This window comes from Triplophysa dalaica, chromosome 10, assembly GCF_015846415.1.
Source record: "Triplophysa dalaica isolate WHDGS20190420 chromosome 10, ASM1584641v1, whole genome shotgun sequence".
Taxonomy (NCBI): domain Eukaryota; kingdom Metazoa; phylum Chordata; class Actinopteri; order Cypriniformes; family Nemacheilidae; genus Triplophysa; species Triplophysa dalaica.
Window position 1 is genome coordinate 2,727,920 of NC_079551.1, and position 129,209 is coordinate 2,857,128.

At 37.1% G+C, this 129,209-nt stretch overlaps 7 protein-coding genes and 1 long non-coding RNA gene across 10 annotated transcripts; 2 read left to right on the forward strand and 6 right to left on the reverse strand.

Annotated features, from left to right (window-relative positions):
- Nucleotides 1–9,902: 9,902 nt before the first annotated feature.
- Nucleotides 9,903–11,267, forward strand: LOC130429379 (uncharacterized). 2 transcript variants are annotated; one of them, XR_008907592.1, is made up of 3 exons: nt 9,903–9,958; nt 10,035–10,143; nt 10,222–11,267. It is a non-coding gene; the product is annotated as an uncharacterized LOC130429379 (long non-coding RNA). The 2 variants fall into 2 exon arrangements; XR_008907591.1 differs by having other exon boundaries at nt 9,938–10,143.
- Nucleotides 11,268–28,124: 16,857 nt separating this feature from the next.
- On the reverse strand, nt 28,125–33,936 carry LOC130429378 (uncharacterized). Its single transcript, XM_056757904.1, has 3 exons — nt 33,719–33,936; nt 33,327–33,629; nt 28,125–30,632 (listed from the first exon to the last, which is right to left on the reverse strand). Exons 1-3 carry the CDS (start codon nt 33,789–33,791, stop codon nt 30,286–30,288), a joined length of 723 nt encoding a protein of 240 aa, XP_056613882.1. The 5' UTR covers nt 33,792–33,936; the 3' UTR covers nt 28,125–30,285.
- Nucleotides 33,937–35,089: 1,153 nt separating this feature from the next.
- Nucleotides 35,090–45,249, reverse strand: LOC130429377 (uncharacterized). Its single transcript, XM_056757903.1, has 7 exons — nt 45,207–45,249; nt 43,855–44,160; nt 40,146–40,469; nt 39,073–39,360; nt 38,188–38,511; nt 37,389–37,499; nt 35,090–36,714 (listed from the first exon to the last, which is right to left on the reverse strand). The coding sequence occupies exons 2-7, from the start codon at nt 43,970–43,972 to the stop codon at nt 36,629–36,631; spliced, it is 1,251 nt and encodes a 416-aa protein (XP_056613881.1). The 5' UTR covers nt 43,973–44,160; nt 45,207–45,249; the 3' UTR covers nt 35,090–36,628.
- A 5,210-nt stretch (nt 45,250–50,459) lies between these two features.
- On the reverse strand, nt 50,460–62,459 carry LOC130430451 (uncharacterized). Its single transcript, XM_056759565.1, has 5 exons — nt 62,107–62,459; nt 54,272–54,577; nt 53,448–53,771; nt 52,974–53,081; nt 50,460–51,657 (listed from the first exon to the last, which is right to left on the reverse strand). The coding sequence occupies exons 1-5, from the start codon at nt 62,159–62,161 to the stop codon at nt 51,572–51,574; spliced, it is 879 nt and encodes a 292-aa protein (XP_056615543.1). The 5' UTR covers nt 62,162–62,459; the 3' UTR covers nt 50,460–51,571.
- An 859-nt stretch (nt 62,460–63,318) lies between these two features.
- Nucleotides 63,319–66,482, reverse strand: LOC130430383 (uncharacterized). The gene is made up of 5 exons (XM_056759474.1): nt 65,933–66,482; nt 65,489–65,692; nt 64,667–64,996; nt 64,075–64,377; nt 63,319–63,791 (listed from the first exon to the last, which is right to left on the reverse strand). Exons 2-5 carry the CDS (start codon nt 65,535–65,537, stop codon nt 63,655–63,657), a joined length of 819 nt encoding a protein of 272 aa, XP_056615452.1. The 5' UTR covers nt 65,538–65,692; nt 65,933–66,482; the 3' UTR covers nt 63,319–63,654.
- A 904-nt stretch (nt 66,483–67,386) lies between these two features.
- On the reverse strand, nt 67,387–77,745 carry LOC130429585 (carcinoembryonic antigen-related cell adhesion molecule 1-like). Of its 2 annotated transcripts, none has more exons than XM_056758233.1 (5): nt 77,262–77,745; nt 75,599–75,910; nt 72,939–73,262; nt 72,184–72,345; nt 67,387–69,405 (listed from the first exon to the last, which is right to left on the reverse strand). In XM_056758233.1, exons 1-5 carry the CDS (start codon nt 77,284–77,286, stop codon nt 69,326–69,328), a joined length of 903 nt encoding a protein of 300 aa, XP_056614211.1. In that variant the 5' UTR covers nt 77,287–77,745; the 3' UTR covers nt 67,387–69,325. The 2 variants fall into 2 exon arrangements, with proteins under 2 accessions (XP_056614211.1, XP_056614210.1); XM_056758232.1 differs by lacking the exon at nt 77,262–77,745 and adding an exon at nt 76,761–77,114.
- Nucleotides 77,746–98,508: 20,763 nt separating this feature from the next.
- Nucleotides 98,509–107,746, reverse strand: LOC130429586 (uncharacterized). The gene is made up of 6 exons (XM_056758234.1): nt 105,988–107,746; nt 105,385–105,696; nt 103,634–103,957; nt 101,999–102,148; nt 100,842–100,934; nt 98,509–100,745 (listed from the first exon to the last, which is right to left on the reverse strand). Exons 1-5 carry the CDS (start codon nt 106,034–106,036, stop codon nt 100,906–100,908), a joined length of 864 nt encoding a protein of 287 aa, XP_056614212.1. The 5' UTR covers nt 106,037–107,746; the 3' UTR covers nt 98,509–100,745; nt 100,842–100,905.
- Nucleotides 107,747–112,751: 5,005 nt separating this feature from the next.
- LOC130429851 (natural killer cell receptor 2B4-like) lies at nt 112,752–115,255 on the forward strand. Its single transcript, XM_056758675.1, has 3 exons — nt 112,752–112,765; nt 114,273–114,646; nt 114,742–115,255. The coding sequence occupies exons 1-3, from the start codon at nt 112,752–112,754 to the stop codon at nt 115,068–115,070; spliced, it is 717 nt and encodes a 238-aa protein (XP_056614653.1). The 3' UTR covers nt 115,071–115,255.
- The last annotated feature ends 13,954 nt before the right edge of the window (nt 115,256–129,209 follow it).

Genomic DNA, 129,209 nt, shown 5'->3' on the forward strand with positions numbered 1-129,209 from the left:
TTTCAATGTAAAGGCAAAGTTGTTTTAGAGGACTATTGTGGAATTTTAAACAAAGTATTTTTACAGACATTTGGCTGGTGATTAATAAACAGTGCTTTGGCAGGAGTGTGCAGTTAGAGGCCATACAGAATCGTACCAATTTGTGGAAGAGAGGCACATTTAAGTGGTTCTTTGGGGAAGCATCACTGTAAAGAACCTTTTGTAGCAGCACCTTTAGTGTACCTATGGTCACATTGTAAACCCTCCCTTTCAGTAATACCCTTTAATGAAGTCGTGATTTAGATTTTGAGGTGTACTAAAATAAGTATTCACATTTCTTTTGGTATCACATTACATTATTTCCCAGAAAAAACGACAAAATTTCCCAAACAAACTAAATGATTACTTGAACAGTTTTGAAATGAACAGCTGTCAACCCAATAAAAAAAAAAAACTGTACCTGACATCATACAATCATTAACAAATTCACAAAGTGTCAAAGTCCGCACTAATACCAACAAGACTGTGATATAACATTTTAAGGCTTGTCCTCTGACCTTATCACATCCATGATGATATGACTTATAGGAAGCAGCTGGTATTGTTTGTTAACGTTCAGAGCACTTTTACTAATAGAAAGTAATGTGTTTGGCATTTAAAGGTAAGACACAGTGTTTTTCATTAAACGGAGTAAACAGAGTTTGATTGTTCTTCATGTGGCAGCTGACAGTGTTTGAGATGTAGGTCTGTCTACTATAGTTGTGCTAAGCCCCACAATTCAAGTACGGACCGTCTTAAAGGATAATGCACACATCATTCACTACATAATCTCCTATTCATACTTCCCACTAAATATGTCCTTCAGGTTCTTGTAATGCCTTGTAATACTGCGTTTTTTTAACACTTAAGAAAGTGCATAGTGTTAAGCTCAAGTATTCAAAGGAATTCAAATAAAAAACAGTAACAGAACATTAAAGTACATCGAGCAGCTATTCCTCCAGTTTGACAGGTAAAGTGTGGAATTTTTGCATTACAAATATATACTACAATAAATAAGTAGTTAAATAAAAATAGTGTTCAAGTAGCCTGCTATAGTGTTGTTTTTTGTATCGTGAAATGTTTGTACCCCAAGGTGGGGACTGGTTTGATCCTTGCCGTTGCAACAAACGCCAGAAAGCACAACTGCTGGTGTATCCAGTCCTCAAAGACTCATTCATAACAGCTGAGACTTATTCTCTGAGACTTCTCGATTGGAACCTGTGAGACACAGAAAAATATCTAATAAACATTTTCAAACATCTTCAGAACATTTCTGTACAAATTGTTCTGTAGCTCAGTGAGAACTGCATCTGACAAAAGCATAAATGTAATTGCGGGATGATCTGAGACAATGAGTGTGACGTCTTTGAATATGACCTTCAGAATTACAAGCTTCATAAATCATAAATGACATAAAAGATCGATCAAAGAAGAGTTAAAAAGATTTGAGGCACGAGTATGAAGTCGCATCCATTTTCTTTCTGCTTTTTAGCTCATTTGTGTAGGGTGAAGGCAGCTAAAATGGGCCATCAGGTCAATTGGGCCAGATTAGGTTACAGCGTCGTATCTCGGGATGGGAATCGAGAACCGGTTCTTCTTTAGAACCGGTTCCCAGTGAATCGATTCCTTGGAACCTTTAGCGTACCTGCTTAAAGATTCCTCTTATCGGTTCTGCTCGTTGCAGTTGTGTCATCATCATGACGTCACACACGCGCTGCGTTGTTTTGGCTACGCAGCAAACATGTCATCGAGTCAGAAGCGATCTAAAGCGTGTTAATATTTCACTAGAAAAGACGCCAATGGGGTCATTTGCAACAACTGTAAAAGTTTAATTTCGGCAAATGCAGAAACATTTGGCCACACAGCACGCAATTCATTTGCAGGACTGTCGCGTGTTTGATACACTAATACTTAGCGACACAGCAACAACAAGTGAGTCAAGCAGCAGCGGATCTATCGAGACGTCATCTGCTATTAATGCCGAAGGTAACTTCTTTATTTAGTTCATGTGAGCGCCATTTCATTGTGTAAACTTTTACTATATGAATAATAATCTCCAGAGTGACACATTGCCAGTGTTGTCAGCTCTAGCTGAGAAGTATCTCTGTGTCCAAGCTTCCTCCACCCCTTCTGAAAGGGTGTTCTCCACTGCTGGAGACACCTTAAGTCCAGAAAGATCTCGAATCCTTCCTGAGAGGGCAAACATGACAATTTTTCTGCACAAAAATTGTTAATTTGCCTAAGTTGACAGTTGTGGTCTTTACAGAAGACTTCTTTTTATTTTGTATGTCAGTTATGTTGAATTTTGTTTCAGGTAGAATATTCCCAAAGGCACAAGCTCTTCCTTGACTGTTTAGTATGTGTTTTTAGTTTTTATGGCACTTAAATGGCAGTTTTATTTTATTTTTTTGTCTGGACGAATGATGAATGTGAAAAACTCTATAGGTCCCTGGACCTTACTTTGTAGCCTACTTTTAGATTTGTTCTGAGGTTGCTACACATAATTTGTGTATACTCTGAGTATGTGCTGTGTTCTTATCAAATATTAAAGCGAGTTAATGCAAACAAACTAATTTTTACCTATTCCCTCATCCAATGAGAAGCGATAAGAGAATCGATAAGGAATCGGATCGATAAGCAATATCGATTATGGAATCGGAATCGTTAATTTCTTATCAATTACCCATCCCTGCGTATCTCTTTACATTTTTGCAGCCAATCACAATAACTCATCTTGCATTGTTGCTTCAACACTTGTTTATATCTAACAATAGTTTTGATTGGTCTGAGTTTTTTTTAGGTGGGCAGGGCAAAGTTTAACATGAAGCTTGTCAGAGAAATTGTAAGATAAGTGAACCTGATTTTCTTCACTAATAAGGTTACTAAAGCAATTTTAAGTAAACCTGCCGACCGTTTTCCTCATGCTGAACATCACGTTTCTAATTTGTTCTCCATTCATACTTTTAAGTTTAGAGCAGAGAGTCTCAGCGTACCCTGTTAGTTTAGTTACGTTTTATCTTTTGTTGCTGGGCTCCCTGTCTCGATTATTGTGAGTATGTTGTGAGGTTATAAACTACTTTGAAGACGTAGCTTTGTTTCCCGTTGTCCTTTTAGTCTGTTGCGTCCCTTTAAACTCTTAGACCAGCGTCTTGGGGACCATAACACAGTATTTTTTAAAAGTTTGTAAATTCCTATCATTATTTTTACTATTTTTATAAACACCAACACAACATGATCAGTTCATTTTGAATTGAATTGCTTAAAGGGACAGTTCACCCTAAATTTTAAATTCTGTCATTATTTACTCATCCTCAGGTGGCTTCAAACCTGTAGGCGTATACATTTCTGATGAACACAAAGTAAGATATTTCTAAGAATGTCAGTAGCCAAACAGACTCCATTACTGCCATAGTAGGAAAACAATTCTATGGCAGTAAACTTGTGATGAGATCTAATTGAGAGTATTTAACAGAATCCTTTACAAAACGATTAAGAAACGAGAACGATTCAGGGCGATAGTCGAAAAGCGCTCTTTATTTCCACTCTGAAGTACACACAGCTATTAAACAGAATATAAGGTCTGCAAAATTACAGAACTATTTATTGTTCAAGGTCCAGTGTATAAGTTTTTGGAGGATCTATTGACAGAAATGCAATATAATAAACATAAATGTGTCTTCAGAGGTGTATAAAGAGCTTACACAATGAAGCGATATGTTTTTATCACCCCTCGAATGAGCTATTTCTATCTATATACACCGCGGGTCCCCTTGAATATAATTCACCATGTTCTGTCAGCCGACGCAGTGTTTCGAACAGGAGGAGGAGGGGTGGAGCGAGCAGTTAGTTGCAATTCGCAATCTTGCCGCTAGATTTCACTGACTGGACCTTTAAGGTGTTGTAGATTTCTGTGTTTGCTTTTATAGATTTGCTGGCGTCTTTTAATCATACAGAATTGATTGTTTATTTGTGTGCGACAGGCGCTGCTGCATTCTTGTTCACTATTACTTTAACACACACTATAAATTACACATTGACTTTAACACAATCACTATAAAATAATTATGTTATTAATTGAAAGCCCGAGTATAAATGTATTAACAAAGCTTTTCTTCGATATGATGATGTCGATATGTGATAAAAACCAAACCAACATGAACACGAAATGCACAAAACATTTAAACAAACATGTTTACATGAATCAAATCAATCTCCACTGCCTCACAATAAAGTTGATGATTTTACTCTTGTTATATCAGCTGATCATGATTCTTACCCTGACGTCTCCTTATGCGGCAACGGTAGATCACAACACCAACAGCAGCAGCAGCAGCAGCAGCAGCAGCACATATTCCTGCTATCCCTCCTGAAGGCAGACCTGTGGAGGATCTAGCATCTTCACCATCACCATTGATGAATCTTTCAATCACTTCAGTAAAATGACAGAGAGGGAGATATTAGTATTAATAAAGAATTCATCAGTCTGATCATAAATATTAGTAATCATTATCAGATTAGATTAATACATTCAATGTTTACATGATCTGTAAGTGAATCAAACAGCAAGAAAAGAATATTAAAAAATATATCAGTTGCAATAACAGAATGATTGTGTGGATGTCATGAATTACTGTGTGTTCACAGCAGGTGTTTTGTTGTAAATATGAATTATCAGGACATTACACACAAGCAGACACTTTCTCATTCTTCAGTCTCATGTGATCAAGACACAAGCTTTAAGGACTTATCATCAATACAGATGAACACAAACAGTCTCAAACCAGATTAATAGGACATCAAAAAGGAAAACAAAGAACTCATCTAAACATTTAAGTGTGGGCAACACTTGTACAGAAAATGAAATGGATAATTTTTGTCAAACTGAAAAAGGGAAACTTCTCCAACTAAAAATTATGACTATGATGTTTTTAAACATATGTAGTAATGAAATAAACACTTCCAATATTTATCTAAGAAAGTGTTTCTGTTTTAATTGTTATTAGACCATAAAGATGTTGTGAATTGCAAGATGATGTTGACATGACAGATTTCCTATATTTTGATTTAACTGTACTGACGTGACAATTTATTTCCCACAGAATGTTTGACAGTTTTACCATCAGATAACTTTTACCATCTAACTTTTACATCACATCTACAAATATCTGTTGTTTCACACTGTAATTCTTCAGGATGTTGAATGATTATGTAAATCTTGTGATACTCACTGACACGGATTGACTTTGTTTGATTCTCTCCGTTGATGTTCTCTAGTTGATAAAGTCCAGTGAGTTCAGATGTGATGTTTGTGATGGTGAGATCTCCTGTCTGAGGATTCATCTTCAGTCTGTCAGTAAATCTCACATCAGGCTCATAAACTGGATCTCTGTTGACCGCTCTGTTGATTTTAGCTATGCGAGTGCCATTAAACCTCCACACTATCACATCATCTGTCTGTAGTTCAGTAAGATGAGTGTATAGAGTCACAGATCCTCCTTCATTCACTGACACTCTCTCAGTCTCATCATCAAACACACCTGAAGAACACAAAGAGTGAGAGATGAAAGTCTGTTAACAAGGGGCGACACCAGGACGTTTACAAGCTTACATTATATGCTGTGCATATTTTGTTGAAAACATTATGCGATGTGTAAAGTAGCCTACCAAACAAACGCATTTTGCAAAAGCAAATGAAGCAGAATACAGCATGAACATACAGAACGTACTGTAGTGTACAGTCGGCATATGGTTTTGTCATCACTTCATATGTCTCTGTTACGAAAAAATAGCACATCCACAAGCACAGTAGAGTCCTTTCTCCAACCCTACTCTTCTGTTCTTTGTACTGAAACAGAATTCGCACTTCCAGCTTCTTTCATCGAAGACCACGATGTCCCTCATCCATGGTGGGAGGCACAATATTGCCCGTCAGGTTTGTTTAGTTAAGTTAAGTTGCCAGTCGTTCACCCAAACCTTACCCTACAACTTCACTATTAAACAATAGTTAGCCACTTTTCAATCATTTTCATTTAATTAAGAATAACTGGCTTTTTGGTCTGATATGTGATTGGGAAAAAGTCAGAGGAAGTCATATTCGCAACCTGCAACGATATGAAGTACTCAACTTTGGCTTACACCAGGGGCGATTCTAGGTTTTCAATACTAGGGGGGGCTCAGCCTCCAATGGGGATAATTATAAATATAGAAAAATATATATATATAGCCACTCTCTAAGCGCCACAAACTGTATACATTACTAAAATAAATAATTAAGAAAGAATATGCAGAAAAGTATATAATATAGAATCACATTAATCGATCAATCTGCAACATTTACAATTCAAAGTGACAACAACAGCCACAAATCCATTTAATAAATGCCACAATCAACTAGGTGAAGATAATTGGAAGAAAGTTAGTAACAGAAAACTGTTCGTCCACATTGACTTTTCTTCATACAATAAAAGTCAATGGGGACCAATGGTAAATGATGACAGAATTTCGTTTTGGGGGTGAACTACCTTTAAATTTACATTTATGCATTTGGCAGACGCAAAGCGTCTTACATTACAATGTCCTATACATTTATACATATGTATGTGCAATCCCCTGGGATCAAACCCATGCAATGCTCTTACCACTGAGCTGCAGGAAACCTTTAATCATGACTTGACTTAATTTACTTAACGTCGATCGACGCCCGGCGTGGCGGCTTATGACGTTAATTTAGCAACTGGCGGCTTTAAAAAATAGGCATTTTAATATAAATACGGCGATCCAAAGCACGCGTATTGTGTTCCTGTTGGCTTCGGATAAAGATGTCATGTTAAAGCACACACTGTTTACTCGGCTTATGACATTCACTTTAATGTGCTGTTGGGAACTGAAGAATGCGCTCGCCAAGTAACTCAGCCTGTTGCCCTTTACATAATAAGAGTTTTAAAGGGCATTAAAAGCGATTTCTACTTGATCAGATTACATACTTAGTTACTCACAATATTTTAGGGAGGCTAGGCTAGAACTTTAAGGGGTTTTAGCTCCCTTAAAAATGGCCTAGCAACGCAACTGGTTAACACTGGTTTACATTCTACGTCATTGGAGATACTCCGTATTAGGAACCTTGGGGTCTCGTTTTCTTACAGACGTTATAGTCCCAGGAAGCCCAACACGAGTCTGAATCCAGCTTCTTATTCGCAGTTTCTTATTGACGCTATCCGTTCCACCTTAAAAACGCAGAGCATCCGCTTTTCCGGTTTCTTATTCACGCTTAGCTTGGGGACCATCTCGCCTTTATCTTCTATACATTTTTGAGTCTGTTAAAAAAAACATTTTTTTCTAAGCTTGTGTATGTGTGCGTGTGTCTGTGTGCATGCGCGTGTGTGCACTTAAGGGACATTTTGAGTGTGTGCGCGTGTGTGACCTCCATTAACCACTCCCCTACCATTCTCAATATTACTTTGATAGGCTGCCTAAAAAACTGTTCTATCTCCACTCTGAATATTAATCATTTGTAATGCGTGAAAAAAGTAATCCGCATACATACATGTATAGATATATGCGCATAATACCTTCTTAAACATACTACTCGTCCCAGAGAAGATTTGTGTGCACTTTTCTGGACACTGATTGGTCAGGGCAATAGGAAGTTAGTGCAGGCGCAAACAGTAGCCTTTTATAAGGTATACTTTTATAACAATTAAATAATATTTAATTTTCCACTTCCTAATAAATGGTTTACTTTTAAATGAGCCAACAAAATGTTAAAAACATATGAAACATTTCGTTGTTCGTCCATTTGGAGGCGACCTTTACTTGCTCAGATTTGTTGGCACAAAATTACGTAGGGACTGTAATGACCGCGAAGATCATCATTTCATCGAAGTTCATATGTGTTTTTCGAACTCACTCTTTTTCGTGGTAAACTATACTTTTTCGTGTGACAGTTATCGCGTTGGTAAATTGGTACAATTAACTGACTAACTAAATAAACTTAAACCTACGCCTACCTGGACTAAAAATGTGACAGCTAGTCGAGCTAGGACCCCATGACAATATGTCTGAAGATGTTTACAGGTAAGCAAATTAATTCATACATACATTTTTGCTATGTAAGGGAAAATATAGTGTTATTATACATGGTGTATGATGTAACGTTAACACTATTGTTTAATTGGCAGTATGCCTACTTGGATGACGCACAAAGTTTACTTGACAAACTATAAATAAAGTATAATTAACGTACTTAGATCAGCTATTGTGTAAGATGACCAATCAAAATATACTTGTGAGCAAACATGACTTTTACTAAAGGTATGTCATGGCCAGTTCCATAAACTGTAGTCTACAACAATTCCAAATGCCACTCAAACAAACCAGACTCGCTTTTTATGTCACATTACCAAGTTTGGTGGAAAGTATTAAGTGTGTTCCTTCACAAGAAGTATAACGCAGTTGGACAGATAACTGTTTGACAAACAACTGTCTGACTTTACAAACTTGATATTGTGCACATAGTACAGCATAGGTATGTACATTTGGTTATGGATGGCTATTGCATTAGGTGCAAAGCATGATGCATCATAGTGCATGGTAAAAATAAGTTTGAGCGTGTTTATCAGTTTTTGATGTTGAGCAGTCTTAATCTAAGCCTAAACTGGTTGGATTGTTTTATATGGCGCAGTTGATTAAGTATAGTAGTATGGATGGGTTCAGTTACCTTTGCCAGCTTTGGACAGACTGGGAGGACCAGCTTAACCAGTTATTTCCATTTTATACTTGCTTAAACCAGACAACCAGATTAACCGAGATGGTTGAGCAGCTTCAAGACTTTATTTTGTATAAAATATAAGTTCATCCACTTAATTAAAAATACTCAGTAGCTATTCCCTGAGCCGTAGCACCTCAAAATGTCCCATAAGTGCAACGGCCCATAAGAACGTACTGTGAGATATGCCAAATTCAGTGGTCCATAACTTAAAAGTAATAAAGTAAAAATGTCTGCTTTTTGGCTAGGTGGTAGTCAAGGATACAGGGTATAACCCCAATGTAGGCCTCTAAACGCACCTTCAAATAAAGTTGAGATATTGCACCCCAAAATGTGCCAAAAGTGCTCTTTCAAACTGATTTGTATTGGTACTTATATCTTATTCATATGTCTCATGTACCTTCCAATAACTTCATGTGTCCATGACAAAAAACTGCAACAGTAGAGATGTCCACATGTCTGTAAAAGCACCATGTAAGTCATATCTAGTATAAACAGCAGGATGGTACATTGAAATGTTGTTGTGTCGTTATATTTCATAATATTAAAATTCAAAAATTCTAATGACTTTTATTGTCACTCTAGCATATGCACAATGCAACAGTAGGTGAGAAGCTTGTGTGCAATTCCAACCAATATAGCGAATCTAACAGTCAAAGGACAATGAATACAATAAACATATCTGTACAAAAACACAGTTCTAACAATAGTCGTTTTCTGTACATACAACAAGTGACAAAGTTTACATAAATCTATATACATGTAACTACATAGTAGCAATACATTTTTGTATAACGCACTGGATAAGACTAATAAGAGTATAATAAATTGTATAAGAGCAATGGATCAAACAAACAATCTAATAAGCTTTATTTGCCTATTGTGCACACACAGACAATCAAGGTGTTGTGGTTTAACGAGCTCAGAATGAACAAATACAGTATAGACCAACACAGGAAATGAAAAAATAAACATATAGAACAAAAATAGAAATACATCAAAGATGAAAATAATTAATTTACTGTGGTGATGCGATCGCCCGATCTACCTATGCTTGATGAAATGGTACGGTCCAGGAGTATAAAAGTAGGCAGCACTGGTAGGCCAGATAGGTGTGTCCTACAGGACTTCAGGAAGTGTCGTCATTTCCGGTGGGTTGGGCTACACGTCTAGCAGGTAAGAGCTACCAGTGGCAGTTAAAGTATAGAGATTTAATGTCGAACAGGGTAAATGGAGATTCATTTAATTACAGTGTGGCTGAGGAGTACTGCGGGCACTTTTGAATGGCTGGTTATTTTTCGGCGAGCTATTAGACAAGTTCCGCGTCCAGTGCGTGGTGCATTACGGGTTATTGGCTGCAGGTTTGTTACTCTCTTTCACGTGTGGGGTTACGGGAACGTATTTTCGCTCTAATTCATTCGTTTGTTATATTCTTGCAGTGACTTGGGGTGTTGGAGGTGTTGCAGCAGGCTGAACCGGCGCCACTTAGAGGTTGAATCTATGTCAGTTAAATGCTGAACCTACGCTATTAGAAGGCTGAACTGGCTTCATTTGAAGACTGTGATTCTCCCTTATGGAGTAGCGCTATCATATTATCTGCACGTACAATGACTGTCTGAACTGGAGTGTTTCTGGACGGGAGATCAACAGTGTCACCACTATCCGTGCTGCTTTGTTCATTTACCTTCCCTCTCGTCTAACTTCGTAGCGGATACCTGAAGCGGGTTGTATTCCTGACCGGAGACAGACAGCGTTACGATTGTTTGCATGGATTTGTTCAATTTACCTGCTTTCTCATCTAACTTCGTAGCGGATGCCTGAACCGGGTTATTCCCGGACGAAGTGGACAGTTCGCTGCTTTTCGGGTTGATTCACGTGATCTCTCTCTCTCTCTCTCTGCCGCGCCTGAGACCGTGTCTTTGTTCCGGGTCTTAGGCGAGTGATACTCTTACTTAAGGGACAGAAACTTCTAGAAATTACTAATTATTTTGTTTCCCTCGACGTGCCTATGTGAAGCGTTCCGCTTCTCGCTGCTGATAAGGCTATAGGTAACGACATTGAACTCTCTTTATTTTTTTCCTCCCTCTGAGGACTTCGAGAGGGGTGATTACCGGACTAGGGGTGATATGTGAATTATAATCTGCTATTTTGTGGTTAATTTGTTTTGTTTAAAGTGATTTTGTTTTGAATTTGTTTGTTTGTTTTATTAATTTTCTCCTGTCCTAGAATTGGGGAATTGGTCGCGGCCGAGATCCTCTGTGTGTGGTGCTGTGGTTGGTCTGGTTGCAGTGTTCACAACAGAGATGTTTTGGCGTGTGGTGACGTGAGTGAGCACAATGGTTGCTGAGTGTTTGGATCCATCGGACGCCTTTTTTCGTTTGAGTGTTTTTAGTATTAATAATTTGATGGCATGAGTTTTAAGGCTTTAAATTAAATGTTAACTGGTATTTTATATTGACTGTGAAATAAATGGTTTGCCATCTCCCTTTTTGTCTGTATCCGTCCCAGCCAGTAATGAATCTGTGAGCTTTGTGGTGTTTATTACTTGTGGGTCCCTGGACCTGATCCGGGGTGGCGTAGTCGGTTTTTTTATTTATATCTCTTTGCATCGCATGCCCTCGTCACATTACATAAGATCTAAGAGGGACAGTTAATTATAGATATGCAAAGTATAACAAAACTGTACATACAGGGCTTTTTCTAATATACACTTAATTTAACCAATTATGCATAAACCGTATTAAATGCTGTGCACTAGAATATTGCACTTTCAAACAGGTATGTACTAAAGACGCACACACGCACGCGATCAGACGCACGAGCATACCGATAAAAAAAACACACCCAGACCCGCGCACGCACTGACACGAGCACGCGCAGACAGGCACCGGTCGGAATCGGATAAGAAACTGCGAAACGAAAGCTGGATTCAGCCTCGTAAGCCCAGCTGCGATTTTAGGTCTTGACCAGTAGGAAAGTAAAGCGTTGCTAAATGAACTTATACATATAAATACTAGTCTATGAACCTACCGTTGATGAAAAGAGAGTTGATCAAGAGTAAAGTGATCGTCTTCATGCTGTTGTAGATGTTGAGTAAACTTTTTCAAGAGTGTTTCAGCTCTCTGCCGCCGCTCCCAAAAACACAATGACCGATAAATGATGAAAAACTAAACCTACACGCAGACTTATTAATCTATGAAGAGTAATAATACGGCGAGTCAGACCTTAAGTTCCGTCGACTCGTCGGCTCTGCGTCTGTGATTTTAATGACGCGCCGCTACAAATACGCGCATGCGCAAAGGTGCGTCTACTTCCGGCAGAAACAATTTAGGGCAGTTATACTTTTTTAATAAACTCTTTATTGAACATTGCACTTAACATCAAAAGAAATTACATTTTGTAGTTACTTAATTCGTGGGGAGGTGACAGAGCCTGTATTTTTGTGGATGCACGGGGACGATCAACAAAATGTCCTCTGAAAGATCCTGAGGGATCTATTCTTCAAGGCAAAGGATGACTTAGTCTTGTTATTTCAGTATCAAGAAGACAAGGAAACTTTTTTTGGCACACTGTATTGATAAACGAGGCCTAGAGGGCAATGCCATTCTCATCAATCAGCAATTTAAGTATATAAAATAGGTGAGTGAGTGTGTGACTAAGGGAGGAAGGGGTGGAGGGATGTAGTGAATGAATGAATGACTAAAGAAGAGAAGGGCCAAATGTATAAAATAAATAAATTGAATGAAATCATAAAATTCTGTGTGTTTCTATAATGCAGACATTTGTTAAAGTACGCTAAATATGAACAGCAGCATAACTTAATGGAAAGCATACATCTGCAAGACATCTACAATACATAGTTTGTTCATCTGCAATACGTCTGGGAGATGTCTGCTGTCAGACGTCATATAGACCTCTAGAAGATGACTGTAAGATGTTTATGATTTAGAATGGATATAAAGCTGCTCTTTCTAAGGTGTTTAGCAGATGTCTTTACGCAGCAGATCTCCAGATCTTAAACAGATGTATTACAGACGTTCATACGTCTCCAGAGAAATATTGCAGATGAGCAAACTATCTAATTGTAGATGTCTTGCAGATGTAAATGCAGTGTTTTATTGTTTAACTTTAACTTGCGTGTTCAGTGTTCGTTTACCAGTTAAGATAAGGACAAGTTAACTACTTTAAATAGTTTTATTGCTTGTTAATATTCATCAATCTTTTAAAAACCCAGTTTACACAAAATATATATATATATGTAATTTAATGATTCTTGAGCTAGATTAAAAAAAGTGTTATTTATCCTTAATTAAATAAAAATATTTGTTCAGTATATGGTTGCCTTTAATTTTCTGTATTCCAATTGTATACATAATTAATACAACTCTAAATACAGTCTGTAATGAACTATTTTTATAGTATAATTGTTCCTGGCTAAAATGGGTGAATTTAGATTTATACGTTTTGAATGATTTTATCATGTGTTATTAATATTAATAAAGGCAGGCATATTAAATTTGAAATATTTCTTTTCTAGTTTTGGCCAGAATACTATAATTAAATGAGGGATCTGAAGGTATCCAGAGAGAATGACTAGATACGGATCAGCTGCTTTATAAACGGGTCCTGATCGGTTCTGCCCCAGATCTGTTCTGGATCCGCCATCCTTATCTGTTATGGATCCGCTGCGCTGTTCAAGTGGACTCCATTCTGAGTCAATTTGCTATCTGGGTTTGAATAGCTGTATAGCAGTTAAAATAGTAACAATATCGTTTCTTGTTATTTTTATGGATGACCTTGCTATACATTATAATCTGTTGAATGCCACTTTGGTGAATTAAAGTTCCTATGTCCTGAAAATCTGTACATTGTTCAATTGTCCCCCTAATGTGAATACATACATGAAAACTATAGTGTGTCCCTGTACCCCCACGTTGTGGCAAGTACAACATTTATATATGTTAAAAAATGTTAGTGATTTTCTTTCACTACATGAAGACCTGAATTGTAACATTTAAACATAAAGTTTACAGTAGGCCTGACTGTTAAAAATACTTGATGGAAAAGTTGTTTTTCGTGTTCTATTCTGCATAAAATCTTTTAAAATTAGTGGATCCTTGAGTGTGGGAAGATGGGTTGACTGGGGGGCACCATGAGGTCTTAATACGCCTCTGAGTAATGGTGACTGTTGGATTATTAATGTGCGTCAGCCCCGACCCGTTTTTCGGCACAACACAGGCACATAAAATAGTAACACAGGCACTTTATTTTGAGATTGGCATTAGCAGGTGTCGCTGTTGCTTTTTATGTTACAGATTTTGACGTTGGGCATCTAGGAAGAAAGGGTTTTCTGCCCATCTGGGAATACAACAATGAGGGAGTCGACAAAATGGTTAAGGAATCATACAAGATGGATGAAGCAAGTAGAAATATAACACCCCATATTAAAAGAGTGCAACAGAAAATGGCAATTAGATTGGGACACTGGAGCCTAGAGAAAAGTAAAGACATTCATAACATAAGTAGAATGGAGTCGTTACAAACATTGAAGTACAGGACATTCACATCTTACTCATACGCTGCATATCGCAGGGAAAAAATAAAACAAGTTTGTTTGACATATGCTTATTATTATACGGTATAGAACATGTTTTGTTGGTATGTCATGCATATGATTGTCACGGTTTTCAGGAAAGATCCCATTGCAGGCAGACGGTGTACCCCATCAAAATCAACGAGGGGAGTCGAAATCTGGCGGGGTGTCCAAATTCGGCACAACACCGGCCTAACTAACAATGTTTTTTTTTGCGTATCTATTACCATTTACATAACCACACTTTTACTACAGATGTAGCACAGCCATAAAAAAACTCTGGACAATAAACTGGAGGAGAACTTGTAGTGAGAAGTACAAATGTTTGTGAAAAAGAGCCCAGATGGAATTTTTCCATCCACTTTTCCATCAGATTTTTCATGGCTGCCTTTATAAAACCCACCCGTCTACATGTTCTATTAATTGTTACAAACATAGTATGATTGCTGAATATTAAATTCTCTTACATTTTCTCCTAAAAGCAAAGAGAAGACGAACATTGCAACAGTAATCCATAACATTCTCAATATGCAATTAAGGTTATGAGCTCAAAAATGTAGAATAATAAAAATAAACGTTGTATCAAAACCTAATTTGATCTTTGGCATTAAAAAGTGATAAATGTTCCATACGTACACTCAAAGATACACGTGTCATATAGATATCATCAGGGATGATCTGCGCAGCGAAGTCTTAACTTTCCTAGATCTGTAAATCATAAACCAGAACAGCAACCGTAGCCACTCCCACCACAGCAGCGATGACCAATCGGATCATAGATTCAGGACCGTGACAACAGCTTCCACAGTCTGACAGAATTAAAGAACAAGAAACAGATCACAACATTGTTTTACTGAGATGATGCTCTAAATTGAAACCATAACTTAAGGTGTGTCATTTCCAAACAGTAATGTTGAATAATATTACAAAATAATGCATTTGAATTGAAAATATTTCAGCTCCTTTAGTGGATGTTTTGACAGTTTGATCTTGTATATCTTTCTAATTGACATCACAGCTCACAAGAGTAAAGTGTGGAACCCATTGGACTACGGCAAACTCGTTATCATGTTAAAGAAACCAGTTTGAGATGATTTGAGCTTTGTGACATGGTGTATTATCATGCTGAAAGATGGGTACACTGTGGTCATAAAGGGATGGACATGCTCAGCAACAATACTTTCATAGCTTTTTAACGTTTCTCAATTCAGTCAGACTTAAATCAAAGCTAATAAAAAGGAATTTAACAGATAACATCAGTAATTAAACACAAATTTCACTAGTGACTCACCTGAACACTGACTGGGCTGACAGAGTTGAGTGATGTTGAGATGTTGTGTGTGGTTTGTGAAGGTGTTGTTGATGACACATCTGTATGTGTTTGTATCCTGATATTCCACCTCCAGAGGTAGAGAGAGTCTGATGTTGAGATCAGACACACTGATGCTGGAGTGTACATGACTTTCATTATACCAGGAGAGACTCACATGTGTCACATTCATCACTGAACACAACACAGAACAATTTGACACAGAAGATCTTTCTGATGATGAAGAACATTGTGAAGAGTTTTGAGAGATGACAGGAACAGGCAGATGAGCTAGAAAACATTTGAAGAAAAACTGTCACGAACTTCAAAATAAATGTTTTCGTCTCTCTTTCTATGGTATGTCATGGGTTTGTCCTGAAGACTTGGCCACACCCGCTGCTCTCTCCACAAACTGCCAAACCGGTAGAGGAGGCAGAGGTTTGCCTATCAACAATATTTTTTGAAAATGTCACATTATCTCCCCTATTTAACAACTATTCATTTCAAAACCATGATGTTAATATCACTTTTCCCACTCAGCTCAGCGTTTTGTAGTTTACCGCCCCCCAGGTCCTCTTCACAACTTCATTGAAGAGTTAGATGTGCTGCTGTCATCATTCCCGGAGGATGGCCCTCTTGTTGTCTGTGGGGACTACAACATCCACCTGGACAGACCCTTTGCTTCTGACTTAAACACCCTAACCACCTCGTTCGACCTCATGCGCCTCGTCACACCCTCAACTCACAGATCAGGAAACCAGCTTGATCACAGAAGCGAGCCCTGGTGATCTCAAGGTTGGACTACTGCATTCCTCTCCTTCCTGGTCTTCCTGGAAAGGCTATCAAACAGCTCCAGCTGGTTCAGAACGCAGCAGCACGGCTTGTCTTCCAAAAGCCCAAAGAGCTCATGTGACACCCTTTTTCATCTCTCTCCACTGGCTACCGGTTGAAGCCAGTATCAGATTCAAGTCACAAATGCTTGCTTACTGTGTCATGTCCTGTCTCTAGTTTGTTCTTTTATATTTTAATTTTTTTGGTTTGTTTGCCTTTAAACTCCCTCCCGACTGGTCTCGGATTAAGCTACTCATATCAGAATCGATATCACCCATTGCTGTCCCTCATTAAGTTACATCCCTATTTATACCATTGCTTTCCTTCACTTATTGTGGCGATGTATTGTTTGATTATCACTTCTGGCTTACCGATGTTTGTCCTCTCTATGCTGTAGAATGCAACAAGGATTTATTCTCCGCATCTCTCCACAGTGAGGCAGTTTTGACCCTAATTCTCATTCTGGGCAGTCGTGGCCTAATGGTTAGAGATTGGACTTGTGACCAGAAGGTTGCCGGTTCGTTCCTCAGGTCCGGCGGGTAATGATTGAGGTCTCCTTTAACAAGCCACCTAACCCCTACTTGCTCCAGCGATATCTGCCGACTGCTCTGGATGTTTGTATGTGTGTTCACCACTTGCTGTGCGTGTGTTCACTACTCTCTGGATGGGTTAAAAGCAGAGGTATATCTCGGATATGGGTCACCATATCTGACAAATAGGTCACTTTCACTTTCATTCACAACTTCCTGTCGAACCTTCTTCCTAACTCGGTCCGGTCAACCACATCTCTCACAACATTAAAAAAAATACATAAAACCCATTTCTTCTGTGATACTTGACAAAAAATGTATCTTTCTCTCAACATGTAGTGGTCTACCATTTGTTGGAACTAGTTACTTCATATTGGCACCTATTGTATTATTGCTCCTGTATGACATATCGCTTATCTCTCCCTGAACTCTATGTAAGTCGCTTTGGATAAAAGCGTCTGCCAGATGAAAAAATGTGAATGTAAATAAGTATTTATTCATTAATAATTTCTTATATGATGTTTACTGTACACTTAAATTTATTTAATTCATCCAAGCATCTTTCATTTAATTTTGTCAACAGCTGAACTCCGCCTACTCGCAATGAGTTGTGGGTCATATCAATCGTTTGATTGCTTATGGATTACACAGAAAACAGTTGAGAATGCGGGAACTTTAAGACTGTTAATTTCAACATGCTATGATTTGGGACGTACCAATTCTATATAGAATACTATTTGAACTCACTTTTGTTTTGCGTCAGTATTTCCCAGTGCATGCATGCTGTTTTGCTTCACACTAAAATGTTATACTTTTTCATAACAAAACAGTACATACTTTTAGTAGGCGCAGGGATTAATTTGTGCTCAATTTCGACGCCTTCTGAAATCCGATCCAGCACCTCATTTGGCAGATATCGCTCCTCTAGCACGAATGGAAAACGTTCGTGATGACCAGTTGTGTGCATATATTTCATTAAAAAGCACATATATTAATTATAATGGTTATAACTATTTTATTTTGGTTATGAACAAGGTATCAAGTTTGAGATGTTTGAAAATTGTGTTTGCAGCATAAGGCGCCAGCGCAACCGCTTGAGCTGTTACTTTTAACGGCAGAAACAACTTAAAAGACTCTGTGATGATTTATAGTCATACTGACCATAGATAGATATTGCAGTAAGCTACATTTAGGTAGTCATTTACACACTTTACCTAAAAACAGCACATTGTGCTTTTGCTAAATAAAGAAAACTTACAGGATGCGCTCTGTCATATCCTTCCCTTTAACTTATTTGTGTAAACGATTATCTGATGATTAATGCTTAACATGCCTAATGTTGTACACAGCAGCCTCCAACTGCACCTGCAGTTGTAATTTAAGTTTAACATTAAACCTCTAAATTCTATGTCGAGGGCTCCGTTTTGTTTGTTTACATGCACAAATATTCTTAACATCATCATTATGACAATAAACTGTTTCCATCACCTTAACGCGCATTTGAACTAAGGCAAACTCAAGATTAAATCTGCATATAGCATGTTCAATTTCTTTGATAATTCTGCGATTATCTTCCCATTTAAGCTTTCTTATGCACATTTTCAAAACATCTGAATAGTTGGATATAAAACCCCTCAGAGATTCCGACATTACGTTAACTCTTTCCACCCCGCTAACTTGCCAGATCTGCCGCGGCCCCTTGTTCCGGCATCTCTGAATTTATAGATAAAGCAACAAGTAGACCAATCAGGATGCAGCGCATGAAACGGCAGCGACTTACATCGCATTATTTCACTATTTCACTTTTCACTTCACTTTTCATTATTGCATCGCGTGCAGTGTGAAAGTCACTTGATGTCCCGTTCACATTACAAGCAAAAAATGACATGATTTCATTTGTTTCAGTAGAGAGCTGGCGACTTCTGGCGAAATGATCAGTTGCAACCGTTGGCGACCAGATGGGGCGTGTCTCGCGTCGTGAAAAAGTTGAGAAACGTTTAACGTTATGCAAATGAGGAACGACAGCCAGTTGTTGAGAAGATGGGAGCTAACGTGATTCTAATGCCCACTAGCGATCTAACCACCAAGCCCTGATGACTTGCAGTGTCGCCTGTAATGTGAACAGGGCATGATGTCGAACCAATCTGGACAAGGTTGTATCAAGGTTAAAACAAAATAACAGTTTTTAGAGCTGCATCAAAGGAATGTTTGCATATGCTATCTTTTACATATTAATAATTTACACTGCTAAGATTTTTATATTAACACATTTAAATTACCCTTGTTTAATTTTTTGGAGGATCTATTTACAGACATTTTATATAACATACTTAACTATGTCTTCAGAGGTGTATTAGGTCCTTTTAAGTTTTTATTATCTCAGATTTCTATCATGCAGATAATTCACCATGTTGTTTCTACAGTAGCCTAAACGTACAAGCTTGTCTACAGAGCGCATTTCGTTAATGCATTATCTCCTTCAGTAAAGAAGTAAAAATGTGATGATATCTTAGTTCTGTGTCAGCCACCATAAAGCTTCAAAAGGGAGGGGTGAGCGGTGGAGTGAGCCGGTGGTTGCAATTCGCAACCTCACCACTAGATGCTGCTAAATATCACTGACTTGTCCTTAAATATATAAAAACAGATATGTAATAGGAAATATCTCACCATAGACAGTAACACTGAATGTGTATGAGGTCTTCTGTTTGCCGCTGATGATCATTTGATAAAGTCCAGAGTGTTGAGTTGTGATGTCCGTGATGTTGAGAGATCCAGTCTGACTGTCCACCTGCAGTCTGTCTCTGAACATCCCATCAAGAACATCAGCAAATTCTAAAAAACTATTAGCTTCTAAGTTGATTGTAACTATACGAGTCTTTTCAGGTCCAAATCTCCACACTATCACATCTTCTGTCTGCATATTAATAAAATCAGTGTTTAGAATAACAGAATGTCCCTCCACCACTGACACTGACTTCACTTCATGTGCATCGACACCTGAGGAAATGTTTAGAAGTCAAACTCTTGCAAATAACAGAAAAGTACAAAATAATCAGGATACATTCGGATTATTTTGAATTCACACAGCCTCATACTTCAGGTTTTTCTTAGGTTAGGAAAAAAATACACTCTTGAAAAGGATTAACAATGTTGATTATGAACATTTCTGTTATGGAATTTGAACACATTATGTTTCAGTGTAACAAACAACGTGTCATTTTGTGTGCTGATTGTGTTTTAAAACGGTACAATGAAATGGGCTGTCCAATAATTTTTTTTCTTTTTTTAACACAACAGTTTTAGTAGTTTATTAATCTGCAACTGCTCCTGTAAACCATACAATCAATAAAATAAAGATGAGTATGTATATAACTTACCTCCCATACAGTAGGAGAACAAAGACAGAAAAACAAATATGAGAAACATCGTCTTTAACAGTTCAGGGGTCTGAAAAGTCTCACTTTGTTTTGTAAACCTGAGCTGAAAGTCTACAGTATAGTGGTTTGACTTCCGTTAGATTTCGCTACAGAATGAGACCACCTCTTTCCATTCAACACATGCCCTTATCACATAAACTCCACCCTGAAAGACATAAAAGCATTACATTTTTATTAAAATTCGTTATAAAACAATTAACATAAAACAAACTAAATTGCAAGCAAACAATGTGCACATTGGCCATTTCAGGCCAAGTCAACATGTGTTCTATCATTGAATCTGTTTATTTCGTGATCTGTATGAACTGCATTTGAAAGTCAGAGAAGAGTCTATTATGGGTATGAATACAGAGAGAATGACAAGACACAATCAATTACATGGTTCTTCTTATTTTTGTTTACGCATCTTTGTCTTTTCTCTTTGCATCGTATCTCCTGCCCTTAATAATGAGTATCCTCACTTAGGACTCCTCAAGAAGTAGTTTGCACTTTGAGGAACACCCGGAAACTCTAGATAAAAACACAACAAAACTTGGCTCTCTTACCCTATAACCAAATATTACCCGAGGTTTCAAATACTCAAACACAATTTTTATTTTTAACTGAATGCAAAACTGTAAATGTCTGGGTTGAAGTGAAACGTGGAGTGGAAAAAATATGTGGCTTGGTTGGTGAGAATGAGAAGTGTGTTTGTCTATTCTGTTGAAGTTTGTGGTTGATGACTTTGTGTGTGTATGTCAGAGGTATGAACAATGTGTGTTTGTGTATGTGTAACTAAGGGGCCGTTTACACGAGACCGTTTATAACTGAAAGCACAAAACAATTTATGCGATTTTGCTGTCCGTTTATGCGGAAGCGGCTTTTTAGGGGACTGATAACGCAAAATTTTGAAGATCAAGAACATCTGAAAGGTACAGTGTGTAGCATTTTGAAGGATTTATTTAGCAAAATGTGATATAATATAAAGCTATGTTGTGAGTGGTGAAGAAATACCTTACAAAATGAACCGAAATGTTTATATTACCTAACATTGAGCCATTTTATGTAAATACACCGCGGGCACACCCTTCCATGTAATTTATCACACTGCACAGCCATGTTTCTATACAAACTACTACAAGCAAGTATACTCTTCTTCTTCGGTTGTGTTTTGGAGGTAGCTTGCAAAGCCACTACATAAAAGGATTAGCAGAAGAAAAGGAAGAACAATAACACAATTTACTTGTTGTGTTTTTATTAGAAACAGAAACGGTTCTTTGTTGCAGTAAGAAGTGAAATTTGCGCTAATGGCGGACCACAAATACTCTACCCGACAGAGTGTCAATCTGTGTCCTCAAAAAAGAGAAAATACGATGCAGCAAGGCGAAGTCGAGACAAAAAACGGGAGAAAACCTTAATAAACATCGCCGTGGCTTTTCCCAGAAGGAGGGCACTGAAGCAGGAAAGGGTTTGCTAAGCGACGCCGAAGTTGCCAGCTTTGTGCTGGACCGGTAGGTTTGTCTAATTTCCGCAATATAAATTAGGACATCTCTGTCCTGTGTCCGTAACTTCAGTCTGTTGTTCACCTGTGAGACGTACATTACATGATCAACACCACCGATAATGGCCGCTATCATTTACGGAACCCTTTTGTCCTGTGACGGCAACCGTAGCTTCGGCGGAGCTGTAGGTTGCAATTTCACACATCGCCAATAGTGGCCTCTGAAACTTACACACAGAACCTTTAAACCACGGAAGATAAACCACGAAGTACGCAAGAATGAGAAAACGACATCGTGCGCATGCGTATCAGGTGTGGGGGTGTGGTATGTGCGTGTACACCCAAACACAACAAAGAAGAAGAAACAAATACACAATGGCGGATTACATGGGTTTTTTTTGTGCAGCTCAATATTTTGTTAACACTACTCCAGCAAAGTGTAGATTTGCTACACCAGTGCTATAGTGACCAGCGGAGACAAATTATTTATCCACAGCAAAATCTTAACACTCATTTACGGCAACAAAGGTTTCTTAAACAGCGCTTTTGGATCAGACCAGGGAGGACGAGTAGATGGTGGGAAGACCGGCTTCCAATAAACCATCAATCGTCAGGGACACTGGTACTTTTCTTTACAAAGTGATGTCGCCAACTACTACTTTCGCAGGCCTAATAAAAATCTTGCGGATCTGTGTAAACACAAATTGTTTTGATAACGTTGTCGTGTGTATGTGAAACTTTTCAGTTTTTCATTATGTAATCGCGGCCTAAATTTTGATTCTTTTGCTGCCTTTGTAGTTTCTTCAACTCTACACAAAACCGCACCAAATGCACCAATGTGGATGTTTAAATACAAGTTTGCTTTAAATCGAGCAGTGATATTACTGTCACCTGTGTTGATGGGGTGGGTGGTGCTGGCTAGTTGTGCAGGGCAAAAAGGGCACCCCTGTTATAAATCATTTTCAATCTTTTAATTGCTTTATATCTTACATACATAATTTTTCTATCAAATTCTTTAGAGAGTGTTGAATGCAGCTCACAGGGCCATGAATCCATGAATGGTATATCTGCAAGGTATCATCTTAATTTAGCATTTATATTTTGCCAGAGATCTCAACGTCAGACGTAAAATAACTTTCATCTAAACGCGGTTTGAAAAAACACAAGCAGTTTGTTCCTTAAAGCGTCCTGTAGTTTAGTTATTTAAAGAATGTTTATTTATTTATTTACATGGATGGATTTAACAGTGTTTGCATATTATTTATCATCAAAGAACTGGAAATATAAGAAGTTGAGGAAGAGAACCAGTGGGTTTTGCAGCCATGTACAGTTGGGTGTCGTCTGCATAACAGTTCAAATGAATACCATGCTTCCTTAAAATGTAACCAAGTTGTATATAAATAATTAACAAAAGTGGGCCCAAAATAGAACCCTGGGGAACACCAGTGGTGACTGTAGATGTTCTTGATCTGAAACTTTTTCATTGACCTGGCTGAGTGCGACCGATATGACCTAAACCAAGACAGAGAAGTTCCAGCAATCCCAATAGAAGCTAACCTGTCAAGGAGTATGAGAGATAGTATCAAAGGCTGCGCTCAAGTCAAGAAGGACATGTATAGTTAATAACCCAGAGTTAGCTGATAGTGACAGATCATTGGTAATTCTATCAAGAGCAGTCTCAGTACTGTGGTGGGGATGAAAACCAGATTGGAATTGTTCAAACAAATTATTATTGGAAAAGTGTTCATGAATTTGAATTGCAATACACTTTTCCACAAACTTAGAGATAAACCGTAGATTTGAGATCGGACAGAAATTATCAAGGTTAGAAGGATCAGACCCTGGTTACTTAAGTATAGGAGTAAGAATTAGGAGATGAGGGTACAGAACCAGAAACAAGTGAAGAGTGGACAATTTTAGTAATCAATTGCGACAGGGCTGGTAAATAACTTTTACTAAAGATGTTCGGAGGGGTTATTGTGTTTAACCCTGATCATATTCTGTATACTATGGGGCTTTTATTGTGTATAATCCTGATCATATTCTGTATACTATGGGGCTTTTTATTCACCCCGGTTATGAAGTATTCATAGGAATGTTTGTAACATAGATGTGTTAGTAGATCAGAAATCACATTAAGTTAGATGAGTATTAGAATCACGATAAGATTGTTTGAATGATAGAATCAATATATTTCTGCATGATAGAATCAACATATGTGTAGTGATTGATTTTATAAACTATTTTAATCATTTTCAGCGATACAAAATCCAGTGATGGTTTAAAGGCCAGACCAAAATAAATTCCATTCCATTTTCTACCGCTTATCCGAACTACCTCGGGTCACGGGGAGCCTGCGCCTATCTCAGGAGTCATCGGGCATCAAGGCAGGATACACCCTGGATGGAGTGCCAACCCATCGCAGGGCACACACACTCACTCATTCACTCACGCTATAGCAAAATTTATTTTTCAAAAAAATGAATCAAGGTTGAGACTCCACCATTAGACAAGAAACCTTGTTGCCTAGACTTAATGGTGGCAGACAAGGACAGTTGGATAATAAAAAATAAGAGATAGCGGGACTTTACCTGATCGGTTTTGAAAGGAAACACCTTTGAGAGTTTCACTACAACTAGAGGCTGGTAAAAGTTTTCAGAAGTTTTTGGAGACTTGTAACATCTCACTTTGCTTGGCTTGTACAAATAAAGTTAAATCTTTGACACCTGGACCTTCCCAGTCGGAGCAATTTTTTGAGCTTGAAGATCAACATTTTCCTCATCAGGGTCAAGAGGACAGGTCGAAGATTTAGAGTTAATTATCAAACACATTATCTCTGTAGTAGTTACGAGCTGTTGCGAGCTGTCTCTTTAATATCTCGTGGGTTATAAACATGATGCTGCTGATGATCTTGACACACCCACCAAACAAAAGCAAACGTCTCTCAAACCCTGTTGCAAACCCTTTCCAGGAAACGTGTCGTTCAACTTGGAAAACGTAGCAAAACGTTCTGCACCGGATTAATCTTGAACATGTCCCAGAACAGCAACCGTATAACCACACCCACCAGATCTCAGACGACCAATTAAAAAAAAAAACTTCAGAAATACAACAACAGCACACATACTGAGGAAATAACATGAAATAGTTAAGACATTTTCTAATTTTCAGTACTTTTATTTTCACCGTTTCATCTGAAAGAAGAACAAACCAGCACCTTAAAATATTAACGGTGTTAATCCAGATGATCTAATATACACTCACCTAAAGGATTATTAGGAACACCTGTTCAATTTCTCATTAATGGAATTAAAGACGATAGGGGTTCTGGTGATCAACCACTACAGTGAGTGCTAAAGATGATCTCCTGATTGGTGAATTTTAATGTGTCATGTTAGCTTTAGTCACATGGTCAAGGAAAGTAGAAAAAGGGAATGGGAGATGATTTAGCTCCTCGTCGCCCTGGAAGCTCTTCAGTGGGAGCTCTGACTCTTCTTTTCCTTTGAGCTTCTCTAATTTGTTTTACTGTGATGTGTTTGTAATGTTCATCATGTTACTCTGAATTCACATCAACATGGCTGGCGTCTCCATTCCTCAAAGGCTCATTCGTCTCCACTGACTCTTCTTCTGTGTGAAATCTGTAAGAAAAGCAGACAATAATTAATTCTGATGTAATATTTTGGTTTTGCCTGATTTAGAAAAAAAACTAAAACTGATCTTATTGTCGCTATGATTTAGCCCCAAATCCTGCAGCATTCTTCACGTTTCAACAGGTGTGGATTTCGTGCTGCCCTGTATATTTTTTAGCATTGGCGTCAGAAGCATGTGTATTTCAGAGAGTAGAAACTACACTCATTCACCAACAGCTTCAATGGAGTAGCGAGTAAGACACATGAACATAGTTGTGAAGCTTTATTGATGACGGTTCGATTCCAGCTTTCACTCTTCTCTTCTAAAATGAAGAAACTATTTGAAACGAGGTGTTTAATAATAAGTGTATAGTATAGGTGTATAGGTTCAGAATACATTTTTAAATTTTACTTATTGTCTACAAGTCACTAAATGGTATGGCTCCTCCATATATCTCTGACTTATCTCTGACTTATTGATTGAGCATAATGTAAACAGATCTCTTCGGTCCTCTAACCAGAGACTTTTGTTTATTCCCAAGACGAGGCGGAAGTGCAGGGGTGATCGCGCTTTTACTACAGCTGCGCCAAGACTCTGGAATGATTTGCCCTTGCCTATTAGAATGGCATCATCTGTGGGTATTTTTAAGTCTAAACTAAAAACCTATCTGTTCGATAAGGCGTTTTATCCTGGTTGAAGCACAGCGTGTTTATGATTATTTTGGTGTATGTCAAAATGTATTCTTGTTTTACTCTTGTGAGTTAATGTTGTTTTTAGTTATTGTATTGTAAAGCACATTGGTCAACTCTGGTTGTAGTAAATAGTGCTATATAAATAAATTGCCATTGCCATTGCCATTGTAAGGTTAAAGGTAGCAGGGGGTCTTTATTGTTCCAATTAGTTGGCATCCACTTAATACATTTAATAAATGTAATAATTTACCCTCAATAACTGTTGCAAAACTAAACACAAAAAGAAATAAAAACAAACATGTTTACATGTATACATTTAATATCCAATGCAGCACAATAAAGATGATGATTTTACTCTTGATGTATCATCTGAACATGATTCTTACCTTGATGTCTCATTTTGTGGTGACTGTAGATCACAACACCAACAGCAGCCATAACCAGGAGCAGAAGAGAAACACATATTCCTGCTATCACACCTGAAGACTGATCTGTGGAGGATAAAACATCATCATTATCATTAATGAATTCTTCACAGGCTTCAGTAATGACAGAGAGACAATAATTAATATTAAATGAATTTATTAATATGATCATAAACATTTGTAACCATGATCAGATTTCATTAAAAAAATACATTTTTATATGATCTATGAATGAATCAAACAGCAAGAAAACTAAATCTAAAAATATATATATGTCAGGTGTAATAAGTGAATGATGTTCAGAAGGATTGTGTTGATGTCATGCATTACTGTGTGTTCACAGCAGGTGTTAAAGTGTAAATATGAATAATCAGGACATTACAAACTGTGAACAAATACTGATCGACTGTATTTAAATATTACTGTGACAGATTTATTGAAATGAACTTTTTGAAAAAATGTCTTTGCACAATGCTATAATCTAAAGTGAGACGAAACTTCTATGAAAAGACTTTAATTATATTGAAGAGATCTCCTCACCTGAGTCAGTGAAACTGAATGTCTTGTGTATAGTGTGTGTGATGCTGCCGATGGTGACATCTGCTTCATACTGTCCAGAGTCTTCATTCTTCATGTGTGTGATGATGAGATCTCCAGTCTGATCATCCAGCTTCAGTCTGTCTCTGAATCTCTCTTCAATAAAAGGTGTTGAGATCTTTCTATTCTCTGTAATGATTTCAGCTACAAGAGAGTTGTTGTGTTTGATCTTCCAGTGTATCTTCTCATTTCTCTGTTTCTCAGTAACATCAATGTGTAGAGAGACAGAATCTCCCTTTTTCACCATCTTCACTTTAAGAGACAAACCCACAGAACAAACAGAAAGAGGAAAAGAGAAAGAGTTAGTAAAACTCTGTTAGTAAAACAGTGTCATGTGAGTCAGACACAAGCGGTCAGCACTGATATATAAACATATTTTCAGTTTTCTGAATGCAGTGACACAGATTGTTTGAAGAACATATGAGAGCAGGACTCTAGACTGCCTCCAAAATGCTCACAAATGCGATCGTATTTTTATAACATGCGAGGTCAACAGGGTTGCATCGGTGCGAGTTGCCCTGCCAAAGATTTATTTGAACATTTCATGTGATTTATGAGTGAATGACGCGCTTGTGATAAGTGCAGGAAAGAGCGATCAGAGAGCTTGTGCACTCCCTCTGTCTCCAAACTAAAGTGTGTGTTCAACTTCATTTGGTGTTGGGCAGACAGAGAGGCATAAAAGCATCACAGAACAGATTCTCAGACGGATCATTGATGTCAAATTCTGATGTCCTACAGCTGTGAAAACCAACAGGAAAGAAAAGAAAGGGAAACAAAGAAGGATTGTGAAGAGTGACAAGTTATATTTGTGTCAGATAATTTTATTGCCAAATAAATAACTTGAATGAAGTTCATTATGGTATGGTCAAGGTCATTATGATAATGCTATAAAAACGGGTGCGACCAACTGAGAAAGTGAGTCACAGCAGTGCGACAAGCAGTAAAATGAGTCTAGAGCCCAGAACAGATTAATACAAAACTATAACTTGCAATAAAATGGTTTAATTCATAAATATGATGTTGTGGGTCACAAGATGATGTTGACATGACAGATTTCAGATTTTCATATTCGGGCGATATAAAAGAAATTCCAGCACCTGGCCATTTTTCTAAATAAAGTTGTCATGCAAAAAATGTCATGACAAATTAAGAGAATAACAGCAGTATCTTAAGTACTTAAATTAACAATTAAAAATAAAACCTTAAACTTTTAAGATCCCAAACCCACTGTAAACAATTACAGTTATGTATGGCGTCTATTATTTTGGCCTACCTTTGTGAAAATGTGTCGTACAGTGTGCTTATTTCAAACGCGTGAGCAATCGTGTCGCGAGGTCGACACGGACTTTCCAAACATAAGCGTTGCTTTTTCTTTTAGGTACCAAGTCGTCTGCTGCTGCAGGACTTTGCGCTTCAGCAGACATAACGTTACTTTGTTGCGAATTTGAACTGCTGCTCCCGGTCGCGCTCATCTTTCCCAAATGATGTTCTTTGCTAATTCAAAGCATGTACAGTAGAGATGCGCGGATAAGCTAAAATGTCACCCGCATCCGCTGCTTCGATAAATTATCCACCCGCCCGCACGTATAGTTTTCTCTGATATAGATATCCGGACCCGATCGTTACTTTAATTACTCAGTAAATTTTCTAGCACTGTCTTTGTCTGTAAATGCCTAAATCTAATCTTTCGATTTAGCACACACATGATGTACCATATAAGAGGTACCAGTCTTATGGCTTTCATATATATACACTGTCTCACTGTCGTTGCATATTACATACCCAGCACTTGATTCGTTAAACCACTTCGCTGAAACGCTCCCACACGGTACTTTTCTTTCCTTCCTTTTGTTTTGTTTTTAATTCTCCCTTTTTAAATTTCTCTCGGATCCGTTTTGCCTCCATTTCTGCTTTAAGAAATAGACCCTAAATGTACCGCCGCCACGCGCGCATTTGTTTTAAATTACTGCAAATTAGCGCCTGATTAAAAATGCATTTAAAACATGTTCGTATTTTATGATAAATTTTGTTAATATTGTATATGATATCATACACACGCGACCCACCCGCAATTAATCAGAATGTATTTTTTATTACCCGCCCCGCGGATCATCCATCCACAGCGCCCACGGATATAACCGCCATCCGCGCATCACTAAAGTGTTAAAATGCTCCCAATTGGATAAACGTAAAATTGCTGTCAAATACTACGTAGGTGCAATATCCTATTTAAAGCCCTTTTAATCGAAATAATCGCAGCTTTTGCGATTTGAACATCGCACCCCTTCAAATTGCGATTTCGGTTTAAAAACGATTAATCGTGCAGGCCTATTCGAGAGCGAACATTTATGCGTTACTTTACTTTTACTTCAGTTTGGGACTTTTACTATTGCGCTGTCAGACATGTGACATAAACAAAACTGAGAGAAAACCGGCAAAGGCGTTTACATGCAGCGTGAAATGTGAGTAATGGGCAAAAAACTACCTCTGGCGAGCGGGTTTCACTTACACAGTTTATGAACTTTCACTGATAAAAGAAAAGTGTTTTATACGTTTACATGACCTTACTTGTTATCAGTTTATTAAACATAATGGGAGTAAGACTGTGCATGTAAACGCACTCTTTGAGTCTTGATGATCAGTAAATGTGTTCTGCTACAATCAACATTAAATATTATTTGATCTATGAATGAATCAAACAGCAAGAAAACATTATTTAAAAATATATATATATGTCAGGTGTAATAAGTGAATGATGTTCAGAATGATTGTGTTGATGTCATGCATTACTGTGTATTCACAGCAGGTGTTAAAGTGTAAATATGAATTTTCAGGACATTACTAACTGTGAAACAAATACTGATCGACTGTATTTAAATATTACTGTGACAGATTTATTGAAATTAACTTTGTAGAAATATTGTCTTTGCACAATGCTTTAATCTAAAGTAAGACGAAACTTTTATGAAAATACTTTAATTATATTGAAGAGATCTCCTCACCTGAGTCAGTGAAACTGAATGTCTCGTGTATAGTGTGTGTGATGCTGCCGATGGTGACATCTGCTTCATACTGTCCAGAGTCTTCATTCTTCATGTGTGTGATGATGAGATCTCCAGTCTGATCATCCAGCTTCAGTCTGTCTCTGAATCTCTCTTCAATAAAAGGTGTTGAGATCTTTCTATTCTCTGTAATGATTTCAGCTACAAGAGAGTTGTTGTGTTTGATCTTCCAGTGTATCTTCTCATTTCTCTGTTCTTCAGTAACATCAATGTGTAGAGAGACAGAATCTCTCTCTTTCACCATCTTCAGTTTAGGAGGCAAACCTGCAGAACAAACAGAAAGAGGAAAAGAGAAAGAGTTAGTAAAACTCTGTTAGTAAAACAGTGTCATGTGAGTCAGACACAAGCGGTCAGCACTGATATATAAACATATTTTCAGTTTTTTGAATGCAGTGACACAGTTTGTTTGAAGAACATATGAGAGCAGGACTCTAGACTGCGTCCAAAATGCTCACAAATGCGATCGTATTTTTATAACATGCGAGGTCAACAGTGTTGCATCGGTGCGAGTTGCCCTGCCAAAGATTTATTTGAACATTTCATGTGATTTATGAGTGAATGACGCGCTTGTGATAAGTGCAGGAAAGAGCGATCAGAGAGCTTGTGCACTCCCTCTGTCTCCAAACTAAAGTGTGTGTTCAACTTCATTTGGTGTTGCGCAGACAGAGAGGCATAAAAGCATCACAGGACAGATTCTCAGACGGATCATTGATGTCAAATTCTGATGTCCTACAGCTGTGAAAACCAACAGCAAAGAAAACAAAGGGAAACAAAGAAGGATTGTGAAGAGTGACAAGTTATATTTGTGTCAGATAATTTCATTGCCAAAATATAACTTGAAAGAAGTTCATAATGGTATGGTCAAGGTCATTATGATAATGCTATAAAAACGGGTGCGACCAACTGAGAAAGTGAGTCACACCAGTGCGACAAGCGGTAAAATGAGTCTAGAGCCCTGAACAGATTAATACAAAACTATAACTTGCAATAAAATGGTTTAATTCATAGATATGATGTTGTGGGTCACAGGATGATGTTGACATGACAGATTTGATATATCTTGAGTTAACTGTATGTGATCATTTCACCACAGATTGTTTGAGCGTTTTACCATCAGACAATAACATTAACAGCACAAATGTCTGTTATTTCACACTGTAATTGTTCAGGATGTTGAATGATTATGTTAATAAAATCATTACTAAAATAAAGCTTGTGTTACTCACTGACACTGAATGTTTGAAACATTGTTTCTGTCCGTCTGTTAATGATCTCTAGTTGATAAAGTCCAGTGAGTTCAGATGTGATGTGTGTGATGGTGAGATCTCCGGTCTGAGGATTCATCTTCAGTCTGTCAATAAATCTCACATCAGGGTCATAAACTGGATCACTGTTGACCTCTCTGTTGATTCTAGCTATGAGATCGCCTTTTAACCTCCACACTATCACATGATCTGTCTGTAGTTCAGTAAGATGAGTGTGTAGAGTCACAGATCCTCCATCATTCACTGACACTGTATCACCAAACTGTTTTTGATACAGTTTACACTGAATATGAAGTTGTGAAGTGTACTCCCACTGTAGAAACTAAAGTTGCTAAATGAACTTACTGTTGATGAATAAAGAGATGATAAAGAGTAAAGAGATCGTCTTCATGTTGTTACTAAAGATGATCAGTAAAGTGATTCAAGAGTTTATTCAAGTCTTCAGTGTTTGAGATCTCAGCCACCGCCTCAAAAACACTGAGAGACAAATAAAGACTAAACTAAACTAAACCTACACACACACACACATGAAGAATAGCTGATGAGTTATCACGATGATTCCTCTGAAGATAAATGAAAAGAGTTTTACGAGAAATTCTTAAAGTAGGATTGTCAGCCTCAGACGTCACGTCCACGGAGGTAAAGCTACGTCAAACTTCATTATTCAGTATGATGGTCTGTCTACGTGAGAACACATATGTAAACTACAGAGATAACACCCTCTAGTGACGAAACATCTGAGTTTCGAAACAGTAATATCGTTTACTAAAACACGTAACATGGCCAGTTTGACAAGAGCTCTGAAGCGCTGATTCGAAACAAAAGATTCTGATTCGAAGCTTCAAAATGGCTGTTTGGACACCGTCCAACACTAGATTCACTCACAGCGACACCTGTGTTCTGCTACGTTTGCTTTTTTACTCTGACAACATGACATCGCCTAAAGGCCAAGTTATAGTCATGCGTAGGACCTACGCCGTAGCCTCTACACCATAGGTGTCAGTTTTCATTTACACTTCTGCGTCCCTGTCCACATCGACAGGCTATGACCACTAGGCATCAGTATCCATGCGCCGGTTACTTGTGTAACCAAGACAAGAGCCGAAGAAGAATGACCTTGTTTGAGACGCAAGTAACATAGTCACTTTTGTTGCAGCTTGAGATGTTAAATACAGAAGCGCAAATATCTTATTTAGATAATTCATTCGGAAATGTGTTTGAGTAAACATGACTCTATCGCAGAGTTTTTTGACCCTGAGGGCGGGGTTCAAACAGACCAATCCCGGCGCTTGCGGTCTGCGTACGGTCCACGTTTTTGCCTACGCACGTCTATAAACTGAACTTTAGAATTATAAGGTTCAATAGGTGTTCGGACTATATGCATTTCATACAGCAAAAATGATATGTGAAAAAAATCTCTTTCATACATGAAAAAGACAAAGACCCTAAATGTACTCTAAATACAATTTCAACGATTTCTGAAATTTGTATATGGGGACTTTTGGAACCTGTCAAACTCAGATAGAACCACTTTCACTTTCTGTTTAGAATTATAAGGTTCTATAGGCAAACATTCATTAAAGCACTACATGTTCAAGCAGAACAGAAAGTATGTATATTGTTGTTTTACTGAAGGGATCACAAATAATAAAAAGATTTCAAATGACCCCACATGATACTTAAGTTCACTCACCCATAACCTGTAATGTGAACTTCTGCTGATGCTCTTTGCCGTTGATCTCAAAGTAATAGAGTCCACTGTGGTCTTTCTTAACATGTTTTAAAGTCAGTTCCCCAGTGTACTTGTCTGCTGCTATGGACTCTTTAAAGAGAGGATTATGAGGATGTGTAGATTCGCCGTGATCAAATTCAATCACTCGAATCACACTCCCAACAGCAGACCAGAATTTCCAGGTAATGGTGCTTCCAGATGACAGTGTAGGGTTCGGTTTAAAACTAACTTCATCGCCCAGATAACATTTCAGACCAGTAGCACCTGTAAACAAACACACAATGAAAATAAACCGTAAAACTACATAGTTATAGTATTTTGTTGTGGATTAAAATACATCGAACTTCGCCAACCTGAAACAGCGCCGATCGAAACGACCATCAACAGCACGAATAGCGAGGAGAGACATCTGACTGACATCTTCATACAAACTATTCACTTATTCTAGTGTCAATAATGTATCGACTGTAATGTCGCATCCAACTCAGACGATCAGAGCACAAGATTCATCTTGACGTCACCACGCCGAAAAGCGCATGCGCATGATCACTATAATAAATTATCACATTATGGCGTTTCGTCAGTTAAGTAAACCAGAGTTTATTCACGTGCAGAACTTGTGTAAAGTACATCATGTAATTTAAGGGTAAAGTGCGCCATCTAGTGTCCATTGCAGTACCCCTCAACAAACTGAAACTGAAAGTAAGTAGCCTGCTAATATTAGTAATACTATAGAAAATGAGTTAAAAGTCAAAACATATATATAAATATAAACATGGATAAGAGAACATCTGATTATATACAATGAATACAAATACATGATTAAATCTCAAATCATACATGTCTCAGGCTGAAGCTCATAATAAACTAATGCAAACATTATATCCACCCATCAACTGCAAAAATGATTTATTCAAGTTCCAATAAAAGTCAAATTCAACCACAAAGCACACGAAAATATTGACATTTAATACATTTGGGGGTGGCTAATGTGATGATATTTTTTTATATTTTATTTGATCAATCTCATTGCTTTTCTCCCCCTGTGGCACTACAGGATAGAAAAGACTCCAGATGTTCAGTGTCTACAATCCACACTGAATACTGCTTATGAATACAGATTTACCACTCATTCAACATACTAGTTTTGTGTACTTAAGGGAAAGTATGCATACTTGGACTGATAGACTAAGACTTTTGATATTAACAGAAAATAAACAGCAGTCAGTGATATACGCGTGTAGTTAAGATGAATAACACAAAGAGAGAATCATATTATTGCTTAGCAACAAACCACACGTAACTTTAAACACCAGACTGATGTTCACTGACTTACAGTTGTTTAATGGTGCCTAACTCATAGACATAAAGAAACACAAAATTGTGGAGAAGAAAAAGTAAAAGTATTAAAACATTGCTAAAGAACTTACCATTAAAGAATAAAGAGATGATAAAGAGTAAAGAGATTAACATTATCATTATGATGATAATAAACAGGCAAATCATCATAAAAACAAGTTATGTTCACTCAACAATTAAATATAAAGATTATTTCTCCAAACAGAGATATGTTTATTTTATTGTACATTCCAATTAATATCAAAACATTGATACATGTCACATGATTTACGACATAATAACAAAAACAAAATACAGCTAACTAACACACTAACACACAATAAAAACATGATAACATGATAAAAAAAACATGATTTCTGGTCATTTATTATACAAGAGTTTTCTTCATACTGTTATTGTGCAGTCGCTTGTGTTGGAAGCACTTATATTTGGAGACGTCTCATGACGCATATAGGCCTGTAGGTTTTTGGGGGACAGGAATTACATTTGGATTGTCTGAGAGTCATTCAACATCTTGATAACAGCTTGTATGTCACTATCACAGATGATGAGAGTTGCATGTCGTGCGCACCTTTGTGCATCTCCAGCGCGTTTGGACCAAAGCAGGCACGTCAGTTCCAACCATGTTCTGCCTCTTTGCCCATTTCAGGGGTGTCACGCTGCTAAAACAGCTCCCCAGAAACATACAGGTGAAGTCACAGACACTACGTCCAGTCTTTGATTTAAACAAAAGTAATTGTCGGTTGCACTTTATTTTACGGTACGTATGTGTTCCTATAGTGTTCTTCCCTAAGAAAGTACTGGGTAGCAAGACTTTAATTTGACACAGTTCAATATATAACCAAGTGCAAACAGTGCCATAGTTCATTAGTGCAAGCAGAGATGAAGGGACTCATTTTAAGAAATTAAATTGTAACATCTCATGGTAAATGTAGATATATTTCTGAGTTAGTCTATTAGCAGGATTACGTCAAGTGCTTTAAAGCTGTGATATCGTTTAGAAAGTTGAAAGACACAGAGAACTTTGTATAATATACTTTAAAGATGTATATAAGAACTAAATCGCAATGAAAACTCATTTAAGATGTTAGATATAACATTACACTCTGACAGAAAGCCGTTCAATAGAGAAAATTATATATAGAACATGTATTTGAAATGTTATTTAATGAAGCAATTGTGGCTCAATTAAACCAAAAATAAAAGTTTACAATAAACCAACGGCAAACTTTTAAGTAAGATTAAAATAATAAAAGCTTTCTGCAACAGAAGCTTCAGATAAATCAAAGCTGTATGACAGAATATTAAAGTCAAAGTAACACTGATGGGTCAAAGTCTGATTTCTAGCTCTACATCTCTTTCTAGTGAATCTCAACGTGTGTCCGTTCAGGGTGTGTATTATTTTCACTGCTCAACAATGTCAAATATCAGGTTTGCAGGTGTGAGTATAAGGTCATAAACATTACATCCAATGTCTACAGGTAACAGATATGAAATCTGATATTTACTGATGATTTACTTGAATGTAATTCAACTCTATTGAAAGAATGTTGATGTTGTCGGCAAATCAAAGAGAAACCTTTCGCTGGTAGGGTTGAAAAAATAACAGGAAGTGTCTCAACATCCATTTTCGGCCCAAAAGGCACCAGGTGGAGTTCTAAAGACGATAGGGGTGCTGGTGGTGATCAACCGCTACAGTGAGTGCTCAAGATGGTCTCCTGATTGGTCAATTTTAATGTGTCATGTTAGCTTTAGTCACATGGTCAAGGAAAGTAGAAAAAGGAAATGCGAGATGATTTAGATCCTCATCGCCCTGGAAGCTCTTCAGTGGGAGCTCTGACTCTTCTTTTCCTTTGAGCTTCTCTAATTTGTGTTATTGTGATGTGTTTGTAATGTTCATCATGTTACACTGGAGGCACATCACCATTGCTGGCGTCTCCATTCCTCAAAGGCTCATTTTTCTCCACTGACTCTTCTCTTGTGTTGGAATCTGTAAGAAAAGCAGACAATAAATAATTCTGTTGTAATATTTTTGTTTTGCCTGATTTAGAAAAAAAAAACGTAAAACTGATCTTATTGTCTCTATGATTTCAATCCATTCTTTGGTACTTATCCCCAAATCCTGCAGTATTCTGGATGTTTCAACAGGTGTGGATTTCATGCTGCCCTGTATATTTTTTAGCATGGGCGTCAGAAGCATGTGTATTTCAGAGAGTAGAAACTACACTCATTCACCAACAGCTTCAATGGAGTAGCAAGTAAGACATATGAACATAGTTGTGATGCTTTATTGATGAAGGTTCGATTCCACCTTTCACTCTTCTACCTTTTCACATCACATTTTAGATCAGACAGGCATATGATTTCAACACAATGAAGAAACTATTTGAAATGAGGTGTTTAATAATAAAGTGTATAGTCAGGTTAAAGGTAGCAGGGGGGTCTTTATTGTTCCAATTAGTGGGCATCCACTTAATACATTTAATAAACATAATAATTTAACCTCAATAACTGTTGTATTTAATGTATAATGTACAACATTACTTGTGTACCTTGCGCCTGTGTTTTTTAATGTGCACATTGTCAGTAAATCACCGCAGTAATTTCCACTCCCATCTGTGCTTTTTTAAAATTGCGCTATCGCACTACTATTCCGATTCTTACCTTGATGTCTCATTTTGAGGTGACGGTAGATCACAACACCAGCAGCAGCAGCAGCCATAACCAGGAAGAGAAGAGCAACACATATTCCTGCTATCACACCTGAAGACTGACCTGTGGAGGATAAAACATATTCATCATCATCATTAATGAATTCTTCACAGGCTTCAGTAATGACAGAGAGAAAGTTATTAATATTAATGAATTGATCAGTCTGATCATAAACATTGGTAACCATGATCAGATTTGATTAAAAAACACAATTTGTATATGATCTATGAAGGAATCAAACTAGAAAACAATATCTAAAAATATGATGTTCATATTTTTCCCCGACAAGCGGGGAAATATCGCATTCATAATCGCGGATGAATCGACTGCGATTATGAATGCGATATTTCCCCTCTCGTCAGTGAACTACGGCTCTGTGTAGTAAATGCCGCTCCATCTGAAAGCAGCTGATGGCGATATACTACTAATCAAGGAACCGGTTTTACTGACGAGACGCGCGTGACAATCGAGTGCGATTTATCGTGCAGCCCTACAGCAGGTGTTAATGTGTAAATATGAATTATCAGGACATTACAAACTGTTACTAAATAAACTTCATGTATTTGTGTGTAAGAGCACTGACATAAAGAAGAGTCTATGAAACAAATACTGATCGACTGCATTTTAAATATTACTGTGACAGATTTATTGAAATTAACTTTTTTGAAATATTGTCTTTGCACAATGCTTTAATCTAAAGTGAGACGAAACTTCTATGAAAAGACTAATTATATTGAAGAGATCTCCTCACCTGAACCAGTGAAACTGAATGTCTTGTGTATAGTGTGTGTGATGCTGCCGATGGTGACATCTGCTTCATACTGTCCAGAGTCTTCATTCTTCATGAGTGTGATGATGAGATCTCCAGTCTGATCATCCAGCTTCAGTCTGTCTCTGAATCTCTCTTCAATAAAAGGTGTTGAGATCTTTCTATTCTCTGTAATGATTTCAGCTACAAGAGAGTTGTTGTGTTTGATCTTCCAGTGTATCTTCTCATTTCTCTGTTCTTCAGTAACATCAATGTGTAGAGAGACATAATCTCTCTCTTTCACCATCTTCACTTTAGGAGACAAACCTGCAGAACAAACAGAAACAGAAAGAGTGATATGACACTTTTTTATCATTTTAAATTTTACACCGGTGTTATCGTGGCAGGTATGATGTGGCACACCCTTGTTTGCTGGATCCTATTTGTGTGTTATTTTATTTACTGTGTTTATACTCACCCTTATGTGGTGTTTGTATTTGTGCTTAAAGGTTTTTCATCTGGTTGATTGACTGAATGAATTGAATTTCCCAAAATAAAAAGAGGTCAAAAGTGTGGTCAATGATATAAACCCAGTTGGATTCTCCTTGTACTGGACTGTCTTTACAAGTGTGAGAGTTCTGCATGTTTAAAACCTTGCTAAAAGCTAGAGAGCACTTGACAGTGGGTCACAGGGTATTGTTGACATGACAGATTTGATATATCTTGAGTTAACTGTATGTGATCATTCAACACAGAATGTTTGAGCGTTTTACCATCAGACAATAACATTAACAGCACAAATGTCTGTTATTTCACACTGTAATTGTTCAGGATGTTGAATGATTATGTTAATAAAATCATTACTAAAATAAAGCTTGTGATACTCACTGACATTGAATGTTTGAAACATTGTTTCTGTCTTTTCTCTGATGATGTCTAGTTGATAAAGTCCAGTGAGTTCAGAAGTGATGTGTGTGATGGTGAGATCTCCAGTCTGAGGATTCATCTTCAGTCTGTCAGTAAATCTCACATCAGGCTCATAAACTGGATCTCTGTTGACCGCTCTGTTGACATTAGCTATGTGACGGTCTTTAAACATCCACACTATCAGATCATCTGTATGTAGTTTAGTAAGATGATTGTGTAGAGTAACAGATCCTCCATCATTCACTGACTCTGAATAAGTAATTAAAAATACAGCAAGAAAACGGTCAGAAGCTGTATTTTTATATCTCTTCTCATGTCCACAGTACCTGAATATGCAACAGTAGTTTTTCATTTTGACGTTTCTATATCAACTGCATGATTCGAGAGGGGACTTTTATGCGTTACTTTACTTTTACTTCCGTTTGGGACTTTTACTATTGCGCTGTCAGACATGTGACATAAACAAAACTGAGAGAAAACCAGCAAAGGCGTTTACATGCAGCGTGAAATCTGAGTTATGGGCAAAAAACTACCTCTGGCGAGCGGATTTCACTTACACAGTTTATGAACTTTCACTGATAAAAGAAAAGTGTTTTATACGTTTACATGACCTTACTTGTTAACAGTTTATTAAACATAATGGGAGTAAGACTGTGCATATAAACGCACTCTTTGAGTCTTGATGATCAGTAAATGTGTTCTGCTACAATCTACATTAAATATGATTTGATCTATGAATGAATCAAACAGCAAGGAAACAATTTCTAACAATATATACATATCAGGTGTAATAAGTGAATGATGTTCAGAATGATTGTGTTGATGTCATGCATTACTGTGTTAAAGTGTTAATATGAATTTTCAGGACATTACAAACTGTGAAACAAATACTGATCGACTGCATTTTTTATATTACTGTGACAGATTTATTGAAATTAACTTTTTTGAAATATTGTCTTTGCACAATGCTTTAATCTAAAGTGAGACGAAACTTTTATGAAAAGACTTTAATTATATTGAAGAGATCTCCTCACCTGAGTCAGTGAAACTGAATGTCTTGTGTATAGTGTGTGTGATGCTGCCGATGGTGACATTTACTTCATACTGTCCAGAGTCTTCATTCTTCATGTGTGTGATGATGAGATCTCCAGTCTGATCATCCAGCTTCAGTCTGTCTCTGAATCTCTCTTCAATAAAAGGTGTTGAGATCTTTCTATTCTCTGTAATGATTTCAGCTACAAGAGAGTTGTTGTGTTTGATCTTCCAGTGTATCTTCTCATTTCTCTGTTCTTCAGGAATACCAATGTGTAGAGAGACAGAATCTCTCTCTTTCACTTTCTTCACTTTGGGAAACAAACCTGCAGAACAAACAGAAAGAGGATGTGTTAATGTGTCATGTGAGTCAGACACAAGCGGTCAGCACTGATATATAAACATATTTTCAGTGTTTTTAATGCAGTGACACAGATTGTTTGAAGAACATATGAGAGCAGGGCTCTAGACTGGCATCAAAATGCTCACAAATGTGATCGTATCTTTATAACGTGCGAGGTCTACAGGTGTTGCATCGGTGCGAGTTGCCCTGCTAAAGATTTATTTGAACATTTCATGTGATTTATGAGTGAATGACGCGCTTGTGATAAGTGCAGGAAAGAGCGAGTAGAGAGCTTGTGCACTCCCTCTGTCTCCAAACTAAAGTATGCGTTCAACTTCATTTGGTGTTGGGCAGACAGAGAGGCATAAAAGCATCACAGGACAGATTCTCAGACGGATCATTGATGACATATTCTGATGTCCTACAGCTGTGAAAAACAACAGCAAAGAAAACAAAGGATTGTGAAGAGATACAATTTATATTTGTGTCAGATCATTTTATTGCCAAAATATAACTTGAAAGAAGTTCATAATGGTATGGTCAAGGTCATTATGATAATGCTATAAAAACGGGTGCGACCACCTGAGAAAGTGAGTCACAGCAGTGCGACCAGCGGGAAAAATGAGTCTACAGCCCAGAACAGATTAAAACAAAACTATAACTTGCAATAAAACGGTTTAATTCATAGATATGATGTTGTGTGTCACAGGATGATGGTGACATGACAGATTTCAGTGCTCGTGTTCATGCCTTTACTAGCTGTTATTGAAGGATGATCATGTAAGCACGCCATAACAAAGTTTAAAAAAAATGCAAATAACAATCACAGCTTAAAACCAGCAAACAGAAAATGACGCCAAGCTCTGTGTGATGCATTTACTCCTATGAAAACCCCATTTTTATTATGTTTATGTGCTATAATCGGTTCCCCGGTGCATGTAGCAATCCAGAAAATGTGAAAAATAAGAACCCAGTAAGTTTGTTTTGGTCTGCCTTTGCCTGAAAGCATGTGAGAAATCGAGTCGTTCAGATATCGTTCAGGTTGTGATGTCCAAAATGGATTTTATTGCAATGTTACTGGCCCTTAATCTACTCCGTTCCACCCAGCGCTCCGCCATTGTGGTTTTCACAAGAGACAGCGGTGTACGTGACGCCATGGCTAAAGTTGGTGGACGACATTTAATGTAGTCGCTGGAAAGAGTCCAAACCTAGCAGTGGATTTATTTTATTTTTAGTGGAAATCAATCAGAAACCATGAGTAAAAACCTGCTTGTTTGCACAAATCACTTCAAACCTGAGTGCTTTTTCAGCCTGGGACATTACAAGCAGGATAAGCTTCAAAGTTGTTCCTAAAGAGGGATCGAGACCGACTGAACAAGACAAAACTGCCGATGTGAGTAATATTTATCAACAATCTGAATTGACGAAAATGTAGCGTATATATAGGAGGATAACGTTAGCTTATGATAGCGAAGTCAGTCACAGGCTAAATAAAACATTTAAACCCTGTGTTAAACTTACTGTATATAAGTGCAGAGAGACACTTACTTAACTGTATGAATGTTAAGACATTATGTGCGTTAATATGTTTAGACTGAAAAATACATTCTCAGCTTACAAGTAATGCTTTCACGTTGTGTGTGTAACTTCAACAACAAGAGCTTAAATCCACGTTTTTCCTGCAGCTGCAGCTGCGCAATCAGTGGATTTTAGGAAAACATAAACGCACAACGTGAGCACTGTTTGCTGTGACTGATTTTTAGTCTCCGGACGAATGATTTGAGACGTTTAACCACAGACGAGTTCAAGAAACATAATTTTGCTAAACAATTGTCATGGCAGTACTACACGTGTGCTGTGTCGTCACACCGGACGGAAGGGAGAGGGGTGCTCTGTAACTCATTATCATTTAAAGAGACATGCACCAAAACGTTAAAGTGAGCAGAGCTGTTTTTGTCGAGGCAAGAAGGGTTTTGTTTACACAGCCATTGAGTGTTTTTAAGCAAAATATGTTCCATAAATTTCATGAAGATCTTAAATAAATTATACCAATTTGTTGAATGTGGTTGTCTAAGGAAACCTTTAAAGCAGAACTTTAAACGCAACAGACTCTTCATAGACTTGAATGATCAGCAGAACGAACTGTCAGAAAGTGATGATGTCGCTCGCATGGACCGTCATCCGGCATGTGACAGGTACTGATATCATCACTGAAGCTCATGTTAAGCTGTTTACATAAAAAATATTCACTGCCCCTCTGTGTTCTGCCTGTTACTTCATTAAAATGATTGTGCACCATATATAAACTTCTTGAATGAGTTTAAGTTTGACTATAACTTAACTACTGTTATGCATATAGGCCTAATAATTCTAGTACTACAAAGTTTAGATGATTGGTAAAAAATGACAAGGAAAGTGATATTTGTTGTATTGTTTTAAAATACGTTCTCCTTAATTTGTGTGGTTTTAGTGTGTAATTAATAGAATTCAATAAAACAAATTTTTGGTTTTCGGGTTTTCATTACGGTGCATCCCTAATGGACTCCGTCCTTCCAGTCATGAGTTTTCTAGCTCCCTATGCAGAGTTGTGACAGAACCACGTCTTTTAGGTTTAGATGTGTTATGTGTGGACACACGTGGCTTTTGTTGTCACTTTGCGCTGCGTGTCCTCCTGTTTTTCGTTAAGCTCCGCCCCTTTGTTTCTCCACTAGTGTTTCATCTCTATCATCTGTCCCATTATGTTCCCGCTAGTTTCCATTTAGTGTTTAATCTCCGTCACCTCCCCTTTGCAATTATTCTTAGTTAGTTGTTCCCTATTTTAAGCCCTTTTGTTTCTCTGTTCCTGGACCTGGTTGGATTGTTGTCATGATTTCACTTTGTATCCTCTGTGCTCTTCTGTTCGTCTATTATGGATCACCCCGTTCCTGGTCTTCCTGCTCCTTGTGTTTTGGATTTATCATTTAGATCACAGGTGTCAGACTCTGTTACTGAAGGACCGCAGCTGTGCAGTACTTGACCCTCCAGGAACTGAGTTTGACTCCCTGATTTAGATCATCGTTCTGCCTGTTTGTTTTCGTCTCCCTTGTGGGAAATATTTTAGTTTGATTCCTTGTTTCATACGGTTTTCCCCATCGTGGGTTTTTGTTTTATTAATAAAAGTAGTTTTGTTAACCCTTCTACTGCCTGTGTTTGGGTTCTGTCATCTTGTTCTGTGACATCTGATCATTTCACCACAGAATGTTTGAGTGTTTTACCATCAGACAATAACACGAACAGCACAAATGTCTGTAATTTCACACTGTAATTGTTCAGGATGTTGAATGATTATGTTAATAAAATCATAACAAAATAAAACTTGTGATACTCACTGACACTGAATGTTTGAAACATCGTTTCCGTCTGTCTGTTGATGATCTCTAGTTTATAAAGTCCAGTGAGTTCAGATGTGATGTTTGTGATGGTGAGATCTCCAGTCTGAGGATTCATCTTCAGTCTGTCAGTAAATCTCTCATCAGGGTCATAAACTGGATCACTCTTGACCGCTCTGTCGATTTTAGCTATGCGATCGCCTTTAAACCACCAGACTATCAGATGATCTGTCTGTAGTTTAGTGAGATGATTGTGTAGAGTCACAGATCCTCCATCATTCACTGACACTCTCTTATAAAACACACCTGAAGACACAAACACTGAGAGATCAAACACTGTGTGTCTGTAAAAGATTCAGTTGAGATCTTTCATCTTTGAGTGCGTTTACATGCACAAAATAAACAGATATCTATCAAAAACAAGCTTATGAAAGAAACCTGTTTTCATGTGTTTACATGCACAGTAATAAACCGGCTACACAGAAAACCACGTTTATATGGAAGTTTGAGTCTTGCCAGGTTTCTCGTGTGCAGTGACGTCACCATTGATAGTCTGTTTAGTAATTAAAAATTCAGCAGAAAACGGTCAGAAGCTGTATTTTTATATCTCTTCTCATGTCCACAGTACCTGCATGTGCAACAGTAGTTTTTCATTTTGACGTTTCTACATCCACTGAATGATTCGAGAGCAAACTTTTATGAGTTACTTTACTTTTACTTCCGTTTGGGACTTTTACTATTGTGCTGTCAGACATGTGACATAAACAAAACTGAGAGAAAACCAGCAAAGGCGTTTACATGCAGCGTGAAATCTGAGTAATGGGCAAAAAACTACCTCTGGCGAGCGGATTTCACTTACACAGTTTATGAACTTTCACTGCTAAAAGAAAAGCGTTTTATACGTTTACATGACCTCACTTGTTATCAGTTTATTAAACATAATGGGAGTAAGACTGTGCATATAAACGCACTCTTTGAGTCTTGATGATCAGTAAATGTGTTCTGCTACAATCTACATTAAATTTTATTTGATCTATGAATGAATCAAACAGCAAGAAAACAATTTCTAAAAATATATATATGTCAGGTGTAATAAGTGAATGATGTTCAGAATGATTGTGTGGATGTCATGCATTACTGTGTGTTCACAGCAGGTGTTAAAGTGTAAATATGAATTATCAGGACATTACAAACTGTGAAACAAATACTGATCGACTGCATTTTAAATATTACTGTGACAGATTTATTGAAATTAACTTTTTTTGAAATATTGTCTTTGCACAATTCTTTAATCTAAAGGGAGACGAAACTTTTATGTAAAGACTTTAATTATATTGAAGAGATCTCCTCACCTGAGTCAGTGAAACTGAATGTCTTGTGTATAGTGTGTGTGTGTCCGATGGTGACATCTGCTTCATACTGTCCAGAGTCTTCATTCTTCATGTGTGTGATGATGAGATCTCCAGTCTGATCATCCAGCTTCAGTCTGTCTCTGAATCTCTCTTCAATAAAAGGTGTTGAGATCTTTCTATTCTCTGTAATAATTTCAGCTACAAGAGAGTTGTTGTGTTTGATCTTCCAGTGTATCTTCTCATTTCTCTGTTCTTCAGTAACATCAATGTGTAGAGAGACAGAATCTCTCTCTTTCACCATCTTCAGTTTAGGAGGCAAACCTGCAGAACAAACAGAAAGAGAAAAGAGAAAGAGTTAGTAAAACTATGTTAGTAAAACAGTGTCATGTGAGTCAGACACAAGTGGTCAGCAATGAAATATAAACATATTTTCAGTTTTCTGAATGCAGTGACACAGATTGTTTGAAGAACATATGAGAGCAGGGCTCTAGACTGCCTCCAAAATGCTCACAAATGCGATCGTATTTTTATAACATGCGAGGTCAACAGGGTTGCATCGGTGCGAGTTGCCCTCCCAAAGATTTATTTGAACATTTCATGTGATTTATGAGTGAATGACGCGCTTGTGATAAGTGCAGGAAAGAGCGATCAGAGAGCTTGTGCACTCCCTCTGTCTCCAAACTAAAGTGTGCGTTCGACTTCATTTGGTGTTGGGCAGACAGAGAGGCATAAAAGCATCACAGGACAGATTCTCAGACGGATCATTGATGTCAAATTCTGATGTCCTACAGCTGTGAAAACCAACAGCAAAGAAAACAAAGGGAAACAAAGAAGGATTGTGAAGAGTGACAAGTTATATTTGTGTCAGATAATTTTATTGCCAAAATATAACTTGAAAGAAGTTCATTATGGTATGGTCAAGGTCATTATGATAATGCTATAAAAACGGGTGTGACCAACTGAGAAAGTGAGTCACACCAGTGCGACAAGCGGTAAAATGAGTCTAGAGCCCAGAACTGATAAATACAAAACTATAACTTGCAATAAAATGGTTTAATTCATAGATATGATGTTGTGGGTCACAGGATGATGTTGACATGACAGATTTGATATATCTTGAGTTAACTGTATGTGATCATTTCACCACAGATTGTTTGAGTGTTTTACCATCAGACAATAACATTAACAGCACAAATGTCTGTTATTTCACACTGTAATTGTTCAGGATGTTGAATGATTATGTTAATAAAATCATTACTAAAATAAAGCTGGTGTTACTCACTGACACTGAATGTTTGAAACATTGTTTCTGTCCGTCTGTTAATGATCTCTAGTTGATAAAGTCCAGTGAGTTCAGATGTGATGTTTGTGATGGTGAGATCTCCAGTCTGAGGATTCATCTTCAGTCTGTCAATAAATCTCACATCAGGGTCATAAACTGGATCACTGTTGACCTCTCTGTTGATTCTAGCTATGAGATCGCCTTTTAACCTCCACACTATCACATCATCTGTCTGTATGTCAGTTAGATGAGTGTGTAGAGTCACAGATCCTCCATCATTCACTGACACTGTATCACCAAACTGTTTTTGATACAGTTTACACTGAATATGAAGTTGTGAAGTGTACTCCCACTGTAGAAACTAAAGTTGCTAAATGAACTTACTGTTGATGAATAAAGAGATGATAAAGAGTAAAGAGATCGTCTTCATGTTGTTACTAAAGATGATCAGTAAAGTGATTCAAGAGTTTATTCAAGTCTTCAGTGTTTGAGATCTCAGCCACCGCCTCAAAAACACTGAGAGACAAATAAAGACTAAACTAAACTAAACCTACACACACACACACATGAAGAATAGCTGATGAGTTATCACGATGATTCCTCTGAAGATAAATGAAAAGGGTTTTACGACAAATTCTGAAAGTAGGATTGTCAGCCTCAGACGTCACGTCCACGGAGGTATAGCTAATTCAAACTTCACTTATCAGTATGCTGGTCTGGCTACGTGAGAACACATATGTAAACTACAGAGATAACACCCTCTAGTGACGAAACATCTGAGTTTCGAAACAGTAATATCGTTTACTAAAACACGTAACATGGCCAGTTTGACAAGAGCTCTGAAGCGCTGATTCGAAACAAAAGATTCTGATTCGAAGCTTCAAAATGGCTGTTTGGACACCGTCCAACACTAGATTCACTCACAGCGACACCTGTGTTCTGCTACGTTTGCTTTTTTACTCTGACAACATGACATCGCCTAAAGGCCAAGTTATAGTCATGCGTAGGACCTACGCCGTAGCCTCTACACCATAGGTGTCAGTTTTCATTTACACTTCTGCGTCCCTGTCCACATCGACAGGCTATGACCACTAGGCATCAGTATCCATGCGCCGGTTACTTGTGTAACCAAGACAAGAGCCGAAGAAGAATGACCTTGTTTGAGACGCAAGTAACATAGTCACTTTTGTTGCAGCTTGAGATGTTAAATACAGAAGCGCAAATATCTTATTTAGATAATTCATTCGGAAATGCGTTTGAGTAAACATGACTCTATCGCAGAGTTTTTTGACCCTGAGGGCGGGGTTCAAACAGACCAATCCCGGCCCTTGCGGTCTGCGTAAGGTCCACGTTTTTGCCTACGCACGTCTATAAACTGAACTTTAGAATTATAAGGTTCAATAGGTGTTCGGACTATATGCATTTCATACAGCAAAAATGATATGTGAAAAAAATCTCTTTCATAAATGAAAAAGACAAAGACCCTAAATGTACTCTAAATACAATTTCAACGATTTCTGAAATTTGTATATGGGGACTTTTGGAACCTGTCAAACTCAGATAGAACCACTTTCACTTTCTGTTTAGAATTATAAGGTTCTATAGGCAAACATTCATTAAAGCACTACATGTTCAAGCAGAACAGAAAGTATGTATATTGTTGTTTTACTGAAGGGATCACAAATAATAAAAAGATTTCAAATGACCCCACATGATACTTAAGTTCACTCACCCATAACCTGTAATGTGAACTTCTGCTGATGCTCTTTGCCGTTGATCTCAAAGTAATAGAGTCCACTGTGGTCTTTCTTAACATGTTTTAAAGTCAGTTCCCCAGTGTACTTGTCTGCTGCTATGGACTCTTTAAAGAGAGGATTATGAGGATGTGTAGATTCGCCGTGATCAAATTCAATCACTCGAATCACACTCCCAACAGCAGACCAGAATTTCCAGGTAATGGTGCTTCCAGATGACAGTGTAGGGTTCGGTTTAAAACTAACTTCATCGCCCAGATAACATTTCAGACCAGTAGCACCTGTAAACAAACACACAATGAAAATAAACCGTAAAACTACATAGTTATAGTATTTTGTTGTGGATTAAAATACATCGAACTTCGCCAACCTGAAACAGCGCCGATCGAAACGACCATCAACAGCACGAATAGCGAGGAGAGACATCTGACTGACATCTTCATACAAACTATTCACTTATTCTAGTGTCAATAATGTATCGACTGTAATGTCGCATCCAACTCAGACGATCAGAGCACAAGATTCATCTTGACGTCACCACGCCGAAAAGCGCATGCGCATGATCACTATAATAAATTATCACATTATGGCGTTTCGTCAGTTAAGTAAACCAGAGTTTATTCAGGTGCAGAACTTGTGTAAAGTACATCATGTAATTTAAGGGTAAAGTGCGCCATCTAGTGTCCATTGCAGTACCCCTCAACAAACTGAAACTGAAAGTAAGTAGCCTGCTAATATTAGTAATACTATAGAAAATGAGTTAAAAGTCAAAACATATATATAAATATAAACATGGATAAGAGAACATCTGATTATATACAATGAATACAAATACATGATTAAATCTCAAATCATACATGTCTCAGGCTGAAGCTCATAATAAACTAATGCAAACATTAAATCCACCCATCAACTGCAAAAATGATTTATTCAAGTTCCAATAAAAGTCAAATTCAACCACAAAGCACACGAAAATATTCACATTTAATACATTTGGGGGTGGCTAGTGTGATGATATTTTTTTATATTTTATTTGATCAAACTCTATGCTTCTCTCCCCCTGTGGCACTACAGGATAGAAAAGACTCCAGATGTCCAGTGTCTACAATCCACACTGAATACTGCTTATGAATACAGATTTACCACTCATTCAACATACTAGTCTTGTGTACTTAAGGGAAAGTATGCATACTTGGACTGATAGACTAAGACTTTTGATATTAACAGAAAATAAACAGCAGTCAGTGATATACGCGTGTAGTTAAGATGAATAACACAAACAGAGAATAATATTATTGCTTAGCAACAAACCACACGTAACTTTAAACACCAGACTGATGTTCACTGACTTACAGTTGTTTAATGGTGCCTAACTCATAGACATAAAGAAACACAAAATTGTGGAGAAGAAAAAGTAAAAGTATTAAAACATTGCGAAAGAACTTACCATTAAAGAATAAAGAGATGATAAAGAGTAAAGAGATTCACATTATCATTATGATGATAATAAACAGGCAAATCATCATAAAAACAAGTTATGTTCACTCAACAATTAAATATAAAGATTATTTCTCCAAACAGAGATATGTTTATTTTATTGTACATTCCAATTAATATCAAAACATTGATACATGTCACATGATTTACGACATAATAACAAAAACAAAATACAGCTAACTAACAAACTAACACACAATAAAAACATGATAACATGATAAAAAAACATGATTTCTGATAATTTATTATACAAGAGTTTTCTTCATACTGTTATTGTGCAGTCGCTTGCGTTGGAAGCACTTATATTTGGAGACTCATGACGCATATAGGCCTGAAGGTTTTTTGGGGACAGGAATAACATTTGGATTGTCTGAGAGTCATTCAACATCTTGATAACAGCTTGTATGTCACTATCACAGATGATGAGAGTTGCGTGTCGTGCGCCCCTTTGTGCGTCTCCAGCGCGTTTGGACCAAAGCAGGCACGTCAGTTCTAACCATGTTCTGCCACTTTGACCATTTTCGATTGTCTGGGAGTGTCACGCTGCTAAAACAGCTCCCCAGAAACATACGGGTGACGTCACAGACACTACGTCCAGTCTTTGATATAATCAAAAGTAATCGGTTGCACTTTGTTTTACAGTACCTACGTGTTCCTATGGTGTACTTAACTAAGAAAGTACTGGGTACAGGGTAACACAACTACAGAAATAAAACAGCATTGTGATTTTTTAGCAAAGACTTTAATTTGACACAGTTCAATATATAACCAAGTGCAAACAGTGCGATAGTTCAAGAAGTGCAAACAGAGATGTGAAGGGATTCATTTAAAAAAACTAAATTGTAAAATCTCATTGTAAATGTAGATATATTTCTGGGTTAGTCTATTAGCAGGATTACGTCAAGTGCTTTCAAGCTGTGATGTTGTTTAGAAAGTTGAAAGACACAGAGAACTTTGTATAATATACTGTAAAGATGTATCTAAATCGCAATGAAAACTCATTTAAGATGTTAGATATAACATTACACTCTGACAGAAAGTCGTTCTATGAGAGAAAAATTATATATAGAAACATAGATTTGAGCTGTTATTTAATGAAGCAATTGTGGCTCAATAAAACCAAAAATAAAAGTTTACAATAAACCAACAGCAAACTTTTAAGTAAGATTAAAATCATAAAAGCTTTCTGCAACAGAAGCTTCAGATAAATCAAAGCTGTATGACACAGAATATTTCAGTCAAAGTAACACTGATGGGTCAAAGTCTGATTTCTAGCTCTAGATCTCTTTCGATTGAATCTCAATGTGTGTCCGTTCCGGTTGTGTATTATTTTCACTGCTTAACAATGTCAAATATCAGGTTTGCAGGTGTGAGTATAAGGTCATAAACATTACATCCAATGTCTACAGGTAACAGATATGAAATCTGATATTTACTGATGATTTACTTGATTGTAATTCAACTCTATTGAATGAATGTTGGTGTTGTCGGCAAATCAAAGAGAAATCTTTTTCTGGTAGGGTTGAAAAAATAACAGGAAGTGTCTCAACATCCATTTTCGACCCAAAAGGCAACAGGTGGACTTCTAAAGACGATAGGGGTGCTGGTGGTGATCGACCGCTACAGTGAGTGCTCAAGATGGTCTCCTGATTGGTGAATTTTAATGTCTCATGTTAGCTTTAGTCACATGGTCAAGGAAAGTAGAAAAAGGAAATGCGAGATGATTTAGATCCTCATCGCCCTGGAAGCTCTTCAGTGGGAGCTCTGACTCTTCTTTTCCTTTGAGCTTCTCTAATTTGTGTTATTGTGATGTGTTTGTAATGTTCATCATGTTACACTGGAGGCACATCACCATTGCTGGCGTCTCCATTCCTCAAAGGCTCATTTGTCTCCACTGACTCTTCCCCTTTTTTGGAATCTGTAAGAAAAGCAGACAATAAATAATTCTGATGTAATATTTTTGTTTTGCCTGATTTAGAAAAAAAACACTAAAACTGATCTTATTGTCTCTATGATTTCAATCCATTCTTTGGTACTTATCCCCAAATCCTGCAGTATTCTGGATGTTTCAACAGGTGTGGATTTCGTGCTGCTCTGTATATTTTTTAGCATGGGCGTCAGAAGCATGTGTATTTCAGAGAGTAGAAACTACACTCATTCACCAACAGCTTCAATGGAGTAGCGAGTAAGACACATGAACATAGTTGTGATGCTTCATTGATGAAGGTTCGATTCCAGCTTTCACTCTTCTACCTTTTCACATCACATTTAGATCATACAGGCATATGCTTTCAACACAATGAAGAAACTATTGAAATGAGGTGTTTAATAATAAAGTGTTGTAGCGAGGAAGGCGTGGCGAGAGCCGTCAGACAAAGGGGCGGGGCCGGTGGCATGAGTGACAATGGCTATCAGCTGTGCGCACACCGGCTCCGCATTTCTGACGGTGGAGATCGGAAGCATAAATGAACGAGCTGACAGAAGGTACGACGAGAGAGGACAGGGCCCAAACATGTTGTATATGTATTTATGTTATACTGTTTTGTTATTGCGCCGGCGGTCGTCCGTGAGGGGCCGCCGGCAAATATTACTTTATTAAATGTTTGTTTCGATGTTCTCCGGTTCCCGTCTCCTTCCTTCCATTTATTGAACCTTATTACAAGTGTATATTAAGGTTAAAGGTAGCAGGGGGTCTTTATTGTTCTAATTAGTGGGCATCCGCTTAATACATTTAATAAATATAATAATTTACCCTCAATAACTGTTGTATTTAATGTATTATGTACAACATTACTTGTGTACCTTGCGCCTGTGTTTTTTAATGTGCACATTGTCAGTAAATCACCGAAGTAATTTCCACTCCCATCTGTGCTTTTTTTTAAATTGCGCTCTCGCACTTCTATGCCCTGTTTAGTAACTCTCGCTCTATGCGTTATAACACATTTTGTGTAAATTGAAGGAACAACACAAGTTGTGTTAAAAGTAAGTTTTGTTTCTAACACTTAATTACACATCGACTTTAAGAAATTCACTATAAAGTTATTTTGCAATTAATTGAAAGCTGTAATATAAATGTATTAACAGAGCTTTTCATTAGTATGATGCTGTTTGATAAAAACTATTCACAAAAAGAAATATAAACAAACATGTTTACATGTATAAATTTAATCTCCACTGCAGCACAATAAAGATGATGATTTAACTCTTGTTGTATCATCTGAACATGATTCTTACCTTGATGTCTCATTTTGTGGTGACGGTAGATCACAACACCAGCAGCAGCAGCATTCATAACCACGAGAAGAGAAACACATATTCCTGCTATCACACCTGAAGACTGACCTGTGGAGGATAAAACATCATCATCATTATTAATGAATTCTTCACAGGCTTCAGTAATGACAGAGAGACAATAATTAATATCAATGAATTTATCAGTCTGAACATAAACATTGGTAACCATGATCAGATTTGATTAAAAAACACAATTTTTATTTGATCTATGAATGAATCAAACTAGAAAACAATATCTAAAAATATATATATGTCAGGTGTAATAAGTGAATGATGTTCAGAATGATTGTTTTGACCGTGATAGATTTATTGAAATTAACTTTGTTGAAATATTGTCTTTGCACAATGCTTTAATCTAAAGTGAGACGAAACTTTTATGAAAAGACTTTAATTATACTGAAGAGATCTCCTCACCTGAGTCAGTGAAACTGAATGTCTCGTGTATAGTGTGTGTGATGCTGCCGATGGTGACATTTACTTCATACTGTCCAGAGTCTTCATTCTTCATGTGTGTGATGATGAGATCTCCAGTCTGATCATCCAGCTTCAGTCTGTCTCTGAATCTCTCTTCAATAAAAGGTGTTGAGATCTTTCTATTCTCTGTAATGATTTCAGCTACAAGAGAGTTGTTGTGTTTGATCTTCCAGTGTATCTTCTCATTTCTCTGTTCTTCAGTAATATCAATGTGTAGAGAGACAGAATCACTCTCTTTCACTTTCTTCACTTTAGGAGACAAACCTGCAAAAAAAAAAAGAAAGAGAAAGAGGGATATGATATTTTTTTATCATTTTAAATTTGACACCGGTGTTATCGTGGCAGGTATGATGTGGCACGCCCTTGTTTGCAAGATCCTATTTGTGTGTTGTTGTATTTACTGTGTTTAAACTCAAGGTTTTTCACCTGGTTGATTGACTGAATGAATTAATTTTCAAAAATAAAAGGAAAAGGAGATCAAAAGTGTGGTCAATGATAGAAACCCAGTTGGATTCTGCATATTTAAAACCTTGCTAAAAGCTAGAGAGCACTTACAGTGGGTCACAGGGTATTGATGACATGACAGATTTGATATATCTTGAGTTAACTGTATGTGATCATTTCAATACAGAATGTTTGAGTGTTTTACCATCGGACAATAACATTAACAGCACAAATGTCTGTTATTTCACACTGTAATTGTTCAGGATGTTGAATGATTATGTTAATAAAATCATTACTAAAATAAAGCTTGTGTTACTCACTGACACTGAATGTTTGAAACATTGTTTCTGTCCGTCTGTTGATCTCTAGTTGATAAAGTCCAGTGAGTTCAGATGTGATGTTTGTGATGGTGAGATCTCCAGTCTGAGGATTCATCTTCAGTCTGTCAGTAAATCTCACATCAGATTCATAAACTGGATCACTGTTGTTGACCGCTCTGTTGATTCTAGCTATGTGATCGTCTTTAAACCACCAGACTATCACATCATCTGTCTGTAGTTCAGTAATATGAGTGTGTAGAGTCACAGAATCTTCATCATTCACTGACTCTGTATCACCTAACACACCTGAAGACACAAACACTGAGAGATCAAACACTGTGTGTCTGTAAAAGATTCAGTTGAGATCTTTCATCTTTGAGTGCGTTTACATGCACAAAATAAACAGATATCTATCAAAAATAAGCTTATAAAAGAAACCTGATTTCATGTGTTTACATGCATAGTAATAAACCGGCTACACACTATTGGTGTCATGTGATGTTCTGTGTGTTCAAGAGACGTTCATGTTGAAGTAGGATCTGGAAGGTTTGAATTCCTTACATAAGAGCTTTTATGGAGCGGGTGAATCTACTACAGACTTAAGTGCTAAAACAGCTCATGGCAGAATATCTGAGAAGGGTCTAGCTGCAGACCAGATGCACTCTCAGGCCAGATGCACTGTCAGCGGCGCATGCGCACTCCGACACATGCAGTCTCTGCCGCGCATGCGCACTCAAACAAACGCACTGTCAGACACGTGTGTAAATTAAATGCACCTACAGGCCAATTATAAGTATATTTATTAAATATTCAATTTATTTATTTATTTATTCTCATACAAGATTAAGTCGAAGTAAAAGTGTTATTATGAATTATTTGACAAATATAATCGAAAACGTACTTTAACATTATCAGACGAATGTTGTAAGTATATTGATTTCATTCATACAGTATTAGATAGATGTAAAGTATCGTTTTAATATATAAGATAAAGTTTTCGAAACCTAACTTAATCCTTATAATCAATGGTAGATATATCGCATCTATGATACTTGGTTAACGATACATGTTCTTCATACAGTAATTTATTGAAGAACTAACGTTATCTAAATTAATTTTGTAGCGTTGCTTGAAAACTCACAGGAAAGTTTGTAGGTGACCTGCACTATATAGTTATTTTTTTGACAATGTGTTTCTCAAAATTATTTAATATGACGTTGAAATCTATCAAATATAGGGATGTAACGATTCACTCAGCTCACGATGCGATTTATTCAAGATTTATTTTTACAAAATGAACAACTTCCCTTGTATTATTTCTAAAATGCTTCACGTTTCTTTGTATAATAAATTATGTTTTATTTCAAACAACAAAACTAACCTGCAATATTAAAACAAATTAATATCAGAACAATTATTTTTATATAAACAAACTATATATATAAACTATAATATATATATATATATATAGTATGTCTATATAATACAACTTTATCATTAAACCATTGATTAACAAGCACCTGTTTATTGTAGAATGAGACATTTATGTATATATGTGAGTTTGTTTATATTTTTAGGGTGGAAGATTACGTGTACAAGAAAAGGTTTTATTTAGTTATGTATTTTCATTATTAGTGCAGATGCACATTAATGTATTTCAGCTATAATTATAATAAATACCTGGCCTTGAACTGAACCACCAGTATTCACGGTACTCTTAAAAAGCAGTAACCTTCACATTTTATTAATAGAATCTTACAGTTCACCTTGTGAAATACGTTAGAGCGTGCATGGGACGAGTGCGCATGCGCGGCTGAGAGTGCATGTGACGAGTGCGCATGCGCGGCTGAGAGTGCATGTGACGAGTGCGCATGCGCGGCTGACAGTGCATGTGACGAGTGTGCATGCGCGGCTGACAGTGCATGTGTCTGACAGTGCATCTCGTCTGCAGCCAGATGCTATTGGAATATCTGGAGGTGTAGCCATATTTTGGCACAAAAAGTTTGATCACTTAGTGAATGTGTTCAGACTGGATGTTGACTGGGCTACTGGTTGAATGCAGATATTTCTGATGATTGCTCTTTATTTGCTCACCATTTAATGCATTTTTGCTCTGATAATGGGATGATTTCATCTAGTAAAGAGCATCTACCTGCCAACAGTTCTTCTTATATAAGTGAGGCGTTGCATACTATCTCATGTACATCTGTACAGCAGACGCACATGATTCAATAGAGGCCATGAGGATTAATTATGAATTTGCCGCTACTGATCATGTGCCTTTATCTATAACTGTGAACATAGGTAGATGACCTACTCTTCTGCCTGTGATTAATGATGTGTATGTACATACAATAGATTGGTCTAAGATGACGGAGGAGGATTTTAAAGTTTACAGTGAACAGTCACATGTGCGTCTGAGTAATATTAATTTGCCAAAAGACACAGCTGTATGTAGGAACCTAAACTGTAAGAATCCACAATGTGGCATTGAGTTGTGTTCCTTGTATGATAATATTGTGGAGTCCTTACTCGCCTCAAGCAGGCCATTGTACAAAAACAAGACATACAAAGCTGAGCCAGGTTGGAATGAATATGTTGAAGAGTTCCATGCGGATGTGACGATTCTGTCCTTCCTGTTCTTAGATTTTGTGCCTTGTGGACTGGGTTGTGACAGTACCATGTCTCATGTTTTGTGTGGAGACACGTGGCGGTATGCTTTGACATTTCGCCGCGTGTCTTCCTGTTTTCCGTATAGCTCCGCCTCCTCGTTTCCCCGTTAGTGTTTAACGTTCATCACCAGTCCCATCATCTGCCCGTTTAGTGTTAAGCCTTGTCACCTGCCCGTCCTGATCCTTTTGTAATCTCACCTCGTTACTTTCCTCCTATTTTCTGTCCCTGATTCCCTTGCTGTTCAGCGGTTTATTTTGTTCACTGTTTTTGGTATTGCCCTGCGTTATTCTTTCTGATGTTCTTGTGGATTAGACTGCCACTGAAAAGCTCGCAAATGCGATCGTATTTTTATAACATGCGAGGCCTACTTTCACAGATTTCTGATTATTATCTTGTAATATCAAAACTCCTTGTCTCAAATCTGTAGCATGAAAAATAATGTTGAAGATCTTTACATGACTGTTGAGAATTTTAACCCCACCTTCTCGGAAACACTAGACACAGTTGTTACTCTGCGTCTTAAGAAGATAAAAAATGGCAGCCCAACACCGTGGTATAATGAACACACTCGGGTTCTAATGAAAGCTGAGTGAGAGAGAACATTTACGCTTCAAATCAGTATGACGGCACACTGCTTTATGTATTATGGAATATGCAATCTTACGTTAAGCAATACATTAAAACAACGTGCTGAAACAAATATATTAACAACCGAATGACGGCACTTATTAACAGTACGTCGATCAGCATAAACCGCTCATAATGCTAGAACATTTCCTTGTAAAATATGAGCACGCACATTTATACCAACTAAAAAACAGCAGTGTTATTAATCAGGAAAACATATTAAAGCCATAAAGATTTTAGACAAGACTTAAAAGGCGTTAAAACATATTAACCGAATGACGTCATTTATTAACAGTTCGGAGCGATTTAATGCATTAATAGTTCATAAGGCTTCAGTTTCAATTGTCATGAAAAAGTTTCTGCAGTCTGGCAGTGATCGTTTTTCTAGACTAACAGTAAACTCGGGCTGTACAAACTCCATAAGATTTTTAAAACCCTCTCCTCCGACAAAGCCGATCGGAAGCATATCCTTAGCGATCATCGTGCTAGTTAGAGCCGTTATTTGCTCCACCCGTTTGGGATCCAAATTGGTTGTTCTGACCATAAACTAGCAACTGATTGCTGACCTGTGGATGGACCTGCTGGGTGCTTCGCCCTCAGATGAGTGTGCATCGTAGTTGCTGATCCATGATAAACCAGCTTTACATTGCAGAGTTTGCACTGCACTTTATTCTCACTCATTTTATTAAAGGACCCCCACAAAGAACACATTTTTGATATCAATTTACCGTTTCCGTTATGCCACGCGGGTCTACAGTGTGCGTAACTTCGTTACCAATTCTTGTGGGAAAATGTTTTCCTTTACTGTCTCTTGATTGACATTGTTTAAGATGCGTTGTTATTGGCAACGCGACCCTTTGGTTACATGAACGCGTTACACGTGAAAACACGGCGAGTTTTTTAAGATCGCACACACTATTCGAAATTCGTTAGTTAAATATACTATTCGAATATTCGAAATTCGTGAATCATCCCTAATAAAAACATCTAGATCCGCCTTACTTCTCATCATTAGTAGAAGAAAATGCTTAGAATTTTTTTGTTATGTAACCCAGGGGCTAAATTAACAAAAAATAAATCGTCAGCGACTTCAGATTCTGGATATTAGCATGACACTGTTGAATTTATGAACTACTTCACAAGTAAAATCCAAGATAATATAGAAAAAAATGTAACAATGCAAGCAGAAGTGAAACCCGCTGAACAGACTAACTACAGCACCCCTAAGGAGAAATTGCAATTATTTTCTACAGTAAATCACGATTGAACTGTCTAAAATCATTAGATCATCTAAATCAACAACAAGCATGCTAGACCCTGTACCTACAAATCTATTGAAAGAGATGCTCCCAGAAATCCTCTTCTTAGTATTATTAACTCATCTCTGACATTAGGACATGTGCCTAAAGCATTTAAGGTGGCTGTTATAAGGCCCCTTGTCAAAAAAACCAAACTCGACCCTAAAGAACTAGGGAATTACAGGCCTATATCGAATTTACCTTTTATATCTTAAGTTCTGGAAAAAGTAGCTTCAACTCAATTATTCTCCTTCCTCCAAAAGAATTACATCAATGAAAATTTCCAGTCTGGATTTCGAGCACATTGCAGTACAGAGACTGCTTTGGTCAGGGTTACAAATGATCTGCATTTTGAGTCTGACCAAGGTTGTATTTTTTTATTGGTGCTGCTAGACCTTAGTTCTGCATTTGTAACCATTGACCACAGCATACTCCTGCATAGACTCAAAAATGACGTCGGCATTAACGGAGTAGCATTGACATGATTTAGAATCAGAAAGAGCTTTATAGCCAAGTATGTATGCACAAGGAATTTGTTTTGGTGACGGGAGCATCCAGTACACAGAAACAGCAACAACTGTACACAGAGAACATAACACAATAGAATGCAGTACACAGATGATTTAAATTAGGGTCTATGGGTATAAAAAAATAGGAAATACAATACAAGAAACATAAGATAAATATATAAAGAGTAAAGCTATGTGTACATTCTAGTGTTCTGTAGCTTTGCTTGTGCAATGGCATGAACCCTGCCCTCACATCGAACCAAACCGAACAGAGGTCCGAAAACCGTCGTATGAACCGAACTGTGCCATTGTTGTATCGTTACACCCCTATTACCTATAAAGGATCGCATTAACTTTAAGATCTTGCTTATTACCTTTAAAGCCCTACATGGTTTAGCTTCGCAGTATTTGAGCGAACTTCTATTGTATAAAAGTCCTTGACGTGCATTACGCTTTCCTGTCAGTTGGTAAAACCTAGAATTCAAGTGCAGGTGGTAGATCCTTTTCTTATCTAGCGCTAAACTTTGTTACAGTCTCCCATGCACTGTCCGGGAGTTAAAAAACTCGAGTAAAGACGCATCTTTTCAATCTTGCATACACTACACTTCCATAATATAAATCTTCTGAGGGTTTAGGCTTTATTTAGATCAACAGGAACCAGGAACACTTCCAACAACAACTGATGTACTTTTTGCATCAAAGAGTGCAGAACTGTACTCTACTCTCAGCCAGTCTTGTCTCATTGTTCTAAGGTTACTACGGCGTGCAGGACGCAGTTCATGACCAGACCTAACAAGAGCTGAGATGATAGACCTGGATAAAGGACGCGGCGACTTGGCACTACTTCACTACAAATTTTCAAATGCTATTAGATTACTAATGATAATCTTAAATCTATCATTTACTTTATTAGTAAATGTATTTATTTTTTATTTAGCCTTGTCGTGCAAGCACTGTTGAGCTTGTGCAGACGCAGCAGCTTTTGTCAGAGGGGAACTGGAATCCCCTGGTTGGGTCTGGGTTCTCCTGAGGTTTTTTTATCTATTGGAGTTTTGGGTTCCTCGCCAGCGTTTGCATACTGTTATGCACTTTTTGTCTAGCCGGGGGGGCTGCTTTAGAATTAGAATTTTAAAGTTTTACATAATTAATATTTCATCTAGGAATTTATAGTCGGTTTACTATTTGACCTGTGTTTCTCTCTCCTTTATATTAAATGTTTGCTTTCACTGTGCGTGCGTGTCTGTGTTTGTGTGCGCGTGCTTGTCTGTGCGTGCCTGTGTGTGAGTTTGTGTGGCGTGCTTGTCTGTGTGTCCATCCATGTGTGTGTGTAAGCATGTGTGCATATTGTGTGTGTGCGGCGTTTGTATGTGGGTATGTCTGTCTTCAGTGTTTCCTGTGTTGAATTGTTAAAAAAAACGCTGGCCAGGTCTAGCATCTTTATTTTAAAAGGCTGGTCGGGAAAGAGTTAATGACTAGCAATAACAATAGCTTTGATATTTTACCATTAGATAATTTGGTATTGCAGCTTAAATTTATTTTATTCTCTTAAGGTAAATAATAACTATTCTTCTTATTGAGGATGAATGTGTATTCTCTCCCCATATTTCCAATAAAAAAAAAATGGTGTGTCTCAAGATAGATTATACCTGTCTAGGTGGGTCCTGGAATGAAAAAGTTTGGGAATCACTGGTCTATAGGACTATATGTCCTGTTTCATGACTCCAGAAGTGTTTTTTGATCTTGTTTAAGTGATTATCTATTGATAACCAATCTTGTGAGCTTGATTTATCCAAGCAATGACGTAGTTAGATGAGTCTGTTAGCTTAAATAATCTGCATTTTGGATGCAAGGCAGGTCGGCCTGTGGAACTCCTAGAGAGTGCTGAAGCTGACTTCTGCTGGCAAAACTACAAACAATTTTTCTTCACTAAATTTTATTCTATGAGTTATATTCTGACTCTGAGCCTTCTTTCATCATAACTGGTCTACGGGTCTTTTACAGCAAATCTTCTACACTTTATACCCTTTCAAAGGATAAAGCTATTATAGTAGCCTATTTTTTCAGTGACTTGAGTGCCTTGTGTGAACATGAGGAAAAGTGTCCCTAATACCAAATAAAATCATTGTAAGAATGTAATAACACGAGAGCTTTCATTTTGCTTTAATGTGTATCATTGTGAGGAATGATTTAAGGTGTGCCTCTAAATTTTTTCCATCCGCTCCGCGCATTTCAGTCAGGGGCTACAGTTATCCTAGTATAAAAGTTTGTCTGAATCCCAGTTGTACTAATTACAAATATACAAGGCAATGAAGCTGTTGCGAAAAAAAATATCTGTCACAGCAGGAATCCTTCTCTCATCCGCCATGTTGAATGTTCAAGGGCCGTACAATTTGGGTATCAAAATCAGATTCTCTTTTTCCCAGTGAGGGTGAGCATGGGGAGCATATGTCGCATTTAAACCTTTGACTTTTCATGATCAGATATCTATACGATCAGAGAAAACGCATGAAGTGACCAGGTATAAAATGCCTCTGTGATATAACAGCGAGTATAATCTATCCAGTTACGTGTGACTGAAGTTTATTTATTTTCAGATATCATTTTTTACTTCGCTTGATATCAACATGTAGATTATGTAAAGCAATCCAACATTATTTATGAAGAATATCTGTCAGTTTACTAGGTAGGAAAGTGAAAGTGTTGTACAAATGCTGGTAAAAGAACTCACCGTTGATGAAAAAAGAGATGATAAAGAGTAAAGAGATCTTCATGTATGACTTCATTTCTCCATGTTGTTGTAAGTAAGTTTGGTGTTTGAGTTCATAAAGAGACTTAAGTGTTTATTGTTTTTAAGCTCTGAGTAAGTTAACAGCCGCCGCCCATAAACACACTGACTGACAGAAAACGAAAAAAACACAGTTGTAGGGTAGTTCTAAGCGTTATCTAATGTAATTTATTGTAATTATATGACGAGATTTTGCCCCACTTCCGGCCGCAGCTGTAGCCCTTCTAGCAACAACCGAAAGCAAGTTCTGTCGCTAGACTTGCTACCCGATCTGTCCCGGAAACACGATTTGTTCCGCGTATGCGCGAAAGTGCGTCTACTTCCGGCCGAAACAATTTACGGTAGTTTTTAAGGAAATAAGTAGTTTGACACAACTCGTTCCAAACCGGCAATATTTTTTTATAATCTCTTTATTGAAAATTGCACTTAACATAAAAAAAACATTAAACAAATATTTGTAATGATTTGGAGAAATGTACTGAAAGAGGGATAGACCGTACCCTTTTAAGAGCGGAAATAGCATTTTTTTAGGAAGTAGACGCACTTTCGCGCATGCGCGGAACAAATCGTGTTTCTGGGACGGATCGGGTAGCGACACAAGTTCCTGTGACTGGATGACTATGTCTGTTAAAATGGTTGCCAGGTATGCGTAACAACCCCCACCCCATCAAAACTACCCCAGCCCGAATTCCAATACCCAAAACATGTACATTCTCCTCTACTTACTATACATACCTCTCCTATGAACGCTAATAAACTCAACTCTAATATTTTTAACCCGAGGGAACAGTTTGAAAGAATTTCTCCTCCGCGCTAATATCCTGCATTAGGCAACCCTATCTTTATCACATCTGCTGACAGATACCAAAAATGAAATGCTATACTATTCGGTAAAGAGGGTTTGTTTTATGTGATAGGCTAGCCCAACTAACCATGTTTTTGTAGGAGAAGGGTTTTAGTCATTCCTTACGAAAAACAACTAAGGTTTTGTTGTTTGTGGTAAACATGTAGTTTTACTACATTAACCATAATATTTTGGTTTTAACCGAAGTGAACCCATGGTTCCCATTCTATCTTATGTTGCAATGCGGTAACAAGGGCAACCATCCATTTGAATACTTATATACTTTATTCTTTTCAAGCACCATCTGTTTTTATGCTTCTTTATTTTCACCTTGTATTATATTTATTGACATTTAGCTGACAGCAGAACACATACTCCAACTCTGTAGGAAAGCCAAATCCCTTTCATGCATGTCATGCTTCGCCACTAGAGAGCGCATGTCACTTTAAAAAAACGATTTCAAACCACACAGGTAATAATAATTGGCTATTACTAGAAAGTTAAAGTATTTTTACACCGTGTATGTACGTACACTTGTTGTTGGACACTCCATAAACCAAAGTAGGACCTTGAAAATCACAAAATCTTTACTCTTTAATAAAGGGGAATGCTCTACAAGATGGATGTGAGATTAATGCACAATATCATCAGTGATGATCTGATAATGAAGTCTGAATTCTGTTAGATCTGACTTCATACACCAGAACAGCAACAGTAGCCAAACCCACCACAGCAGACATGACCAACTGGATCACACATTCTGGACCATTACAGCTTCTACAATCTGAGGGAATAAAATAACGAAATTCAGGACATTATGTTTTAAAAAGGCCACCGTTTACCCACCATTTTACTGGTTTGAATTAAAACACTTATTCAGTCTCGAAAATATTGATTTCTTCTGCAGTGTTTAGTCACATGATTGGCTCATACTTGTAAATTGAGCCGCTTATGCAAAATGGCCATTAAAATGTACATACTTTCAGAGATTCATGTGCAAGCCAACAATCCAATCCTCTTCAAACATAATCAGAGCTCAGTAAATAAACACACACAGTGTGACTCACCTGAACACGGATGACAGATGTCAGTGATGTTGAGATTTGTTCTTGAGATTTGAGTCTGGTTTGTGATAAGATTGTTCAACACACAGCTGTAAGAATCCTCAGGACACTCCACATAGAGATGAAGAGAGATGCTTCTGATGTTACTGCCTTCAGACACACTGATGCTGGACAATAAACTCTTTCCTTTGTACCAGGAGAGACTCACATGTGTCACATCCATCACTGAACATGACAACACACATTTTGACACTGAAGATGAGTTTTGTGCACAGTAACTAGTGAGGACAGGAATGGACAGACGAGCTGAAAATAACGTTTAAAAAGAAACATGAAAAATCACATCCAAATATTAATATAAAGCATGAACCTTGTAGATAACCTGTATACAGTATATGACATGTATATAAAGCAATGTCTCAAAATAATGAAAAACAAAAATAATATTGTAAGGTTTGCGGGTTAAAAACAAATGAACTGCATGCATTGTCTCTTAAACATATAGCATTTATATTGAGAGTATAAGGACAATTAATGAGTATTATATTAGGACAAAAAATATTAAAACTCAAATTTGTCATAGGAAATATCTCACCATAGACAGTAACACTGAATGTGTATGAGGTCTTTTGTTTGCTGATGACGGTGATGTTATAAAGTCCAGAGTCTTCAGTTTTGGCGTTTTTGATGGTGAGAGATCCAGTCTGATCGTCCACCTGCAGTCTGTCTCCGAACATCCCATCATGAACAGTATCATATATTGAGACTCTATTGGCATCTCTATCGAGTTTAGCTATGAGTGACTCTTGAGAGCCATATTTCCACACTATCAGATCATCTGTCTGTTTGTCAGTAGGATCAGTGTGTAGAGTAACAGAATCTCCCTCCATCACTGACACTGACTTCACTTCATCTGTAAACACACCTGAAGAAAGTGTTCAGAAGTCAACATCTAGCAAACTAATACATTGGAAGCTTGCATACTTTTCTATTTGTTTTTAGTTTGAAATTATTTTTGATTATATAACTTTACTACGTGGAGCCACTTGACACTTTTGTATGTAAATCCGACAAATCATTTTTTTGAGTGAATGTTGTTTTGAACCTAATTCATTGAGGCTCTAGATGAAGTTCAGAAGAAATTCTGATGTTTAAAAAACAGTTATATTGACCACTGAGAATCTTAGTTTCAAATTTCTCTCCATTTAATACATTTACAGTATGAATCATTGATCAATAACCCAATGCACTACATCTGCTCATGATATTACATTATAAAGCCAAATCTAAAGAATATCTCCTTTTAAAGATCTTGATTTAAATTGGATCTGGGAATATACTGTGCACTATTGCTCTGCACAAATGTCTACCATAAACCATAAAAATCATAAAATAAAGATGAGTTTGTTCAACTTACCACCCCGACAGCAGAAGCAAAGTGACAGAAAAACGAACATGAAAAACATCTTTAACGGTTCAGGGCTCTGAAAAAGTGTCACTTTATTTTACGGAGCTAAGCTCAATGTCTACAGTAAAGTTGTGTGCTGGTTGTGTTAAGCTGTTTGACTTCCGTTAGATTTAGCCACAGAATGAGCCCACCTCCATCCATACGACACGTGCCCTAGACCATGAAAGCAGTCATAAACAATAAAGAAAATAATCGGAGTAAATAAATACATGTAAAAAGACTGTACACATATAGCCGTGCCAGTAAGAGTCTGCATGCGTGTTATCATTGAATCTGTTTATTAAGTCTTCTGTATGAACTTCACATGAAGGTCGGTCAAGAGTCTACTATGGGTATGAATACACAGTGACAAGATGCAGTAGGAAATGATGGGGAATAAATACACAAACTTACTAAAGGGTTCTTATTTCTTGTTTGTACGTCCTCATCTTGTTTCTTTGTGTCTTATCTCCTCCTCCTGAGGATGTGAAGGATACACCTGTGATGATGGGGAATAAATACACAAACTTACTAAAGGGTTCTTATTTCTTGTTTGTACATCCTCATCTTGTTTCTTTGTGTCTTATCTCCTCCTCCTGAGGATGTGAAGGATACACCTGTGTATCCTCGCTTAGGACTTCTCAAGTAGTACTTTGCAATGTGAGGAAGACCTGGAAACACTAAAGGTCAAAACAACAGAGAAAAAACTTGCTCTCTTGCCCGTTTTAACACCTCCATCGCATTCACAAGTGCAGTTCAACAACATTTACTGTGCATGAAAGCTTTCAAATTATAAAAACACAATATTTCTCTAAACCCACATGACACTAGGTTTCATTTCTGGGTTACGATGTGGAAAGAATTGTGGTTTTGTTCTGCTGGTGAACATGAGACGTGTCTTTGTGCTGATCTATTGGTGCCTGTTTGTGGTAAATGACCATGTGTGCATGTCAGAGGTGTGAAAGGTGATTGTGTTTCTAACATGTGGTTCTTTTGCTGTCTTTGTATTATCTTTAACTCCACACAAAAACAGCTTTAATAAGGTATATAATGCATCTGATGTCATTTTTAAAATACAATCAAACAGTGATATTTTCAGCTCACACTGTATGAATGATATATCATATCAAGTAAAATTGACCTTGTAATGCACTGGAAGTCACTTAAAAGCATGCCAAATTCATTTAAATACAAATGTAATGACTTGATCTGGCAAGCAATGCTTATTTAATGAGATATTCGATTAAAAATTATTTATAGGAGTTACTTTTTCATCTTTAAGTCATATTCTTGTCGTCTTCACATGTTTACTGCAGTTTAGCAGAATCTTCCTGGGCTTACACAACTTGAGGGTCTGTCAGATGTGTCTAATCTTTAGAAAATCACTATAATTGGAAGTCTTTAAATATTATAACAACAGCATTAAAATATACAGTATTAAACTGAGGTCACGATGTAATCAGTGAATTCACTTTGACTTTTGCACCATCTGGTGTCCAAAACTACAATTTGTTCCCTACTTCAAAATAAGACCGATGAAGGCAATAAAGGTTGTACAAGAAGCTATTATCAAATTATAAAATTAGCCAAAGGTTCTGGTTTGAATCTGTTGTTATCATGCAAATAATCTTTTAAATAAAGAAATTGAGTTCAAACTCTGCATGATTTTACTCAATCTTCATACACAATGAATTTTAATCACATGTGTGTTTAATAACTACTTAAATGTATAGAATAATTAAAAATTAAGCCGCTTTGGATAGAAGTGTCTGCCAAAATGCATAAATGTAAACTACAGGTTAAAAATGTATCTCAATATAACAGATGACGATTAAATCATTCTAGTGTGAAGTCAATAAGAACGAGAATTAAAACAAGTCTTTTATTTATTACAATTCAAATTAGCAATACAGTATAAGCACTACATCATCTAGAACTCGTAACTCAGAGAAGTGCAAACAGAGATGAAGAGATTTAATTTTAAGAAATTCAATTGTATATTTTTCTGGTTAAATTCAATAGCAGGATTGAATAAAGAGCTTTAAAGCTGTTCATGCTGTACACTAATAAATTGACAGTAAACACAGAGAATTTTGTATAATATACTATAAAGATGTTTATCAGAATTAAATCCAAATAAAAACAAATCTGCATTCAGATCTAACATTTACGATTTTAACAAAGCAATTGTGGCTAGATAGAACCAAAAACAAGAGTTTAAAATAAAAAATTATAAAATACATATTAACATAGTAAATCTTTGCTGGACAGTGTCTAGAGACAAGGGGATTGGATCGTTTCACTCCTGGCTTAGAGGATTATCAATTAGCAGATGCCAAGCCACGCCCATAGCAACCGCACACATTAGCTTAGCAACCATTTAGCTCGCTAATGAGCCAACATGCCAATTGTGTTAACAACGTGTTAGTAACATGATCATGTCATCATCATCATCTTGACATCCCGCCAAAAGAGTGGTGATTGATGATCAGCTTAACTTCACAGATCAAGTTGCCAGCACTGCCTGGTCCTGTAGATTCATCCTCTACAATATTAGGAAAATTAGGCCCTTCTTATCAGAGCATGCTACGCAAGTCCAAGTACAGGCTCTTGTACTGTCCAGACTGGACTACTGCAATGCGCCAGTGGGTGGACTTCCAACTTGCACATCCTAAAGTCTAAAGATGATCCAGAATGCCGCGGCAAGAGTTTTCTTTAATGAACCGAAGAGAGCACACGTCACTCCTCTATTCATTGAGCTACATTAGCTCCCTATAGTCGCTCGCATCAAATTCAAGACCCTGCACCTGGCCTACAAGACCACCAGTGGTTCGGCACCCCCTAATCTTCACTCGCTAATACAGAGAGATGTACCCGCCAGATCCCTACGCTCTGCAAACAAACGGCGTCTTGTAGTGCCATCCAATAAAGGTAAAATAATCTCTCTCACACACCTTCTTCGGATGGGTTCCATCTCTGTGGAATGATCTGCAGATTCTGCAGCCATCTTTAAGAAATGTCTGAAAACACATCTTTTCTGACAACACCTCACTGATTAGCTCTGACTTCCATTTCCTCTCTACTCTTTATAAAAAAAAAAACTCTAACTTAGCTCTGTATACTGTGTTAGGTTATATGAGACCAGTCTTCTTTGCACTTATGCTTTTGTTGTCCTTATGCTGTACCAATTGCTTTCATTGCTTACCCCACCTGTAGGTCGCTTTGGATAAAAGCGTCTGCTAAATGACTAAATGTAAGAAAATCTTTGTAATTTTTACATTCAACTTATGCATTCTGCCAAACTCCAAGAAGAAGTTGCGTTGCCTGAGAACATTTTATAAATCACGACCCCCTCATTCTACGACAAAGAAACTCGATTCACAAGAACGGCAGATTCCGATTCAAAATGGCAAAGTTTGCCGTAAAATAGGCTAGTTTACAGGTATGGTCTCAAACCCCATTTTCAGCAAGAAAGGCACCAATTGCCTTTCTAAATATCACAGATAGTGATCAACCGCTATTGCCCGAGAGCTACGACTCTTCTTTTCCTTTGGGCTGCTCTCCTTGAGATCTGCTCTTGGATTTGCCCTTATGTCATGCTCTTCATCTTTAACTGAACTCTGGGCCACTAGGCCATCCCTCCAGACCCTTGCATCTTCACTATTCTGTCCCATCTCTCAAGTAATGTGTCATACATTTAGACAAAGTTCATTGCATTGTTTCCCAATACATTGGAACCTCCCTTACATTCTCAACAGCAAACATACATCAATTTTGAACTTCTTGATGTGTGTGATGTTGATCATGTCACACTGGAGGCACATCCCCATTACTGAGGACTATATTCAAAGGCACACTTGTCTCCCTCATCTCTTCTCTGTTGGGATCTGAAAGAAAAAGAGACAACAAAAAATTCTGTATTTTTTTTAAAAAATCTGCAGTATTCAGAAGAATACTTTTACATGTGTTAAACAATCAACGTTTACAATGGCGATTACATTTCCCTCCTACAATGGTTTTTTTTATTTGTTTTTTTAACTGATTTAGTAAAAAACTTATACTGAGCTTATTGTTTCTATTATTTGAAGCCACTCTTTGGTACTTTCCCCCGAATTAAAGTCCCCATAAAGCCTTTAGAATTCTCTGTAAACTGCATTAAACAGCAGATTTGGTTCTGCTCCTCGTGTAACAAAAGGGAAGAGTCAGAGAAGCGTTGTAATGGAGTAGATTTGTTTATAGCATCATAAATAAAAACCAAATAAAAGAGCTTGTGAGAATATATTCTGTTGTTGAATTTTGTGTGTATTAATGTCACTTTTCATAATTTTGCCAACAGATAATTTTTTGTTCACTCTTGTTAATCAACAGAAAAATTCAGATTTCTGAACTTCTCTGCGGTTAGTTTCATTTTAAACATCTCAAATATTCACAAATATGGCAGTGTCTCTCAATCAGCTCCCTAGCTCCCAAAGTCTTGAATAAGTATACTATGTACACGGGTCCGGGCACTGGTAAGGTCTCTGGCTCACTTCATTGGGTCACATTTCACTTATTTTCCTGTGATGTGGCTGCTTACACGCGTCGTGAAATCAATAACAGGCAAAACTGACAGCTCTCTGGCTTTATTTTTTTAAATAATGGTTGAAACACATGAGAAACATGCATCATTATGCGTCCAATGCGCATGACTTTAAATAATGTAGAAGCGAATGTATTAAGAGCATCTTTTTGTGTCCAGGATGTGCATGAGCGAGTTTGGAGACTTTTATACTGTGATAGTTTTATGTAATAAACAGATATGTTAAACATTTTGTAAGTATCTCTGCTTTATGGGAGCACATTTTTTGTTTTGTATGTTTTATGTAGTTTAATACAGCACTTAATAACATTTAAAAAAATCATACTTTTCTCCTTTTAAAAGTAAAAATACTTTAGTAAAGGAAAGTGGTTGACTTTTTGACTTTGATCAAGAAAAACAGTGCTAGTATCGGATCAGGATCGACCGATACGCAGAATTCAGGTATCGGCAAGGAAAAAGTAGTATCGGTGCAGCCCTACTTCCAACACTGTACAATCATGTGTTTTATAAACTCCCTTCTCACTCTCGCCAACCTCGTCCTCTTTCTAACCCACAAGCTGAACCTTGTTACACATGAGTTTTAACTTTAAGCTCTGAACTATTGTTAAAAGCTCTCTAATCATTCTGCAAATCATACAAAATGTTTTACATCACGCTAAATACGATTTATTTAGTCGCTATTGATAGAAGCCAAACGTGTATCAAAGCAGGTTTTATGAAGAATAATCACTAAAAGCCTTCAGTTCTCGCGGGTTGTTTGAGATATTCACGCGCCCAGACAGTCAGATTCACAAAATACTACACAGAGTTTTCTATCGCTCCTACTTACTCTTAAATGGACAAAAAATTGCATCAAAATTCCCATATTAACAAGAAACATCGTAAAGGTATTCAGTTTTGTGAGCAAAACCAGCAGTATAATAAAGATCTCAGTTTAAAATGTTCATCAAACAACAAAGGACGGGCCCAAAAACACAAAAGGAATTGTGTTCTCTTGTAGAAGTTGTTCATAACAGATAAAGGAAAAAGGTAGCTTTAAAAAAAGATGTGCTTGAAACATGGTAAAGTGTTGAAAGAGAGTTTACATATGCTAAAAAAAAAAACACATTTATTAATGTATTAAATACATTTCAATGAAGTTTTAGTGATTATTTTTTCTTACCTCACCCCACGACTCTGGTTCTATCAAAGTTAGGGTCTGGTGTCAGCAACTAAATAACTTGGAAGCACCAGTGCCACCTCTCTCAAGTGTTACACTAGAGCCGTGTATAATGTTTTAACAATTTCACTGCTTTCTAGTCAAATGCATTATTGTGTTAAGAACGAGCATCACGGCACGCAGCATGAGCTTCATTCATTTTAAACACGTGCAACAGATTTATAGTTATCGCTTTGCATTACAAACACATCATGTGCGTGTCGAATCAACGTTAGTTTAAATTTGAAACGGTTGAAGTTAAAGACTACACCCTGTGATGAACGCTAAACGTGCCGAGATGGAGGAAGAGAGATCGCGCAATAAAACTTTTTGTCTTTCAATATGATCCATCCATGGGTGATGCGCATTTCCGCACTGTGGGGTGCACACGATCCATGTGGATCACACATCATTCGCATCATATAAGATGTGTTGGATTTGTATTATCAGAGCTTTCAGACTTTCGTTCACGTGAGGGCAAATGTCTCAATCAACGGCTCAGTCAGCATTAAAGTGGCACCGAAATGAGACATTAAAAAAAATCTGTGTTTTAAACCGGTCAAGTTACCAGATATGTAGGTAGGTTTCGGTCCCTAACCCTTCTGAACAAGGAAGCTGATTGAAACATCCTTTACTTTAACAAACGCTATTAATTACACATCGGCTTTGACACATTAACAATGGAGTTATTATGCAATTAATTGAAAGCCCCAGTATAAATGTGACAGCTTTTTTCTGTATACATCAGTATAATGCTGTCTGATGACACAACATGCACAAAACATTTAAATCGTGAATTAAAACAATCATGTACACATTCAATCTCCACTGCAGCACAATAAAGTTGATGATTTCACTCTTGTTGTATCAGCTGTACATGATTCTTACCCGGACGTCTCATTTTACGGTGACGGTAGATCACAACACCAGCAGCAGCAGCAGCAGTCAGGATCAGAAGAGAAATACATATTCCTGCTATCACACCTGGAGACAGACCTGTGGAGGATCTAACAGCTTCACCATCACCATTGTTGAATCCTTCACTTGCTTCTGTAATGAGTAATGACAGTTATTAATATTAATAATGAATTTATCAGTCAGATGATAAACATCAGAATTCATTATATGATTTGATAAAAACTGAACACACAGGAAGAAATTTGGAAGAATGTCAGATCTCAACAGCAATAGTAGGGAAAATAAATACTATGGGAGTCAATGGGGGATGAGATCTGACATTCTTCCAGATAGTTTCCTGTGTGTTGAGCTGAACAAAGACATGTATACAGGTTTGGCACAATCTGAGAGTAAATGATGACAGGATTTTCATTTTTGGGTGAACTATCACTTTAAGATTGTGTCTTAATAACTGGTCTCACTGACTAGCAGTTAGTTAGGATTAATCAGTCTAACTTTTCATATTTCAATTAAACCAATCTACCTCTTTATGTAACAGACTTAAAGAAGTTAAGAACACTTATTAGATGACTAACTTCTAAGACTAGTCTAAGCAGTGAATGCAACCGGCCCCAGACTGTGAGAAGCTTTCAGTGAAACAAATACTGATTAACGGCATCTTTAATATTATTTATTATCTAAATTAAGATGAAAAGACTTTAATTATATTGAAGAGATCTCCTCACCTGAGTCAGCGAAACTGAATGTCTTGTGTACAGTGTGTGTGTTGCTGCCGATGGTGACATCTGCTTCATACTGTCCAGAGTCTTCATTCTTCATGTGTGTGATGATGAGATCTCCAGTCTGATCATCCAGCTTCAGTCTGTCTCTGAATCTCTCTTCAATAAAAGGTGTTGAGATCTTTCTATTCTCTGTAATGATTTCAGCTACAGGAGAGTTGTTGTGTTTGATCTTCCAGTGTATCTTCTCATTTCTCTGTTCTTCAGTAACATCAATGTGTAGAGAGACAGAATCTCTCTCTTTCACTATCTTCACTTTAGGAGACAAACCTGCAGAACAAACAAGAACAGAGTTAGTAAAACTCTACAGGAGAGCATAAAGAACAGATGTTGTAATAACTTTCATGTGACTGAGAGACGGATGGTCAGCATTAAATCAATACAGATGTACACATACACTGACTAAACCAAATATAAAGGATGTCAAAGATACAAACACACATCACTCATCTAAACATTAAAGTGTAAAGAAAATTCAATGGATCATTTTGCACCCAATTGAGAAAGCATTTTTGTAATAAGAAAAAAAACACTTGCCCTATTTATCTAAGTATTACTGTTGTAGTGGGCAGAACAAGATAGAACTCTTGTGGTAGAAATCACAGGATTATGCAAAATTATTATTCTGACTGAAATTGGCCAAGTTATATTCCTTTAACTATTTTTGATTAAATAGTAGACCAATAGCGTTTTAAGAGGATATGCTTTAAAACACTTTAATATTGCCAGTTTGCACACTTTAAAAGCTATTTTTAATCTAAGAAAAGAAATATACTTACCTTGACAAATAATCAACCATCTACATAACTTTTCAGTGCATGTTTTTATTTATCTTATAGACCAAACAATGTTTTCTGAAACTAATAATAATTAACAGGGGGAAAATAAATATGTAACAGCACCACAATTAAAAACAAAAAAGTGCCTTTTGTGCAAAAGTGAGTGCTTTGAATTTTTCTGCCTTTTCTACATGAATTATTTCTTATTCTACAAAGATATTCTTAAATGTCATGGACACATTTGTTGGTACCCTTAGAAAAGATAAAACATCATTGGATTCTAGTGATATTTCAAAGTAATGAGTTTCTTCAATTAGTATCACACATGTATCCAATCTTGTCGTCAGTCATTCAGCCGATTAAAACAGAGAAAATTAGTCACTGTGCTGTTTGGTATCATTGTGTGCACCACACTGAAGGTCCATAGAATTGTATCCAAACTCCCTGGTTGTGGCCGCAAGAGTAAAATGAACCCCAGATTGAACAGAAAGATAGTGCCAATGGTAGAAAAAGAACCGAGGATAACTGCTGAAGAGATACAAGCTGAACTTTAAGGTGAAGGTACGTCAGTTTCTGATCACATCATCCGTCACTTTTTGAGCAATGGAAGAAGACCCATGAGCCAGGAGGACTCCACTTTTGAAAGAAAAACAAAAAAGCCAGACTGGAATTTTCTAAAATTGATATTAACAAGTCACAATCCTTCTGGGAGAATGTCGTTTGAACAGATGAGTCAAAACTGGAGCTGTTTGGTAAGTCACATCAGCTCTGTGTTCACAGACGAAGAAAATCAAGCTTTCAAAGAAGTGAACACCATACCTCCAGTTAAACACTGAGGAGACTCGGTTATGTTGTGGGGCTGCAATGCAGCATCTGGCACAGTGTGCCTTGAATCTGTGCAGGTCACAATGAAATCTAAAGACTATCAAGGAGCGAAACGTACTGACCAGTGTCAGAAAGCTCAGTCTCAGTCATGGGTCCTTTGGACAGGATAATGACCCAAAACACACCGCTAATATCACCCAAGGATGGATAAGAACAAAACAATGGACTATTCTAAAGTGGCCTTCTGTGAGTCCTGATCTGAATCCTATGGAAAGAACTGAAACTTGCAGTCTGGAGAAGGCACCCATCAAGCCTGAGACAGCAGGAGCAGTCTGCTCAGGAAGAGTGGGCCAAACCGCCTGTTAACATGTGCAAAAAACGTTTGCTTGGTCTTAACAATTGCTTATACTGTGTATCTGATGTGAATAAAACACATCCGTCAAATTATAAGTCAAAGCACTGAATGTTCTAATAACACTGGTGTGATTGTATGTGTCAAAGGGTTAAAATGATGAAAAGTTAATTTTAGACATTAAGGACAGAGGGGAACCCTGCAGTTGACAGAAATCCTTCGTACCGATGGAGAACTTTAATCCATGGATGATGTTGACATGACAGATTTCATGTATTTGTCATAATAGGGGCAATCGTGGCCTAATGGTTAAAAAAAAGTAGGACTCGTGAACAGAAGATTGCCGGTTCAATCCTAAGGGCCGGCGGGTAACGATTGCTCACTAATCACTGGATGGGTTAAATGCAGAGTTCACATTTCGGGTATGGGTCACCATACCTGACGAATCGGTCACTTTCACTTTACTTTTACTTCAATTCATAATCTCAACTGTACTGATGTGATCATTTCACCACAGAATGTTTGACATTTCTACCATCAGACAATAACATTAACAGCACAAATGTCTGTTATTTCACACTGTAATTGTTCAGGATGTTGAATGATTTTGTTAAGAAAACGATAATTAAAGTAAATCTTGTGATACTCACTGACACTGAAATTCTTTGTTGTGCTCTTGTTGTTAATGATCTCTAGTTGATAAAGTCCAATGAGGTCAGATGTGATGTTTGTGATGGTGAGATCTCCAGTCTGATTGTTCATCTTCAGTCTGTCAGTAAATCTCTCATCAGAGTCAAAAACTGGATCTCTGTTGTTGGCCGCTCTGTTGATTTTAGCTATGCGATGGTCTTTAAACCTCCACACGATCTGCTCATCTGTCTGTAGTTCAGTAAGATGAGTGTGTAGAGTAACAGATCCTCCATCATTCACTGACACTCTCTCAGTCTCATCACCAAACACACCTGAAGACACAAACACTGAGAGATTAAACACTGTCTTGTAAAAGACTTGACCAGTAAATCTCATGTTTTCTGCAACGATCTAAAAGCAAGGTCTGCTGTCGCTTACTCTGTTTGTTGTGAAAGGTGAATAAATTATGTGTGTGTGTGTGTATTTTTTTTAGATTAGATTCAACTTTATTGTCATTACACATATACAAGTACAGTGTAACGAAATGTAGTTTAGGTCTAACCAGAAGTGCAATTAGCAAGTGCAGATATACAGTGTAAATAAATACAGAATACAATATTAGGGAAATACTATTCAATGGGCATGTACTATGAAAATACTTTACAGAAGGAATGTTCTATGACCGTATGACAGTCGGTATGTACCATGAACAATATAAACAGAAGGATATATACTGTGAACATTAATGTACAGGTGGTTATGAACAGATAACAATATAGACTATACAATAGTGCAAGTGACTTTAGTGTGCATTACTTTTACCCTATTCACTTTTCAAAAGTATTCACTTTTACCCTAATTACCCTAATAACAGAACAGCAATCACGACAATTCTGAACATTGTCCATTTAAGAAACATGCTTTGTGTTATATATACATGCACTATAGGCTATAAAATGTACATAAGAACATTATATTATAAAATGATATGTTTATAATGTACAGAGTAACCTTACAGTCCTACAGCAGGTCACCATATCTCATGATGCGCGGTAACAGGCACAAAAACCTTACCCGGGTAACAGAAAGTTTTGTAAGAAATATTATGTTTTCTGCTACAGTCGACATTAAATATGAATAAGTTTACTCGGTTAGTAGGAAAGTTGTGGAACATGAACTTACCGTAGATGAATAAAGAGATGATAAAGAGTAAAGAGATCGTCTTCATGTCGTTGTTGAGTTTATACAAATTATCAGTAAAGTCATTCGAGAGTTCACGGTGAGCGAAAAAATCAAAAACACTAAGCACGTAACGTTACACACAAACCAATATATACCGATGGATATGATCTGACGAATTAAGTTAAATATTGTAATTCTCTGACAATAAATCCGTGCAAATTAATTTTCTTATGCTGCTTAGTAGCCGTTTGACGAATGTTCTCTATCCGAAGCAGTAACTGTGCGGCACTGTGGTGCGCTCAGTACTTAGTACGACGAGGAAGCAGAAAGTTGCAGCCAGTCAGGTCACTTCCTGAATCTCGCTGCGATGTTGGACTGCAAACGTCAGCAATGGAAGAGATCGCGATCAGGTTTTTTATCGCGGACGAAGCAGATGCAATTGAAATATATAACACTAGCCACGAAGCCAAAGTTTGAAATCATAATACATAATGAACTTACCTACACACCTGGGTCCGTGTATCATTCGATCATTCCGTTCATGGTAAATTTACAGGAAAAAGTCGTTCTCAAGAGTAGCTTACGCAATAACCGAGCCTAGCAGATGTTACATATGGGGAGGAACTCCTCATACATCCGGTTGGTTTGCAGGCGGAACTATTGATAAATACTTCAATAGGTCGCTGCAGAACAGAAAGGGAGTTTCCCAAGTGTAGCGACAGAGCTTTCAAACCGGAAAATGGTTTTTTTCAACCATCTACTCAAAATGTACGGAAGCCCCAACGTATCAATAGTGAGGTGTATGGTTCTGCTGTTCAGCATTAGCCATATCTTCAACGTATTGTATTTCTTTCGCGTTTTTCTCGTGAACTATTTTATTTTGTCTTGATCACAAAAACAACTTAAGATGCTTAAGGACGCGTTTACGCGAACTCTTCAGTACGGTGGCCCTCCAAGATCAAGGTTCCTCAACTCTGTAATACTAATTATACCCAACTGATAATTGTCTATTTTTATATCACTTTTGTGTAAATTATTTTTCGTTATGCTGTATTCAGCACATATTTTGTAGATTCAATATAGATATACATGCATAGTTTTACACTCCATCTTATTTTTATTCTATTATTTTTATATAAAGATAACCATTGTATTGTTATGGACTCGGTGTGCTGCTGTTTTTGTGCAATAGATGCTTATTTCACCATGTCAAATGTATTGTATGTTCAGATATACTTCACAATAAAGCTCTGATTCTATTTTATAGAGAATGTGGTGGACAACATGCATCTCAGAATCTTTTGTCAAGCACAAAATTGAAAAACATAGTTGTGAATGAAATGATTTTATATTATACATTGAAAAGTTGTATTTAATAATGTAAAAAAGTTAATTAGTTCTGTATATTGCCATTCTAATATTTTATGTAGGCACCTGTAAGCAGATATTATTATTACTTGTATTATTATTACTAATAATGTCTTTCAGCTAGAATTTTGTATAAATCTGGGCCTTGACCTGAATCGGCAGTCTTTACGTTACTCTTAAATAGCAAAAATCTCCACCTTTTGAAAATAGTATTTTATAATCCACAACGTGAAATACTTTTTTCTTTTTCATGTATTTTCAGGCGTTCTTTTATGTCGTGTCGTTTGTAAACAGTATTTCGATTTATTTCAGTCTTTGACCCACTAAAAAGTTAATTTATTATTAGTTTATGCTGTTGTTATAGACTATGCATTACAATACATTATATTTAATATAGTGTAAACCATTGTAAAATTCATGAATAACTATATACAGTGGGTACAGAAACAAACTGTGTATAGTTATGTATATAGTTTATTGTAACCTTGGCCAAATCTGTGCATTGCCACAATTCTGTCTATGAGCTCTTCAAGCAGTTCCTTTGACCTCATGATTCTCATTTGCTCTGACATGCACTGTGAGCTGTAAAGTCCCTTAATCCCAGCTGCCTGCAATTGGGTTCTGTCCTTGTGAATCACCACACAGCAGCACAAGCTTATTTATATAAATTAAACTGTGTTACTTCTCAGACCTGTCTGTTTTCAAAATATAGGCTTTGCCTTTGCAAATTCTCGTTTTTGTTTCGTTCAAGTGATTTTCACAAAATACTACGATGAACACAATCACAGACATTACATAGATGACTTTAATTTCAACATAGACCTTTTGTAAATTACTGGTGACCCTTTGGAGGCTAAAACGGATGTTTATGAGAAATGTTTCAGTATAGTCGTCATGTTTAAGTAGCCTACACATACGTTTTAAAGAACAGTCTAAAGGCTACTTTTGATTATACATCTTTAAACATAATATGCGAATCAATGAAAAGGTAAAAATGACAGAAAATATCTCAAAATAATATTGTTAAGTCTTAGAAATATATATTTACATTCACATTTATGCATTTGGCAGATGCTTTTTTACGAAAGCAACTTGCATTGCATTATCCTATACATTTGTTTCTAAGTATGTGCAATCACCTGGGATCGAACCCACAACCTTGAAGTTGTTAGCCCCATGCTCTCACCACTGAGCTGATAGATCGAACTATGAGATATGGCTTGTAGTTCTTATAGATCTAAACTTTGAGTCCAGTTTCACTAGATCTCTCCCCGTCAGGAGAGACAAATCAGAGACAATTTTTCACTGTCCGGTAGTTCACTTTCGTTACTCTGTCTACTTCTGGTATGTACTACATGCTAACTGTGATGCTAAACTCTGACACATGCGAAACTCATGTTGAAGTCATTCACTATGTGTAAAACAAATGTAAATTACATTCAACCCGATTAATTGTCTTACGTTAAAACTATGGTCATTTCACTGAGGTAAAATGATATTCAACACGATTTCAAAAACAATCCAAACTATAAAAAATGAATAAATCAACCAATATTTGTGATGTATATCTGATTGAGTTCTTTAATAACACAAACAAGGCCAAATACATATACATATTCAGAGTAGAATTCCCTCTACAAGATTTTTAACTTTTTATTGAAGTGGCAGGTAAAATCAAGCCACTTCTTTTAGTACTACAGACCAAAGATAAATAAAAGTTATTTACATTTCCGAAAAAAAAATAAAGCAATGATAGTTTCATAAACAGAACCCGACAAGAATAAAGTGGAAGTATTTTATTGTTATCTTAAGTTTAGTTATATTTTATTATTTATACTTATTTTCAGTCACAGAGTTCTTGAATTTAAGAGTTATTTGGGCAAGAGAAGATTCTGTAATTTAATGCAGGTTGTAAAACTGTATTGAGGGAAACTGTAATGTTCAATAATTTCGGAATCGGCAGGTTTCACTTATAATAAAATCATAAATCGGAATCGTCAAAGAAAATTGCAATAGTTTCATCTCTAAAGATTACTGTATCAAAAAATTACATTATTATGAACCTTGAGATGGAGACCAACGAATACTCATATCAGCATAAGACACAATACAACTACAAACGAGGTTCAACAACAGGATAGTATAGGAACAAATAATACGAGTAGAAGTGAATAATAAAATATATGAATGAATACATATTATAGATGAATATTGTAATAAATGGGATGAATGAAAAAGAATAATAAAATGAAATTAAACAAGAAACAAATGGTTCTATCCAGATCTATCAGAGCTACAGGAAATATTTATCCCGAACAGCTTATATTTGATTAAACTGCTTCATTTTTTAATTGCCATCCTGCACCTCTTTAAGCAGAAGTCCATAAGGGCGGATGGAGCTCTCCACTATTTCTCTCTCTCCCTCATCAGATGTCCCCTCAGGGATGGGAACCAACCAATAGTCCTCTTTTACGGTGATATTCCGCTTCTCGGGGTTGATTCTATTCTGAATGACGACTTCGTAAGTCTTTCCATTTGTTTTAGATTTAAATTTACATTTTGCGGTTTCAGCGTACTCGCCTGCCACTTGTATTTTTGGAGTTGAATAAATTCCTCTTCCGTAATAGTTAATGGAGCCGACCTTGTAGTGGGTTTTGACTATGCCCTTAGCTCCTTTCAAACTGTACACGTGCTTAAAATAATAATGATATTCTCATAAAATATGTTTCCCAATTGCTAAATACAATACACAGATTTACAACTGTGCACAAATATTCTCAAGATATTCTCAAACATTCTCAAGTTTATCGTGGAATGTAAATATGCAAATCGTCACTCATGTGTGAATCGCCTTGAATTTGTGTGTGTGTGATTTGAGACTCTCTCGGCAGTGCTGTCCCTATCACTTGAGTTGTCAGATTCAACCTTACCATTCAAACAATCAGAATCGTGGAGGGCATAGAACTCAAGGAGCAATAGTATTAGCATTAAAGGCTTGTTTGTACAGCTTCGCTTTTCCACTCTCTGAGCTGTGATGTTGTATTAAAACATTATGAGATTAAAACATGACTCCTTAAAACTACATAACCATCGCTGCCAGTGGCTAGCTTGTATCCTCTGACAATTGCTTCACCCCACATTTGATCTTGGTCTTAATATTAGTGTATCTTACTATCGCTACCTATCACTTTCATTGCTGAATTATTTATAACTATATTCTAAACCTATATTAATCGAAACATAATGCCACTAGCATAGTATTAGAGTGTTAGCTTGCTTTCTATTTACACAGTGGAATATCATCTCCCCCTATTTGTCTTGTGTGCTAACTGTTTCTCTTTTTTAAGCGTATATACTAAGACTCATCAAGCAACCTTGGTAAGTTAGGATTGCACTTCATACCCGGTGAGTCATGACTTCCATTCCTATTGTTGTTACTTTCACCTCATGTCGTATGTTTAGCTTAGCCTTCTCTGTCAGCGGCGAGGGTTTTACATGTGATAAATGCAGGGAAGTAGTTAGGCTGACGGAGAAGATCTTAGAATTAGTCTTGCATCCAATCTTTATTTGAGGCCTATATCGAATCTACCTTTTATATCAAAAGTTTAAAAAAAAGTAATTTCAACTCAATTATGCTCCTTCCTCCAAAGGAATGACATTAATGAAGAATTCCAGTCTGGATTTCGAGCATGTCACAGTACAGAGACTGCTTTGATCAGAGTTACAAATTATCTGCTTTTTGCGTCTGACTGTGGCCGTATTTTGTTATTGGTGCTGCTAGACCTTAGTGCTGCATTGGACACCATTGATCACAGCACACTCCTACATAGACTCGAAAAGTACATTAACGGAAAAGCATTGAAATGGTCCAAGTCTTATTTATCCAACCGTTTTCAATTTGTAGCAAAAAACAATGAGGTGTCCCGCAAATCGCAAGTCCAGTATGGTGTACCACAGGGCTCAATCTTAGGGCCTCTGCTCTTCTCATTAAACATGCTACCTGTAGGAGATAAGATCAACCGGAACCAGGAACACATCCAACAACAACTGATGTACTTGTTGCCTTAAGACAGTACTCTACACTCAACCAGTCTTGTCTCTTTGTTACAAGGTTACCGCAGGATGCAGTTCATGCCCAGACCTGATGGCAGAGTGGAGAATGGGAAGCGGTGACCTGAAAAGAGCTGAGATGATAGAACTGGATAAAGGACACGGCGACTTGACACAATTTCACTACAAAATTTCATATGTTATTAGATTGTTAATGATAATCTTAAATCTATAATTTACCTTATTAGTGAGTTTATTTATTTTTTATTTAGCCTTGTTCTAGAAAGCACTGTTGAGCTTGTGCAGAGGCAGCAGCTTTTGCCAGAGGGGAACTGGAATCCACTAGTTGGGCCTGGGTTCTCTCAAGGTTTTTTTTCTCGATTGGAGTTTTGGGCTCCTCGCCACCGATTGCATACTGTTTTGAACTATTTGTCTGGCCGGGGGGGCTGATTTAGAATTCAGAAGTTTTACATAATTAATATTGCATATAGGAATATATAGTCCGTATAATATTTGACCTGTTGTTCTCTCTCCTTTATCTTAAATGTGTGCTTTCACTGTGCGTGTGTGTAAGTACATTTACATTTAGTCATTTAGCAGACGCTTTTATCCAAAGCGACTTACAGGTGGGGTAGGCAATAGAAGCAATTGGGACAGCATAAGTACAACAAAAGCAAAAGTGCTATCAAAAAAAAGAGGACTTGTCTCATATAACCTAACACAGTATACAGAACCATTCATTCATTCATTCAATTTTTTTTAAAGAGTAGAGAAGAAAATAGAGTTAGAACAGATCAGTCATATGTTGACGGAAGAGATGTGTTTTCAGACGTTTCTTAAAGATGGCTACAGAATCTGCAGATCTTGTAGCAGTGGGTAGATCATTCCACATAGGTGGAACAGATCCGGAGAAGGTGTGCGAGAGAGATTTTTTACCTTTTTGGGTTGGCACCACAAGACGTTGTCCATTTGCAGAGCGTAGGGATCTGGCAGGTACATATGTCTGCTGTAGCGAGAGAAGATAAGTTGGTGCCGAACCAGTGGTGGTCTTGTAAGCCAGGAGCAGAGTATTGAATTTGATGCGAGCGACTATAGGGAGCCAATGTAGCTTAATGAATAGAGGAGTGACGTGTGCTCTCTTCGGTTCATTAAAGATAACTCTTGCCGCAGCATTCTGGATCATCTGTAGAGGTTTGGTTGTGCAAGCTGGAAGTCCACTCGGTAGCGCATTGCAGTAGTCCAGTCTGGACAGGACCAGAGCCTGTACTAGGACTTGCGTAGCATGCTCTGATAGGAAGGGTCTAATTTTCTTAATATTGTAGAGGATGAATCTACAGGACCGGGCGGTGCTAGCAATTTGATCTGTGAAGTTGAGCTGATCATCGATCACCACTCCCAGGTTTCTTGCCTTTCTGGAAGATGTGATGGTTGATGAGCAGAGTTGAATGGAGAGGCTGTGATGAGTCTTTGTATTGGCCGGGATTGCAAGCAGTTCTGTTTTTGAAAGGTTCAGCTGCAGGTGATGGTCATTCATCCAGAGCGAGATGTCAGCTAGGCAAGCTGAGATGCATGCAGAAACAGTCGGATCGTCTGGGTGAAAAGACAGGTAGAGTTGTGTATCATCCGCATAGCAGTGATAGGAAAAGCCATGTTTCCGGATGCCTAGGGATGACATGTATACCGAGAATAGCAACGGACCAAGCACTGAGCCCTGAGGCACACCTGTGTCGAGATGTTGGGACTCAGACACCTCACCTCTCCAAAAGGACCTACCCGAGAGGTAAGACCTGAACCATTGTAGCACCATTCCGGAGACCCCCATAGTCTTGAGGGTGGACAGGAGAATGTGATGGTTAACGGTGTCAAAGGCGGCAGATAGATCCAGTAGGATGAGAACAGATGAGTTTGAGGAAGCTCTTTCCAGTTTCAGGGCTTCAATGACAGAGAGCAGCGCAGTTTCAGTGGAATGACCGCTCTTGAAACCCAACTGGTTGCTGTCTAGGAGGTTGTTCTGGGCGAGAAAGGATGAGAGCTGGTTACATACAAGTATGTATGCATGTTGTGTGTGGAGCATTTGTATGTCTGTATTATGTTTTTTCACCTTTTTCTTGTTTTTAAAAGTATATGGCTTAGATTTATTTTACAGGCACTTGGCTTAAAAACCAAGAAATATTTACTCTTTAAGAGACCTTTCGCATCGGTTCTGATGTTAACAGTGCTTCACTTTGACGGCTTGACAATTGTTCAAACATGTCCAACAGACACCAAGAAGAAACATATGTCACTAAGCAGCTCCCTGTGTTAGATTATTGTTTTTCGAGAATAAAAAAGGTTAAGAAAAGGTTGCCAATAACTGTAACCAACGTTTAATTCATAATAAGATATCCCGTTATTCTTTCTTCAACTAAATCTGTATGTGTGTGTGAGTGTGCAGGTCAATAAATTAAACAATGCAGATTTATATCAACGGCCGTTTTACTTAAGGTGCCAGTAATTCCGACCAGGACTGTGAAAAGCTTTCAGAGTGAATCAGTTATTAAATAAATGTATTTATGTGTAAGAGCACAGAGAAAAAAATACTTAGCAACTTCACCTTTAATATTACTGTGAGAGATTTACTTGTTTTAGCACAATCCTAAAATGTAATCTGAGATGAAACTATGATGAAAAGACTTTAATTATATTGAAGAGATCTCCTCACCTGAGTCAATGAAACTGAATGTATTGTGTAAAGTGTGTGTGTGTCCGATGGTGACATCTGCATCATACTGTCCAGAGTCTTCATTCTTCATGTGTGTGATGATGAGATCTCCAGTCTGATCATCCAGCTTCAGTCTGTCTCTGAATCTCTCTTCAATAAAAGGTGTTGAGATATTTCCATTCTCTGTAATGATATCAGCTACAAGAGAGTTGTTGTGTTTGATCTTCCAGTGTATCTTCTCATTTCTCTGTTCTTCAGTAACATCAATGTGTAGAGAGACAGAATCTCTCTCTTTCACGATCTTCACTTTAGGAGACAAACCTGCAGAACAAACAGAAAGATAAAAGAGTTAAACTGCAGTAGAGAGTAAAGAACAAACACATTCACAGATGTGTCACATCCAGTATTAACATCAGTCTCAGGTGATTCAGACACAAGCAGTCAGCAGCACATTTGTATTGTGACCTCTGATGTTTCCCTCATAACAGTGAAGGACCTTAACCAGTGTCATCTAAACCAAAGATAATAGATATGAACAAGATGTGCCACTGCCATACAATGAATGGAGAAGGATTGCAATTCTCTGGCAGGCAAAAAACTCATTGTCAATAGATAAAGATATATGAATATGTTAATAAAATGATTATTAAAGTAAATATTGTGATACTCACTGACACTGAATGACTGTGTTTCTGTCTTTTCACTAATGATGTCTAGTTGATAAATTCCAGTGAGTTCAGATGTGATGTTTGTGATGGTGAGATCTCCAGTCTGAGGATTCATCTTCAGTCTGTCAGTAAATCTCTCATCAGAGTCATAAACTGGATCACTGTTGACCTCTCTGATGATTCTAAATATGCGAACGCCTTTAAACCTCCACTCGATCAGATCATCTGTCTGTAGTTCAGTAAGATGAGTGTGTAGAGTCACAGATCCTCCATCATTCACTGACACTGTATTACCAAACACACCCAGATCAAACAACAAACGTTCAAGTTAATATATTGTGTATAACATCATGTTATCTGCTGCAGTGAACATTATATCACATTAATATGAAGTTTGACCCGCTGTAATAAATCTTTAAAAATCTAACGTATGAAGTCAAACTGATGCCACAGGATTGTAAAATATCTCAGCAATAAAATATTTGGCCAAGTTTGGATATTATATCTGAAATTATCCCCAAACACACCTGAAGATACAAACACTGAGAGATCAAACACTGTGTGTCTGTAAAAGATTCAGTTGAGATCTTTCATCTTTGAGTCTTGACCAGTAAATGTTTTCTTCTTACACATTAAATATAAAGTCTGATGTAGTTTACTCGGTTTGTAGGAAAGTGTTGTATAATGTCGTTGCTTACAGTTGGTGAATAAAGAGATGATAAAGAGTAAAGAGATCGTCTTCATGTTGTTACTAAAGATGATCAGTAAAGTGATTCAAGAGTTTATTCAAGTCTTCAGTGTTTGAGATCTCAGCCACCGCCTCAAAAACACTGAGAGAGAAATAAAGACTAAACTAAACCTACACACACACACATCCATGAAGAATAACTAATGAGTTATCACGATGATTCCTCTGAAGATAAATGAAAAGAGTTTTACGAGAAATTCTAAAAGAAATTAAGTTTTAAAAGTATTTGAGTGAACTTCTATTGTATTACAGTCCTCCACGTGCATTACGCTCTCAGGCATCCTGTCAGTTGGTAATACCTAGAATTTCAAAATCAAGTGCAGGTGGTAGATCCTTTTCTTATCTAGCACCTAAACTTTGGAATATTCTTACCTACACTGTCCGGGAGGCAGACACACTCTGTCAGTTTAAATCTACACAAAAGACTCATCTTTTTAATCTTGCATACACTACACTTCCATAATATTAATCCTCAGAGGACCTAGGCTGCATTATTTAGATCAACTGGAACCAGAAACACATCCAACAACAACTGATGTACTTGTTGCATCAAAGAGTGCACAACAGTACTCTACTCTCAGCCAGTCTTGTCTCTTTGTTCCAAGGTTACCGCAGGATGCAGTTCATGCCCAGACCTGATGGCAGAGCGGAGAATGGGAAGCGGTGACCTGACAAGATCTGAGATGATAGAACTGGATAAAGGACGCGGCGACTTGACAGGATTTCACTACAAAATTTCAAATGTTATTAGATTGTTAATGATAATCTTAAATCTAAAATCTTTTATTTAGCCTTGTTGTGCATGCACTGTTGAACTTGTGCAGAGGCAGCAGCTTTTGCCAGAGGGGAACTGAAATCCCCTGGTTAAGCCTGGGTTTCCCCAAGGTTTTTTTCTCGATCAGAGTTTTCGGTTTCTCACCACCCTTTGCATATTGCTTTGCACTATTTGCCTGGCCGAGGGGCTTCTTTAGAATTCAGAAGTTTTACATAATCAATATTACATATATGAGTTTATAGTCTGTATAATATTTGACCTGTGCTTCTCTCTGCTTTATCTTAAATGTGTTCTTTTCACTGTGCGTGTGTGTAAGTATGTATGCATATTGTGTGTGTGGAGCATTTGTATGTCTGTCTTTTGTGTTTTCACCTTTTTCTTGTTTTTACAGGTATATGACTTTAGTTGTTTGACTTGTAGTCAATATGTCTCCTGTACAGCTGCTTTGTAACAATGAAAATTGTAAAAAGCGCTACATAAATAAAGTTGAGTTGAGCAGTCACTTCCACTAAACTGCTAAAAACTGTCTGGGTAACAAACTGTGCCTGTTTATAGATGAGATGTGCTCATGTTTGTATGTCCATAGAATGTGTGTTTTAAATGAATAAGGGCAAATAAAGACAATAAACTAGTTCTTGGAAACATTGTTTTGTATGGGCGCATCTTATACACGCGACAGTGATGTCTTAACTGAAGCTGCTGCTACCTGCCGTTCACTGAACAGAGTAGATAATGGGAATGCGTCCCTGCGCCTTGGGAGAGCAAACTATACCCCATACAGATTTGAGGCTATGGTATTCAGATAGTCGCTAGGTTTGTAGCCAGCCACTTTTTGAAAATATCTCGCTTAAGGGGGCTGAAAATCACTAAATTCGAAACACAGGAAGTGAGCAAAACTGAGCAAAGGGTGTGCAGAGCCGTTTTCCTTGAGTCCTATGCTCTCCGTGGTTATGATTGGTTGAATGGTAAATTTCTATCTGATTGGCTAAATAGGATGACAACTCAAGTGGGAGGGACAGAGCTGCCAAGAATCTCAAAATACACACACACATATTCAAATGGCATCTCAATACCTCAAATCCCAGTTGACACCGTGTCCATCTTTAGTGTCTTGGAAGTTGAAACAGAGACAACATATAGTTCTGTTTCGTTAATTCTGTGCTAAATGTTTGAAAGAATCTGCAGAATGTGTTAAAAAGGGACTGTTCACCCAAAAATGAAAACTCTTAATTTACTCGTCCTCTAGTCAATTTCAAACTTGTATGAATTTCTTTCTTCAGCAGAATGCAAAAGAATATATTTTGAAGAATGTTGGTCAAAGAAAACTGTTGGTCCCCATTGACTGTATGGACACAAAACCAATGCAAGCCACCTTTTTTGTGTTCTGCAGATTAAATAAAATCATACAGGTTTAAAATGAAAAGAGGGTAAGTAAATGATGACAATTTTCATTTAAGAGTAAACTATCCCTTTAACACATCAACTATGAAGTAATTATGCTTAATGGAACGGTCAAAATAATTAACAGAGCTTTTCTTCATTATAAATCAGTAAAATACTGATATCTGATCAAATTCAAACAAAACCCAACATGAACACAAAAAGCACAAAACATTTGTAGCCTGAATATAAACAAACACGTATCAATTCAATAGCGCACAAAATTGATGATTGTTGAATCAGCTGAACATGATTCTTACCCTGACGTTTCCTTTTACAGCAATAGTAGAACACAACAGCAGCAACAACAACACCAACAGCAACACAAACAGCAACACCAACAGCAACACCAATAGCAACACCAACAAGAGTCCAACCTGAAAACTGACCTGTGAATGATAACATGTGCGTTATTGCTGAATCTTTTAGAATATCATTAATGAATTTGTCAGTCAGATCATAAATATTATTAACATGATTCATCTGTAAATAATAAAAAGCATTAGCAAAACTTTAATTTGACATAAAGTGTCATCGCTGAATGACTGTGTTGATGTCATTCATCACTGTGTGTGTTAACAGCAGGTGCTTTGTGTAAGCATGTCATCCTAAATTCAAAAGTCACAGTCCAGGTTCACTGCTGAAATTTACATTAATCCATATAATACAAAAAATGACCTGTAGAGTCACAACTATCTATAAAGTGACAAACATATATTTGTGTATATGTGCGTAAACTTGTTGTTGGACACTTCATAAACCAAAGTAGGACCTTAAAAACCAAGAAATATTTACTCTTTAAGAGACCTTTCGCTTCGGTTCTGATGTTAACAGTGCTTCACTTTGATGGCTTGACAATTGTTCAAACATGTCCAACAGACACTAAGAAGAAACATACGTAACTAAGCAGCTCCCTGTGTTGGATTATTGGTTTTCGAGAATAAAAAAGGTTAATAAAAGGGTGCCAATAACTGTAACCAACGTTTAATTCATAATAAGATATCCCGTTATTCTTTCTTCAACTAAATCTGTATGTGTGTGTGAGTGTGCAGGTCAACAAATTAAACAATGCAGATTTATATCCACGGCCGTTTCACTTAAGGTGCCAGTAATTCCGACCAGGACTGTGAAAAGCTTTCAGAGTGAATCAGTTATTAAATAAATGTGTTTATGTGTAAGAGCACAGTGAAACAAATACTTAGCAGGTTCACCTTTAATATTACTGTGAGAGATTTACTTGTTTTAGCACAATCCTGAAATGTAAATTGATATGAAACTATGATGAAAAGATATAATTATATTGAAGAGATCTCCTCACCTGAGTCAGTGACACTGAATGTCTTGTGTATAGTGTGTGTGTGTCCGATGGTGACATCTGCTTCATACTGTCCAGAGTCTTCATTCTTCATGTGTGTGATGATGAGATCTCCAGTCTGATCATCCAGCTTCAGTCTGTCTCTGAATCTCTCTTCAATAAAAGGTGTTGAGATCTTTCTATTCTCTGTAATGATTTCAGCTACAAGAGAGTTGTTGTGTTTGATCTTCCAGTGTATCTTCTCATTTCTCTTTTCGTCAGTAACATCAATGTGTAGAGATACAGAATCTCTCTCTTTCACTATCTTCACTTTAGGAGACAAACCTGCAGAACAAACAGAAAGAGAAAAGAGTTAAACTGCAGTAGAGAGTAAAGAACAAACAGATTCACAGATGTGTCACATCCAGTATTAACATCAGTCTCAGGTGATTCAGACACAAGCAGTCAGCAGCACATTTGTATTGTGACCTCTGATGTTTCCCTCATAACAGTGAAGGACCTTAACCAGTGTTATCAAAACCAAAGATAATAGATATGAACAAGATGTGCCACTGCCATACAATGAATGGAGAGGGATTGCAATTCTCTGGCAGACAAAATACTCATTGTCAATAGATAAAGATAGATGAATATGTCAATAAAAGTAAGGCTTGCGATACTCACTGACACTGAATGACTTTGTTTCTGTCTTTTCACTGATGATGTCTAGTTGATAAAGTCCAGTGAGTTCAGATGTGATGTTTGTGATGGTGAGATCTCCAGTCTGAGGATTCATCTTCAGTCTGTCAGTAAATCTCACATCAGAGTCATAAACTGGATCACTGTTGACCTCTCTGTAGATTCTAGCTATGCGATCGCCTTTAAACCTCCACACTATCACATCATCTGTCTGTAGTTCAGTAAGATGAGTGTGTAGAGTCACAGATCCTCCATCATTCACTGACACTCTCTCAGTTTCATCCCCAAACACACCTGAAGACACAAACACTGAGAGATCAAACACTGTGTGTCTGTAAAAGATTCAGTTGAGATCTTTCATCTTTGAGTCTTGACCAGTAAATGTTTTCTTCTTACACATTAAATATAAAGTCTGATGTAGTTTACTCGGTTTGTAGGAAAGTGTTGTATAATGTCATTACTTACCGTTGATGAATAAAGAGATGATAAAGAGTAAAGAGATCGTCTTCATGTTGTTACTAAAGATGATCAGTAAAGTGATTCAAGAGTTTATTCAAGTCTTCAGTGTTTGAGATCTCAGCCTCCGCCTCAAAAACACTGAGAGACAAATAAAGACTAAACTAAACTAAACCTACACACACACACACATGAAGAATAATCGATGAGTTATCACGATGATTCCTCTGAAGATAAATGAAAAGAGTTTTACGAGAAATTCTGAAAGTAATTCAGTTTAAAAATGGCGAAATCTGTATACGTGTGACGAGTTAAAATCTATAAACAGCGACACCTGCTGCTGACAAACAAAAGTGTAACTTACAAATCTCAAAATGAAGTGCTCGAGTATTTTATGTTTTTATCGTCGCATTAATGATCATTTATATAACAACAGTTATCTACAACAAATCTATCAGAACCACTAAGTGTTCTGGTCTGTGGACCCATTTTTAATGTTTGTAAGTAAAAGTGTTGTGTTGTTTAAATCTCAGATATTTATATTTACTTCATATAAGCAATGTCGTCTACATTCTCCTTCAACGTGTTTTAACAACACAAGGTTGTGTGTTCGATCCCAGGGGATTGCAAAGCCCTATGTAAAATGATAAAGCAATGTGAGTCGCTTTGGATAAAAGCGTCTGCCAAATGCCTAAATGTAAATGTATTAAAGATTTAATTCAAGTCGCTAAATTAACTGTATTTTTAAGACATGATATTTTCACCCATATAATAGATTTTTCTATAATCGCTCGTACATTAGATTTTTTTTTACAAAAACAGCACCTTTTATAAATGTAATTTAACAAAGAAAAAAGACAAATATCAACCATATGCTGTCGAATGGCAAAAACTGAACATATTGAAGATATTTTACATATGTTTTTGTATGGCTTTTGATTTAAAAACGAAATAATGCTTTAGGTCTGAAAGACCTGTAAACAAAAACTGAACACTATACAAGGGTTAATATAACTCTTTACTAAACACTTTTACTTATAGACTACATTTAGGAGAAATTGTTAAGATGTTAAAATGTTTTGTGAATACAAGCCCAGATTTAAAAGTCAAAAGTGATATCAAAAGCTAAAGTTTGTCATTTAAAAGTGTTAAATGTTGCTCATGTACAGACTTAAAGACACGTGTTAGCTACAGTAGATGTGACTGTGTACAATATTATCAGTGAAGATCTGATGCTGAAGTCTGAACTTTTCTAGATCTGATGTCATACACCAGAACTGAGACAGTAGCCACGCCCACCACAGCAGAGATGACCAATCGGATCACAGGTTCAGGACCATTACAACAGCATCCACAGTCTGAGGAATAAAAGAGGAGAATTCGAATCGAAAATATTGAACTTTCATAGATGTTTTGTCAGTTTGATCTTTTATTTATTTCTATTTGACATCACAGCTGCATAACAATTGAGAGGCTGGAAACTTCCATAAAGATCGAACTGAAATGAGATGTCCTGCATCAAAACACAATCTCCCAAATAAAACACCAGAGTGATGATATAATAATTCAATTTCCCATAATTATCAATGAATATAAACATCAATTTCAGAAACTGTGTGTGTATGTGTGTGTGTGTGTACAGTCTCCTGCATAAGTATTGGGACATTAAAATCACAATTGTTCTCTAAACACTTATTTTTGTTGTTTAGAAACATTTGTTCACTTCAGAGGTGTTTAATTCAATTTTCAAATGCAGTGTTCTGTGTTGTCAGGTTTTTTCAATCTATAGATGTCATTAAGGACACAAGAGGGCGCTATTTGATTTTACAAGAGTTGATGGGAAATATGTTTTCATGGTTGTATTTTGATCCCCTGGTGATTTCTGAATGTGTCTTTGTCTTGCAAGGCCCTTTTCTCCTCAAGAACATCCTGAAACAGATTTCTTCCTCTAAAGAGACAATACTTAGCTTAAATCATCTCTGGACAGACAGTATTTTCTACTCCAAGACAATTCTGCAAAATCATTCTACAAAGTTCTTAAGGATTGTGGATCTTTAGAAACTTTAAGAACATTTGAGAAGATCTTAAATGTACAATTGACAGACAATGAACGTGAGGAAACCTGGAGGACTGCAGAGACCTGGAGTACATGTAACAGAACATGTCAAATAGAAGAAGGATCTGATTTATGATTTTTGGTTTTGTAGGGAGATTAAGAAGTTTTGTTTATGGCAGAACGAATGCTTTTTTGAACATGAATGTTACTTTAATACAGATAAAAAATTTTTTTGTATTTTGTCATTGTCAAGATCACAAATTTCAAAGGTCTTGTCTATAAGGTAAAAATTCATATTTTATAACATCCATTACATTCATAACATACACAAATTCAAATATATACAGTGGGTACAGAAAGTATTCAGACCCCCTTAAATTTTTCACTCCTTGTAATATTGCAGACATTTGCTAAAATCATTTAAGTTAATTTATTCCTCAATGTACACACAGCACCCCATATTGACAGAAAAACACAGAATTGTTGACATTTTTTTATTAAAAAAGAAAAACTGAAATATCACATGGTCCAAAGTATTCAGACCCTTTGCTCAGTATTTAGTAGAAGCCCCCTTTTGATTTAATACATCCATGAGTCTTTTTGGGAAAGATGCAACAAGTTTTTCACACATGGATTTGGTGATCCTATCCAGTGCTGTCAGGTTAGATGGTAAATGTTGGTGGACATCCATTTTTAGGTCTCTCCAGAGATGCTCAATTGGGTTTAAGTCACGGCTCTGGCTGGGCCATTCAAGAACAGTCAGAGTTGTTGTCGTTATTTTAGCTGTATTTTAGGGTCATTGTCTTGATAGAAGGTAAACCTTCAGCCCAGTCTGAGGTCCTGAGCACTCTGGAGAAGGTTTTCATCCAGGATATCCCTGTACTTGGCCGCATTCATCTTTACCTCGATTGCAACCAGTCGTCCTGTCCCTGCAGCTGCAATGATGATGCTGCACCACCATACTTCACTGTTGGGACTGTATTGGACAGGTGATGAGCAGTGCCTGATTTTCTCCACACTTAGAATTAGAATTAAGGCTAAAAAGTTCCATCTTGGTCTCGTCAGACCAGAGAATCTTATTCATCACCATCTTGGAGTTCTTCAGGTGTTTTATAGCAAACTCCATGAGGCATTTCATGTGTCTTGCACTGAGGAGAGGCTTCCGTCGGGCAACTCTGCCATAAAGCCCCGACTGGTGGAGACCTGCAGTGATGGTTGACTTTCTAAAACTTTCTCCCATCTCCCGACTGCATCTCTGGAGCTCAGCCACGGTGATCTAGGAAGGGTTCTTCCATTTAAGGATTATGGAGGCCACTGTGCTCTTAGGAACCTTAAGTGAAACAGAATCTTTTGTAACCTTGGCCAGATCTGTGCCTTGCCACAATTCTGTCTCTGAGCTCTTCAGTTAGTCCCTTTGACCTCATGATTCTCATTTGCTCTTACATGCACTGTGAGCTGTAAGGTCTTATATAGACAGGCGTGTGGCTTTATCAAGTCCAGTCAGTATAATCAAACACAGCTGGACTCAAATGAAGGTGTAGAACCATCTCAAGGATGATCAGAAGAAATGGACAGCAAAGAGTTAAATATATGAGTGTCAAAGCAAAGGGTCTGAATACTTAGGACCATGTGATATATCAGTTTTTCTTTTTTAATAAATCTGCAAAAATTGTCAACAATTCTGTGTTTTTCTGTCAATATGGGGTGCTGTGTGTACATTAATGAGGAAAAAAATAAACTTAAATGATTTTAGCAACTGGCTGCAATATAACAAAGAGTGACAAATTTAAGGGGGTCTGAATACTTTCCGTACCCACTTCATACAGTTGTTGAATTGAGGAACAGCTGTGGTTTTGTATTGACATCAGTATTGTCATGATATCAATTTCTTCTGGTTCCAGAGAGTTTAGTCACATGACATTTAGAGCTCCTGTGATTGGCTCAGAAATATAAGTAAATAAACACAAACATCACATGTATCTCACCTGAACACGGATAACAGTGTTGATTGATGTTGAGATGTTGTGTGTGGTTTGTGATGGGATTGTTGATGACACATCTGTATGTGTTTGTATCCTGATATTCCACCTCCAGAGGTAGAGAGAGTCTGATGTTGAGATCAGACACACTGATGCTGGAGTGTACATGACTTTCATTATACCAGGAGAGACTCACATGTGTCACATTCATCACTGAACACAACACAACACATTTTGACAATGAAGATGATGAGTTTTGTGGACAGTATCTGGAGATGTCAGGAACAGGAAGACGAGCTGAAAAATATTTGAGAACAAACAGAACATTAATAATCATTATTAAGAGACTTTATAACACATTCATATATCTGTAAAAGGTCAAACAGTAAATCTTTACTCACTATAGACAGTAATGTTGAATGTGTATGAGGTCTTCTGTTTGCCGCTGATGGTCATTTGAAAAAACCCAGAGTGTTGAGTTGTGAGGTTCATGATGGTGAGAGATCCAGTCTGATCATCCAGCAGCAGTCTGTCTCTGAACATCCAATCATGAACACCATCATATACTGAGACACTATTGGCATCTCTATTGACTTGAGCTCTGTGAGTCTCTTGAGTTACAAAACTCCACAGTATCTGATCAGCTGTCTGTATGTCAGCAGTGTTCATGTGTAGAGTAACAGAATCTCCCTCCATCACTGACACTGACTTCACTTCATCTGTAAAGTCAAACTCTTGCAAATAACAGAAAATAGTAAACTTGTCACTTTCAAGGAAAAAACTTTGTTCGTTCAACAATGATACATGTTTGCTGTTTCTAAACTTTGTTGAAGCTGTTGCTGAAGTTCAAAATCACATCTTACACATTCAAATGCAAATCTACTGATAGAAACTGTGCATCATGACTCTGTATAACTGATATTATAAATAATAAAGTTGAGTGTGTTTATTACTTACCCCCCTGCAGACAGCAGAAGCACAAAGAGAGAAAAACAAACAAGAGAAACATCGTCTTCAACACTTCAGAGGTCTGAACAAGTGTCACGTCAGTAAAGTCTTCAGTGAGGTGATGTTTTGTTTCTGAATTTGTCTACCACAGAATAAGAACGCCCCCTTTCTTTACAACACACGCCTTTCTTTCATAATCCTAATCTCTGCCCTCAAAGACATTATAACATTAACACTTTAATAAACTTCATAACGAAGCGATAAACAAAAAGAATAAATGAATAAACGTGTAAAAGCATGTCAGTTAAAGTCAGCATGTTTTATTTCATTGAATCTGTTCATTCAGAACTCACAACAAGATACAACAGGAACATAGAGATATAAACACACAAACTAAATACTGTGCTCTTATTTCTTGTTTGTGCATCTTCGTCTTCTTTCTTTGCGTTTTATCTCCACCCCCTGAGGACATGAGGGAAGGATACACCTGTGTGTCCTTGCTTTGGACTCCTCAAGTATGTTTTTAAAAACAATTTAAATATCCTAATTTAGGCCTAGTCCTGGTTTAAGATAATCCCTGTCCTGTAAACCGCTCTACATAAACTATCTTTGGTTGGGCGGAGCAAAAGGGGAAAACCTCCTGTGCAGTACCTCCTGAGCGAAACCTCCATTATGTTCACAATATTAAATCACATCTTAATGTTGAAAAACGTGCGTCAATATGACAGTATCGACAGTAGTTTAGACGAATAGGAACCTTTGAAATATCACCAGAAAGAGATCAAAGAAAATAAATGAATAACTGAGGTTTTAAAAACAGAGTATTTCTAGTATTTTATTTTAACATTGAATGCATGTCACACTTTAACTCCTTCATTTCTGGGTTTAAGTAAAACCTAATGTGGAAAGAAATGTGTTTTGTGTTCATGAGATATGTGTCTGTCTATTAATGGTTGTTTGTGGTTGTTGACCCTGTATGTGTGTCTTAGGTGTGAAGAGTGTTTGAAACTAACGTATGGTTGTTTTTGCTTTCTTTATTTTTAACTCAACACAAAAACACCTTTAATAAAGCACAGAATGCATCAATGCCAATGTCTGACTAATAAAAGATTGCTTTAAATCAAACATATATTACTGTCAGCTCACACTGTATGAATGATATGTTTATCAAACACACTGATCAAACGTACCTTATAATGCACTCTAAGGCCGTGTTCAGACTTGACTTCTTTTTTGAAGCCGGTAGCGTCTGTTTTACATTATAATCATATGGAGAAAACCATGTTTTCAAAAAGAGCCGGCGTCTTTTTCTGCAGCTCAGAGCATCTTTTGAGGTTAAAAAAAACACAAACTCCCTTTTCACACCTAACCGATGACACAGACCTGTTGTTTCTATAACAACATGCAAGGAACGTGATTTGTCGAGAAGGGTCAAGCTCTAAGAAATTAAATAGTGCGGCGAAACGCCCGTTGGAGCATAGTTCTGTATAAATGTACGTTTAATTTTCCCTTTCAATGAATACATTTCTAGCGAGAAATTGCAAAGAGCCTGTTTATAATTCAAACATACTTCTGTTACGCTGCCTGTCTGTTTCTCTTGGCTGCCTTCATGCACAGACGCTGCCTCCGCAGTCACAGTGTCCGGCTGATATTTATAACCAAAGACTCCAAGCCTTTTTTACTAGAAAAGTGCCTTTGACATTTTCTCTTTTCAAAAAAAGTCAAGTCTGAACATGGCCTAAGTCACTTAGAAAGCATCTGGCAAATTCATAAATGTAAATGTAATACTTTGTTCTGGCAAGCAATTTAATTTAATAAGCTATATTATTTAAATATAAAAGTAAACTATATAATTTAACTTAAAGGGATCGTTTCTTGCAGTTTTTCAAAGTCTTCATTATGTATATGATGTGCTCAACAATAGGTCTTCATGTTTTAATTTTCAAAATGCTTTTTATTTTATATATTTTAACTGAATTCTGCACAATCCTCATGAGTACTTCTCAATTCTTATTTGTGGATCCTCGTTTCCTTTCCTCCTGGTGCAATAAGAGAATCGAAATGTACTTAAAGATGAATATTGAGAAGCACCAGGAACTCTGTGGATGTTATGTTTGTAAGACAACAACAATGCCTGTTCTTGTCAAGGTCAGCTTTGATCCACTCAAATGTTGACTAGTGTATATAAACAGCAGCATTAAAATATATTACACTGACATGACATTACAAACTACAATTAGTTTTCTACCTCAAAATGAAAACTAAAGAGGGAAATGAAGGTGTACAAGAAGGTTAAATCTAAATATTAAACCAGTCAAAGTTTCCGAATTAAATCTGTGGTTATTCCGTAAAATACTGTTATTAAAATAAAACACTTCAAATGTTATTTTACTCACAATTTTCCTACACAATACATGTTAGACACACTAACATGGCAAACTGCAGTCCAAGTACAACAGATCACAAAATTGTATTATTCTAGTGTAAAGTCTATAAGAACGATATAACAATATAAAATGACTCACACAAATAAAACAGCATTGTGATATTTAAAAAAGGGTTTAATTTAAAGTTCAACAAAGCAGAAAAGTTCCAAACTAAAGTACAAAAGCAAGTTATACAATTTTCAAGTAGTTGCCAGCAGTTTATTTACATTCTAATTAAATCTATTTAACTTTTAATAGTTATAATAAAATGTCGTTTTAAGGCAAGTTCCTGTGCAGAATGTGCCCTGTAAACCTTTTTGACAAGAACATATACAAGACGTGAAAGAGAACTTCATGATGATTAATGGGCTACCTGAGATTTCCTGAAGTTCCTGTAGCTCAGTGGTTATAGCACAACAAGTGGTAACTACAGTACAACAATGATTGTCCAGCCAATGACATGATGCGGCTCACACGTATTTACTACAGAGCCAATCAATGTCATTAACAGCGCTTTTTGTGTAAGAGACGCTGTTTAGCAGTTTAGCATATAGCTGATGGTGCGGCGGCAAAGGTTAAGCTAGCTAACCCTTTACTATGGCGAAACGAACGGGCAGTGGCTCATCCACTCACCAAGCCAAAGTAAAAAAGAAATGTGGTTCTTTTAAGATGGAATGGCTGTCAGAGAATGTGCAAACAGAAGAACAAGATGTGAAACTGGATGAGATTTTTTTCTTTTTCGAGCGAGAAAGGGCTCCTCTGCAAAACATGCTGCGAAGCCAAAGTAGCCAGCGAGTTGTCAGATGGAAAAATGTGGACTGAATTGAAGATGGATTACCTCAAGCGTCACATTCAGCAGAAAAGTCATTTTAATGCTGAACTCCACAAACTTTGGGTCACTTAGCAGAGCAGGTTTGAAACGCCAGTGACGGGAGGCAGAGTCATAATAGGGTGGGGAAATGGATGCCCAAACTGGATTGTGATCCGATATAGAGCACACGTCTATCTCACACCGTTTAACTCGGTCCAAAATTTGCATAGAAACTCTATTCTAGAGGACATCTTATGTGGTCGAGAATAAAATGTAAACTCTTTATCTTTTGGGTTTATTACTCTCCATGTATCGAGTAGGCCCAAGTCCTCACAAAGTTGCTTCAATCTAGTGGTTTGTCTCGAAATGTTATGTTTTGGTGGGCTTAAGTCCCACACGGGTTTGACAACACAATTGAAAACTTCCCGAGAAGCATTCGATCAACTGAAAATGATGAAATATCAGCAATTAAATCAGGCTAAGGTTAGGTGTAAGGGGCATATATAAAGTGTTAGGGGCATATATACTTCCAACAAGCACTCTTTCCCCAAAAAGCTGACCCGCAACTAGAATGTAACGTTCCCTCGCATCTCTCTTCGTCTCCTCAAGTTTGAAATTTAACTTCTTATGAATCAGGATCGCAGCCCCCTACTGTGAGAATTAAAGGAAGATAAAAATGCCTGACCGACCCATCCTCGCCTGAGCTTCAAACGTCAATCGTGTCTCTTGAAGGAAACCGATCTAGGCCTGTTCTTTTTTGAGAAAAGAAATTTTTTTTTGCCTTGTAATAACATGGTAGACCCAATTAACATTTAACAAATTAATCTTAATATCACTCATACCTTAAAGATTGACCAAAAATATGCATTAGCTGTAGATAAGACTGTATACTCCAGCTGCAGAGAGTACATGACAGGAATTGGAAGTGAGTGACACAACTGAATGCATGTTCTACAAAACCAACAGAAGGTCTGCAAAATATCAGCCATAGAAAGTAAAAAAGTACAAAAAGGAGAAAAGAACAAATTGAACAAATAACACATGTCGCCAACCGGCGATCAACCCATGAAAGATAATAGAAGAGTTCAGGGTTAATGACGCTGAGAGGCGAACCAGCAACGAAAGCCTGCGCCTCTTGCGGGTTCTGGAACGAGTACTTTCTGCCCTCGTGTGTAAAGAAGACGAGTGCCAGGAATCGCATAGAATTCCCTCAGCTTATGTTCCATCCCCTCGCGTCTAATGCATTCGCAAATTTCCTCCAAAATATTGCCGACACATTCCGTAACTTCTTGCGTGAGCTTTCCTGGGTATACACACTCACACATGCCGCAATCTTGTGCATCAGCTTCGGCGGTTCTGCTCCGCAGATTTCGTTGGACTTTCGGCCCCTTTTCCGACTGACAGGTGCTTCCTTACTTGCAAGACATGTTGATACGTCTATAAAGTGCCTAATTCAGTTGACAAACACACTTTCTGCCGATTTAAAACACGAATAAAGTTGTTGAGAAGTTCGGGAGCTATGCTGGCAAACACCCCTCAGCACTGTCACGTCATCCTCCCCGAAATCTGATATTTAACAAACAATTGCTTGATTTTAATTCAAATGTTTTATATTGTTGGCAGATCAAAACAAAATAGTTTTTTCATTTTTTCATATCATACCGTGTGTGATGTTGATCATGTTACACTGGAGGCACATCACCATTGCTGCTCCATTCCTCAAAGGTTAATTTGTCTCTTCTACTGTGTCGGAAACTGTAAGAAACACAGACAACACATAAAATACAAATAAACAGAAGAAGCAGAGACAAACATCTACAGATTCATTTCTGTACAAAGTGTTTCAGCAGCTCAATTGGTAAAGCACTGAAGATCATGAGGAGGGCTTGATGTAAACTGCAGACCTTTTTTCTTGTTAATTTTGTGCTAAATGATTGTAAAAATCTGCCGAATTCATAAGGATGATTTTAAATGTGTTAAAACGAGCTGAGAGTATGATTTAGTAAGAAAACTTTACCTGAGCATATTCTCTTTATTATTACAACATATTCTTTGGTACGTTTACCCCATTAAGCCCTTAAAGCAGTACTTCACCCCCATGTTTCACTCGCCCTGAAATAAAGGTTCACCCAAAAATCTAGTTTGTGTGATTTTTTTTAAACATGTTTTGAGACCTCCCGTCATCTTCGGAGCACAAATGAAGTTATTTATGTGACATCCGAGATATTTCCAGGCCAGTGTGCCGGCGTCCAATAGGGGCAAGCTCCAAGCAGTGCTCGGCAAACCTCTATTGTACGGCGGCGTTCTGACTCACAACCTGTTCGTCGCAAGATGTTCTGACAAGAGTGCGAAGATGCACTTTTTGGAGCTCCAAAAAAATCAACACCCATTTACTCCCATTGCAACTCTTTGAAGTAAAATGATATGTGGATTTATAACTCCGACTGAGTTATTATTCAAAAACAAAACCATATTCAGTCAAGATGGCTTGAGGCAGAGTAAAATATGAGGACATTTTGATGTGGTAGTGAAATATCCCTTTAAAAATGTCTCTGTGAAATGTGTTTAACTGCAGATGAAAACATGTTTTTTCTCATCATGTAACTAAAGTGTATTTATGACACTTTTCAGCATTTTAACAACTCTTAATTTTTCATTCACTCTTGTAAATCAACAGACAAAAGAAGTTTTCTGAACTTCTCTGTTGTTAGTTTCATTTTAGACATCTCAAATATCCACTCGCTCATGCTTTTCCCTGTAAAATGTCCCATTAAGTTGATTTTTTTGCTATTGTTGTATCAGAGGAACAGGATTCTTACCTTGATGTCTCATTATGCGCTGACGGTAGATCACAACACCAACAACAGCAACAAGAACCACAAGAATAGGAACACATATTCCAGCTATCACACCTGAAGATGGAGCTGTGGAGGGTCCAACAACTTCATCACCGCTGTATCCCTCTCTCGCTGCAGTAATGACAGAGATACAGTTATTAATATTTATAATGAGATCATGAACATAAGTTAACATCATCAGATATGAATAAAACGCTCAAAAAAATATTTATAAGTGAATCAAACAATATTAAAAACAATATTATAAGTGAATGATGTTCAGAATGATTGTGTTGATGTCATGCATTACTGTGTGTCAACAGCAGGTGTTTTGGTGTAAATATGAATTATCACGACATTAACAACAAGCAGAACTTTATCATTCTTAATGTAAACATGTCAATAGTCTTTAAAGCCCCATAATCCAGAAAATGCACTTTTAACAAATCTGTGTGTCAGGAGTCCACCCTGGAATCATACAATCCAGCCCTTCAGTTATAAAACAAATCCTCAATAAACCTCAACTCTCCTCTTGAACGAGCTGTTGGTGTCTCTCAATAACCTGACGTCATATTAATTGAGCCCTGCCTATGACTACTGATGGACTCTGATCCAGTTCTACACTGTCCGCCATTGTTTTTAAGCATATTTTGTTATTGGATACAAGACTGAACACAAGTCTTCATTTACTCCCGACATCTGAGCCTCTGAAAACATGAGGATTAGTTTTATTTCTCAACAGAATGTGCAGAACACATCAGGTGAAGTCACTTTACACCGGGATTCTTTACAAACAAATGTTAGTAAAATGCTGGATTCATAATGGGTCATGTTCTCAGGTTTTAAACATATGACGTGTTTGTCTCTTGTTTTGTCAAGTATAAAAACAATGTGCACGTTGTAAAGATGAAAGGCGTTTGTGCATTCACACATTGAAAGCATGTTTCAGATTTTATGGATATGATGCTTTTATCATGTGAACGTTCACTTATAAGAGCAAAGTGGCAGATTTAAAAACGTAGCACATTTGTGCATTCGCTCAGAAAACATTGTGCTCCGTTTTAAAACAAAGGTAAAAATATCAAAACATGCCATGAAGTTTGAATATTCCTCATAAACTACACATGCAAGTGAGCGCTACTGATGTACAGTGAAGATTCTCACCGCTGCACTGTCACAGGCCTACGACTCAAAACATCAGACTCATCCGCACAGTTAAGCAGAGCCGAATCACAACTCATGTACAGAAAACACCTCTGACATCACCTGCAGTAGCAATTACACACTGAGATGGTGAAAAAGAGGCCAATCTTGTGTAGTGACGCTTTAACAACTCATCTCATTGACTAGTCATTAGTTTGGACTAATCAGTCTAACTTTTCATATTTCAACTAGTACAATCTACCTTTTTATGTTACTGTCTAAAAGAAGTTAAGAAGAGTTGAAGAAAAATATAGATGACTAACTTCTAAGACTAGTCTAAGCACTGAATGCAACCGACCCCAGACTGTGAGAAGCTTTCAGTGAAACAAATACTGATTGACGGCATCTTTAATATTTCTTTATTATCTAAATTGAGATGACAAGATGTTTATTATATTGAAGAGATCTCCTCACCTGAGTCAGTGAAACTGAATGTATAGTGTACAGTGTGTGTGACACTTCCGATGGTGACATCTGCTTCATACTGTCCAGAGTCTTCATTCTTCATGTGTGTGATGATGAGATCTCCAGTCTGATCATCCAGCTTCAGTCTGTCTCTGAATCTCTCTTCAATAAAAGGTGTTGAGATCTTTCTATTCTCTGTAATGATTTCAGCTACAGGAGAGTTGTTGTGTTTGATCTTCCAGTGTATCTTCTCATTTCTCTGTTCATCAGTAACATCAATGTGTAGAGAGACAGAATCTCTCTCTTTCACTTTCTTCACTTTAGGAGACAAACCTGTAGAACAAACAGAAAGAGAAAAGAGTTAAACTGCAGTAGAGAGTAAAGAACAAACACATTCACAGATGTGTCACATCCAGTATTCACTAGTGATGCTCTGATCGATCAGCCACAGATGGGCCTATAATCACATTTTATGACTCGATCTTGCTCGATCTCACGAACTGATCGCAATTTGATGACGTCCAGAATGCATGAGGATGTAAATGATTTTGCGGTGCAGTCATGTCATGGACATTGTGAAACTATTATGACGTTACGAGAAACAATGAAAATGTGTTATGTTGGTAGAACCCAAAATGTGTCTCTGCGTCAGTGAGCAACAGAAGCAGCATATTCATTACCAAACAGCAGCTTAAAGTAACTAATAAAGTTAAAAGTGTATGAATGAATGATTACAAAACAGAGTTAACAAGCATCTGTCATTGTTACAGACTGGACATTTGATTATAAACATTTGTCTGTAACTATTACAGACAACAGAGACATTAAATATGTAATCGACTTCAACTTTATTGTATATTCAGTTCAGTAAGATCATATAGTAAACACATGTCTACATAGCGATGATGTCACAAACATGCTAATTAGCACGTAACATCACCGTGAACCATAGTGACGGGTAAAAATTGTGACTTTCACTCAGCCATCTATTACATTACATGTTTTGTAAATTTATTTTGATCAACTCAAACTTGTATTAGACGGTGACTAAGTTAAATCAGAGTTTTCCATTTAAATGCTTATTTGTCCTCCACAGTTTATTATTGAACTATGGTTAAATGTAAATTGCATCAGACTGTTCGATTTTGTTTCTGATTATTTATGTCTTTATTTTATAGGCATATTAACATGTTCACTGTAGTATTAATATTTTTCTGATTATTTAGTACTCTGTCAAAAAAAACAGTTATATAACATTAACAAATATTACATAATTACTGTCAAATATAACAAAATTCTAACAATATTACAAAAGGCAACATCTATAGTATGAATTTAACTGAATCAAGGATATGTGTGATCAGAGAGCATACATATCAGTTATATAAAGCTTGAAGCATGGGAATCGGCCGATCACAATGACAAGAAATCTGTACTCTGTATCGGCTGCAAAAATCCTGATCAGAGCATCAATAGTGTTAATCTAACATCAGTCTCCGGTGATTCAGACACAAGCAGTCAGCAGCACATTTGTATTGTGACCTCTGATGTTTCCCTCATAACAGAGAAGAACCTAAACCAGTGTTATCTAAACCAAAGATAATAGATATGATCAAGATGTGCCACTGACATACAATGAATGGAGAGGGATTGCAACGCTCAATATTTTCACACTGTGAGTAAAAAAGATCATGTAAATTGATAAAGATATATGAATATGTAAATGAAATGATTATAGCAGTAAAGCTTGTGATACTCACTGACACTGAATGACTCTGTGATGACCGTTTCGCAACAGTCGATCTCTAGTTGATATTCTCCAGTGAGTTCAGATGTGATGTGTGTGATGGTGAGATCTCCAGTCTGAGGATTCATCTTCAGTCTGTCAATGAATCTCTCATCAGATTCATAAACTGGATCACTGTTGACCTCTCTGTTGATTTTAGCTATGCGAGTCCCTTTAAACCTCCACACTATCACATCATCTGTCTGTATGTCAGTAAGATGAGTGTGTAGAGTCACAGATCCTCCATCATTCACTGACACTGTATCAGTCTCATCACCAAACACACCTGAAGACACAAACACTGAGAGATTAAACACAAACATTTAAGTGTATATCTTGGAGGAAACTTCATGTTTTCAGCTGCAGTGAACATTAAACATTAAGTCTGACCCGCTTTAATAAAATCTTTTTAAAAATCCGACATTTGAAGTCAACATGATGCCACAGAGGTTTGTTAAATACATAAACAAATAAATATTTGGGAAGAATATCAATATCTGAAATGATATTAGAAAGAGAAGTCTACTGCCATTAATTTGCGATTTCGAAAGTGTTGCTTAAATGTGGCTTAATTTACCGTTACTTAATAAAGAACTTGTAAAAAAGAGTAAACAGATGTTCTTCATCTTCGATCTTCAGTCACTTAATGGCCGCTGCGTCCGTAAACAAAGTTTTGCACTTGAGAATATCGACAGACAGACACTATACCGACGAAAATGAGACGAGTCGCTTTGACGTATAGAATAATGTAACCGATCACTATGTAGTTTCGCCTAAAACAGAGATTTAATAAAATAAGAAACGAATTGTCTGGTACAGACGGCGCACGTGTTACAGCAGCAGCTTCTTCTTCTCTCGAGTTTATTGGAGGTTGACAAACGGAGTTAAGATCTCGACCGTCTGTGACGTGATGTCGATCAAAATCTGCTCCAAACGACAATTCGTTTTACTAGTTCGCAGCAGTAAACTAAACAAAACTCTCATCAAAGTTCAAATTTCCCGGTTAAACCCTCAGACACAATTCTTTCTTTCGTTTAATGGCGGTTGGCAAACCAGCTTTTGGTGCATTTCCGCCACCTACTGGGATGGAGTGTGAAGACCAGGAGGAGGAAGTGGACAATACTACCGGACTTTATACTCTAAAAAAAAGATTTAAAGCCTTAAATTTTGTGTAACAAACCTGGCTCTCTCAGAAACCTTAATAAAATAATTTAGATTCTTTAATTGTTAGTTTGACTTTCAATTCTTTGAGTTCTTCAACAGATTGAGCTCTCTCACTATATATATCTCACTACTATATTCCTCACAATATATTAACACGTGATCCACTGTTTCTGTCACCCCACAGTGCTCTCAGGCATTCTTTGGATCAGTATATTAGGATTCTCACTCATTTGGTCTTTCTGTATTCTATTATCTTCTGATATGTGACTGTTACTATGACTCTTAATGGCTTCTTCTAGCTCATCCGCCTTTTCTTCATTAGTTATGAAGAAACTATCTGACACATACCTTCTCCTCTTACTTCTCTAAACAAATCTTTACTTGCAATGAAAGTGACAAATAGCAGTTTGTCTGAAATTATATCACATTCCTTCGGTTTGCTTCTTTACATATTTTCTTTCCTGATCCTTGGATGTCAACTCTCTCTTCTGTTACCTTATCTGTCTCCTTAACTCGCTTACTTGCCTCTTCATATGATATTCCTTCTGATATCTTCACATTTTGCACCATAGCCACCTGACATCCTCCATACCCGGCACTGTGCTCTCCTCCCATGCAGCAGTTGTTTTACACCTTCCTCGCATTCTCCATATTTATGTTCCCCTTCACATCTCGCACAACGCTGTTTTCTCGGCACACAACTGCCACATGGCCATATTTTAGACATTTATAACATCTCAACGGAGGAGGAATATAAGGTCTCACTGCATAACTCAGTGCTCCTATAAATACTCTCTCTGGGATTCTATTCTCATCAAATAGGACCGATAGGCTTTCTTATCTCTCATTGTTTTGAACGTATTTCAGCCTTCTTGCTTCTATAACATCTGGTCCCTTAATATTTGTCTTGATTACATCATCAGAGATGTCAACAGAAATACCTGTAATTGCCCCTCTCAATCATTTCCTTCTCTCCACCATACTACACGTCACTTTTTGTCCAAGTAAAGTTTTAATTCCTAAAACATTTTTCCTTAAGACATTTACTTCCTTTGACATAAACTTTACCATGACCTTATACTCCTCTTTCTTTCTTCCAGGTTGACTATCTTCTCTGTCACTTTCTGTTCCCGATGTTTGACTCCAATCTTTCCTTCTGTTTCTCTTTTCTACTGAAGTCCATTTACTATTCTTGTTTACGACATTTCCCCCCCATCATACACATCCTTTATGTCTAGATCACTTCCGGACATTCCACTTCCTGCCATCCTAACGGAGATAAATTTCAGGTTATGTAAGTAACCATAGCAACTTGCTCTCTGAACCTAACCTGCTCCAGATGAAATGCTACTAATCTTTAGGGGTTGTCTGCGCATGTGCGCGCTTTTGATGAGCGTCAAGTGGGCGTGAAAGCACAGATTATGAATAACATATTATCATTTTAAAGCAATTTTATAATTACATTTCCAATCTCACCCATAAGTTTATTATAAACTTTATTATTTAACAATCCACGCGCTCACAGACAAGGTGGTGTTTAACCAAACAAATATATATACAACAATTTTGCGTGGTAGTCAGAATTTTCCTTAAATGTAGATTTATGTTGAAGATTTATTTAGATTTTACTTTGCATTGAATGTGATCAGTGAATTAAGGTTTGACTTTATACCATCAAGTGTCCAAAACCACAATCAAATTTCCCACAATCCCATAATCAAAACAACTCATTACAATACAATAATACTGTGGCAAGGGGGGCGTGGTCTGACACGGTCTGCGGGAGAGAGGCGTGTCGGGAGAACGACGGTAAGTAAGCAGATCAACGCTATAGTGAAAACACCTGCTTCTTGTTCTAGTAATTGGCGAGGAGACGCTTTTAAGGCACGACGTAGGAAGCAAACGGAGAGAGAGAGAGACGGCTGAGAAACCTCTCCCATGAGAAACCTCGAGACGTTGTGTCCAGGACTAAAAGGAAAGAATCTTACTCAACGAAGAGCTATAAATAGATAGTGTGAATGTTTGATGCCGGAAGTGAAAACCGGAAGTAACCAAATAAAAGATTCTTGCGTTTCTCAGCCACGCTGACCCCGCCTCCTTTCTTCCTCAGAGCTTGAACTTTGTTACAAGTACAATTACGTATGAAAACTTTTATAAAGGTGAATGAACAGCCATTTCCAACAAGTTTCTGAATTATTTGTGTAGCAATAGTTTTTTTTTTTGTAAAAGTACATTCACATAACACTGCATTAATTTCACTCACCAATTTCCTTCAAAGTTATTGCACATCAATAAAACATTTTATTCAAACTTTGCTTTTATTCAAACAAAATACGAATATATATTTATACAAATATTTATTTTATTGAATCTGTAACAATAGTTCACGCACTGTACAGAACACTGAGCTACAGGAAAGCACTAAAGTTATCAGTACAAAGACTGAGATAATTGATTCTGGAATGTTAAATGTTATGTTTTTGCTACAGTTTACACTGAATATGAAGTTATGAAGTGGACTCCCACTGCCGATGGTGACATCTGCTTCATACTGTCCAGAGTCTTCATTCTTCATGTGTGTGATGATGAGATCTCCAGTCTGATCATCCAGCTTCAGTCTGTCTCTGAATCTCTCTTCAATAAAAGGTGTTGAGATCTTTCCATTCTCTGTAATGATTTCAGCTACAGGAGAGTTGTTGTGTTTGATCTTCCAGTGTATCTTCTCATTTCTCTGTTCTTCAGTAACATCAATGTGTAGAGAGACAGAATCTATCTCTTTCACTTTCTTCACTTTAGGAGACAAATCGGAAGACTATCGGTCGGCCTCAAAGAGATTCTGGCAAACCGTCCGGCCGATGGTAGAACCTCGGATTCAGGAGGAACAGTGTGGTTTCCGTCCTGGTCGTGGAACACTGTACCAGCTCTATAGCCTCTCCAGGGTCCTGGAGGGTTCATGGGAGTTTGCCCAACCAATCCACATGTGTTTTGTGGATTTGGAGAAGGCATTCGACTGTGTCCCTCGCGGCATCTTGTGGAGGGTGCTCCGGGAGTATTGGATTCGGGACCCTTTGCTAAGGGCTATCCGGTCCCTGTACAACCGGAGCAGGAGCTTGGTTCGCATTGCCGGAAGTAAGTCAGACTTGTTCCAGGTGCATGTTGGACTCCGGCAGGGCTGCCCTTTGTCGCCGGTTCTGTTCATTATTTTTATGGACAGAATTTCTAGGTGCAGCCAGGGGCCGGAGGGCGTCGGGTTTGGGGACCACACGATTTCATATCTGCTCTTTGCGGATGATGTCATCGTACTGGCCCCATCAGACCAGGACCCCCAGCATGCACTGGGACGGTTTGCAGCCGAGTGTGAAGCTGCTGGGATGAGAATCAGCACCTCCAAATCTGAGGCCATGGTTCTCAGTCAGAAAAGGGTGGCTTGCTCACTTCATGTAGGTGGAGAGTTCCTGCCTCAAGTTGAGGAGTTCAAGTATCTGGGGGTCTTGTTCACGAGTGAGGGAAGGATGGAACAGGAGATTGACAGACGGATCGGTGCAGCTTCTGCAGTAATGCAGTCGCTGTACCAATCTGTTGTGGTGAAGAAGGAGCTGAGACGCAAGGCGAAGCTCTCGATTTACCGGTCAATCTACGTTCCTACTCTCACCTATGGTCATGAGCTGTGGGTCATGACCGAAAGGACAAGATCCCGGATACAGGCAGCCGAAATGAGCTTTCTCCGCAGGGTGGCCGGGCGATCCCTAAGAGATAGGGTGAGAAGCTCGGTCACTCGGGAGGAGCTCAGAGTAGAGCCGCTGCTCCTCCACATGGAGAGGGGCCAGCTGAGGAGGCTCTGGCATCTTTTCCGGATGCTCCCTGGACGCCTTCCCGGGAAGGTGTTCCGGGCATGTTCCACCGGGGGAAGACCTAGGACACGCTGGAGGGACTATGTCTCCCGGCTGGCCTGGGAACGCCTCGGTGTCCCCCCGGAAGAGCTGGAGGAAGTGTCTAGGGAGAGGGAAGTCTGGGCATCCCTGCTTAGACTGCTGCCTCCGCGACCCGGCCCCGGATAAGCGGAAGAAAATGGATGGATTGATGGATGGGTAGGAGACAAACCTGCAGAACGGGAAGAGAAAAGAGTTAAACTGCAGTAGAGAGTAAAGAACAAACACATTCACAGATGTGTCACATCCAGTATTAACATCAGTCTCAGGTGATTCAGACACAAGCAGTCAGCAGCACATTTGTAGTGTGACCTCTGATGTTTCCCTCATAACAGTGAAGGACCTTAACCAGTGTTATCTAAACCAAAGATTATAGATATGAACAAGATGCAGCAATGCCATTATAATGGAGAGGAATTTCAATGCTCAATATGGTCGATCTTGCAGTAAAAAAAGCTCATTGTCAATATATAAAGATAGATGATTATGTTAATAAAAAGATTATGAAAGTAAAGATTGTCATACTCACTGACACTGAATGACTGTGTGATGGTCTTGTCATTGATGATCTCTAGTTGAAAAAGGCCAGTAAGGTCAAATGTGATATTTGCGGCTGAGTGTTCATCTCAAATCTTTTATCAGAATAAACTGGATCACTGTTGATTCTAGCTATGCGAGTGTCATTAAAATACCACATTATCACATCTTTACTCTGTAGTTCAGTAAGATGAGTGTGTAGAGTTACAGATCCTCCATCATTCACTGACACTGTATCAGTCTTATCACCAAACACACTTGCAGACCACAAATGCGGTAAGAGATCAAACAACAAAGGTTGAGGTTAATATCATGGGTAGGAAACATCATGTTATCTGCTGATGTGAGCATTATGTCACATTAAAAAAAGAAGTCTGAACCGCTGAAACAATATCTGCTTTTAAAAATGTAACGTATGAAGTCAAACCGATGCCACAGGATTGTAAAATACATGAGCAAATCAATGGAAGAACATTTGGGCGAGTTTGGCTATTATATCTGAAATGAAATCTACTCGCATTGTTATGCAATGCGGTAAACCCAGCTGTCACTTTTTTTTGTTATGTGCGCATATACTGCGCATTACGGTTATAAGCAGATTTTAAGATTTAAAAATAAAAGTGATCTATGGCGAACACGGTTTCAGTCTATGAAAGTTTAACTGTGTGAATGTTAAGACATTATGTGCTTTAATATGTTTAGACCCTGTCTCAGGATTACGCAAACTACATCCAGTTATCTCAAGGACTATTACATTGCTTTTCTTGCCATTCCCCTATCTCTCAGCGACCGAGCGCTCGAGCCCTAATCTAGAAGATGTCAGTAAGATGTTTATGATTTAGAATGGATGTAAAGCTGCCCTTTTTAGGATGTGTAGCAGATGTGTTTACGCAGCAGATCTCCAGATCTTGAACAAACGTATTACAGACGTTCATACGTCTCCGAGACGTATTGCAGATGAGCAAACTATGTATTGTAGATGTCTTGCAGATGTAATTACAGTCGCTAAATATACGTAAGCCAGATGGATTGTGCTAGATCACATCGTAGGACAACAAGACATTACATAGTGGATGTTTACATTTTTAAACATAATGTAAGTGTAGCCTAAGTTCACTATATACTGTATACCATACATGTGATAGATATGTTGCTCTGGTCTCGCTCACTGGATTTTAGAAAAAAACTCTTGTGCATTTTAAAATAAAGCAAAGACACTAAGATATTTTAAGATATGTCTGTGCAAGTTGTGTTTATAAGACAGAGCAAACATTCAAGCATTTTACTTCAGAACTAGACTTCAGCCCTGTCTGGGAAACCCCCCAAAAATAAGACAGTGTTTGACTGTTTGTGAAGCTGCTTTAAAGTGAAATCGATTCATGTGTATTGTGAGAAATCTTTACAAGATTACTTTATATACAATTTAATCATGTGCTCTTTAAAACATAAAACAGTTATAATGCAGTTGCTTCAATACAATTAACCTTCTGTGAGCTTCAATATCAACAATGGAAATGTGAAAGGTGTTAAACTGGAAGTGTGTCACACATGCTCAGTGCTCACAGACCGCTGTTAATCTCACGAGCCGTAGACTTACATGACTTTACTACACACCACTTTCAGATCATCTCGTCAAACGTGCAAAACTATGTCAGGCCTCTGATCTGTTGAAGAACATGTTTCTTGTGTTTGTTTATCTCTGGTTGTACTTATGCCGTCTACAGGGTGAGTCATAAACATGTTTTATTATTTAAGGGGGGAGTTAATTCAGTGTAATAATAGTCATTATACCAACTCATTAGATCTGACCTTGTATGCTTCTATTTTATGTCTAGTTTAATACAATTTTGTTTTGGGGTCTGTGACCTCACATAAATGATAGCATCAGTAATTTGTTAAATCAACATTTATTTAATGTCCTATTAAAGGGAAAGTTCATCCCCAAATTTAAATTGTGATATCAGTTACTCACCCTTGATTTGTTCAGAAATGTTGTATTAATTTCTTTGTTCTGATGAACACCGGGAGAATATTGCATATTGGAAGAATGCTTATAACCAGACAGATCTTAACCCCCATTGACTCCCATATAAAGAAAAATACTTTCGATTTTTAGATCATTTGAAGAATGTTCTACAGCACGTTTGACTACCACTGTATTTTTCCTACTATGCTAGTCTTCAGCCCCCTTCCACTAGCCTAATTATTCCTTCTATAACCAAAGCAAACAACTCAATGATACTCTTATGTTCTTTGTATTGAAATGGAATTTGACATAAAATGGGCTTTATTTCAGCAAAGACCGACCTGTTCCCGTAAAGTGGAGATTAATCAAAACGTTGGCCCGAACTCCATGTAGTCCAAGCTTTACAATTCTGTAACTATAACATAAACTCAGATAGCACCAGCGCCCCACGTACAAAAACAACACAACATCTGGTTTGCCACAGCGGGCATAACAACCAGCTTTTCATTGCCTGCTCTTGAGCTGCTCTCGGTGGTAAGATGGAGAGCTTCTCTTCAAGGTCAATGCGATTTGTTTTAAGTGATGTTTCATTGAGTTCACTGCTATCCAAAAGTCACAGTTTCTTACACTAATAGATGAAATACACTACAAGACTTTTAAAATCGGAAACAATTTATGAGGAGGTTGAATTAGTACATTAACATCAGTACATCGTTGCCTTAGAACTATATGGGTCTATCTGACATTTTTGACAGAATTGAACTATTCACATAGCCTATTCATGGTCTGTGACAATTCATTTACATTATGTAATGTTTTTTCTATCGATCGATCCATACATAAATCCATCTATTTTTCTTTAATCTTATCTACAAAGTCCAATGGAAAGCTAAAACTTTTAAGCTTGTTATCTTAAAAATTAATGCATATTGAACCTTAATTCCAAGACGACGAACTGTTGTAACATTAACTAACAATAAACAAACCATCTACATCATTTATTAATCAAAGTTTGTTAATTTCACCATTTATTGATATATTTATAAAATAAGTTGTAGATGTTAACGTTATTTAAGTGAACTAACATTAACAGGGATCAATAAATGGTGAAAACTTTTTCGCTTTCGCTTACCAAAAGAATACATTTCTAATATTTTATATAAAAAGATTTGATAAAAAATCTTAAGATCTAGTTGCAAAGTTAGAAAGCCAAATGTCATTGAAACTGTCAAAAAACTACTGCTGAGTTTCTTAGACCACACAAAGTTTACTTAAGATTAATTTGTGTGAAAACATCTCTGTGACTGCAGGTGTGTTTACAGATGAAGTGAAGTCAGTGTCAGTGATGGAGGGAGATTCTGTTACTCTACACATTGATCTTACTCGTATACAGAAAAGTGATGTGATTGTGTGGAACTTTGGCTCTCAAGATTCTCATATAGCTAAAATCAGCAGAGAAGCCAACAAAGTCTCAGTATATGAGGATGTTCATTATGGGATGTTCAGAGACAGACTGCAGGTGGATGTTCAGACTGGATCTCTCACCATCACAAACATCACAACTCAACACTCTGGACTTTATCACATAACCATCAGCGGCCAAAAAAAGACGTCATACACATTCAACATCACTGTCTATAGTGAGTAAAGATTACTGTTTGACCTTTGACAGATATATGATTGTGTCATCTATGACAAGTCTCTTAACATCATAAATGTTCTCAAATGTTTAAAGCTCATCTTCCTGTTCCTGACATCAGCAGTTACTGTCCAAAAAACTCACCATCATCCTCAAGCTCAAATTGTTCTGTGTTGTGTTCAGTGATGAATGTGACAAATGTGAGTCTCTCCTGGTACAAAGGAAAGAGTTTATTGTCCAGCATCAGTGTGTCTGATCTCAACATCAGACTCTCTCTACCTCTGGAGGTGGAATATCAGGATACAAACACATACAGATGTGTCATCAACAATCCCATCACTAACCAGACTACACATCTAGACATCAATCAACACTGTCAGCCGTGTTCAGGCGAGTCACATGTGATGTTTGTGTTTATTCAATAGCAGTTTTTCTGAGATCAAACAGACTGATTTAGTTACAGTATACTGACTCTTATTATTCATTACAGCTCCAACCTCTAATCATAAAGTTGTGATCTGTTGTGTTGTTGGATCTCTGATGATTGTTACTGCACTTCTGATCTTCTGCATCTGCAAGAAACACAAAAACACACAACAGAAAGGCAAGTGGAAACTAATGCTACTATAATTATACTAAACAACAATTAATAAAGAAACCGATCTAGTAAGAGTATTAGTGTCTAATGGGTCAATTATTATTGTTGGAACAGACCAGACCGGTGAAGAGGAGATCACTTATGCAGATCCAACATTCTGTAAAAGACAAACACACAAATCGGTGAGATCATTCATGATTGTGTGGATATGTTGGTGTTAACACATGCATTTTGACATTTCTATTACACACTTCTCACACAAAAGCAATGTACCTGATCTAACAACAACACAATAATAATTCACTTACAAGTATAGTAAAAGTACTCTCTCTCTCTCTCTCTCTCTCTCTCTCTCTCTCTCTGTGCATACATCAAACATACATAAATACATATATTTATACTAGTGGTGGGTCGTTATCTGCGTTATCGGCGTTAACGTGCTGCATTTACGTGAGACTCTTATCGCGCGTTAAAAAAAATGTCGCCTTTAATCTATTCTCACATTTTCACGACACGTGGGGGGGCGGCAAAAGCCCTTGAAAAAGAAAAATGATCTGCGCCGCTAAGCGGGTTTCTATTATCTATAATATAACTGTCTGTGTGGGGAATTGGCAAATTGCCGCCCCTGCATGCTGAGAAGCGCAGAAGCTGTGTGAAAAGTAGAAAGCAAATAGAGCGGACAAGGAGGGGTGATCCACTTAATGGGCTAACGTCAGTCACACCTTGACTTTCTTCCAAATAACGCACATTTCATTCATAATATTAAAACACAGGCCTATAATTTACGTTTTTTTTCTTCTGAATTGTGTGTGTGAAATGTCAAAAAAAAAAGGTCATCCAAAACGATTATGTGCAGGTGAAGTGGTTTAGTCTTGACTTCTGGTCGTGAGTGACAGTGTTGGGGGGGATGTGAAATCTGTTGATTGTCGAGTGCCAGATAAACACATAGACAGGGATGGAGAGAAAAAGGTTTAAGCCGTCAGGTGCCCAATATAGGAACAAGTAAAAGTAGAAGAGGAGAAAGGAGCAAAAGATTAAGGTATTCAACTACGTTCACTCTGTATGATTACGGTAATGTTATCCATGTCATCAATGAAGGGCTAATGTTAATTGGTGGTATAACGTTAACTCTTAGTTTGTTAGCCTTCTTGCTATGATGCTTGCTATGCTTATACAACAATAATTCGGTCTTAACTCAACAAACACGAGATCTAATTTCACCATAAGATTGTGCTTTGCAACAAAACTGTAACAAGTAAAGTTATTATTTATTTAACCCCATCATTGGGGTTAATGTTGAGCCCTGTAATTAGCCAACAAAATTAACATATGTTTAGTTAGTTTCAAAGACGAACATTTGCCATAACTCTGATGCGTGTCAAAGAACATAATTCGAGGCACTAACTAAGGAGCTAATTGTTCCTCCCTTAGATTAGATTAATATTGCGTCTAATGAGTCATGACAGACATGTGGCATGTAAGGGCATGTTTATTTAAATTAGCAATTCATAAGAGTTATACTGTAGCTGTCTACTGTCTTTTGATGTCAATTTCAATTGCAATTCAATTGCTATTTCAGGGGCACTTCTAAAGTATTTTGGAGAATCCTCTGTCACTGGTCAGCCATCAAAAACCATCAGCCTCCTTGAATTTATCACTTTTATGCATGATAAGGATCTATCGGAGATCTACTCTAACTTTTGGACTGCTCTCAGGATTACACTTACTCTGCCAGTCACTGTGGCTCAAGCAGAGAGAAGCTTTTCAAAAGTTGATCAAGTCCGACCTGAGGTCAACCATGTCTCAGGAACGGTTCACTGGCCTTGCTATCATCTGTATCAATCACTCAATGGGGGCAGATTTCGTATGATGACATTATTGATGATTTTGCATCAAGGAAGGTCAGAAAGGTCAGGTTTTAGTTTGTGTTTTCTGTTCTCAGTGCAATAGTGTAATAATTAGATTTTCTTTTTGTGATTTGTGTGATGAAGGATTTGTGCTATTTAGAATATGTATTCTATATTTTATTTGTATATTATTCTTAATATTTTATATTATTGTTGTTCTCCGCTCATGTTACATCATGATTGTACATATGTTGCCACTTTTATGTACATAGAGTATATTTAAGTTCTGATAACTTATACTGTTTTGTACAGAATTGCGTTTTTAAAATGTTCTGTTGAAGGATTTGTGCAATTGAGAAAGATAAGGTTCGTCTTACACTTATATAGTTATGGTAAAACATGGCTTTTTTTCTCGGATGGGTGAAAGTAGGTGGGGGGGCACCCAGAGGTTATCTCGCCCGGAGAGTGATTCAATGTAGAACCGCCACTGCTTTCACCTTGATATTTTAGCGCGGATGTTTACCTAGCTGAATTGCACTGTAGGGGGCGAGAACGAGATTTTTCAACTCGCGTGATTCGCGCCGCCTCATCATCTCATAACCAGGGCTTCATTCGCGCAGCAAGTAGGTCTATCACGTCTTTGCATTGACTAAACATGTAAATCACTCGCGCTTGACGTGCCATTAGTGTTTGGTCTGAACACAACATAACGTTACTGTGAAATGACCGCATCAAACGTGACGTGTAACATGGATGCAGCTATGAAGCCGCCGGGCTTGTTTCAGGGAAAATTTATTTTTAAGAAGCTTCCCAATGGAAACCTCGACAAGACTAAGGTTGTTTACACCTTGTTCAATGTGAAATTGATTTAATGTACGGAATTGGTTTACATACAGTTGGGTTAAAAAAAAAACAGGTAGTGGTCTAGCTTTAGTTGAAACCAGTAACTTTGTATTGAGATCTTATGTATTATGGCTCCTGTATGACATATTGCTTGTTTCTCCCTAACTCTTTGTAAGTCGATCAAGTACCACCTAAACGCAAAGCATCCCTTAGCTAATGCGGAAGTAAACACATGTACATCTTATTGAACATAATTTCATTTTCATCACAAATTATCATAGTAGAGCAGCTTTCTCAAGCAGTTTGTGATGCATTTTGGACACAGGAGATGAGCCCCTGGTCTAATGCGCCACCTGGCTTGAGAAACCCGTTCTCAAAGACTTAAGTTTAGTCATTATTTGGGTAGCACACATATTCTGAATGCCTTCGTCAGAATTCAAATCAGCCATTTTAATCTAGATTAATTCCAAGATTACATTGAGATTAAAAAAAAAAAATCTATGCCCACCACTAGTTTATACTGTGTATAACATTCAATGTGAAACAAGACTAACTTGCGCTAAACTCAAAACATGCACATATAATCCTTAACATTTGTTACACAAACACAATTATTTCTTACTATAGATGCTGGGGCAACCACACAGAATGTTAGATGTGTTATAACTACTTGTTAGCAATATTAATCCCTGAACAAATCATTTTAAAAATTATTTTTAATTCAAGAGATTATTTTATTGATTTTATGTTGTGTGTTGTATACAGAGATCTGCAGAAGAGGATGACGTGGTGTATGCTGGTGTAACTCATTTCTCATTCTAAAGGACATTGCACGTTGAGGCAGAAATTTGCGTCAGAAATTTCCGCATGTTATATAATAAATACGACCTCACGTTCTGTCAATCACATTACAAACTTTCTCCTGTATTTTCGTCCGTCATAAAACAATTCTGACTGAGTTCGATTTTCTGCGTTTTAACATCCATAGCAAGAAATTTGAGCTTGGTGTTTTCACAATTCAGAAACACCTAACGAGCACCAAAAACGGAAAAACGCATACGAACATTTCAAACTGTATGTGAAAAGACCTTAAGATGAAGCTTCAGCTGTGTGATCGTCTTAATTTCAGCTTTAACTAAATTTATTTAATAGATTTTTTGTGAGTCTGAACAGCATATGTGCATAATATAAAGTATATTTTTATATGAAATGTCTGCGTTCTCGCCAAGATTAATCTGTTATCATCCCCATCACATTCACAAGCATAAAACACATGTTAATTGTCATAAATGGAAGTGCATGTTAACAATTCACTACGTACAAGATTGATAATAGACAGCCGTTTAAACATCTAAATAGAACTATAAAACATTTTCAGAAAGTGATCAAAAATATCATTTGAAAAATGAGAGCGACCAACGATTCATTGTGGTTTCAAATACTCACAGCATTTGTACATGTTATTTTTGTCACTAAATGCGTGCACCACTCCAACACCTTTATTCTTGAGTAAAAGTCAAACCTGATGTGGAGAGAAATGTGGTTTTGTTCTGCTGTTGAACATGAGATGTGTTCGTCTGTTAATGTCTGTTTGTGGTAGATGACCATATGTGTGAATGTCGGGGGTGTTAATACTGAGAAATGTGTTGTTCTTCTTCTACTGTCCTGATAACATCTTCCACTCTGCACAAAAACATCTTTAATAAAGCACTGAATGCATCAATACTAATGAAGAAAAATAAAGATTGTTTAAAATTTATGAGTTTTCTACTGTGAGCTCTGTGTGAACTGCTGTAAATGCAAAATGTTAAGACATATTTTCCCCAAAACACACATAGTGATGAAATATATACTTTATACGTATACTATCGCCTTTGGATTGAAGTAGTCAGATAAGTGTAAACCACATGCAAGCAAGGAAATGCAACACTCATGCTCTGATCATGCATGAATGATTTTTTTTCCAGCTTCAGCGAGAGATTGCAGAAGTTTCTCAGAAAACTATTCTTGAGATCTTGATATCACACTTCAGTCACATATCCTGTGCTGCCCGACACCATTTTGCATTTTAATCAGTCAGTGTAACGGGCGAATTTTTAAATGAAAAATTTGAGGAGCTAATTTATATTATTTACTGCAATCTGCAATAAAAATAGTTAAACAGTTAACTTTTGTATACAGAAGCATGACAGCAATTACCCGTTCTGCAAATGACATGTGACCATTCATCCTACATAAAAGTCGATAGTTGATGTTTATTTTCTATAATATTATTATTTAAATTGTCCCTTATAGATGTTTTACTAATCATAAATATATTCACAACCTCATGTCAACTATAGTCAATGAGACTATTCAACATGACGCACCACTGCTTCCTGGTTCAAACACTCTATTAGATGCCAAAGGCAAACAACAACATAAAGGCAAATATACACTCAAAGTGTGCTGTAAAACCACATTTGTGTTCTTAATTTACATAAATCAGAAATTATTCAAATATTGTGTTTAGCATAAATATGTGATATGAATAAACAGTACTCATGAATGTCTTTTTAAATAGTGGTTTGGACCAAGAAACATACTATCCAGTCTGCTTAGTATTTTCCAACACTTCACTTTGATTCTCACCCAACAGACACTCAACTGACTTTACTCAACTTTGTAACTCAAGTTATTCTACTAACCCCAACCTAACCGTCTATTGATACTTGTTTAGATAAAGTTTAGAAGTTTAGATTTCACTGTGATCGATCTAAACACATCTCACAAGAGAGCAGCCAGACAGAAACCCCATAATAATCACAACATTGACACAGCATTGTGATAGATCTGGATAGAAACATACACTTGTTTCTTGTTTATTTCATTTTATTATACTATTTCATTTAACCCATTTATTACAATTCATCATTCATCTATTTTATTATTCACTTCTATTTGTATTATTTGCTCCTTACTTTCCTGTTGTTTAACCTCATTGAGAGTTGTTTTGTGTCTTATGCTAATATGAGTATCCGTTGGTCTCCATCTCAAGGTCCATAATAATGTCATGAGACAATGTTTTGATACTGTAATCTTGAATGGTTAAAAACACATATTGAATCTGTTTCTAGTCAGACGAAGTTTGACCGAGCTTGACTGAGCATCAACACACAACTGAGATTATTCAATAAATAATTTGTCTGTCTATTTAACATCACTTCGTCTCCTGCCTGCTGTTCTTCCCTTCAGCTCTATATCTCCCTGTTGTTTGGGTTAAAGGATTGACTCACAACGGAGTTGATATCTCCAGGTGTAATTTGTTCCTGACGGAGAGAGATCTAGTGAAACTGGACTCAAAGTTTAGATCTATAAGATCTACAAGCCATATCTCATAGTTGGATCTATCAGTATTAAACACAAAATGTGACAGCAAGTGTCACATTCAGTTTAGAAGTATTCATGTGTCCTGGTGTGTGTACATATTAATGAACAGATTTTTCTTTCAGGATTCCAAGGGAATATTTTCCATGCTTTTCGGTTTTAAAGATGAACTTCAGTGAATAGCAGTCTGGAACATGGCAAGTCTACATCATTGGATTGTGACAAAGAATGTGTGTGTTTGTGCGCATGTTAGTTTGTGCTTGTTTGTTTTTCTCTATCTCTTTGTATATAAATATATTTGGGTAGTTAACAAAAGAACCATAGTGATGACAACAAATCTGAAAACAAACAGAATTTTTTCTAAAGTGAAGTAATCCTGAGTCTTTTATTTCACAGAATCATGTTAAATGCCTTAATGGTGAAATTCATTATGAGGGGTGGTGGTCAACTTAAAAAGAAGCCATTCAAAGCTATACTATGTAATTCAAGGTAATTTTGGCCTTATGACATTGCAAAAATCTCTTGTTCCTTGTCTATTTTTCATTTATGTCATTTTTATTTTTTCTATTTAGTGGACTTTCCACTTTCACAAAGTTAACTTGGTCTCTCTCAAGGGCACCACTAATCTAACATATATTCTTTGTCACAATCTAGACTCTTAATAGAAGATGAAGACTTGCCATGATCAAGAATACCAGCTATTTGCTGAAGTTCATCTTTCGAAACGACATAATTGCTTGCCTTGCACGATGTTACACAACGCGAGTTTGATTATATTAAACGCATGCTTATATATACGCTTACATTAAGCAGGTACACAACTAATAATAAACGTCTGGAAGAGGACACGTTTGGACGTCCATGAACGAGCAGACGTGCAAATCACCTTCAGATGACGTCAAAGACGTCGGTTAAACTTTCATTTAAAAAACTCTATTTAAACCGTGACGGGACGTGTCGCAATGACGTCTTTTCAACGGTCATTAAACGTCCAAAGTTGGGCAAGTAAAAACAAGAGTAGGGAAAATGATTCGCCAAGTAATTTTGAACCATACTTTAGTTAGTGTGTAATATTGCTGTTAGAGCATAAATAATGAGAAGGGTCTAGCTGCAGACCAGATGCACTCTCAGGCCAGATGCAATGTCAGCGGCGCATGCGCACTCCGACACATGCAGTCTCAGCCGCGCATGCGCACTCAAACAAACGCACTGTCAGACACGTGTGTGAATTAAATGCACCTACAGGCCAATTATAAGTATATTTATTAAATATTCAATTTATTTATTTATTTATTTATTCTCATACAAGATCAAGTCGAAGTAAAAGTGTTATTATGAATTATTTGACAAATATAATCGAAAACGTTCTTTAACATTATCAGACGAATGTTGTAAGTATATTGATTTCATTCATACAGTATTAGATAGATGTAAAGTATCGTTTTAATATATAAGATAATGTTTTCGAAACCTAACTTAATCCTTATAATCAATGGTAGATATATCGCATCTATGATACTTGGTTAACGATACATGTTCTTCATACAGTAATTTATTGAAGAACTAACGTTATCTAAATTAATTTTGTAGCGTTGCTTGAAAACTCACAGGAAAGTTTGTAGGTGACCTGCACTATATAGTTATTTTTTTGACAATGTGTTTCTCAAAATTATTTAATATGACGTTGAAATCTATCAAATATAGGGATGTAACGATTCACTCAGCTCACGATGCGATTTATTCAAGATTTATTTTTACAAAATGAACAACTTCCCTTGTATTATTTCTAAAATGCTTCACGTTTCTTTGTATAATAAATTATGTTTAATTTCAAACAACAAAACTAACCTGCAATATTAAAACAAATTAATATTGGAACAATTATTTTTATATAAACAAACTATATATATAAACTATAATATATATATATATATAGTATGTCTATATAATAAAACTTTATCATTAAACCATTGATTAACAAGCACCTGTTTATTGTAGAATGAGACATTTATGTATATATGTGAGTTTGTTTATATTTTTAGGGCGGAAGATTACGTGTACAAGAAAAGGTTTTATTTAGTTATGTATTTTCATTATTAGTGCAGATGCACATTAATGTATTTCAGCTATAATTATAATAAATACCTGGCCTTGAACTGAACCACCAGTATTCACGGTACTCTTAAAAAGCAGTAACCTTAACATTTTATTAATAGAATCTTACAGTTCACCTTGTGAAATACGTTAGAGCGTGCATGGGACGAGTGCGCATGCGCGGCTGAGAGTGCATGTGACGAGTGCGCATGCGCGGCTGAGAGTGCATGTGACGAGTGCGCTGACAGTGCATGTGTCTGACAGTGCATCTCGTCTGCAGCCAGATGCTATTGTAAATAATAGCTAGGATAAAGCTCAAAGTTAAATGCCAAGCGAGATATTACAGAGAACGGCTGGAATTGACGACAGCTACCTGCTTCTCGGACGACCAGTAAAATTTTTCTACTAAAGTCTGATGTAGTTTACTCGGTTTGTAGGAAAGTGTTGTATAATGTCGTTACTTACCGTTGATGAATAAAGAGATGATAAAGAGTAAAGAGATCGTCTTCATGTTGTTACTAAAGATGATCAGTAAAGTGATTCAAGAGTTTATTCAAGTCTTCAGTGTTTGAGATCTCAGCCCAGGGGCGTAAATCCCGGGGGGGACAGAGGGGACACGTTCCCCTCCATCAGAGGGATGTCCCCCCTCAAATCAATTAAACTCTCATTATCTATTGTCATAAACTATAAACTATCTCTATAACCAAAAACTAATTGTGTAATTAGAAGAAAATACAAACTCAAACTTAAGTTTAGAAACCTTTGAGTTCCCCCTCCCCTGCTTCTCACAGTGGTTTGGCCCACTGCCCCTTTCATCTCACCTGCGCTTTGCGCAACACATCAGGTCATCACGTCTCAGTATATCAGTGGTTGTTGAACTCCAGTAAGAAGGCTATTTTATTCACTTTAAATGAAGTGATTCTCTTTAATGTATTTGATCCTGATGCATTAATAAATTAGTTGTTGCAATAAATGCTGATTACTGCTGTATTTTTTCATGAATCTGCTATGTTTTGCGATTAAAACGTTACTTAGCTAGTAAATGTTAGCTTGTTACATAGGACTTCACACACTGCAACTAATACGCCGAAGCCGTTTCTCATGCATTATTATATTTTCGGCGACCTTGCATGATGTGAACATTAACCTCAACAATTTCCCACCGATCCTGCCATTCATGTCCCGTGTCACATACAGTCGCGCACATACCGGTTACAGTTTTGTGATGTTGGCACTATATCTAGCGTCCACAAAAGGTGCTCAGCTTTCATTCAGTTGGAGAAGATCGTTTTCTCAGCATCTATTTTGTGCAGTATGTGTGAGGAGGACAAGCTAAACATTCAGTTTAAACATTAAACATTGTCAGACGATGTTGCAGTATAAATCAGGATAACATGTGTTTAAAAAGTGACTCATTGTTAACATGTAGTATCATGAGTAGTGTTTTTATATTTGTTTCCTGTCTTCACAACAGAGACAAAAAATATATAAATGGAAAAAAGCTATTCTGTTCACTTGTATTACAGTATGTGACAGTTCAGTTCAGTTATATGACTGCAAGTCTGTATGATGAACTTATAAACCTAATGCATATTGTCGCTTTGTGTCGTAGTAAGTACAATTTTGACTGTATTATTTGTGTCCCCTTCAAAAATTGCTCTTGAGAAATTTTATGTGTATTGTCCCCCCCTACTATTAAATGAGATTTACGCCCATGTCTCAGCCACCGCCTCAAAAACACTGAGAGAGAAATAAAGACTAAACTAAACTAAACTAAACCTACACACACACACACATGAAGAATAACTGATGAGTTATCACGATGATTCCTCTGAAGATAAAATCTGACAAATTCTGAAAGTAATTCAGTTTAAAAATGGCGAAATCTGTGTGTGTGTGATGAGTTAAAATGTAAAAACAGCGACACCTGCTGCTGACAAACAAAAGTGTAACTTGTGTTCGAGTATTTTCAGAATCAGAAGAGATTTATTGTCAAGTTACTTGCTCACATAATGAACTTTCTCTGGTGTTTTACAGACATTCAACACAATGACTACACAAATATGATCAGATGTTCAGTCTAAAAGATTGTAACATATACATAATATGTGCATGCTGAACTTGACATGTTTTTTGGGCGTATTGACTGCCATTAATAACCACAGTTTATTACAAATCTAGCAGAACCATTAACCCCCCACCGGCTGAACATTACAATATATGTTACTATAGACATGAAATATTGCATTTAGTTTTTATTTCCGTCATAGATGAACTAACAGATTACTGCATAAACACAAAAAACAAGACAAACATACAATAATCATTAATATTTTCAATGTGCAATCCAAATTATGAGATGTTGTATAATAAAGTCAAAAGTTATATCAAAGGCTAAAATTTGTCATTTAAAAGTGTTAAATGTTGCTCATGTACAGACTCAAAGACACACGTGTAAGATACAGTAGATGTGACTGTGTACAATATTATCAGTGAAGATCTGATGCTGAAGTCTGAACTTTTCTAGATCTGATGTCAAACACCAGAACTGAGACAGTAGCCACGCCCACCACAGCAGAGATGACCAATCGGATAACAGGTTCAGGACCATTACAACAGCATCCACAGTCTGAGGAATAAAATATGATAATTCGTCTAAATGGAAAAAAATGCAATTTCGTAGATGTTTTGTCTGTTAGATCTTGTTTTCCTTTCTACTTGACATCACAGCTCACTGCATAACAATGTATATCAAAGTGATGATATATTAATCCATTTTCCCATAATTATCAATGATTATAAGAATCAATTTCAGAAACTCCCACTTTGCCACAAACAGAATATGAAGAGCCATCAGGTCATAATATTGAATCTCAGGGTCTTCATGTGATGAGTGTTGATTATGTATACTGTATAAGTAATAAACACAAACATCACATGTGACTCACCTGAACACAGGTTACAGTGTTATTTGATGTCTAGATGTGTAGTCTGGTTTGTGACACATCTGTATGTGTTGGTATCCTGATATTCCACCTTGAGAACATTTATGATATTAAGAGACTTTATGACACATTTATATATCTGTTAAAGGACAAACAGTAAATCTTTACTCACCATAGACAGTAATGTTGAATGTGTATGAGGTCTTCTGTTTGCCGCTGATGGTTATGTGATAAAGACCAGAGTGTTGAGTTGTGATGTTCATGATGGTGAGAGATCCAGTCTGATCATCCACCTGCAGTCTGTCTCTGAACATCCCATCATGAACATCATCATATACTGAGACTTTATTATCTTCTCTATTGACCTGAGCTCTGTGAGTCTCTTGAGTTACAAAACTCCACAGTATCTGATCAGCTGTCTGTATGTCAGCAGTGTTCATGTGTAGAGTAACAGAATCTCCCTCCATCACTGACACTGACTTCACTTCATCTGTGAAGTCAAACTCTTGCAAATAACAGAAAATAGTAAACTTGTCACTTTCTAGGAAAAAACTTTGGTCATTCAACAATGATAAATGTTTGCTGTTTCTAAACTTTATTGAAGCTGTTGCTGAAGATCAAAATCACATCTTACACATTCAAATGCAAATCTACTGATAGAAACTGTGCATCATGACTCTGTATAACTGATATTATAAATCCTAAAGTTGAGTGTTTATAACTTACCCACCTGCAGACAGCAGAAGCACAAAGAGAGAAAAACAAACAAGAGAAACATCGTCTTCAACACTTCAGAGGTCTGAACAAGTGTCACGTCAGTAAAGTCTTCAGTGAGGTGATGTTTTGTTTTGTTTCTGAATTTGTCTACCACAGAATAAGAACGCCCCCTTTCTTTACAACACACGCCTTTCTTTCATAATCCTAATCTCTGCCCTCAAAGACATTATAACATCAACACTTTAATAAACTTCATAACGAAGCGATAAACAAAAAGAATAAATGAATAAACGTGTAAAAGCATGTCAGTTAAAGTCAGCATGTTTTATTTCATTGAATCTGTTCATTCAGAACTCACAACGAGATACAACAGGAACATAGAGATATAAATACACAAACTAAATACTGTGCTCTTATTTCTTGTTTGTGCATCCTCATCTTCTTTCTTTGCGTTTTATCTCCACCCCCTGAGGACGTGAGGGAAGGATATACCTGTGTGTCATTGCTTTGGACTCCTCAAGTATGTTTTTAAAAACAATTTAAATATCCTAATTTAGGCCTAGTCCTGGTTTAAGATAATCCCTGTCCTGTAAACCGCTCTACATAAACTATCTTTGGTTGGGCGGAGCAAAAGGGGAAAACCTCCTGTGCAGTACCTCCTGAGCGAAACCTCCATTATGTTCACAATATTAAATCACATCTTAATGTTGAAAAACGTGCGTCAATATGACAGTATCGACAGTAGTTTAGACGAATAGGAACCTTTGAAATATCACCAGAAAGAGATCAAAGAAAATAAATGAATAACTGAGGTTTTAAAAACAGAGTATTTCTAGTATTTTATTTTAACATTGAATGCATGTCACACTTTAACTCCTTCATTTCTGGGTTTAAGTAAAACCTAATGTGGAAAGAAATGTGTTTTGTGTTCATGAGATATGTGTCTGTCTATTAATGGTTGTTTGTGGTTGTTGACCCTGTATGTGTGTTTTAGGTGTGAAGAGTGTTTGAAACTAACGTATGGTTGTTTTTGCTTTCTTTATTTTTAACTCAACACAAAAACACCTTTAATAAAGCACAGAATGCATCAATGCCAATGTCTGACTAATAAAAGATTGCTTTAAATCAAACATATATTACTGTCAGCTCACACTGTATGAATGATATGTTTATCAAACACACTGATCAAACGTACCTTATAATGCACTCTAAGGCCGTGTTCAGACTTGACTTCTTTTTTGAAGCCGGTAGCGTCTGTTTTACATTATAATCATATGGAGAAAACCATGTTTTCAAAAAGAGCCGGCGTCTTTTTCTGCAGCTCAGAGCATCTTTTGAGGTTAAAAAAAACACAAACTCCCTTTTCACACCTAACCGATGACACAGACCTGTTGTTTCTATAACAACATGCAAGGAACGTGATTTGTCGAGAAGGGTCAAGCTCTAAGAAATTAAATAGTGCGGCGAAACGCCCGTTGGAGCATAGTTCTGTATAAATGTACGTTTAATTTTCCCTTTCAATGAATACATTTCTAGCGAGAAATTGCAAAGAGCCTGTTTATAATTCAAACATACTTCTGTTACGCTGCCTGTCTGTTTCTCTTGGCTGCCTTCATGCACAGACGCTGCCTCCGCAGTCACAGTGTCCGGCTGATATTTATAACCAAAGACTCCAAGCCTTTTTTACTAGAAAAGTGCCTTTGACATTTTCTCTTTTCAAAAAAAGTCAAGTCTGAACATGGCCTAAGTCACTTAGAAAGCATCTGGCAAATTCATAAATGTAAATGTAATACTTTGTTCTGGCAAGCAATTTAATTTAATAAGCTATATTATTTAAATATAAAAGTAAACTATATAATTTAACTTAAAGGGATCGTTTCTTGCAGTTTTTCAAAGTCTTCATTATGTATATGATGTGCTCAACAATAGGTCTTCATGTTTTAATTTTCAAAATGCTTTTTATTTTATATATTTTAACTGAATTCTGCACAATCCTCATGAGTACTTCTCAATTCTTATTTGTGGATCCTCGTTTCCTTTCCTCCTGGTGCAATAAGAGAATCGAAATGTACTTAAAGATGAATATTGAGAAGCACCAGGAACTCTGTGGATGTTATGTTTGTAAGACAACAACAATGCCTGTTCTTGTCAAGG

Coding starts and splice junctions, on each gene's coding strand:
- LOC130429377 (XM_056757903.1), bottom strand. CDS start 43,972: ATGAATCCTCAGACTGGAGATCTCACCATCACAAACATCACATCTGAA. Junction 40,470..43,854: donor GTTTCAAACATTCAGTGTCA/GTGAGTATCACA, acceptor TTTGTTCTGCAG/GTTTGTTTCCCAAAGTGAAG. Junction 39,361..40,145: donor ATTCAGTTTCACTGACTCAG/GTGAGGAGATCT, acceptor TTACTTATTCAG/AGTCAGTGAATGATGGAGGA.
- LOC130429585 (XM_056758232.1), bottom strand. CDS start 76,806: ATGAAGACGATCTCTTTACTCTTTATCATCTCTTTATTCATCTACG. Junction 72,346..72,938: donor ATTCAGTTTCGCTGACTCAG/GTGAGGAGATCT, acceptor TACTCATTACAG/AAGCAAGTGAAGGATTCAAC. Junction 69,406..72,183: donor CCGTAAAATGAGACGTCCGG/GTAAGAATCATG, acceptor TTTTTCTTTCAG/ATCCCAACAGAGAAGAGATG.
- LOC130430451 (XM_056759565.1), bottom strand. CDS start 62,161: ATGAAGTCATACATGAAGATCTCTTTACTCTTTATCATCTCTTTTTTC. Junction 54,578..62,106: donor CATCTCTTTTTTCATCAACG/GTGAGTTCTTTT, acceptor TTGTGTCTTCAG/GTGTGTTAGGTGATACAGAG. Junction 53,082..53,447: donor ATTCAGTTTCACTGACTCAG/GTGAGGAGATCT, acceptor TATCCTCCACAG/GTCAGTCTTCAGGTGTGATA.
- LOC130430383 (XM_056759474.1), bottom strand. CDS start 65,537: ATGTTTTTCATGTTCGTTTTTCTGTCACTTTGCTTCTGCTGTCGGGGT. Junction 64,997..65,488: donor TTGCTTCTGCTGTCGGGGTG/GTAAGTTGAACA, acceptor CACTTTCTTCAG/GTGTGTTTACAGATGAAGTG. Junction 64,378..64,666: donor ATTCAGTGTTACTGTCTATG/GTGAGATATTTC, acceptor CGTTATTTTCAG/CTCGTCTGTCCATTCCTGTC.
- LOC130429378 (XM_056757904.1), bottom strand. CDS start 33,791: ATGAAGATGTCAGTCAGATGTCTCTCCTCGCTATTCGTGCTGTTGATG. Junction 33,630..33,718: donor TTCGATCGGCGCTGTTTCAG/GTTGGCGAAGTT, acceptor GTTTGTTTACAG/GTGCTACTGGTCTGAAATGT. Junction 30,633..33,326: donor GTTCACATTACAGGTTATGG/GTGAGTGAACTT, acceptor TTTGTTCTGCAG/GTTTGCCTCCTAAACTGAAG.
- LOC130429851 (XM_056758675.1), top strand. Junction 114,647..114,741: donor ATTCAACATCACTGTCTATA/GTGAGTAAAGAT, acceptor AAATGTTTAAAG/CTCATCTTCCTGTTCCTGAC.
- LOC130429586 (XM_056758234.1), bottom strand. CDS start 106,036: ATGAAGAACATCTGTTTACTCTTTTTTACAAGTTCTTTATTAAGTAAC. Junction 102,149..103,633: donor ATTCAGTTTCACTGACTCAG/GTGAGGAGATCT, acceptor TCATTACTGCAG/CGAGAGAGGGATACAGCGGT. Junction 100,935..101,998: donor GCGCATAATGAGACATCAAG/GTAAGAATCCTG, acceptor TGTTTCTTACAG/TTTCCGACACAGTAGAAGAG.